General features: G+C 50.6%; 3 protein-coding genes across 4 annotated transcripts; 1 reads left to right on the forward strand and 2 right to left on the reverse strand.

Moving 5' to 3' along the window:
• Positions 1-4,559: 4,559 nt before the first annotated feature.
• On the forward strand, positions 4,560-37,718 carry ADGRA2 (adhesion G protein-coupled receptor A2). The gene is made up of 19 exons (XM_080796470.1): positions 4,560-5,227; positions 17,903-17,974; positions 27,332-27,403; positions 27,684-27,755; positions 27,938-28,009; positions 28,296-28,459; positions 28,902-29,115; positions 29,693-29,857; positions 30,416-30,614; positions 31,105-31,254; positions 31,379-31,540; positions 32,367-32,591; positions 32,776-32,992; positions 33,559-33,767; positions 34,499-34,626; positions 34,894-35,017; positions 35,481-35,626; positions 36,121-36,210; positions 36,438-37,718. Exons 1-19 carry the CDS (start codon positions 4,965-4,967, stop codon positions 37,699-37,701), a joined length of 4,008 nt encoding a protein of 1,335 aa, XP_080652596.1. The 5' UTR covers positions 4,560-4,964; the 3' UTR covers positions 37,702-37,718.
• Positions 37,719-37,747: 29 nt separating this feature from the next.
• BRF2 (BRF2 general transcription factor IIIB subunit) lies at positions 37,748-43,244 on the reverse strand. Its single transcript, XM_080796471.1, has 4 exons — positions 42,960-43,244; positions 42,192-42,251; positions 41,410-41,731; positions 37,748-40,587 (listed from the first exon to the last, which is right to left on the reverse strand). Exons 1-4 carry the CDS (start codon positions 43,111-43,113, stop codon positions 39,858-39,860), a joined length of 1,266 nt encoding a protein of 421 aa, XP_080652597.1. The 5' UTR covers positions 43,114-43,244; the 3' UTR covers positions 37,748-39,857.
• An 8,021-nt stretch (positions 43,245-51,265) lies between these two features.
• Positions 51,266-82,770, reverse strand: RAB11FIP1 (RAB11 family interacting protein 1). Of its 2 annotated transcripts, XM_080796817.1 has the most exons (6): positions 82,332-82,770; positions 67,661-68,103; positions 65,636-66,437; positions 62,820-64,673; positions 61,928-62,036; positions 51,266-54,392 (listed from the first exon to the last, which is right to left on the reverse strand). In XM_080796817.1, exons 1-6 carry the CDS (start codon positions 82,706-82,708, stop codon positions 54,174-54,176), a joined length of 3,804 nt encoding a protein of 1,267 aa, XP_080652943.1. In that variant the 5' UTR covers positions 82,709-82,770; the 3' UTR covers positions 51,266-54,173. The 2 variants fall into 2 exon arrangements, with proteins under 2 accessions (XP_080652943.1, XP_080652944.1); XM_080796818.1 differs by lacking the exon at positions 62,820-64,673.
• Between the last annotated feature and the right edge of the window lie 18,644 nt (positions 82,771-101,414).

A 101,414-nucleotide genomic window follows, 5' to 3' on the forward strand; every position in this document is an offset into this window, starting at 1 on the left:
TCCAGTCACCAAAGGGAAGCCCTTACAGGCCCAAATATTTATCTAGGTAGTTTCTCACAAAAAAAAAAATTTTTTTAAGATTTCATTTATATGAGATGGAATGAGAGAGAGAGAGAGAGAGAGTGTGTGTGTGTGTGTGTGTGTATGTGTATACAAGCATGGGGAGAGGGAAAAAGCAGGATCCCCACTGAGCAGGGAGCCTCAGGTGGGGCTTGATCCCAGGACCCTGAAATCATGACCTGAGCCAAAGGCAGACACTTAACCTACTGAGCCACCCAGGCACCCCAGCTTTTCACAGTTCTTATTCATTCCTTCTGGTTGAGGCAGGAGGGTTTCTCCGTCATGAATACCCTGTGTGAATGTTCCAACAGGACAGGCAGCTCAACACTGTCCCCAGAGGAAGGTACAGGACAGAGAAGAGGACAGAGAGCCCAGGGGACTGCCCAGCACAGCCATCCTGGGAGGGAGTTGTGGGTTGGGGAGTGGGGGGAGGTCACAGGTTCTATGCCTCCATAGTGTCTGTCTATATAAGCTAATGGAGCCCTGGAGAAATGTCATATTTGCATTACCAACCCAATTATGGGCCATTATCTCCTCTACTGTTGTCCTGGGTCTTTGTTAGGATTCTGCTTCTGAAAGGTAACAAGGCACAGAGGGAGTTAGAAAACCTAAGAATTCCTGGGGCACCTGGGTGGCGTTAAGCGTGGGTTAAGCGTCTGCCTTCAGCTTGGGTCATGATCCCAGGGTCCTGGGATGGAGCCCCACTTTGGGCTCCCTGCTCAGTGGGGAGTCTGCTTCTCCCTCTTCCGCTGCCCCTCCCCTCGCTTGTGCTCTCTCTCACTCACTCTTTACCTCAAATAAATAAATAAAATCTTAAAAAAAAAAAAAAAAAAAGATGGGACGCCTGGTGACTCAGTTGCTAGGCATCTGCCTTCGGCTCAGGTCGTGATCCTAGGGTCCTGGGATAGAACCCCACATCGGGTTCCCTGCTCAGCGGGAAGACTGCTTCTCCCTCACCCACTCCCCCTGCTTCTGTTCCCTCTCTTGCTGTGTCTCTCTCTGTCAAATAAATTAAATCTTAAAAAAAAAAAAAAAAGAAAAGAAAGGAAAAAGAAAAAGAAAAGAAAAGAAAACCTAGAATTCAAAGGTGAACATCCAGGATGGGGCCCCCAGACAGCTGCCGGGAGAGAGTAGCACGTGGGGCTGGGACATGCTAGCTCCTGCCGGTTCGTCTTTAATCACTCCTTCATTCCTTCTAGCTGAGCAGCGAGGATCCTTTGGAAAGTTTCTGGCACCCTTGATCCTGCTAGACTAGGGGAGGGAGTCCTGGTTCTACTACCAGCTATGGTTTGTGAGTGGACATCTATAGAGGTTCTGCCCAGAAGGGCCAAGGAATCAAAATGAGAAAACCTCAAGGAGAAGTAAACTTTGGGGGGCGTTGCTGAGAGCCCATCTACAAATCACAGAGCATCGTGGTTAAAAATTTGGACTCTGGAGCGCAGAGTGCCTGGGTTCAAATCCTGGCTTTATTACTATCTAGCTTGAACCTTAGACTACTGAGGGGCATCTTCACGCCTCCATTCCCTGTCGGCTAAAACAGTCATCCTCAACCTGTTGGAAGGACTCAATGAGTGAATTCTTGTAAAAGGTGGTCGACAAATGGCTGGCACATAAAAACCACTCAGTGGCTGTTAGCTCTCCTGTGCATGTCCTCCTGCGGTAGCTCTGGTCTGCTCCAGGCTCGGAGAGAGGGGGCACTGACCTTTACCCCCGCCTTCCACTCTCAGCTGCTCCTAATGGAGAGGCTAGTCTACCAATGGGGTAAGAAGCCCCAGCTCCTCCTTGAGAAAGAGGACTGGATCAGCATTGCAGCTGGGGGCAGAGAGAGGTTGGCTAAGCAGCTAGAACCTAGCAAAGGCAAACTTCTTTTGAGAGAGGCAGAGCGGACGTGAGCCCCCAGATACTTAAGGAAATAATGATGGTTTAGTAGAGTCAGCTGGGTTACTCTTCTGCCCTATATGGGACTAAACTTTTCGTAAGCCCCCTCTCTCTTGCTTCAATAGGACCAATTAAGCCTCTTCTCTATTATCATGGCACCTTATCCCTACACGATTAAAGAGCTTATCACACGATCAGGGAGTATTTAATTGGCCAAACTCCCAAGCCAGATTTCTTGAGATTGGGACTAAGTATGAGTTCTCCTTCTGAGGCAAACAAACTTCCAAAAAAAAAAAAAAGGACGTTCCTGTAGGCCACTCATCTTTCCCACCCTGAGCCTCTGAGGACAGATAAGCCAGGGAGCTTCCTGTAGGAAAAGCTTTGAGTGGCTCAGAGAAAAGAGCTCTTGAAAAGCAAATGAAAGGTAAATCCCCCTGGCTCTTCACTGTTCATGACTCAGTTTCCTCATCCACACTCATAAAATGGGAAAGTAACTCCCGCTGCATTCACTTCTCTGGGTGGGTAGAGAAGCCAAACGTGATGACATACAGGACAGGACAGCATTTTATTCTTTTTTTTTTTTATGATTTTTATTTATTTATTTGACAGAGAGAGAGAGAGAGAGGGCGCACGCGCAGCACAAGCAGGGGGCGGGGAAGAGGGAGAAGAAGTAGGCTCCCCACTGAGCAGGGAGCCCTTGCAGAGCCCAACAAGGGGCTCAATCCCAAGACCCTGAGACCATGACCCAAGCCGAAGGCAGACGCTTAACCAACTGAGCCCCCCAGGGACACCAGGACAATGTTTCCAGCCAGCACCTCCTTCCTACCCGTGGGGAAGTTTTGCCTCGTTAAATGCCCTTTGGCCTCTGTACAGCTCAGAGTGCGTGTCCCAGGGCAATTCCTTTCCAGACTTTCGAGTGTCTTCATTTAGCAAAAAGAATTGACAAAAAAAGCTGTGTGACCTAGGCCAGAGGCCTCTCTTCCTCCTCTCTGAGAAGTTTCCCTTGTCCAGGAGCAGAAGAATTGAATGGCAGACCCTGCCTGTGGCCGTGCCTCCATCTCGACCCTTCCAAAGGAATGCAGTCTCAGCCTGCCTGCCGCCTTGGAGCGCTCCTGCTGGGGAGTCCATTCCCCTTCTCTCTTACTCTATTTGCAATCACTATTTATTTATCTTTGGAAGTTGCAGGAACCAGAGCCTGCAGCCTGGAGAGACTGGTGGAGCCAGAGAGGGAAAGTGAAGAAGCCAGTGTCTGGGCCCAGTGTCTGCCTCTGACAGGGAGAGAAGGCGCTTCCCTGCAAAGGGAGGTGGGAGATTGGACCAAAAGGCCATGGTCCTGGAAAAGGTGCCACACACACTGGCAGGGCCAAGACTACAGAAAGGAGGTGGCAGTTAGTGATCTTCTTTGGCGATACAGTGAACCATGAGGAATAGGAGTTCTGCGCAGGGATCCTCCAACCCAGGCAGCCTGTCCCTCAGCAGCGAAGGGTCTATTAAGGTCAGAAAAGGCAGAGTTTGTGGGGAAACTGAGGAAGCAGACATACTAGGTCACACTTCTTTTTCCCTCTGTCCCCAGCCCCATTCCCAGCTTGCATCACAGTCCATCTAGGATCCTCGGGCAACTTTCATTCCCACGCCCCTTTGCCAAGATCAGATACTTCCCAAAGCCACCATCCCTCTGCTTCTGGAAACTGAGTGCCCCCTATCTTCCACTCACTCCTCTAACTACCACAACTGACATTCATAAATTAGGCACACAGAGCCCCATGTTGACCCCAGAGATTAGATACTCCAAGACATTAGAGGCTGTATCCAAAGTCAAATAGGGCCATCTAGAATGCAGCCCTCCTGACTCACAGGCAGTGCTCTTTCCATACCCTGGCCCAGATCCCTGCTTTTCTTCCCATTTCCCTCATTCCCACTGCTTCCTAAACACACACACACACACACACACACACACACACAGGGATATGAAAAAGGTAGGAGGCCAGATCTAGCCTGTTGCCTTGGCCTTTGACCCCTCCGTGGCCGAGGGACATGCACCCCCCGCTGGGCGAGGTCACTGGCAGCAGATGAGGGTCTGCGCCTTCCTAAGTCTCTGGGTTGTATCCTGCAGTGGCTGGAGCAGGGCTGTGGGAGGGAGAGCAAGCTTACAGAGGGGCCCATCAGGTCAGGGGCCAAGGGAAGCCGAGTGTCAGCAACGCCTGGGCGGTGAACAAAGGTCAATCCCAACCCCAGACGGGGAGCACCAGCCATCTCTGACCAAACCCGCAGGTCAATGAAGGACCCAGAACATGGGGGTGCAGGCTGAATGAGCAAGAGCGAGGGAGAGTTTTGTGGAAAGTGGTAGTGGTTGGCTTTGAGGGCTGAGATGGGTTGTGGAGAGGAAGAGTCCCGGCCCGAGGAAGGGGGGGCGGCGCGGGAGGGAGAAGGAGTCTAGGCTCAGGGCGAGTTCGGGGACGCGCGGGGCCTTAAGCCTCCGGGCCGGCTCTCGCTCGGAGGAGGGCAGCTGCCTGGCTGCGTAGCGGAAGGCGCTAGGGCCTTGCGGACGGGCGAGCTGGCGAGGGGAGGGCGCCCTCTCGGGAGGGCGGGCGGGGGCTGGCGGCGGCGGGAGCGGCGCCGAGCCGAGCTGCCTCCATCCATGGCACGGAGCGGCGGCGGCGGTGGCGGCAGCAGCAGGAGCCCGGCGCGATCCACCAGGTTCCAGGTCAGCGCGGAGCGAGCGGGCGACGCGGAGGGACCCGGCCTCGGGCGGCCCGGGAGCACAGCACAGAGACTCGGGCCGCGCCGCCGGGGGCCGCCCGCGCCGCGCTGACAGCCGCGCCCGCGTCCTCGCCGCCGGGGCGCTCGCCGGACATGCCCCCGGGGCGCGGCGGCGGGGACCCCGGGGCTTGCCTCCGCCCAGGGCCCCCCGCCCCGCCCTCGGAAGCCCCGGGCCCCCGCTGAGCACGCCTCCCGCAAGCCCAGGTCCCTCTGGCCGGCGCACAGACGGGCCCTAGAGCTGTGGGTCCCCGCGGGGCAATGGGCTGATGGGCGCCGCGGGACGCAGGATGCGGGGGGCGCCAGCGCGCCTGCTGTTGCCGCTGCTGCCGTGGCTACTGCTCCTGGCGCCTGAGACCCGGGGTGCGCCCGGCTGCCCCGTCCCCATTCGCAGCTGCAAATGCTCGGGGGAGCGGCCCAAGGGGCTGAGCGGCGGCGCCCCCAACCCGGCGCGCAGGAGAGTGGTGTGCGGCGGCGGGGACCTCCCGGAGCCTCCCGAGCCCAGCCTTCTGCCTAACGGCACCGTCACCCTGTGAGTACCCCCACTTGGCCTGCGGGCCCGAGCCCCGACGAGGGGGCGAACGGAGACAGGACGGGAGGGGCGGAGGACGGGGACCGGGACGTTGCTGCCACTTCAGAGACTCGGGGACAGGCCGGAGTCCAGGCGCCGAGAAGGGAGGCTGGATAAGTGCGGGGAGCGTTAGGTCTTCAGGGGTGTGGAGGGAGGAGGGGGCTTCGGGGACCGGCTGCGCCCGAGAGAGAGGCACCGCGGGCGCCCACTCACCTGCACAGGTGAAGGGAATGCGCGCCGGCGGGACGCCCACGCCCCTTGACTTTCCAGCCTGCGCTAGTGTTGCAGACTTCGGGGACCTGAGTGGGTGGGCTGGGGGAAGGCTCAGGAAAGATCGACGCCCGCGGCCTCAAAGGTGGCTGCGGTCGTTACCTCCGCCGACGCGTCCTTGGCTGGACTGGAGGAGTCTCCCGGGTTCACCCCGCGGGCTTGGCTCCTCCCGGGGCGGAGGAGGGCACCCCATCCGCCCCCACCCCCACCCCGAGCCTGCCAGCCCCACTTCCAGCCGGTCTCCATAAGGCGGGTGCGGGCTGGGGTTGTCGGAAAATCTTTGGGATTGCGGCGCTTCTGGCCTGAATGAGACCCCGGCGTCACGGTTCGACACGAGCCCCTCTCCCTCCGCGCGCGTCTGTGAAGTGAGCTGTAAGCCTGGTCCCGCAACCCGCCCTCTTCTTTGCCTCCTCTGGGTATAACACCAGCTTTGGCTGTTAATCGATTGACTTCTTCGCTCCCAAGAAACCCGGCTGAGGGGGAGGCAGCTGCCTCCCGGCCTCCTTCCGTCATCCCGTTTCCTTTCTCAGCCAGGGCCCTTACTGAGCCCTCACTCGGCTGCCTGCGAGCGCGGCCCCGTGGCGCCGCACCCCGACCCCACCCCAAGCCTCCCCGATGGAGGACTGAAGCCCCCGCCACCGCAGGAGACTCCGAGACCCCAGCCCGACGCGGCGATTTCCTGCTCTGACCACGTGCTCCCAGCTCCACGCACGCCGCGGAGTGGAGGGTCTGGCCCGAGCGGCCCGTGCCTTTCCTGTCCCGGACCCAACCTGCGAGCGCTTCCCCTTTCCTGTCTTCCTGACCCCGGTGGCAAGCGTTTCCCCACCGCCCCTTGCCCAGACTTGGGGCTGGCTCACAGTCTATTCTGATTGTGTCCAGAACAATACAGTCATGCCTCTGGTTGGGTGAGTTCAGAGGCTGCCGGCTTCCTGACAGGACACGACTGGTCAGCCTCTGACGTTGGCGGCCTGGCCTGCATGTTCCCCAGCTGGGGTGTGTGTGTGTGTGTGTGTGTGCGCGCGCGCGCGCGCGCGCAGGCACGCTGAGTGTATGTGTGTGCATTAGGGGGGGTGGAGGCAATGTGTCTGCTCTCTCCCACGTCCCAGCAGCAGCTCTGGGATATGGCGGTGGCCTGGGAAGGCAGCTAGGGCTGCTCAATCCTGGTCTCTTTGATTGTCCACTGGTGTTGAAGGGTCCAGACAGGCCCGTGCATTCCCCAGCCCACTCAGATCTGGAGGAGAAATATGCTTGCTGTGTGGAATGGTTGGGCCTGTGTCTCTGTGAGCCCCTGCTGGGACATGATAACTCGGTTCAAGAGAGGGGTGTGTGTGTATGTGTGTGTGTGTGCGCGTGTGTCTACTCGACCTTGTGGTTGTACTCACACACATATGTGGAACACCATCTCTCTGTGTGTCTGCTTGTTGGGATTAAGGAATCCACACATACTGAAGGCAGAAAAGAGGGGGAAAACATTAAAAGGTGGTTTTGCAGTACATCTTAGAATGATTTGGTAACTAATGCTTTCCAGCCATAGCTAATTCTCATCGACGCCACTCCAAGGAGTGAGCAGAGCCAACGCTTGGTGAGAATATACTGTGACAGGGTGTCAGCAAACACGAATGCTAGATCACCTTCCCAACCCAAACTGCTCCCAGAGGAAGGGCCCCTTCTTTGTCCCAGGCCACTCACCTAGCTGGCTTAAGATACCTTCCAAAGGAACAGCCAACAGCCCCCTCCCCCCATGCCCCTGCAGCCTAGCTGGGCATTCCCACGATAAGCAACGTTAAGGAGGGCCCTAGAAGCTTCGCAGAGCCCGCTGGCCCCTCAGCCTGGAGTATGGCTGAATCCCAGCCACAGACATATTTCTTAGGCTCCCTCCAGGTGCCACCTAAACCTGACCCTGATGGCTGGGCAGGGGTTCTCTCCCCAGGGCTCAGCCCCTCCAGCGTACCCATCCCTACCCAGCATGTCTCTTGAGGGAAGAGGGAAGAGAAGTGCTGGGAAGGGACTTCAGCCTGGCAGCAAAACAGGAGGCCAGGAGCTTGAGAACCTTCTCCACACCACCCCAAACTCCTCCTCCTTACTCTCTGTGTTTCTACACGGATTTCCCCTGCCATCTTTTTGTCTGTCACCTGGTAGAAACAACAGGACTTTCACAGATCAATTTTCGCACCCCTGGCTTTATCTCCTTCCTCCTGCCCCTTTTTCCTCCGGAATGGGCCACCCAGTCCCAGTCCCCTTCACACCCCACCCTGCTCACTTGGGTCCTCAGGGGACCTAGGACTCCACCTTGGAAAGCCTGGTAGGCGCCAGTGCTGGGACTCTTCAGGCCAAGAAAGTGCTAGAAAAGGTGCCTGTCTGCAAGGAGCCTCCTGCCTCTGCTCAGAGGAAGCTTCCAGGCAGTTCTGGGGCAATTCCGTGGCTAGTCCCGTTTACTGCACTGAAAACCCTTCCACCCTGTTATCCTAACTTCTGCCTTCTGTTTTTGTAGACTTTGTGCCCCCTCTCCCCACCCTTTGCTTTTTCCCCTTCTAATGGATTTTCATTCGCAGTTTTCCAGGAAAGCAGAACTCTTGGCTCCCTTCCTGATCCATCTGTCCCACCCCTCAGCTTGGTCTGCAGGGTGGCTGTGGACACCAATGCTCCTGTCCAGAGCAGGGGACTTTCTGACTCTCCCCCAAGGGGAAAGGTCTCATGGGAGATGGTGAATTTCGGGGAGAGCCTGGGTATGAGAGGGAGATGAAGACCCCTGTGAACCCCCCACCCACCCCTGGACAGCAGCTGATGGGGCTCCCCTTCTGCTTCTCTGCTCTGAGAGTGAGAGGAAGAGGGAGGGGGATAATAAGGAATTCTAGGAAAGGACTGATAGATAACAGGTAACTCCAAAAGGAAATCTCCTACAAGGACCTTCTGGGACATCCGAGCAATCCCTCAGAGGATCCCAGCCAGGGTCGTAAATTCCTAGACCAGCTGCACTGAAAAGGCCCTCAAAGATCAGCAAATCCAGCCCCTGCCTCTGGGTCTTAGGGCTGAGCAAACTGAGGCCAGGAGGGGAGGGCCTGGTGTCCTGACCCTAGATGACGCCTGGAGCAGCTGGTTGGGTTCTCTTACACTCCTCTTGGGTGAGGGACTTGCTGTTCACCTGGCTGGACTTGGGACCCAAGGGACACAAAGCCACTTTTTAAAAAACCCAGTTCCTTCCCAGCAGAACCGAGGCCCTTTTGACCTGGGAACATTCTCAGGCTGGGTGGGGAAAAGGCAGGCAAGGTACAGGTCGTTCCGGATTCTCCCAGAACCCACAAACCCTTGTCCACCTCGCCTCCCCTTTCTGGGGCAGGTGCTGCCCACCACACCAGCAGCCCACACAGGGGAGAAGGGGCGTTTGCCATTCAGATGCAGCTAGTGGTGGCCAGATCCTTTCGCTGGGGTTTGAGGGTCTCTAGAGACAGCATGGGGCGAAGGCGAGGCCCTTTCACAGCCCTTGTGCTTGCTCCAGCCTCAAGAAACTGGTTCTTGTACACAGATCTCCCTCTGGACTGGTTCCTCCCCTCAGTGCCCCTCACCCCAGCTGCCAGGATCCAGTTAGGGGAGATGGGGGCAAAGTGTGCCAACTGCCTTGCACACAGCCTGAGGGGAGTAGAAAGATGCTGGCTGGAGGGGCGGGTCCTTGCCAGCTTCCCCACCCCCTTCTCTTCCACCCTCTTTCCCCCATATGGTTCTCATAAGGTCTGGGCTCAGAGACAGCAGCCAGAGGAAGTGGCTGTGTACAGAGAGCTTTTGTGCGGGAGAGGAGGGGGAGGGGGAGAGAGCAGAGCGAAAGAAGGAAAGAAAAGAGGGAAGAGGCTGGGGACGGAAGGTGGGAGGCAGCTGGGAGACTCCAGCACACCACCTTACCCTCCTGAGGCAGGGGCTCAGCTGCAGCACGCCCAGTGGGGACTCCTCACCCCGCCTGCCTGAACGAGGAGCCCAGAAAAAATCCAGGTTCCCCTCGGACTTCGCGACTATGTGCAGGAGAAGCTGGCAGCAGCCAGCTTCCCGGAGCTCATGGGGACCCTTTGGGCTCCCTCATGTGCAGGATGTCAGGGTCCGTGGTCCCATCTCAGGGGAAGCACTGGGCAGAGACCGGAGTCCTGTGGGGTTTACTGGTTGAGTCCTCATTGCGCCAAAGAGACTGGAGAGGCCACCACACTGAACTCCAAAGACAACCCCTATAATTCAGCATCCCAGTGGTTCCAGGACCCAAAATGGGTAATTTGGCCTGAATTATTCAGAACATGTGCATGAACCCAACCACTTCTGATCCCCAAGGAGGTCCCTTCCCACCGACTCCCACCAACTATCCCATGGATTACCTTCCTTGGTAGGGGGAGGGGGTGGTGGGTAATCCCTAGCCCTGGGGGGGGGGGAAGTCTGAGAATTTCCCCCAAAGGCAGAGGCAAACCGGTGTAATTTGAACCTGACCATAAATTGACCCTTAAATTGGGGGTCATGTTTTTAAAGGGAGAGAGTTTCCAAGCTTATGCCACGGGAGAAATCGTTGGGATGAGAATGCTTTCCTGAAGAAGCTCCAGCCACCTCGGAGCTGATCCATGACCGTCCATTCGGCGGGCTCTCCTCACCAGACCCCAGAGAGGGGAGATGAGTTCCCCAGTGCCACACAGCCTGGACCAGTACTCCTCACTCCTTTGTGACCCTGAGATAGAGATCCCTGCCCCCACACCCCACCAGGACAGTAGGGGAGAAGAGGAGAGGGAAATGGCACTGGGCTGAGGAACTAGAAGGAAAGTCCGGTAACTCGGAAGGGGCGGCTTGGAGGGGCTGTTTATTTTCATTCCCCCAGCCCAGCGCTCTGTTCTATTTAGAGCTCAGACACTGACAGGACAAAGCTGCCTCCTCCCCTTCCTCCCTCCTCTGGCGGGCCCCCATCCTTCCCAAACTCCAGAACATTCCTTTGCTTTTAGGACTGGGTAATGGGGGTGGGGGAGCAGAGAAACTGTGGAGTGTAGCTAACTCGGGCAACCTCCCAGGACCCAGCTTCCTAGCCCTGGGAGTGGGGAGGGAAGATGGGATAGGGGAACAGAGGGGTGTGCAAGATGGATGGGAGCAGGTGAGGGGCAGGGGAACCAATCTGTCACCGAGGAGCAGGGAACGGGCGGAGAGAGGACTGAGGAAGGAGTTCCAGCCTGAACTTGAGGGGCCAGACATCTCCCAGCTGGAAAGGGAAGGGAAAGTCTGAGAGCCCACCCCCCCCCAACCCACCCACCTAGGGCTCTCTGCCTGCTGTGTGGTGAGGCAGAAACTTTAGACTTCAGGCTCCAGTCGACCTGGTATCCAGGATGGGAAAAGCCATCAAATATAGGGAGTGGGAGTCTTCAGTCCAGACCCTTCTTTTACTGAGAAGAAACCTCCAGAGAGGGACTGACCTGCCCAAGATCACACATCAACTAGCCAGACCCCACGGCTCTTGGTCCTGGGTCAGCCTCTTCCCATGATGACCTCATCCCTGGGGACAGAGCAGGGGAGATAGTGATCTACTTCCTCCATATGGACACATGAGCCAGGGAAAAGGGGCAGATAACCTAATAAACACTTGTGTATTTAGGGGACCGCTGACAAAATGTCGGCACAGAGTATTCAGAATCAGAGGGACCCAGGGCAGGTGGTCTCTAAAGATCGTCCTGGTGTTTCTCTCCCTCTCTTGCACCACGCACGACTTCAGGACCACACCCCCCAGGGGGCAGGGGAAGTTTCAGGAGGGCTGTACTGTGGAGGCAAGCTGTCAGGACTGAGCTCTGCCAAGACTGACCAGGCAGGGGGTGGGGTGGGGGTGGGGGGTGGGCAGAGCAGGGGGGACAGAGTAGGGGCCGGGGAGTGGAGGGAGGAGGAAACTGCTCTATGACTTGAGAAAGCCAGGGTTCAGCATGAGCCCTGTCCTGGACCACCTCCACCTTGCCTGGAGCTCTGTGCCTCCAGATACTGGTCCCTGGTCCCTTTGTTCCGCTGCACCAGTGCCAGGAGGTGAGGGAGCTGGTGTCTGACCTCAGGGGCCATACAGTCTCATCGTGGAGACTGGATACAGGCTCATAAAGCAGGACAGGATCAGGGCCTCAGGGCTCCCAAGGGAGAATTCTGTGGTAGAAAGATTAAAGGACTAATTTATACTTGAGTGTAAAAGACTAATAACAGGGCACCTGGGTGGCTCCGTTAAGCATCTACTTTTCTCTCTGCCCTTCTCCCCTGCTCGTGATATCTCTCTCTCTCTCTCTCAAAAACAAAAACAAAAAACCTGATAACAAATTGATCCTTTCAGGTTTATTTGGATTTGAAAAGAAATCCACTTTCTTCACCCAAAATTGTGGCTCCGCCTGGCCTGAGATTTTAGGCAATGTTTGGAGAAGCACTTAGGGCGAATTGGGAGTAACTTCCCAACTTCCTTGAATCCAGTGGACACATATACACACAAACATTCCATCCGGTCTGACACATGTCCCTCCACCTTCCATGAATGGAGGATTGTAGACCCCACGTCTCACTGATGTCTGTAGTACCATTGTGTTGCACAGGGCCGAGCACACAATAGGCGTTAGTGCAGACTTGAAGATTGAATGAGTACCTAGGCATGAATTATCACAGCAGACTTGATCCCATGCACTCAAGCTAGTGTGCTGGGGCCCCAGATCTCCAGCAAGGCACACCAACCACACACCACCAATACCCCGAGCCCCTCTTCTCAGGCTGCAGACTCCCTCAGATTAGTCCTCCCCATCTCAGCCCAGATTTCTTGGTTCTGCCTCCTCACAACCAAGCTGGGGTGCCCTTGTAGAGAGCGTAGGTTAGAAAAAAGAAGACAAGAAGGCTCCATGCATAGGAGCCATTCCAAGACTATTTTCTTTCCTGACCTTAACCTCAGGCCCTGCCTGGACAGTTCAGCTTCAAGGCTGAGGTCAGAGGCCATATCCAGACACAACCCCCATAGCATGGGGAAGGAAGGTCCTACCTGGGTCTCCATCAATACAGGTATTCAGGGCTGCGCGGACAGGCTTCCAACCAAGGGAAGGGATGATGAGGAAGTTCGGGAGCACTGTGTGTCCTCTCCACCAGTTAAGTCCCCTGGGGACTGGAAAGGAAGGGAAGCCACAGGAGGGCAGCCTTTAGCCCGAGGCTGTGCGTCAGGGCGGGGTCTGTGGTAGAGGCAGTTTCCTTTTTGGAGACCCTTACTGTCATATCAAGCACACAGGGATGCACCCACCTCCTTCATGAAGTGAAACAGGTCTTGCTCATTGACATAGTTGGACATTTGGTTGTTATTTACTTAAGTGTTCATCGCAGTTATACAGCATTCATATTTCATAAGCACTGATGATTTTTGTAGGTTTCAGACATGTTTGTGGGCCCTGGAAATGCTCAGAGGCCTTGGGCATTACGCCTGTAGGAAGGGCTAGGAGTCCACTTTCACGGGCTGGTTCAGAATGGCTGTGGGCCTGAGACCCCCTCACTCATGGTCTCCCTAAGACACCGCTAAGGTGCCAGCAACAGATGTTAGAGACAGGTCCTCCTGAGCCCACAGGGCACTGGCGATGCCCTGAACTCCAGGCTCAGATTCCCTGCAGAAGCTGCATCCCCAAGTGTCCAGGCATGAGGTCCTTGGATCTGTGTGTGTTACAGCAGAATGTGTGTGTTGGGGGCGGAGGTGGGGCGTGACACTCAGGAGTCTTCCAGCACTCGAGAGAACAGTTTGGTTCGGGCATGCGTTGGCCCCATGTCCCACGGAGTAGTGCCCACATGATCCGTGCAGGGTCATCTCTGATGTGGGGCTGGGATCTGGTGAGTTCCTGTGGCTGCCCAGAGGCCACAGGGCCTCTCTGTAGACGCCAGCCACTCGCTCCCTTGGCCTCCAGCCTCATTAGTGGTCACTCCGCTTGCTTGCTTCTCTTCCCTAAAATAGGACCCTAGCTGGGAGAGAGTTCTGGAATGGACTCAGTGTGCCCCCTCTCCTTGGCCAGATTTCAGACTCAAGGGTTAGAGAACAGGGGACTCCAGGGAACTGCCCCCCTCCCTGTGAAAATCTGATGATGTTGGAATGGTAGGCAGGGAGGGAGGGAAGAAAGCTGGAGAAGCCGGGCTGGGGGAGCCAGAGGTCTGAGAGGCTGGCGTGGTTGGGAAGGAAATCCACCTGGCAGGCTCCCTGTGCTGTTGCAGGGCGAGGGGTTGGTGCCGACTGAGGAAGCAGCTGTCCGGTAGGGGTGGCAAGGCAGTTCGGAGGGGGCCAAGCTGGCACTATGTCTGCGAAGCTGGACAGGACCATGAGGCCAAGGCTCCCTCCTTCCCGCCCCATGGTTGAGGCCACCCTGCCAGCTTCTGTCCCATGTGACAGTCTAGCATGGTGGGAACATTTTTCTTCCCATTGGACAAGGCCCTGTGTGTGTTCTCCTGTACTCCCAGTAACTGCCAGCTTCCTACCTACCCCAAACAACGCCAGACCCAAGCACTTCCTGCCCCAAATCATTGCCCTCCCCACCCCGGGACCCACAAGGGGCAGCTCCCAGAGCTGAACCGGGGGAACCCATTGGCACAATTGAAGCCATTCTCTGAACAGTCTGGGTCTCAAGCAAAAATTTCCTCAGCCCCATCTACATTGTAAAGGCCAAAAGATCCAATTCTGGGTTTTGGAAGGCTGGGAGCATAGAGATATCTGCCTGAAGTTTGTCCAGGAGTTGGAAATGTGGAAGAAGGGGGGCTACTGGAGAAGGATGAACGGATATTTGCCTGGTGTCCCTGCTTTTGCAAGTGGCTTAGAGAGAGTTGGGGATCGAGGACTTTTTCTCTGCCACAGAGAAGTATCTCCTTTCCAGACTTGCTGGGCTGGGGTTTGCACAGGGTTAGTCAAGCTAGAAACGTGGGCTGCAGCTGACGCCTTACTCATCCCCAGCACAAAAGTGGCTACCTTGGTGGGGGAGAGGGGGTGCTGCCAGAGGGGGATAGGACACCAAGAGATGAGTTGTTCCTTGTTCTGGGCAAAAGGCTAATCTTCACCTGCCATCAGGAGCTGGGCCCCAACCCTGTGCTCTGCGTGTGCGCGCTCGCTCTCTCTCTCTCACTCTCACACACACACACACACACACACACACACCCTACCCTGATTGCCTCCTATCCCACAAGCAACCCAGACTTCCTCCTGGGGAGCCAGGGGCCACAAGGCATCTAGGTGAGGGTTAAGCCACTAGCCACATGGGGCTCCTGAGCACCTGTCACATGGCTGGTCTGAACTGAGATGTGCTGGAACAGTAGAACACACACAGATTCCAATGGTTCTGTACTGAAAAAAAGGGAAAGGAAACTGTCATTAATCATTTCGCATATTGATTACATATTGAAATTAGAACTTCAATACATTGGGTTAACTAAAATACATGAGTAGAATTAATTTTTTAACTTTAAAAAATATGGCTACTAAGACATTTGAAATTATATACTCACCTCACATCATCGTACTTCCACTGACCAGCTCTGGGTTAAAGAATTTGGGGGTATGCAAAAGGTGTTCGAGGGTTAAAGGCTGAAGAGTCTGAAGAATGTGGGGTGTACCCCAACACCTCTTCTAGACCTGTCTGGACAGGATTCTCAAGTTAGGATCCCAGGTTTTAATCTCAGGGGCTTGGGTTTTGGAGGATTTTTAAAAATTTTCTGTTTTCAATTCAATGATCTTTCTTTTTTAAATTAAAGATTTTATTTATTTATTTGAGAGAGGGAGACAGCATGAGAGAGAGAGAGCACAGGCATGTGGGGGGGGAAGGGTGGAGGGAGTGGAAGCAGCAGACCCCCCACTGAGCAAGGAGCTCGATGCAAGTCTCCATTCCAGGACCCCTGGATCATGACCTGAGCCAAAGGCCAACACTTAACTCACTGAGCCACCCAGGCACCCCTCCATTCAATGATCTTTAAACAAAAATCTTCTGCAGGTAATTTTGAGATGATTATTTATTAGAAGGTATTTTCCTAGTGTAAGATTTTCATTTCTTAAGTCAGTGTTTCTCACACTAGAATCCTCAGACATATTCTCAGGAAATAAGATACTTTTTGCCTCCCTTTAACAGGTGTGTAATCAGATTTGAGAAGTAATATTCTCTGGCTTCCTCCTCCATGCATGCGTGTGTGTGTTGTGTGTGCGTGTGTGTGTTGTGTGTGCGTGTGTGTGGTGTGTGTGTGTGTGTGTGTGTGCACGCGCGTGTGTGCTGTGATCATCTGGCAGCCCTCTCCCTCTCTCCTTCCATACCTTCTCCCTCCCCTGTTCCCCCAGCCTCATCCCCACAAACCAAGAAGGGGACAGTCCCTGGGAGAGACCCTTGGGACCGGGGCATGGGGAAGGTTGAAACACATGCCCTTTCTCCACCTTTCTTCCTGACTCTTCAGGACTCCTCTCTGATGTTACTCAAAATACTGAGGGGTCCAGGGGCGCCTGGGTGGCTCATTGGGTTACGCCTCTGCCTTCGGCTCAGGTCATGATCCCAGGGTCCTGGGATCGAGCCCCGAATCAGGCTCTCTGCTCAGCAGGGAGCCTGCTTCCCCCCCCCCCCGCCTGCCTCTCTGTCTACTTGTGATCTCTCTCTCTCTGTCAAATAAATAAAATCTTTAAAAAAAAATACTGAGGGGTCCTTTCACCCCCTTTGACATTTAATGCCACCTCTGAGCCTCAAACTCTGGGGGTATATGAAGGAGCTAAAGCAGAGCTGAGGTGAGGCGGGCTTTGATTGAAAAGTCACACTGTCAGGAGCCTGTCCCCACTGACGGGGCCACCACAGTCTCGCCGCCACCCCCCTCAGGGCCTGAATGAGACCATTAGAGGCCCTGAGAACTGACATGATTATTTAGGATTTACCACCGTGGATAATGCCAATTAAAATTCTCCTAATCCGTAAAATGGGAATAAAGGGGGCCATGTGAGTTCTAATGACTCATATAATGACAACTGTGATGAACTTTTGGAAATGTCAAGATTGTGTGTGAGTGTGTGAGAGAGAGAGAGAGAGAACGTGCCATTTGGAAACCCAGCATCGCCCCCACATCCCCTTCACACAATCACACTTCAGGTGCTACTAGGAAGTGTCAGTGTTGGAGGGACAGTTAGGTGGGGACCAGATAGGTAGGAGGGGTCTGTCTGGAAAGCAGAGAAGGGAGGAAGCCCCCCTTCCACTCTTGCCTCCATCCTGGCTATTGTATGTTCTCCAAGAGCCTCTTGAAGATGGACTGGTTGGAATGTCAGATGTCTGGGGTCCTCTCATCGCCTGTCTTGATACATTCACCTCGAATTCACCAGTAAGCTTGGGGACAGAGCTGCTCACATGCCTTGTCCCCACTCCTCACTTCCTTTACTGTGCATCCCAGAGGCTGCCCAGTCGAGAGAAGTTTCCAGACCTGTACCTCTGACCTTCCCATGTCCACCAATAAGAGCAAAGAAGTGAAACCCTTTGTCTCGGCCCAGAGCAGGCAAGAGTTTGGGCTGGGAGGCTCATTAAAGTGTTTTTAATAAGCAATTAACTCAAAGGATGAGCCCTTTGGCTGGTATGGAACTTCCTTCTCCCAGGGAGGGAGTCTGGCAGGGAAAGGCTAAGTGGGTGGGCAGAGTGGGTTTAGTCAGTAGCTTGGGGCCTCTTTCCTCCCCCTCTAAATACAAATAAATAAACAGAACCTCTGAGTGGGCAGAGGCAAAGGCTGAGGCCTGGGCCTCCTCCACCAGGCCCCGGGGCTCTCTCAGTTTTCTGTCAAGGCCACAGACAGGCTTGGGGAGGCAAGGGTGCTCAGTCCCTCTGAGCCGGGGCCTTTGAGGGCTGGGAAGAGCACCCTTCTGTGAAGTCCTCTGCTCAGAGAGTGGGGCCAGGGGAGGGCAGCTCCTCCCACCTACCCGGCCTCCTGTTCTACCTGCCAGAGCTCAGACCCAATTCGGGCCATTCTCCCACTCCTCAGGATATGGGGCTGGAGGCCTGGTAAAGGCAGAGCCCCAGAGGGCAGGAGGAGGGTGCTGTGGCTCAAGCCTGTGGGTCCAAGGTGTAAAGGGGGCATTGCACCTTGACCCCTGCTCAGCCTGCTTGCCTGCAGAGCCCTAAGTCAGATCCAGGCCATGGGGGAACCCAGGGCAGGGGAAATGTCTGGTTAGGGGCTCAGTGGGCTATCCAGGCTGCCTGAACCATTCACTGGCTGTTTCCTATAATCGCGAGCGGAGGGTGGGGCTCCTGCTTCGCACAACCTCAGGGGGCGCCACTGATACAGAAAACAACATGCTTGTACTGGGGAAACCGTACCCCCTCTCCAGCCGCACTTTCTGGCTTGTAACAGTGTGTTCTCCTGCCTGTGCTCTCCCTGTTCCTTCAGGCTCCTGAGCAACAATAAGATTACTGGGCTCCGGAACGGATCCTTCTTGGGACTGTCCCTGCTGGAGAAGCTGTAAGTGCTGGGGCAAAGGGGGGCAAAGTTGGGGGCCGGTGGTCATGGGCAGGAAGTCAGTCCAGGCAGGGTGAGGACCCCTGGGTGCCGAGGGGGGCCCCTCAACCCCAGAACCTGCTGGCTAAGTGAGGCCCAGAGTCAGACCCACGGGAGCCCTGCCCAGGACTTGACCACCAGGTGGAGGCTACAGAGAGAGGGACCAGCTCCTTCCCCAGTGACAGCAGCGAGAAGTACGAGAAGTACGGGGAAACCTCGCTGGTCTAGGCAATGATGGGGCTCAGGGAAGTTCATTAACGCTCTTTAATGAGCACTTAGCTGTGAGAGCTGAGCCCCTTAGCTGGCCAGATGCCACCTCCCTGCTCCAGCTGGGGGCCCAGCATAAAGGGCTGAGGACGATTGGGTGTGACTGAGGCCTCTTTCCTCCTCCCCAACCCCACCCCCAAACAAATCAACAAACAAAGCCCCGTGGGCCTAGTGCCCTGGGCTAAGGGTCGGGGAAGTGGATCCCATCCACAGGGCCCCCACCCCACCTGCCGCGGTTTGGGGTTGCATCCCTATGGGCCCAGGTGGGCTGGCACTGGGCTCAGGACTTCAAGGGCTCTGCTGGCCAGAAGGGGCTTTTTCCCCAGAGTTGGGGGCCTGACTGAGTTGAGGGCAAGTCACTTAACCTGCTGAAGGAGGGGACTGAACCAGCCCCCCAGTTCCCTGTTCGGCTAGCCTGCTCCAGAATCCATCCTTGGGTCCTGTCTCCTCCGCGGAAGAACTGGGCCTCTGTCCCTCCAGAGCCTGATCCTTGCTTTCTCCCCTGCCCTGTCTCCTACCTCTGTCTCCTACCTCTGCTCCACCTGAGGGTTCCCAAATCTTTCAGCAGGCCTCCTGCCCCCCGTCTGCCATTTTGCCTGCCAGGCGTGGATGTGGTGTGATGGGGGATACAGAAAAATAAGGTGGAAGACTGCCCTCAAAGAGCCTGAGCTCACGGTCTAGTGGAGACCGTCAATGCCACGTGTGCTAGAACTGAGTAGGTTGGGGTTTCCACAAAACCCAAAGGAGGGACAGCACTGAGCGGGGAAGGCTGGACAGTTCGAGGGTAACTGGGAGGCAGTCTCTCCGTGACATGGAATGTGGGTCTTCAACCGTGACAACAGTCTTGTGAGGTCGTCTCCATTACAGCCCACTCACAGGGGAAGGCAAAACCTGTCCACACACTCCCCAGCGCCAGGAGGAGAGCTCAGTGGCCCGGCTGGCTTTGTGGCAGTGCGGAGGGGCAGACCTGTGTTTGGGGTGGAAAGGAAGAGCGTGCTGTCTTTGCTCTGGGGTGTGCTGGGCTGGGAGGGGGTGTTGGGATGTTGACGGTGGTGTGTGCACCCAGCTCTGTGACCAGGTCCCTCGTCCAACTGCCTTGCCGCTCACAGAGCTGGTGGTCCGGATGGGGAGAAAGGGCCGCCGCCAAGCTGCTCTTACAAAGTCTCCTCGGCCACCAGCAGCTCGGGAAGGTTTTTATCCCCCACAAGCGGTTAGGCCTGTGGGAGCTCTGATTCCTGCACTCAGGCCAAGCCTGGTCTCCGAGGGCTGAGTGGCAGGAAGCCACACGCTCTCTCCAGGGATCTTTGCAGGATGACAGACTGTAGCTGCCCCCACCCCTTTGCCCAGCCCCACCAGAGCCTGTCACCGCCCAGACTCGCTGTCCTTTCTCACTACCACGAACAAGATGGCTCTGAGCCTCTTGGGGCCCCACTGACCTCTTCCCAGCTTTACCCTCTCGCTTTATCCATCCAACACCCACCAGGTCTCCCCGCTTCTCCTCCTCTAGTCTCATGAGGGTCAACTTCCTGATGGAGAAGAAAAGCAGGTCCTTTCCTTCTTCCCACCCGTGCCCACGTACTGAATCTCCCCAGCAGCGGGACCTGAGTCAGTGTCCAGCACGTGCTTCCAAAGCCTGGGAGGCAATCAGAGAAAAATGAGAGCGTGGTCAAGGAATAATGACTAAGGGATGAATCACGTGCTGTGGCAGGTGCACAGAGCAGGAGACAGATGAGAATTCAGAATATTGAGGGTGAGCCCCGCTCTTTTAGGGATCCTCCAAGGCCTTCATTCCAGAGATATTTACCGAGCCCCTTTTGGGTGCTGAGCTCTGTTCTAGTCATTGGGAGTGAACACAACAGACCCAGTGCCTGCTCTCAGGGAACTTACCCTCCACCGTGGGGACCCAGAAAATAGCAAATAAATGTGTATCAGGAGATAAGTCTACAAAGAAAAACAAAGCAGGGTAAGGGGGAGAGAAGGCAATGGCGGTAGGGGGAGGCTGCTGTGAGCAGCAGAGGCCGCTGTTCCTTGCTATGTAGGGAGGTCAAGAAAGGCCTCATTGACAGATGATTGAGCCCAAGGTCTAAGGGAGGGAAGAAGCTGGAGGGAAGCAGATGGGAGGAGCCCAGGATCTCCAGCCTGGTTGATCACTACTGTACCAGTCGGGTTCTCCAAAGAGGGAAAACCAATAGGAGATGTGTGTGTGTGAATCTTTATATAAATACACAATGAAATTATTTTATATTAGTTCTTTATAAAGAAATTTATTTTAAGGAAATGGATTTGTGTGATTATGGGGGCTGGCAAATCCAAAATCTGTAGAAGTACAGGCCAGCAGGCTGGGAAGTTAGGCAGGAGATGATGCTTTAGTCTCCAGACAGAATTTCTTCTCCTGGAAACCTCAGTTTGGGGCTCTTAAGTCCTTCACCTGTTTGGGTGAGGCCCACGCATGTTCTCCAAGGTAAGGTAATCTCCTTTATTTAAAGTCAACTGCTTGTGGAGGTCCACTGCAGTTACAAATTCCTTCACCATAATGCCTCCATTAGTGTTTGGTTAGGTTACAAGGTGCTGTCGCCAGCTGAACGGACACATAAAGCTAGTCATCAAAACCACTGGCCTGCTATGGGATGGGGAGAGACCCTGTGCCCCCCTCCCAGAGATGCTAATTCATCAGGTCGGAAGGGGCCTGGGAATTTTTTACAAGGTATGCAGACGATTCTCATGCTCATCCGGGGTTGGGAACCGGTGGACCAGATGACCCCGAGACTGTGGGCCTATTCATCACAAATGAGACGCTGTGGCCTGGCATGCCGTTGGTGCCAGGAAACACTGATCTCTCTGTCCTGTCAGGCTCAGACACCCAGGCTTGGGCAGCTGAGTCCAGGGCAGCCTAACATCCCACAGTCTGTGAGCGGCAAGTCCCGTGGGAGGGTTGGGGCCTAGCCTGATGACTGAAATGGAAGGTCCGGACCACAGAGAAAGCCGGCATTGCCTCCTTGTGCTGAGCGCCCTTCTGGTCTTTGAAAATGGGTCAAGTCTAAGTGTGTGTGGTGGGGGAGGTCAGCCTGGTCCCAGTTAATGCATGGAGGGGCCTCAAGGCTGGGAGGGGATAGAGAGAGCGCGCCGTGTAGGAATGTGCCTATGATGATCTCAGGGGAGGACAGGTGCTCCAGAGAGGCTGGGGAGAGTGGAGCCGACCTTGTGGGGCTCTATCGGCCAAGCCAGACGGGTAAGAAAACCTGAGACAGGGTCCAGCTGAGAAGAGGTTCATGGCCAGCCCATGGCATGTACAGAATTGTTCAGATGGGCGTGAGACCCTGTCTCTGGGCCCTCCCCTCCATATCCCACCAGCCCCAGGCATGGACAAGCCTGTCTGTCCCCCAGAGGAAAGACTTCTGGGGTGGAGGAGATGGGGTGGGCGATGAAGGGCACAGAACTCCCTTTAGAGTCAAAGAGGCCTGGGATTGAATCCTGCCTGTGTCATTTTGTTTCTGGGTGCCTCTCCAAGGCTGCGGTTTCTCCCCTGGAAAAGGGGGCAATCGGGACTCCTAGACAGGCTGTCGTGGGGAAGGCGTGGGCTTTCAGTAAATACCTCTCCCTTTCCCTTCTCTGAAGAGTTTGAAGTTGGAAGATGTTATATTGCAGCCCCTCGTTGCATGGGATTTGCCCAGAGCTCCCTCAGCCTCCAGGGGGAGGGGGCAGTCCTGGAGCTGAACCGTGGGTTCAGAGTCCCAAAAGGACTCTCCGATGGCCCACCCATCTGGTGGCGGCCATCTCCGCCCACATCCCCCACCACGCACATTCAACAGGGAGTGGGCCACCCAAAGACCTTCCCAGGCTCCGAGGGTGCCCCGGTCACAGAGAAATCCCCCAGACTGGGGACCAAGTGGGCCGCAGAACAGACAGCCCCCAGAAGAGGCCAAGGGAGAGAGACTGGGCATGCCAGCAAGCGAATGGCTCTGTGCGGACACAAGCCCCCAGAGGCCCTTGCATGCCTGGAGGAGAGGGCCTGGTGAGGGGAGCCTGGTCAGCCCGGGGATGATTTGTCATTGCCTAATGAGATTAATGAGCCCCGGGGGCTGGTATGCAGCGGTGCTGGGGCACTCATTAGAAGCAGATGCTCATGGGAATGATGGCAAGGGAGGGGGGTTTTGGGGGTGGAGTGCTTCTCACCCGCCAGGTGGTTTCCATTAATCTATGGGCGGGGCCGTGAGCAAGGCCGCCCAGCCCCATCCTCCGCCCCTTCCCACCCCTCTCGCACTAGGGAAGAATGCAGAAGAGAGGCTGCTGACGCTGGGAGCTGGGAAGGGAGGCTTGTGGGCTTGGGGACAGACCTTGTGTCCGCTCTTGTAGCCCCAGTGCCTGGCATTCTGTATGTGCTAATAAGTACCTGTTGGATGATATCGGAGACAAGAGGGGCCCGGCCAGGAATGGGACCATCTCACCTTTCTCCAGCCGCATCCTCTCCCACATCCTCCGTACCTGCGCGGGGGTCTGGCCGGCTTGGAAAGTCCTGGAGGGCCCAGGAAAAGCTGCTCTGCGGCCTCCAAACCCATAATTTGGTTTCTGAACCCACGAGCAGGGAGGTCTTGGGGGGCCGGAGGGAGCCGACTTGGGGCCAGCCCACCCTGTCCAAGTGTGGTACGGGGCTCACCCTCACACGTGCTCGCTCTGGCGTGCAAACTCAACTCTTTAACAGCTTTCGTGGGATGGAATTAACATCCCAGAACGTCCACCCACTTAGAGCGTGCCCTCCGACGGCTCCAACTGTATTTACACAGTCCTGCAGCCATCACCGTCTAATTTTAGAACATTTTCATCATGTCGGAAGGCAACCAGGCATCAGCAGCAGCCACTCCCTGCTCCCCCTCCTACTCAGCCCTAAGCAACCACTAATCTCTCTGCCTCTATAGATTTGCCTCTCCTGGACATTTCATCTAAATGGAATCACATCATATGTAATCTTTTATAACTGGCCTTCTTTCACTTAGCGTAATGGTTTCAAGCTCCATCCAGATTATAGCACAGATCAGCAGTTCATTCCATAAAAGTCTGTTGTGCAAATAGAGCACAAATGCATTATCAGGTGACAGGCATTTGGGAAGTTTCCACGTTGGGGCTGCGACCATTCCTGTTCTGGTTTTCATGCGCCTGTACCCTCGTTTTTCCAGGATTTGTCCCTGGGCGCGCAGTTGCTGGGTCCCTTGGTAACTCTGCCAGACTGGTTTTCATGGCGGCTGCACCATTTTACACCAGTAATGGAGAAGGGGTCCAGTCTTTCCACCTCCTCATCAACTTGTGCTGTGGCCCGTTTTTCTCTGATCACCGTCTTAGCGCCTGCGAGGGGATATCACTGTGGTTTCACTTTGCATTTCCCTGATGACTAATGGTGTCTACCATTTTTTCGTGCGTTGTTTGGTCATTTGTATCTGCTCTTGGAAGAAATGTTTATGGACATCCTTTGCCCATTTTTTTTTTCAGCTGGTTTGTCCTTTTATTATTGAGTTGGAAGAGTTCTTTGTATATTCTAGATGGGAGTCACTTATCGGATATATGATTTGCAAACATTTTCTCTCATTCCTTGGGTTGCTTTTCACTTTCTGGATGGTGTCCTTCAGAGAGCAGAAGTTTTCAGTCTTTATGAAGGACACTTTATTAATCTTAGGCTGACACACTCCATCTTACACTCGGCTTCCTGAGCTCAGCTTTCCCAAGAAGGATGGAGGGTATGATTTGCTCTCAGGAATACCCCCCCACCCCCCACCCCAGACTTCTGCCATAGAGTCCCTCCCCTCGACATTGTCCTAGATACTGGGAGAGGGGCCTTCCTTGAGTCAGGGTAGCCTGCTCTGGGTTGGGGGAGGGGTGGTGGGGAGAGGACGCTCTGTCCACACACCACACCTTTCCCAGCTTCCAAGACCTGGGCTCTGTGGGAGCAGGGAGAAGAGGAGAGAGTCCACATCACTGAGACATCTATTCACCCCCAGAACCTCACCTAAAAAATGAAGGGATCTTAGGGCACCTGGATGGCCCAGGTAGTGGAATGTGCAACTCTTGATCTTGGAACTGTGAGTTCGAGCCCCACACTGGGTATGGAACTTCCTTAAAATTTTTTTAAACATCTTAAAAAAAAAAAAAAAGTGAAGGGATCAGGTTAGACAATCTAGGGCAGGGGTGCATCTCCTGGGTTCCACAGGCCCCTTGAAATCATGCACAGTGTTGGGCAGAGTGCATTTTTCTGAGACAAGAGTCCATAGCAAGAAGCACCAACCTATAGGGACCTTACTGGTCCAAAAAAAAAAAAAAAGAAAAGAAAAGAAATCCAAGCTCTAGGATAGCATTTCCTCCTGCTGCTAGGGAGGGTTTAGCCCAGATAGGCTTCCCCCTACCTTAGGGACCAGAACCCCATCATCAGGCTTTCAGAGCTCAGCCCAGTGAGCAGCCCCTGGCCTGTACCCCTCAGGAGAAGACTCCAGGACTGGCCCGTCTGGGCACTTGAGGGGCTGCCTGGGTCACCCCTGAAGCCACTTTGTGGGCGGGAGGCAAGGGGGCAGGCATACCAGCGCTTGGTGGCAGCTCCCCTCTCAGAGGGCCCCGGCGTGGCTCTGGGCTGCAGGAAATCCAGGGCAGGAAGGGGCTGGGGCCCAAGTGGCCGCCTTGCTCCCATCTGCAGAGCATCAGTGGGGCAGGCGGGGTGGGGGTTCTCAAGGGGGGCCGGGGAGGAAATGAGAATAAACACAGCTAGCGGAGAGGGAAGGGGCGGGGGGCTGCGGCCTCAGCCCCTTGGCAGCCCATGAAGGGAAGTGACACAATGAGGAATGTGTTTCCCTCTGCCCTCCCCCGCGTGGGGGTGGGAGGCAGAGCCCTGAGAATGGCCAGACCCCAACGGGGCCAGGGGGCACATGCTGGAACAGCACCAGAGGGGGGTGCTGTGAGAGTGGGGAACCGAAAGGGGGCTGCTGGCAGGAGGGGCAATCCAGAGCAGGCCGGGCGCTCCCCCCCACCAACCCTGTCCATCTCCAGTCTCCATGCTACATGAGCATCGAGGTTCGTCGTTCTTGCACCTTCCCTGCTGGTGGTGCACCACCAGTGAGCCTGGGTATGGAAGCCATCCCTTCTCTAGGGAGCTGGCCCCTTCTGGTGGCTTCTTTTCAAGGGACTCAGGGTTATGGAGGCCAACTCCTTGGTATGAGGGTGTTTCATTTCTCTCTCTCAGGGTGTTTTTGTCCCCAGCTGGGACTGGCTGTGCGAAAACAGGCCTCCTGGTGGGATGGCACCTCCCCGTCCTGGACACCCATTTCCTCTCCCAGAGCTGGGAGTGGCTACTTAACCCCCTCCTGCCCAGGATCCAGAGATATCCCTGCGACTTCAGCAGGCAAAGCCAAGTGCCCAGGGCGCCAGCCTGGGCTGGAGGGTCGCAGGGCCTTGGAAAACAGGTTGACCAGAGTTATCTGTCAATCTCCTCTTTCCTGTACAGGCTCTTTGCAACAGGTTGGTTACTCAGGAACCCCCCCACCCCTGCGCTCTGCCTCCTAAGCTCCCGGGTGGAGAGCAGAGCCAAGCCAGGAGGCTGCAGCCACCATCCCAGGGTCCCAGGAGGGGAGACGGGCTGGCTGAGCAGTGAGGCTTCCTGCTGCCCTCTGGGGCTGCAAGTGTGTTGGTTGGGCTCAGGAGAGACTCAGGTGGACCTCGAGTAGTGGGTGAGTGAGTTGCCGGTGGCTGTGCTCAGAAAGCAGAGGATGGGAGGGGAGCCAGTGGGCCAATACTCAACCTGTGGCCCAGAGAGCTGCCAGCCTGGTTTTGAGCTGGGGCCAGGTGGACACCGGTGGGTCCCCAAGGGACAGGAGCCACCCCTTTGGTTCTGCCCCCCCCTCCCCAATCCCACTGCGACCACCCCTGCAGGGGAGGAGGATGAAAGAGAAGAGGGCTGCTATCTGGTCATGTGGTTGCTTTGAGCACCGGGATGCTGGGATAGAAGCTGGCCTGAGGCCTCTCCTGCACCTCCTTCCTGGGTGTGTGTGGAAGTGGGGGGGCTTGGCCCCCTGGAGCCCTGGAGGGGCACCACCTTCTGTCTGGACCTGCTGTGGCTCAGCCTAGAGACTGCGTTTCCCTTGCCACCTTCCCTCAGCACTGCAGGCTCCTGGGAGACCTGGGGGGAAGGCAGGTGAACAAGGCTTTACTACCCGTCCCCAGCCTTGCCTTCCTCATCTGAAGAATGAGTGGCCACCGTGGGGGTGGGGGGGATTTATAGTTCTGCCCTGGAGTCAGAGACCCAGGTGGGCCTCCAGGCGGTCATCATCTTCATGCTGTGTCTCCTCACCCGTTGGATGGAGAGATCAACACGTGGAAATACCACCCCCCAATGCCGGACTCCAGAAGGTCTTACCTTTGTATAGTAATTTACAAAAGACTTTAAAAAAAAAAAAAAAAAGACTTTAGCACCCATTTTCTTTTTTTTTTCTTTTTCTTTTTTTTAAAGATTTTATTTATTTATTTGACAGACAGAGATCACAAGTAGGCAGAGAGGCAGACAGAGAGTAGAAAGGAAGCAGGCTCCCCGCTGAGCAGAGAGCCCAGGACCCTGGGATCATGACCTGAGCTGAAGGCAGAGGCTTTAACCCATTGAGCCACCCAGGCGCCCCTAGCACCCATTTTCAAATGGCTCTCATAGCAGCCCCTGTGAGATCCTTGGTGGCTCAGATTGGAGCAACATGGCCAAGGCCTCCCGGCTCCTAGTTCAGTGCTGGCTCCAATCCTTGTTTCCACCATGTTCTGCTTCCTCATCCCAGGGGTCCTCATCCCATCTCTTGGCTTCTCTATTCTTCCTGACATCTTTTGACCAGCACCCCTTGATGGTAGTGGGGGGAGGGGGTGCGGCAAGTAGACCTATATGAGAGGTCAGGTCCTTCATCCAACCTCCTCACCAGGGCTGAGGAGATTTAGAAGAAAAACCAGTTGCCAACACTGCTGGTAAAAATGAGGCTTCCCCGCCCCAGTGGAGCGTGAGGCCCCCAGAGCGGGAGAGCTGTGAGGGCCCCCACTTGCCTCCCACAGGGACCTGAGGAACAACGTCATCAGCACGGTGCAGCCTGGTGCCTTCCTGGGCCTGGGGGAGCTGAAGCGTTTGTGAGTGGCATGTCTGGCTCCCCAAGCCCTCCCAGCCCTCCCCATCCTTGGAGATGGTCCCCTGGATCCCATGATCAACTGTTCCTTCTTGTCTCCCCACTCACAGCACCTCTCTCCCCACACAGTGTATGGGGGAGGGCAGAAGGGGGAGACACTTGAAGCCCATCTCCTTGTTCTTCCTGCTCCCCACACAAGCCCTGGCCACACACGTGTGTCCTGCACAAGTGGGTCCGTTTGCTCCTGTGTGGCCAGCTTGCTGACGTCGTGTGTGTCCCCCTAGAGATCTCTCCAACAACCGGATTGGCTGTCTCACGTCTGAGACCTTCCAAGGCCTCCCCAGGCTTCTCCGTCTGTGAGTTAGGGGCCATTAGTGGGAAGGAGGGGGAGGGACGGCTCACCCCAAAGGAGGGGTTGGGAGGAAGGAGGCAGCACCAGACCCTCATAGGCCCCCCCCGCATTCCCTTCACTCACTCCTCCCTCCTCTGGCCCAGGAAGACCCTAAGATCCTGGCTCCCTGTCCCATATCCCCTACAGAAACATATCTGGAAACATCTTCTCCAGTGTGCAACCTGGGGTCTTTGATGAGCTGCCAGCCCTTAAGGTGGTGTGAGTATCTGTTCCCAGCCCAAGGACTCAGAGCCCTACATCCTTTCTCTGTCCAGGAAGGACACACATAAGCATCATGACGACGGCGCCTGGCTTTATGAGTAGGTGGGACGGATGATGGCTGGCACCGCCATATTTGCCTTCCCACTATGGCTAGGCTGGTGGTGCACACATACACCGAATGTGCCCCTTCCAGCCTCAGTCTCTCCCAGGGCTCCATCCCCCCAACCCTCCAGAATCCACACTCCCTTGCTCTACTTTGTGGCTCCTCTCCCCCATTCTGCAGCGATCTTGGCACTGAGTACCTGACATGTGACTGTCACCTCCGCTGGCTGCTGTCCTGGGCCCGGAATCGCTCCCTGCAGCTCTCCGAGCGCACCCTCTGTGCCTACCCCAGTGCCCTACATGCCCAGGCCCTGGGGGGCCTCCAGGAGGCCCAGCTGCGCTGCGGTGAGCACAGCCTCCCCCTGCACACCTGCCCCTTGGTGCAGAAGCGCTCCAGAAGGGCCCTGCTGGCTCCAGGCTCCCTCTGCCTTAAGTGTTATGGGGTGGTGGGCACCTTCTCCAGGGCATGCCTCCTCTCCCTCAGATCCCCCTGGGGCTCCTTCTCCAGCCATCAGTGCTCCTAGACTTTCTTTGGGGGCAGCTGCTTTGTTTATGTTTTCATCTGGTCCTCCTCTTGGGGTGACAAGTGTGTCATGGAAAGGAGCACTTTGATCTGCCCAAAGCCCACCTGTTCCTCTCTTGTGCTCTCACCTCCAGAGGCTTTCTCCTGCACCCTTTCTTACCCAGCTCAGGGGGAGCTCCTGTCAGATGGGGCCTGGCCCTGCCCAGGCTGGCCTGTCCCACCCTGGTGCCTGATGGCCCCGCACGCCCATGTCTCCTCCCACAGAAGGGGCCCTGGAGCTGCACACACACCACCTCATCCCATCCCTGCGCCAAGTCGTGTTTCAGGGTGACCGGCTGCCCTTCCAGTGCTCTGCCAGCTACCTGGGCAATGACACTCGCATCCGCTGGTACCACAACCGGGCCCCCCTGGAGGGCGACGAGCAGGCGGGCATCCTCCTGGCAGAGAGCCTCATCCACGACTGCACCTTCATCACCAGGTACCAGCCCTCCTGCCCCTTCCCAGCCCAAGGCAGGGGGTGGGGGAGGCCACTGTGCCCATCGCCCGCTTCCCAAAGGAGCCCTGCTCCGACATGGGCTGTAGAGCATGTTCATGTACCTGAGAGTGCGCAGGTGTGTTTCTGGAAACCCTGGGCTGAGTCGTAAATGGTCTGGCTAGGGGATAGAGACTCAGCGCCTGATAGGAAAAAAACAAGGATGATACCTGAGGTTTCTCTGGCGCTTCCACAATGTATGCAGTGACTCTCAGCTCTACTGTGGGACCGAGTCTCTCCGATAGACTTGCAGGGGAGGTCTTAGTAGCTCCGTGAGAAAGGTGGGGAAATGGAAGCTCAGGAGGACTGTACCCTAAGGCCGATCGGAATTGAGGGAGTGTGTACTTGCATCCCTCTCCGTTAAAGAGGATGGAACCCTGAAGCCCCTGCCCCGCAGACCGTCAGGCAGGGGCCGCGGGGTGGGGTGGGGTGGGGGGACGGGGTCGGGGCGCTTAGGGAGGGTGGCGTGGCCACCAAGAGTGCCTCGCAGCCAGCCCACCGCCGCCCGCCCGCCCGCCCGCAGCGAGCTGACCCTGTCTCACATCGGCGTGTGGGCGTCAGGGGAGTGGGAGTGCTCCGTGTCCACGGCGCAGGGCAACGCCAGCAAGAAGGTGGAGATCGTGGTGCTGGAGACCTCCGCCTCCTACTGCCCTGCTGAGCGAGTCGCCAACAACCGCGGGGACTTCAGGTGCGGTGCCTTCTGCCGCCCCGGCCCCGCCCCCCGCGCGTCGTCGGAGAACACGGGGCGGGGGGCGGGGCTCCCCATCTGCTCTAAGTCCCCAGCCCCACTGTCCCGCTGTTGTTTTCACAGAGACCTTATCTTTTTGTATAACCCCCCATCTGACATGTGCTGTGCAGAACAAAAAGTTTGGGTGGGTTTTGTTTGTTTCTTTGTCTTGTTTCCTTGCATTAATAGTTTATGAAATTCGCCCACAAGGAACATCAGATTTTAACATACCCCTGGGCGTCTCCATGAGGAAGGGCAGGTACTATCCTCCCCATGGACAGCTGAGAACACTCAGGCCCAGAAAGGGTAAGGAGCTTGAAGTCAGGGCTCCATGTCTAAACAAACGTGGACTCAGAGAGAAGGTGGAGCTCGGGAGCCCCTCCAAGGCCAGTCCGAACCCTCTCTCTGAATCCATCCCCCAGGTCCTAAAGGGGTTCAGCATCCCAGGTCTAAGGGCAGAGGAGGGAGCCTTGCTCTGAGGAGCCTGGGGGATCAGCAACCTCCCGCGTCTGCCCCCAGGTGGCCTCGAACTCTGGCTGGCATCACAGCCTACCAGTCCTGTCTACAGTACCCCTTCACCTCGGTGCCCCTGAGCGGGGGCGCCCCAGGCACCCGAGCCTCCCGCCGGTGTGACCGAGCTGGCCGCTGGGAGCCAGGGGACTACTCCCACTGTCTGTACACCAACGACATCACCCGGGTGCTCTACACCTTCGTGCTGGTGAGGCCAGGAGAGGAGAGGGGCAGGGGACACCCGTCAGCTCTGGTTCTGAGGGCTGGGAAGGGGAGCCCCCTCGTGGCTGTGGGCTCTGCTGCTCCTCCTTGCTGTGGGCATGAGCAGTGAGGGGCTCTTGCTCTTCTCAGCTAGCTTTTCTCCTTCGAGGGCATTCAGGTCCCTCCAGGGTCACCCCAAGCATCTTTATTCTCAAACACAGCCAGGGCGGCCTGAAGGGGGAAAACAAGGACAGCGTGAGGCTGTCCCATTATCCTTAGGCGGGTGGTGTTAGAAGTGGGCGGCCCTGAGTCCTGAGGAGTCCATTCCTTACATGTGCCTCCTGTCTTGATTAGACCCAGCTGGTGGGCCAGATCCCTCTCCCCAGGCGCTGTGGCCCTGAGCATCAGCACAGACAAGGGGGCCCTCTAGGGGCAGTTCTGGGGGAGAAGGAGCAGAACTGGACCATCTATCTCCTTTCCTCCTTCAATCTTCCCAGATGCCTATCAATGCCTCCAATGCGCTGACCCTGGCTCATCAGCTGCGAGTGTACACAGCCGAGGCAGCCAGCTTCTCTGACATGATGGATGTTGTCTATGTGGCTCAGATGATACAGAAATTTCTGGGTTACGTCGACCAGATCAAAGAGGTGAGATTCAACCTGGCTCCTGGGGTCCCTGGAAACCAGTCCCCACTTGCTCAAGATTCTCGTGCCCCAGCCTCCAGGCCCCAAACCTGGCTCCTGCCCTCAGTGACTCTCTGCCCCCTGCCAGCTGGTGGAGGTGATGGTGGACATGGCCAGCAATCTGATGCTGGTGGACGAGCACCTGCTGTGGCTGGCCCAGCTCGAGGACAAGGCCTGCAGTGGCATCGTGGGCGCCCTGGAGCGCATTGGGGGGGCTGCCCTGAGCCCCCACGCCCAGCACATCTCCGTGGTAACGTGGGTCAGCTGGGAGGGAGCTCCTTGGGGAGCCTAGCCCTGGGAGGGAACTTAGAGGCAATTGGGGTCAGCCCTTACCTGCCAGGAGGGGAACGCTCCTGTCTTTGGGCAGCAAGTCCTCCAAGTATGCACCTGCCATGGGCCCAGCTGGCAAGAATTCCGAGCCGGACCGGTGTGTGGAATCCGATTCAGAGTCGTCCACAGCAGTGCAGAGGGGAGGGAGGGGGCCGATGAAAGGGAGGAATCATGCAAGACTTCGTGGTGGGGAACTGGAGCTGTAACGCTAGCCCAATGGAAATAAATGAGAGGAAGGGGGAAAGGAACCCAAGGCATGAGTAAGAGGAGGCTTGGAAGTAGGGCCACAGCCTTGTGATGGAATGAGGAGTCACGGAGACTCCTGCTCCCTAAGAAGAGGGTGACATTGCCTGTGGTGGGCTGTGAACTGATTAACGATTGCCGCAGGGCATCTTGGGCATGTAAGATCCTGTGCTAGGTACCCTGGGTGGTGTAAGGTTGGACAGGACCCTGCTCTGCGGCTTGGCCAAGGTGGCAGAACTAGTACCTGCTAAGGGGCGAGCAAGGTACAAGGTGGGGGGGGTAGGAAGGGTCTCAGGAGGGTGCCATGGCCAGGGGTTGGAGAGACCCCACAGCACATGTCACACTGCTAGGCCTTGAGAAGCCAGTCAGGACTAAGGTGTAGGGGGCGCCCAGCCTGAGTGAATCTGCAGAGAGGGACTGGGCAGTGGCAGGCAGGAGGCCCAGAGAGAGCCGCCATATCTCAGCTGGGGGGGTGGGGGGGCTGACAAGCTCCCTGTCCCTAGAACTCAAGGAATGTGGCACTGGAGGCCTACCTCATCAAGCCACATGGCTACGTGGGGCTGACCTGCACAGCCTTCCAGAGAAGGGAGGCAGGGGTGCCGGGCATGCGGCCCGGGGGCCCTGGCCAGAACCCCTCACCAGAGCCCGAGCCCCTGGCTGATCAGCAGCTCCGCTTCCGCTGTACCACAGGGAGACCCAGCATTTCTCTGTCGTCTTTCCACATCAAGGTGGGCACTGGGGAACGGCCGAGGGGGTGGTCGCCCTTCAATGCCGGTGCCTGGTGGGGGTGGGTGGGGGTGAGTGGAAGCAGATCCAGAAAAGGGGTTCAGGGGAGGGGGGAGGAGAGGACCGGAAGGCCTCAGAGTCCTAGGGGTTCCCCGATGTCTCTGAGGAACTCCGATGTCCCCCCAGAACAGCGTGGCCCTGGCCTCCATCCAGCTGCCGCCCAGTCTGTTCTCGTCCCTTCCGGCTGCCCTGGCTCCCCCTGTCCCCCCAGACTGCACCCTGCAACTGCTGGTCTTCCGAAATGGCCGCCTCTTCCGCAGCCACGGCAACACCTCCCGCCCTGGAGCCGCTGGGCCTGGCAAGAGGCGTGGTGTGGCCACCCCAGTCATCTTTGCAGGAACCAGTAAGGGACTGAACTCCCCTGTGCTGCATGGAGTGTTCCCAAGTGTCTGCCTGGGGCCCCTGCCACCTGCCCTTCCTTCACCCACAGCGTCCCCTAAGGCCCTGAGGGAGGTGGACGAGGAGAGTGGCCCCTGATCATTTCCCAGGAGGATAGGGTCAGAGACATCCTCTCAAGGAAGGGATTGCTGGAGAAGAGACTCTGGAAGACATTGGAATTTATATCCCAGATTTGTCGAATTCCAAAAGGGTTCTCTCTTCACCTTTCCCTCTCCCTCAGTATTACCTTCTACCTTCCTCTCCCTGCCCCCAGCCACCACTCATTTGACATTTAGAATGGGTCACCTCCCAGTGCTTTTTGATTCATTCCTGGGTCTCCCTGGTGAAACTGACAACCTGGAAGGCAGGGCGGGATTGGAATCTAACTACATCCCAAGCCCAGCCTACACCCTGCCCCGCCCACGGCTTTCGTGCCGCTCTGCTGTTGCTGTCTTGCTGTTGCTGTAGGACGAGCCTCCTCACCTCCTCACGGCCTTGTTCTACCTGGGTGGACTTCCCTCTCCCCTGCAGGTGGCTGCGGTGTGGGCAACCTGACCGAGCCAGTGGCCATTTCGCTTCGGCATTGGGCTGAGGGGGCTGAGCCTGTGGCAGCTTGGTGGAGCCAGGATGGGCCTGGGGGCCCCGGGGGTTGGAGCTCCGAGGGCTGCCAGCTCCGCTCCAGCCAGCCCAATGTCAGCTCCCTGCACTGCCAGCACCTGGGCAATGTGGCCGTGCTCATGGTGAGTGGGATTGGCGGGGCGGGGGGAGGGGGAGCTCGAGAGGACTGGGACTGGGGAATTGTAGGGGGAGGATGAGGTAGGGGTGAGGATGGGGGTATTCTGATCACCTGGGGCCCCAGAGAACTACAGAAAGCAGAACAGCCTCATCAGGCCTCATGACTATAGAATTCATGGGGAAATGTCCCTCTGGTCTTCCCCCACACCTTTTCATTTTTCAGGAGATAGGTCCTGCCTCCATTCATCCCGAGAGATGGATCTGGAACTCGCCAGCCTGGTCTTCACATCTGTACTCTCTCAGATCCAGATTGTTAAAGGGGAAAAAAAAAATCTAGGAACATTTCTCCTTTCTGGTCACCCTCCTCGCTCACTCTTCTCCAGGTCCCTCTCCCTCACCACATTTTGCACCCCACTTTCCCAGATCCTGAGCAGGCATGCAGCTGGATTATAGACAGAAACCTCCCCCTCTTTCATCATCTCTGGTTTTTAGGCTGAGAGAAGTCCCCAGAGGGGCAAGAGACGAGGACAGAACTGGCTGGCGGTAGATGACTGACAGTACCTGGGACCGACTTTCCAGGAGTGCTGTCTCAGCACTTAGTGTTTACCCACCTGGATGGAAGAGGGGCCAAAGCTGACTGAGCTTGAAGAAAAATGGTCTGGGGGACTGGCCAGGACTCCACTGGGTGGCCCCTACCCCTTGCTTCCTAATACTTCCTCTTTCCTGCTCTTTCCAGGAGCTGAGTGCCTTCCCCAGGGCGGTGGGGGGCTCTGGGGCAGGGCTGCATCCCGTCGTGTACCCCTGCACGGCCCTGCTTCTGCTCTGCCTCTTTTCCACCATCATCACCTACATCCTCAACCACAGGTGGGAGCTCCTGAAAGAAGGGAAGATGCGGAGGGGAGGCTGTGGGTCTGAGTACTGGCCAGTGTCCCTTTCCCAAGTGGGTCTCCATGATGTTCGCAGGCTCTTTCGAAGGGTTAAGCCCTCCCTGCCCTCGGGCCTTGATCACATTCACGAATGTGCATGCACACAGATATCTGCCTTCCCCCTTTGCTCTCCCAATGGCCTTGAGACCGCATGGGCCTGACCTTGGGTGGGTGGCCCATTAATTAAAGACTGTTTCTGGGGCAGCTCCATCCATGTGTCCCGGAAGGGCTGGCACATGCTGCTGAACCTGTGCTTCCACATGGCCATGACCTCCGCCGTCTTTGCAGGAGGCATCACACTCACCAACTACCACATGGTCTGCCAGGCAGTAAGCAGAAGGGGCTAGGGTGGGGGTGGGGAGCGCTCCAAGATGAGTGATGGCACAGAGTTGGGAGGTGCAGGGGAAAAAAATGAGATCTCATGCTAATAGGCCCCAGCTCCACTGTTGTGTGCAGCCTTGCTGGGGGTGGGAGCCATGGGCATAGGGGTGGTAAGAAGTAGAGAAACTAGGAGATGGGTCTTCAAAGTGGAGGGTGGGGATCTGCAGTGGAGGAAAGGTCAGGAACAAGGCAGACACCACCAGCAGGGCTGTGAAAAGTCTCCCCAGTGGAAGAGGAGCATGGGGTGGAAGGAGAGAGGGTGACAGCAGGGGCAGAACCTTGAAGAGGATCAGGGTAGAGCTGGGGGTGGGACTGTGGAAGGAGTGGGAGAATAATCCTGGGGACTGGGGCTCTGGGGTGGCTTCAGCAGTAGCAGCCTGGTCCCCCAGCCTCTGTGGCTTGACCCTGCAGGTGGGCATCACTCTGCACTACTCTTCATTGTCCACACTGCTCTGGATGGGCGTGAAGGCCCGTGTCCTCCACAAGGAGCTCACCTGGAGAGCACCCCCTCCACAAGAAGGGGACTTGGCTCCACCTGCGCCCCGCCCCATGCTCCGGTACTTGCCTCCAGCGGTCAGCTTTGCAAGGGTGAAGGGCTCCGAGGCCAGGGTAGGGGAAGGACAGCACCATCTGTTTTCCCAGGCTGGAGGCAGGGTGGGTCCAAGGTCCTGGGTGAGAACTCTCCAAAGAGAAAAGAGGCAAAGCCCTAGGTGGTGCCAGGTTGCCTAAGGCCAGGGGAGCGGGTGTGTCCTTAGAGCTTTTCAGGGGTGACAACAAGGCCAGGGCCCTGGGCCCTGGGTAGCGGTCCTGCAAACCACAGTGGCACCCTGACTTCTGTACTGTTTCAGGTGAGAGAGCAGTTCTGGCCTCTGTCCCTTGCAACAGTCATGGTCAAGTCCCCTGGGAACCTACAGAGCCTGCAACAAATTCTGAGAGAATTTAAAGGGGAAAGAGGACGGGACAGAGACCCCAAGTCAAGGTTTCTGAGCATCTGGTTCCAGCTCCTTTGGTTCCCCACCATCTCTGAGCCCCAAACCCCATTCCTCTCCAGGTTCTATCTAATCGCCGGAGGCATCCCCCTCATTATCTGTGGCATCACAGCTGCGGTCAACATCCACAACTACCGGGACCACAGCCCCTAGTGAGCGCCATGGCCTGCCTGCCCCAAACCCACCCGCCCCAACACCAGATGCCCTTTACTCCACTGGCAGGGGCACCTGCAGGCCCACCCAGCCAGTGACCCATCCCAAACCCATGCATGTTGCCTAAGCCAGTCTCTGCCTTGCCACTCACCACGTCCTATCTTCCCCAGCCACCCAGCAACCTCAGACATGCCCCTCCTCACCCACTGCCTGTGTCTCCCCTCAGCTGCTGGCTGGTGTGGCGTCCAAGCCTAGGAGCCTTCTACATCCCGGTGGCTTTGATTCTGCTGATCACCTGGATCTATTTCCTGTGTGCTGGGCTGCGCTTAAGGGGTCCTCTGGCACAGAGCCCAAAGGGGGGCACCAGCAGGGTGTCCCTGGAGACAGGGGAGGAACTGAGGGGTTCCACCAGGCTTAGGAGCAGCGGCCCCCTCCTAAATGACTCAGGTTCCCTTCTGGCTACTGGGAGCGCTGGGGTGGTGACACCCGGGCCCCCCGAGGATGGTGATGGCCTCTATTCTCCGGGCGTCCAACTGGGGGCGCTGGTGACCACTCATTTCCTGTACCTGGCCATGTGGGCCTGTGGGGCTCTGGCCGTGTCCCAGCGCTGGCTGCCCCGGGTGGTGTGCAGCTGCCTGTATGGGGCAGCGGCCTCCGCCCTGGGACTCTTCGTCTTCACCCACCATTGTGCCAGGCGCCGGGACGTTAGGGCCTCCTGGCGTGCCTGTTGCCCCCAGGCCTCCGCCTCCCGCGCCTCACCCCGGGCCGTGCCCACCGCCCCAGAGGACGGTTCCCCCGTATTCGGAGAGGGCCCCGCCTCCCTCAAGTCCTCCCCGAGTGGCAGCAGCGGCCACGCGCCGTCCCTGGGCCCCTGCAAGCTCACCAACCTGCAGCTAGCCCAGAGTCAGGTGTGCGAGGTGGGGGTGGTGGCCCGCGGGGAAGGGGAGCCGGAGCCCATGGGCTCCCGGGGCAGCCTTGCTCCCCGCCACCCCAACAACTTGCACCATGGGCGCCGAGCGCACAAGAGTCGGGCCAAGGGGCACCGCGCGGGGGAGGCCGGCGCCAAGAACCGGCTCAAGGTGCTGCGCGGCGGTGCGGCGGCCGGGGCGCCTGAGCTGCTGTCCAGCGAGAGCGGCAGCCTGCACAACAGCCCGTCTGACAGCTACCCGGGCAGCAGCCGCAACAGCCCGGGCCTCCAGCTCGAGGGCGAGCCCATGCTCACGCCGTCGGAGGGCAGCGACACGAGCGCAGCGCCGCCTCCCGAGGCCGTCCGCCCGGGCCAGCGCCGCAGCGCCAGTCGCGACAACCTCAAGGGCGGCGGGGCCGGCACGGAGCGGGAGGGCAAGCGGCGCTCGTACCCGCTCAACGCCGCCAGCCTCAACGGCGCGCCCAAGGGGGCCAAGTACGACGACCTCGGCGGGGCGGGCGCAGACGCGGCCGGCAGCGCCTGCATGAAGACAGGTCTCTGGAAGAGCGAGACCACCGTCTAGGGCGGGGGTGGGCGATGCTGCGGAACACGCCGGCTTCTGGGGACCCTCAAAGACGTCCAGCGGTTACGTCAGCAGATTTGAGGGAGAGATGCCCAGGGCTGCCGCAGGCCACACTGGCTTTAGTCCCGGAGGCTGGGGAAAAGGACAGGCCAAAGGCCTGCCACTGCCAAGAGGGCCGTCCCTCTGGGCTAGCAATGATCTGAGGACCGCCAGCAGGATACACACCTTCCCAGCCCAGGCTAGTTTGGGCAGTAGACTGTGCTGTCCAGGGTAGTGGGGGAAGGTCCTGTCGGCCTGGGAGGCGGGCACAGGCACAGCTCCCAGGTGGGCTCCTTTGGTATTCCCCACATCTCATCCACCCTGCCTTGCTGGTGGCCGTCCATATCAGGAAAACACAGATGGGAGCTCGAGAACCATGTTCTCTTCTCACTGCCCTCTACAGTGAGCCATCTGTGCCTAGGTCCTAGGGCCTCTCCCCCATCCAGCTTCCGGGCAAGGAGGGGGCCAGTCTAGCAGATGAGCCGGGAGGCCAGGGCGCATAGGTGCTACTTTTAAGATAAACTATGCAAGAGAAGGTGGAACAGTGTGAAAGGCAGCCCTGGAGATGGCGTTCTAGGGAAAGGGTGCACAATCGGGGACACAGGAGTGGTACACACAGCACAGGGCAGGGCTTAAGAGGTGGTGCTTTAGGACAAAGCCGAGGCCCTGTGCTTGAGCTGCTGACTCCGCCAGACACCCAGGAGAGATCAGAGGCAACTGGAGGGCAGTGCTTAGATTTCGAGCCCCATGCAGTCCTGGCCTAAACCCGGCCCTGTAAACAGTGCTCTGAAGAGAGGCACCACAAGGCCGCAGGTGGTGCTAAAGAAGCACTTAACTGCCCAATGGCAAGCCCCATAGCCTCAGTCTCCGCCTGCCAACACCGAGGGACTGTGGAAGAGCATTTCCCTGCCTCCATGAGGCCATATGCAAGAACCATTCCAAAAATTTGATCTCTAGCTCCATATTAGGGAGAAACCTCCCAAGCATCGAACCGCCTTCCTGCCTCACAGAAGCCCAAGCTGAATCCCCCAGGGCAGCCGGTAGGATCCCTGAAGCTCACGTGGGGCCTGTGCCTTCACTACTTTTTTAAACACCAGCACCCATATTTCCCCCGACCTAAAAAGCAATCACCAGCCTTACTACAGGACCCAATGAAACATGGAGGGAAAGCTGAGCCTGGTGAAGAGGAACAGGAAAACCAGACCTGGTCCAGGTCCCCTCTTGGTGTCCACATCCCCATAGTCTAATCACCAAGGCAAAAGACAAAAGGGAGGGGAGAAAAGTCACACACCTTGGGATGAATCCTGTTATTTATGCTTGCTGCACAGACAATATTAGACCAAAAAAAAAAAAAGCAAAAAAAAAAAAAAGCTTCGTATTATTCTTCCACATATGCTGGCTGCTGTTTACATACCGTGCCAATGCCTTAGCACTGGAGAGCTTTTTGCAATACGCTGGGGAAAAGGGAGGGAGGGGATGAAAAGTGCCAAAGAAAACCTGTTTTGAAAAGCTCGGGTTTTATACAATAGAATGTTTTCTAGCAGATGCCTCTTGTTTTAATATATTAAAATTTTGCAAAGCCCTTTGAGCTATATAACTTTAGTCCACCCACGGTCCTTTTGTTATGAGGTAGAGGATTTTATGACCCCATACAAAGAACCCACCCGTGCCTGTAGATGGACAGAGCCAAGAGTTGCCCAGTTCCCGTCCTCTGAGGGCTGATACCATTCCAAATGCCAACTGCGCCACACCAGCGGGGAGGGACCATCAGGCCTGCAGCATCAGTGCAGCCAATCCAAAGCAGGAGGAGACCTGATATTCTCCAACCCGTCTAGGAGGAAAGCCATCCCTCACAGCATGAATGTGTGTGCCTTCCCCTTTGGGACCATCCCTCTCAGGGATGGGATTCTCTCCCAACCCAGTTGTCCCTGAATCGCTCCCAACTTCTACTGCAGGATCCAGGTTCCAATTAACTGCAGAGTCCCTTAGTTCCTTTAAATAAGAGAAAAAAGAAAAAACCAGCCACCTCAGGACTCCCGTACACTTACTCCTCCAGGTAGCACAGGCCTGTGGTCAAGCTGCTGCCAGAGTGGTGGGAGCGCTCCCTCAGATGCACATCAGGGAGGGTTAGGAACCCCCGTGGCAGCCTGTCTGGCAGCTTGAGCTTTTTGAAAGTCCCTCATTTCCTGAGGGGTACGCAAATACTGCTCTATTTCACTATCAGAAATGTCCTCATCACCGGTGACTGTGGAGATAGGGGGTGGGGGACAGATCCGCTTTGGGGGCTTCAACATGCAAGGTGGGAGGAGAAGGGCAGGACCGGCTGGCCGCTTGCCCTCGGGCAGATCTAAGGAACTACTCGCTGCCTCTGCTTTTCCCTGCCCTGGCCCCAGGCCCTGTCCCTGCAGCTCCTTCTCCCCGCCTTCCAGCTCTGCCGTTCCATCTCGAAAGGCCTTGCGGACCAACGTGTGGCGGTGCTGCAGGAGGTCGCCGATGTGCTTCACCACAGACCGTTTGTCGAGCCTCAGCACCTGCAGCCAGGCCAGCTGCTCGGCCATCCGCAGCAGCACAGCAAGCAGCTCCTGCAGGCGGGAGGAAGCAGGACAGGGCAGGTCCACGTCCGCCAATTTACAAAACCGGGCAAGGGAACACCTCAGACGCTCTGAAGGCTGCAGCGACTGCCAAGCCAGGAAGGTAGCTGCAGTGATGATGGGCAAGGGATGCCGCCCGGTCACCAGCCAGGTCTCATCTGCCAGCTCCACCAACTGCAGTGTTCGAGAGAGCATCTTCTCTTTGTCTTCCACGTATTTGGCTGGCACAGATGGGGAAGCTTGGAACAGTTTGAAGCTGAAAAAACCAAAATAAGAGTCTGATCTCCATGTCTACAGGGGAGGGGTCTGCTCTGCCAAAGGGAGGAAAAGCAGTCCACTCGTGATGGACAAGCTATTCTCTCCTCTTGGAATACTCAAGCTCGCTGGGCAGCAACTGTCTACAGGTGCAGCGAGAAGACAGGTGGAGCGTCCTACTTGTACAGTGAAGGGCAGGAGAACCCACAAGGAGGCTCACGTTTGTCAGCATCCCCGTCAGCCGTATTCTGAGTGCTTTCCAATTATTCTCCTTTCATCTCCTCCACATCCCCTGATGTGCATTTATAGTTAGAAAAAATGGGCCCAGTCATCCAGCTAGGAAGTAACCCAGCAAACCCAACACCACTTGTCACTGAGAGCCTTTGCTTTCTCCCCTATTTTTCGGAAAAAAAGAAAAGAACACAGCTACTCAGGAAAAAAGCCTCAGCTTCTGCCTCCTGCCCCATCACTAACTTCCTTTCACCTGCCTTCACAGATGATCCTGCCAAGGCAGGGCTCTGGCATACAGTCAGGCAGGCCACACACAACACAAGAGGCACAAAGTTCAGCAGCCCCGGGCCAAGGCTGACACCTACTTTGCCTACAGCATTAGGCTGCAGTAAGGGCAAAGGGATTTGGAAATGACAGCAGTTTAGAACTGTAAAATGGGCTTAACCTTATTAGTACGAGGCACAGTGGAGGGAGAATAGGTTTTCCTCGCGAACCCCTTTAGAGGGGCTTTGGTGAAAAAGAGACAGCCAAAGGTCAAAGGACTCAGATCTAAGGAGCCATCCCATCCCAGGGTTTCCCAGCGGGTAGGTACCTGCTACAGTAAGTCTTCACCAGGTCTGCCAAGCACAGAGACGGCACATCCAGCCCCAGGAGCTTCACTATCTGCATGTAGGTGCCAGAAAATACATCCAGATCTGCATACAACAGGGCGCAGATGGTTCCCATGGTGAGGGGCCAGTTATGCTGCCGGCAGGTGATTAAGACACAGCACCCAACCAGCACCTCCTTCTTTTGCAGCCTGGCGGCGCGGATGCCAGGGTGCCGGTAGGCCTGCTGGTAGTAGGCAACTGCCGTGTCCTCAAATGTCGATGGCAACTGCAGAACTCGGCAGAGGTCTCTCACGCGGCGGAGACCTAAGAAAGCCAACAGCAGGACTCAAAGAGGTTGAAGGTGCTATTGTGCAGTTCCTAGCAATTTTTGCTAAACTTGTCTCCGACACCAGACGCACAAATACTGTACCTTTCTACAATGACCAGGATGACACTTGGAGAGGTCATTCTAAAGACACAAAGAAATTCGTGGAAAAAGTCACATGTCAACCCACCATTCTTCAAGGGCTGGCTTGATTCAGAGCGAGGCCAAAGTATGATCTGGAATGCGTGGCTCGACCTCTAACACAGCCCTGACAAACCCAAACTGTATACTGAATCAGAACTATATACTCTCTTAGAACAACCTCCATTCTTTATTTCTAATTACCAATCTCTTCTACTCTACCTTACACAGTAATGCCGAACACAGGAAAAGCAAGAGGATAGGCGGGACCATCAGGAGAATTTTAAGGTCACGGTATCACAAAAGGTTGATTCTCACCTCGTTGTTGGCTGCGACTAACTTGTTCATTTTCCCCTGTGCTTCGGGAATAGGTTACTTCTGTAAGATAATGGACAACAAACAGCTTGTTTAACCTTTATTCACCAGATCCCTGGCCTCGCACCACACAAAACCGGGGAGAATTCATATCCTTAGGCTCTGCTCCCTGTCTCACAGAAGGTACCCATTTTTGCATGCTAAAAGTCTATCCGGTTTTTATGTCCACAGCAGTATAAAATACAGAGGCTGAGAAGGTTAAGAATGCACTACAGTGGCTTCGAGTGTTCCAAGTTTTTTGCCCTCCCTCCTGCATATCCAATCCAGGTAATTTTCCTGACTGCTGATTTTGAGGGCTGCAGTGGCCAGGAACTCAGAACGCAAAGAAAAAAAAAAACGGTATTTTTGCCAATTAGTGCTAAAGACTACTTGAAGGTAATAATTTGTCCGTATCTGTAAAGAACTGACCCACAGTCCTTCCATCACACCCAGATTAGGTAAATTGAGTGGAACTCTATTTCTCTGATTCATTTGATCAACGTTTGTTATACCTTCTCTCTCTCTCCAGACAGACAGATGCCAGATACCGTACTAGGTGCTAGAAAAACAGATGAAGGGCAGTCCCTGACCTCCTGCCGCTTCCTCGGTTACTTTCTCCCGTAGTTTAGCGAACACCGGACGAGAGGGCGCGGGAGGAATCAGAGCACTCCGACGTCAATCTCTCACCACCCCAGGTTATACCCGCGGCCCTGCAAAGGCCGGCACAGATACCTCGGAGGTTGCCTTCGTCGCTGAAGGTGGTAGTAAGGACCCCCTCGGTGACCACGCAGCCACAGTCTGAGCACACCAGCTGGCTCTGCGAGTAGTGCGAGTCTTCCACGAGCTCAGTGGACCCGCAATCGGGGCAGCGGCCTCCGCCCGGCATCTCACACCCCAGAGCCGCGGAAGCTTTCGGGTATCCACTCCTACGTCCACAACAGCAACAGCGGAGAAGCAAGAACCAGGACCGGAGCCTTCTAAGCGCTGCACACTTCTCTTCCGGCCAGAGCAACCGCGGTGTGCGTAGGTGGTTCTGTCCGCCGGCTGCGCGTAACTCCGGTCCGTTTCTCTGCCGGCTCGGGTAGAAACGCGAGCTAGGAACAGAGGTTCCTGCTGTGGACTCCGTCTTCGCGTTCCCCAGTATCTGCGGTGAGTTTGCAGGCTGAATTTGAGTGAAACTTCTACCTACGTGGACACACTCCACAGACAGGAAACTGTTCCCGTTCCCCAACAACTCTCCTTTCTGAAACGCTAGGGAAGTCATAGAATTCTCCATTTCTTTTTAGTAACAAATGTTGATTTTGGCCATAGTACAAAGTTTGCCTAAAAGGAAGAATACTGCAGTGAGAGAACAGGAAATTGTGTTCCACTCTCCAGAGCGGCTTTCCCGGCCAAGTTCTTTCCTCTCCTTCAGTCTGTCTTTCTCAACTGTAGAATGAGGGAGTTGAATTGAAAAATACAGAGTGGCAAACACAAATGCTTCAGAGACTAGGTAAAGAATGTCTAAGGGAGTTGGGAGCGAAGGAATATGGGGGTGGTGAGGCTTTGGGCAAACTGGAGGCTTCGGGCAGATTTAGATGTTTTTAAAACCTGAGTTTTGGGGCGCCTGGGTGGCTCAGTGGGTTAAGCCTCTGCTTTCGGCTCAGGTCATGATCCCAGGGTCCTGGAATCAAGCCCTGCATTGGGCTCTCTGCTCTGCGGGGAGCCTGCTTCCTCCTCTCTCTGTCTGCCTCTCTGCCTGCTTGTGATCTCTCTCTGTGTGTTAAATAAATAAATATAATCTTTAAAAACAAAAACAAAAACCTGAGCTTTAAGGTACTCCAAGATTCTGGCTCCAAAGTTCCTAACTTGGTACAAGTATAGGTCAAAGAATCTTGAGCAAAATTGTGCCTCCAGTGATGCTATCACAGAAACCAAGCTTACACATTTAAAATTCTGTCTGTTATATTTATAAATTAGAAGTCACCGGGGCGCCTGGGTGGCTCAGTGGGTTAAGCCTCTGCCTTCGGCTCAGGTCATGATCCCAGGGTCCTGGGATCGAGCCCCGCATCGGGCTCTCTGCTCAGCAGGGAGCCTGCTTCCTCCCTCTCTCTTTGCCTGCTTCTCTGCCTACTTGTGATCTCTGTCTATCAAATAAATAAATAAAATCTTTAAAAATAAATAAATAAATAAATAAAAGAAGTCACCAAAACAGAGTATTTCTAATTAATCCTAATTGCACTCGTAAAGAATAAGGATTTTAATGCTTGAAAGTCTTAGAATCAGCTATGTCTGGAAAACAAGAACATTGAGTCAAATGACAGGTACCACCAGAAGTCTGTCCCTTATGACTCCAAGGAAGCAGAGGGGAGTCCGCACAGCAAGTGCCTAAGTGTGTGTGGAGAATTTCTCAGGCTGACAGCTGGGAATTTCAGGTAGGATCCTGGCATTAGCAGATTTTAGGAACTGCTGTGGGCTCTATTTCAACTTATACTGGGGGTTGAGTATGGAAAGGTAAGACCGGCACAGAAAGTGATTGGACAGCTCTATGCAGAATGAATTGAGGAATAAGGATGTTCTTTTTTTAATAGAGATTTTTAAAAAGATTTTATTTATTTATTTGACAGACAGAGATCACAAGCAGGCAGAGAGAGAGAGGGAAGCAGGCTCCCCGCTGAGCAGAGAGCTGGATGCGGGGCTCAATCCCAGGACCCTGGGATCATGACCTGAGCCAAAGGCAGAGGCTTTAACCCACTGAGCCACCCAGGCGCCCCAGGAATAAGGATGTTTTGTCAGACCTTAATAAATTGGGATACTCCCTTGAGGAATACAGGTTACCACTGTCTTCCTTCGAAGACTAATAAACTGTGCATTCTAGAGCTGAAAATTTTTCAAAATAAAAAATGGAGCTTGTTAGTCTGACGAGACAGGGGACACAATGACCATGTACCCAGAGAGTCCTCAGAGGATTTGAGCCTCAAAAAGAAAGGGATCTGATCAGACAAAGCTGTAGGTTCTTTTGAAAGAGCTATAATCCGTAGTCAGGTACACAGGATTCCCTGTATGCCTAGCAGGACTGAGTTCCCTGGACCATAGTCATATCATATCATACAGAACAGCATCAGACTCTCATTCTCACTGTGGTGGGGAACAAGGGCATTTCTGACACAAAGATTGCATTTTATCTATAATCGAAGCATCAACTTTCTCTGCTTCAGATGTCACTTATCTTTAGTATGAATTGGGAAGGAGATGCTGTGCCTTACAAGGAATGTCCATTCATTCCTGTGAGCCCCTGGCTCACAGTTCCTCCCCTCTGCTCATAGCTATTCCACAAACTTCCCCTGCTTTGCTACTGCTCAACAGAATTTCCTACATCTCCAACCTCAGTGGGCCGGCAGGATGCTGTTAGTTGACCTGTGAACACAGGTCACAGCAGCGAGATTTCCATTTTCTCATTTTCCACACCAGTATCACGAGATTGTTAATGCACCTTGCTGAAGGGTTGAGGAACTTAAGGTGATCATAATAGAAATGAAAAATATTTTTGTAAAATGGGAAATTTCGTAAGACTCTCCTTACAGCTCAAGAGGAAAGCATTAAAAGAGAAAACAAGCAAAAACCAACCAACCAACCAACCAAAGTACCTTCAAAGCCTGCCAGCCCCTTCTTTTCCAGTTTTTCCTTAATATCCAGACCTGAAGACGCCACCTCATCCCCAAGAGAATACTTTCTCAGGACATAAAACCTCTTCTCCTTCCTAGAGAAGTCCAACGTACTACCACAGGACTTGATCATGCTGGAGCATTCTTCATCCCCTCCCCAAAACCAAGGGCCACAGTAAGCCCCAACAGTCCATACCCTTACATCTAAATTCCTCACTCTAACCTCACACCACAAGGGGGATCAGCACAATAGCTTTGGGTGGGCACTGGCATTCCAAGTCCCCTTTCTTCTAGACTCGCCCACTAGAGTGAGGGATGTGATAAGGATTTACTTCTGGTGTCCAGCAAATAAACATTGAGACACACTTGCATGCTTGTGTATGCACATACACACCCATCAAAGACATCCGTTAGTTTTTGACAACACCATCGACATCCTGGTTAGGGTGGAGAAATATGTCTCCAAAAGCAAAGTAATTGCATTCGGAGTGCTTCTTCACATTATCATACAGAACAGCATCAGACTCTCATCCCTATTTTTGTGCCGATCTTGACCCTAACTCCGTTTAAAAAAAAAAAAAAAGTGGGATTTAATTAGAATCCTCTACCCTTGATAGAAGCCTTAGAGTTCTGCTTTCTCCAACATTACTCATTTTAAAGTGGAAGATCGGTTTTATGACCCTCCATCCAGCACCTCTAAGGGAGTGATCACTCTAAAGAGTGATTCTCTTTTCCAGTCACAGGTGTGTGATATCCTAAGCGAGCCTGGCGGTCAGATGCAAACAGCCTGGGAGGTAGGCAGAACTCAGGCCAGAAGATGGCGCACTCTATTAAGACTTGTAAATCGAGGGGGAAACTGGCTGGCTCAGTCACCTGGCTGGTTCAGTCCGTAGAGTATATGACTCTTGATTTTGGGTTTTGAGTTGGGGCCCCATGTTGGGGGGGGGGTAGATTGTACTTAAATTTAAAAAAAATAATAAAGACTTGTGAGTCTGGGGTTCTCTACTTTCTTAGGAAGAAATTTAGGAAATGGATTTGCCTTCCCCTGGAAATCAGGACAGACACATCCTTGGTGCCCTTCCTGCCGCTACAGACTCTTCTAAGAGTTTCCATTGTTCAGTGATAGTGATGATCTGTTTACCAAATGCTCCTCAAACCCCTCTCCCCCATGCTACACCCCACAGCTTGTGGAACTGGAATCATGTTTGTTGTCTCTGTATCTTCAGTGCCCACTTGGTGGCTGGCACGCAGGCTTTTGGAATGCTGAGTGTCCAGAATATGGGGGATTTGAGTAGAAGGCTCCTGGGGAGGGGAGGCTGTTGCAAAGGCTGCCCCAGCCATGGTCCAGATGTGAAATACTGACCTTAAGGCCACAGTTCTTTCTAGAAAGGTAGAGGAAGGAGGGTTTTCTGAGGGACAAGGAAGACACTGACAGTGTGGGATGGAAGGAAGCTCTCACCAGTCCTCCCTCAGTCAGATGTGTGTATTCTAGCTAGTTGTTTGTCTGTCTAGCTCTCCCTTTGCTTGCGAGTCTTTGTGGGAATGCTGTGACTCTCTTGACTCCTCCCCCCCCCCCCCCCCCGCGTCCAGGAAGCCCCTCCTACAGGGAGGGCTGGCACTCAGCAAAGAGCTAGTCAACTCCTGGGGATATCTGTCCCCAGGGGGCCTGTCGTCAGGAGCAACAAATAGACTAAATTTCTCACAGGTAAGATGATTCTAATTTAAAATAAGTAACTGGAGAGAGTTGGGCCACCTCTGGTCTTTAATCTAGCCTCACCCCCAGGCTCCTCCCAGCTCAGTTGACTGAAACATTGTCACTCTAAACCAGTTTCTGAGTGCAAGGACACTCTCTCTTTGTCACACTAAGCCGCCCGGCTCAGGCGGTGCCGTCCTTCTGACAGGATCTCCTTCCCATCACCTAAGCTCTTCGGTGCATACTCCTCCTTCTCCACCACTCATGGTGAGATTGCCATGACACAGAGACCTGAGTCCCGGCACCAGCCAACTTCCCTTGCTCCTACCCGCTTTCCCCATTTGCGTTGTTTATTGCATCCCCACTACCCCCTTTGCCTTTCCCGGGCTGAGGATTCATGTGTTCAATTTCTTGAGCTCCTAGGAACAAAGGCATCTGGAAACTCTAAGAAGGTGATCACAGGCCCCCACTCACTGCCCAGACTGAAAGCATGAATGCCAGTCAGCTTACTTCCCTGGAACTTCCCTCCTCGGGGAGGCTGTGGCTAAGCTGGCCTTGTCTTGAGGGGAAATTGAGTCACACTGCCTACTCCAAACCTCTAGGATTCCAAGAGAATCAGAACATTATCTCCTTGACTCCCAAAGTGATCCTGGACTAGGGGTGAGCAAACTGTTTCTGTAAAGGGCCCAACAGCGAATATTTAGGTTTGGCAGATGATAAGGTCTCTGTTACAAGTACTTAAGTCTGCTTTTATAATGTGGGAACAGCCATAGGCCATGATGTAAATGAATGAGTACGGCTGTATTCCAGTAAAACTTTGTGGACACTGACATTGGAATTTCAGGTCATTTTCACATATCATGTTATTTTGATTTTTTTGTTAAAAATGTAAAAATTCCAGGGGTGCCTGGGTGGCTCAGTTGTTAAGTGTCTGCCTTTGGCTCAGGTCATGATCTCAGGGTCCTAGGCTCCCTGTTCAGCGGGAAGCCTGCTTCTCCCTCTCCCTCTTCCCCTGCTTGTGTTCCCTCTCTCGCTGTCTCTGTCAAAAAAATAAAATCTTTTTTAAAAAATGTAAAATTTCCAGTATTCAGTGTGGTGGTGTTGACAGATGGTCATCATTCCATACATTAGATCCCAAGACTCATTCATTTGATGTTTAAAAAAAAAAAAAAAAGTAAAAATCATTCTTGCCTCGAGGGCCCTACAAAGCCAGGAGGCAGGCCATACTTCCTGACCTCCGTTCTCCAACTCCAGGTCAGACAGATGAAGAGTTCAAATCCGTTCTGAAGTATTCACTGTGTGACCTGAGGGGAGCTAAAATTCTGACGCCTAGGACTCAGTTTCCTCATCTGCATAATGGAGATACTGTCTCCCTTGACAAGAATTAGAAATAGGACATGGCAGTGCTCAGGGAATGGTAACAATGCAGTAAATGAGACTTCCTTTTGCAGTCAGGGCTGTGCAAAGACAGGAGTGGCTTTCTCTCACCTCTGGCGGGGGCGTGGGGGTGGGGGGCGCTTATCAGTGGCACCAGGGCCTATTTCCAGGGCGCTGAGACAGTTTTCTGTGTAAAATAGTCAAACAGTGAGAGGCTGAGGACACTCTCCCTCTGGAGTGTCTGGGGCTTTGGAGTTTGCTGGCCCCACAGAGCTCAAGGTGCCCAATTTTAAATGCGGAGTGAAAGTTCCTGCCTTCCCAGGAGGGCAAGATTGCAGAGTCCCCAACATGACCCTTTAAGAGAAGATGAGGGAACAGGGTCCATCTGCTTACAGACGGGGCTCTGGGGGTAAGGGAGCCTGCACTGCTGATGTTTGGGCCACAGCTGAAGAGTCCTAACCACACCCTGTTAGTGGTTGTTTTCCCTGGGAAGTGGCGGGAGGCGGGGGTGGTGGTGGCCAGAAGTAACCTGGATTGTGCAGATTGAGGGGGAGTGGTAGTTGCCTGGGGAACATTCTCCCCCAGAATCACTCTGTCCTTGTTGCAGAACAGTATCCAAAGGCATGCAGAAATGTTCAGAGCAATCCGTCCTGTGTACCGCCTGTTCCCATCTTCATTTGAAAGTGTATCCAAATACATAAGACACGGGGGAGGGGGAGGGAGTACATTGAATATGGGGACAGGTGGCCGCCAGACCGACCCGTGGTGATCACTTGGCTAAGGCATGTAAATGTCAAATCACTATGTTGTACACCTGAGACCAATATAATAATATAGGTCAACTACACCTCTATTTTCAAAAATCCAAATTAAATTTCTTTAAAAAAATTGAGTATCTATTTGCATGAGGGGGGAAAAATGCCTGGCAAAGCATCAAAATGACAATGTTTAGTTACCTCCCCATAGCAGCAGGGGAATTTAGGGTTTCTTTTTTATTCTGAGAATAAGCATGTATGACATTGCTTTGAAAAATCTACAGACCAAGTGGGTGGACAAGGGAGTGGAAGGGGGACAGGAGGTGACCCTTGACACCAACTGAGAAGCCAAGATAAGAACCTGAATCCACCTGGCAGACACCCTCCAAGCTCCCAAGGTCCGGTGGCTTGACTTCCTGCAGCTCAGGATCCTAGACTTGGGAAAGTTCACTCTCTATGCTGTTCATATACCCTATAATCATTCTCTTTATTTTCCTGTTTTGTTTTGTTTTCTAACTTTTTGTTATTAGCAGCTGGCCAAAGGGGACTTCAAAGAAAGGAGGCGTCGTGTTCCTCCTTGGGCTGCCCCTGAGGGTTGGGTCTGGGGGCACCAGCGGGGACCAGACAAGGGTGGGTGATCTCTGAGGGAAAAGTCAGGGTCATTTGCATAATGAAACTTTCCTTCCCCAAGACTCCTTCCAGAGGGCTTTTTTTTTTTTTCCCTTTTTCTTAAACTGAATCTGGAGGGCTGTGTTTTAAGAGAAGCTGCTCTCACACCACTTTACATGGTCGCCCTACCTTTGACCAGTGAGGGTAACCAGGGAGACCTCGCCGGAGCTCCCCCATCCCACCCGGGGGGCTTCACAAGCACTGCCTGCCTCTGTCCCTCTACAGTGTGATTTTAATCACTGGGCAAGAAAAAGCATCTCCTCCCTTTCAAGACACTGGGGACCTTGGAGCATGGACTATGGCTGGGAGGCAGGAGGACCTCTCACCCCATCAGGAAAGACTCAGAGTTCCCAGAGAGCTGAGCTCAGGAGAAGATTCTCTGTGCTTCTCTAATACCCTCTGCTCCGAAATGAATAAACTAAGTTGACTGAACCAGGGATTTGGCTCCGAGATCTGGGGCAGTCTGAAGCCAATCTGAATTTAAATCATGTCCCCACAATGAAACTTTTACTCTCTAGGAAATCAGGGGTGGGGGTCGGGGGTGGAGAGATCAAGGAAGGGACCTTGTTCACATGCTCAGCCAAAAGTGCCCGGTGCCAAGCAAAGGTGGCAGCTCTTCGCAGTGGGGACAGAGAATTCAACTGATGTTCTTCTGGTAAATGCCAAGGTCCCTGCAGGCCAAGATGAGATGAGTGTCATAGGGAAGGGATCAGAGATGTCCCATCCCCTGCAGGAGAAAGGACATGGGGACTTCTGGGGACCAGGAAAGGTGGAAGCCACAGGAATCCAGCTGAGGGATGCTCACGGGGTAAGAAACGCTGGTCACTCCCCAAGAGAGGTTTTCCAGGAGACAGAAGACATTTTTCTTGCATCCCCATGAAGGCACAGGCACACAGCTTTGAAAGGTAGTACCATTTTATTTAGTGTTGTAGAAATTTTAGGTTACTTCTTAAAAACAAAACCAAGGAAATTAAAAACTCCCAAACTCAAAAGGCAGGAAATCATTTTATAATCCAAAAACGCTGAGCGATCTTTCAGTCGGAGGGTGGAAGAGGTCAAGTTAGTAGCTCATATAACAGATACTGAGAAACCAGAGTCAAGGTTGGTATGACTACCAGGAGGCTAAGTTCCCTACTGAAGGCAATTAATCTGTCAGCCTTGAGGGATCATTAATTCGTAGTTCTCAAAAAGAAACGAAGACGATCAATTGGGAAAAGGGACTCAGGGAGGGAAAATCCTGCCTAACTGAACATTAAATTTTCTCTGGCCTTCAATTTGGTGTGTGGCTGTCATGGGTCCTCCCCCGCTCTGCCAAGTTCCCACTGTTAGCAAAGCTGGAAACCACACACAGACAGACAGACACACACACACACCCTATTCATTTGCACACACCTCCCACTCAGGGTCAATGGCTCTTCCGCATGGTCAAGGGCAGGCTTTCTTGTTCCTCCATTCTGACGTGCTAACACACAGGAATAAAACGGAGGGCAGGAAACCTGTCAGAGTCCAAGGAGTGAGATGATAGGAAATGGGCAAAGGATTGACAATGTTTTCAGGAGGCTGACCTCCAGCTGAAGTTCACTGCAAGATGTTCGGTATTTAACCTGATGCTTCCCTAAAGAACCGACCGCTCTTTCTGGAGGCAGCCGGGTGCAGCCAGGAAAAGAGCTGCTCCCGCTTCTCTCCAGAACACAGCCTCCTCCCAGCGTGCTTCCATCAGGCTGGCATTTACAGCAGCTGGAGCCAAGCCCCAACGCTCCTCCTCCAACGCTCCGATTCACCAACCCCTGTTAATGGGTCAGGGAGACATAAACCCTCCCCCAGAGTAGAGCCCTCATGGACAGTCATTACCTCATGCCCTCCAGGTTAGCTACTTTGAGAGGTACAGGAATGCTATAAATTGGATTTCTCTTTCCCCAGCATTGGTAGAAGCCAGACACCCTTGAAGTAAATTATCCTTCATTCTCCAGAGTCCCCAAGTGGCATTTCAGAGCACAGGAATTCACTCTTCTACCCAGACGTCCCTCTCAAATACTGACTGAGTTACACACCTGAGGTCCTAGCAGCAGAAAGTATGTCCAGACCAAGCTCCTCTCGTGAACAATGCAGGTCTCCGCACCAGCTCCTCTAAGGAGAAATCCTTCGGAGCACCCCTGCCCCCAGTGCCCTTGGGTTATCACAGTCAAAATACATTTCTAAGCAAAACAAAACAAAACAAAACAAAAACAACCTATTGCAGAACGAATATATACATGTACGTTTTCAGAGTGGAGACGAATATACAGTTCTCTTTCCAGGTACGTAAATAACTCTCATAGCACTACAAAAATACAAGTCATCTGGGAAGTTTACAGCTTCCCCACTACTGTAAGAGCATTAAATAAAGCAGCTATAGATCATCAAAAGCTGATTCATCAAGTTACAGTATCACCCTTCAGAGCGAAGTGCTCTGATGTAACTAACGTTGCCACTAACATAAGATCCTGAAAAGGGCTCTGTTACCAACTCTCTTGCCTCTTGCCCTCCATAGAACAAGAACAGACAGAGAAGAGAGCCCCGAGCTAATAACTGTTGTTGCCTCAAACCCTGCCCTCTGCACTGGCCTGTGATCTTCCGCCCCAGAGACAGGTCAAGGTTAGGTAAGATTCTGTCACAACCAGGAGGGAAAAAAAAGAGCAACACAGAAACATTCTAATTCCAGTATTAGTTTCTGAACAATGAAACGACCTAAGGAGTCCGACTGGGGGTATCATTTCAGAAGCGTCCTAGCTTCAAAAAAATAGGTGTGTTCTTCTAGCTTTAAAAATACAGCTGACCAAAACTAAGTGTTACCTTCTTGCTCTTCATAACTTTATATCAAGGGTTGGGGGTGGGGTAGGGGATCCCCAGAAAGTGTTGTGAGGAGATCAGGGAGCCAAGCAAAGGCACTGGGGGAACAGGCCACAGGAGTTCTACTGAGATCATTCCCTACCTGGTAGAATCAAGTTAGTCAATGCTTCGGCCACCTGATCCCTTCTCAAGGCACTGACGAGGCCGCTCCAGCCAGCAGGAGCCCAGCTACGGTGAGACTTCCACCAACCCCCGTTAAACGAGCACGAAGTGACAAACTCCCTGTTCTGCCTCTCCCGTCTCCACAGGCGGGTCCTATGCACCGATCAGGAGCACACTGTAAGGCTGAAGAGTTGTGGCGTTTAGAAAAGGCAGCTTGTTCCAAAATCTAGCAAGGCACACTCACAAGGCTTTCGTTCACCTCCCCCACTTCGGTCAAATCAATAAGACCAAGTCCAAGAAGCCTGGGAGGTTTATGCGGTATCAAAACTTAGCACCTCCAGCCAAACGCCACCCTGAGCTACTCTCAAAAGCCAAGCAAGCATGTGCCTGGTCCTTCTCATTTCACCCCGCACTGCACTGACGGGGCGGGGTGGCTGTGCGAGTATGTATTTTTAAATGTCAATATCGAAGAGAGAAAATCCCAGTGTTAAATACACGAATAATCCAGTGCCACCTGAAGCTCTGGGCCAGGAGCAGATCTTATGACCACATCTCCGGTCAGAGCATAAAATATTCACAATATAGTTAAAGGCACAGTGGCATTTAAAAATAAAACCCTGGGAATGTACAGTAAAAGATTCACTGTAATAATTAACCTGGCTTCAGTTGCTGGAACCGACTCTTGCCAGATAACAGGCAAGGGAGGCGGCTGGTGACTTCGAGCCTGTGTGCTGGTTATCAGGCCTACGGAGTCCTTGACCTCAGGAGCGGGTGGAAACGAACTCACAGAACAGTCTGGGTCTCCTAGGCTGACGAGTCACATCTTTCCTGCCTTTTTGCCGACCTGAGCCGGGACACGGAGGATGTTGGGGGTTTCCTCCATGACCCTGACGAGCAGGTTGTCAATGTAGTCTTCCAGCTCTCGGACCTGAAACTCCTTCTTGCTTATCGTCTCCTTCTGCTTGAGGACCAACTGGATCAGCTCATCGTGGGTCAGCTGTGCATATGCAAAGGCGGGGTCCGAAGGGTTGTATTTCTTCAGAAGGGGAGAGAATGGGGAGAAAAAGTGGTAAAGTCAGCAAAGGCAAATATCGAAAAGAAATCTAAAAGAGGAACATGTTATTAGCGATCGGAGTCTCCCGGGAATGTGTTTTCAGTTCAGGTGGAAAACTGGGTTATTGACAAGGTTTTCTGTAAAGGACCAGAGAGTAAATATTTGAGGCTTTGCCGGCCACATATGGCCTGTGTCGACCGTTCTTCTGTCGTTTCATTTGTTATTTCTGTTTTATGACTTTATAAAAATGTACAAACCGCACCTGGCTCTTAGGCTACAAACCCCTGGGTTAGACTCTGGATTTGAGGTTTCAGGAAATTAAACAACTGGAGGTCTCTGAACACTAGGAGCGGGCACAGCGAATTATGAACACGAGCTGAGAGCCCCAAGCTAAGCTGGCCCATGAAAAAACCCTAGCGACAGAAGGTGCGGGAGATGACACTCACCCATCCCCTCCCCAGGCAGCCGCTCATCCTGGACCGCCTGCTGCTTCCTCAGCGACACTCAGAAGGGGTCCACAGGACCGCTGAGGCACTGGCCACTCAGAGACCCCACCTGAAGTCACATCATCCTCAAGACATACGCAGAATCAGAGCTAAGGGCCATGACGGCGCATCGCACAGCCAGCACACTCAGACATCAGGGCGCACCCTCTGGGCACTTGGTGGCCACAGCCAGGGCTCAGCAGCCCCGCTCTTGCCAACAGCAGGAGACCTAAGGAATGACTCCATCAGCATTTATAATCCGGGGTGACTGGAGTCCAGCTGCAAAGTGACCAGGCCCAAACCATGAGGAATCACAATATAAGGATTAAATGGAAAAGTACCATGTCACACCAAGCCTCCAGCTGGAGAAGCTAAGTCGAGAGCGGAATCATCACTCACTCTTTTGACAACACGATAGAAGGCCCTGCTTAGTATAGTGGCACATCGGCTGCCTACACCCTAGCCAGAAATCAGAGAGAAACCTCATCGCTCTTATCCTGGCTCAGAAGGAAAGCACAGTGCTCACAGCCCCGGCTTAGAAGCACTCACCGACATCTCCATGCACACAGCAGGTGTGCACCTAACACGGACTGCACAGAAACAGGCGAGAGGTTGGACTACTTTTTCGAGAAACCACTTCTCCCTTAATCTTTTTGTTGTTTTAGTTTCTTAACTTGTTGAAGGTAAACATTCCTCTGGACCTCAATCATCCTATTAGTAATTCTAAAACCATCTTCAACCAGAAAGTTGAGTGTTTGGAAAAGGACGCTGGGGACGGGTTGTACAGGGTGAATGCACTTAACATTACTGATCTGTACACTTAAAAATGCTTACGGTTCCTCATGCACTGTTGCTGGGAAGGCGAGCTGGTGCAGCCACTGTGGAAAGCAGTATGGAGGTTCCTCAAAAAATTAAAAACAGAATTGAGGGCGATTGGGTGGCTCAGTCAGTTAAGCGTCTGCCTTCAGCTCAGGTCATGATCAGGGTCCTGGGATCCAGTCCCACATCGGGCTCTCTGCTCAGCAGGGAGTCTGCTTCTCCCTCAGCCCCTCACCCTGCTCATGCTCTCTCACTCTCTCTCTTTCAAATAAAAAAATAAAAATAAAAAACTCTTTAAAAAAAACAGAATTGACCCAGTATTCCTGCTACTAGGTATTTACCCAAAGAATATAAAGAAACTAATTCGAAAAGATACATGCACCCCCTATGTTTGTTGTAGCATTATTTACAAGAGCCAAACTATGGAAGCAGCCCAGGGGTCCCTTGACTGATGAATGGATAAAGAAGTGTGTACACACACACACACACACACACACACACACACACACAGAGAGAGGAATATTACTCAGCCATAAAAAAGACATCTCATTGTTTGCAATGATGTGGATGGAGCCAGAGAGTATGATGCTGAGCCAAATAAGTCAGTCAGAGAAAGACAAGTACCATATGCTTTTACTCATATGTGGAATTTAAGAAACAAACCAAATAAACAAAGAAAAAAAGAGACAAACCAAGAAACAGACTCTTAACTGTAGGAAACACACGGATGGTTACCACAGGGGAGGTGGGTGGGGGATGGATGAAATAGGTGAAGGGGCAAAGAACACACTTATGATGAGCAGAGTAATGTGTATAAAATTGTTGAATCACTAAATTGTACACCTGAAACTTATATAACACTATATGTTGACTATGCTTGAATTGAAAAACGTTTTTTTTTTTAATTTTGAAATGCTTCAGATGATAAAAGTTTTATGTGATGTTTATTTGACCCCAATTTTTTAAAAAGGAGGTGCATGTCTGTTGATGGATCCTATCAAGGAAAAAGTACTCTTTGGGAACAACAACCCAAGAATAATGTCCTCGAGCGTTTTTAGATTGTATCTCTATCATACAAGGATTTTATTTATTGAAAATTGTGGAGCACATAAGATACAGTGCAAGGCAGTTTGTGAGATCGAGAGATGAAGAAGCTGTCGGCTGGAGGCAGGAGCAGGGGCTCCTCGAGAGTGGAGACCAGGTCCTTACAGCGCCTCACACACAAGGGCTTAGGGGCGTGGGAGTCCAGAGAGCTGGACAGCCAGGAGCCCTCTGCTACACAGGGGACTGGGACAGACTGCAAAGATGGGCAGTGATACCTCAACTAGACTTTGAAGACAAGTTAAAATTAATTTTAACTTGTGGCGTGGGAGTCCAGAGAGCTGGACAGCCAGGAGCCCTCTGCTACACAGGGGACTGGGACAGACTGCAAAGATGGGCAGTGATACCTCAACTAGATGGGCAGTGATACCTCAACTAGACTTTGAAGACAAGTTAAAATTAATTTTCCCCCGCGGCGCCTGGGTGGCTCAGTTGGTGAGGCATCTGCCTTTGGCTCAGGTAATGATCCTGGGGTCCTGGGACTGAGGCCCATGTCGGGCTCTCTGCTCAGTGGGGAGTCTGCTTCTCCCTCTCCCTCTGTGCTCTCTCGCTCTCTCTCAAGTAAATAAACAAAATCTTTAAAAAAATTAATTTTCCCCCAAAACAAGAGAATTGTTTTCACTATAAGGGGAATATTTCCTCACAATGGAAAATCTCAAATACAGAAGAGGGAAAAAATTATTACCTGGAGCTCCAACACATAACATTTGGGTCTCTTATTTCTTTCTTTCTTTTTTTTTTTTTTAAGATTTTATTTATTTATTTGACAGACAGAGAACACAAGTAGGCAGAGAGCAGGCGGGCGGGGAGCGGGGGCGGGAAGCAGGCTCCCTGATGAGCAGAGAGCCTGATGTGGGACTCGATCCCAGGACCCTGGGATCATGACCTGAGCTGAAGGCAGAGGTTTTAACCCACTGAGCCACCCAGGTGCCCCGGGTCTCTTATTTCTTCCTTGGTTTCTTTATGTTTTACAACTTCAAGCATCATGCAGAATATGGTTTTCAAGCATTTTAAAATTACTACTTTCTGAGCATTTTCCCATCACTAAATTTTAGCAAAAATCATTTTTTTAAGACTATTTACTTATTTCACAGAAAGAGGGAACACAAGCAGGGAGAGTGGGAGAGGGAGAAGCAGGCTTCCTGTCGAGCAGGGAGTCTGATGCAGGGCTCAATCCCAGGACCTGGGATCATGACCTGAGCCGAAGGCAGACACTTAATGGCTGAGCCACCCAGGCACCACCTATTTTTTTTGGTTGGTTTTTTTTTTTTTTTTTTTTAGCAGAAATCATTTTTAATGGATGTTTGAAATTTCATTATATTTTACCCATCTCCTTTGTTAAATATTTAGGTTTTTTCAGTTTTCACAATTACATATAACATTTTTATTAAGATGCATGAGCATAAATCTGGGATCACATCTCTAAAATAGTTCCTTAGGATAAATGTGTGGGGTTGAAAAGGGATGTATGCTTCATACCTTGCAAACTATGAAACAGCTATTCAATTTGGATTTCATAATCCAAAGAGGAAAGTATGTGAGGCTTTGAAATCATTAGGCAATCCTACATATGTGATGATTTAGAAATTATAAAACAACCCAGCATTACTGAAAGTGAACAACAGCCGTGGCGAGGAAGAGGTAGAAGGAAAATAACCATTAATTCAAGAAAAAACAGTCCCCATTGTCACATATTTCCTTCCAGGATTTTCATATTGGATGTTCCCACCGTAGTTGTAATAATAATGACGTATATTCAAATCCGTGTCTCACTGTTTCCATGTTAACAGGACAGATGATTTTTGGATCCAGTTGGCTGTATTATTTTTAAATGGAAGTATTAAAGCCACCTGGGTAAATAATACACTCCATTAAGTTTCAAATAATCTAAAAGCGATGGAGGCCCTGAAACAGCAACCAAAAAACAAAACAAAACAAAACAAAAATTTAAAAAAAAACACCCAAACAAAAACAAAAACCCACTATGGTAATGATTCAGCTAGCTTTTCATAACTTCAGCCATGCAGTTTCTTTTCCTAACCTCTCTCGCACTCTGCCACATTCCAAAGAGTAGTTACTTTTGTAAATATTACTTATGGCTTAGTACAAAGCACCTGTTATATGGGAGGCCAACAAGAGTCTCTAAGAAACTCTCCCTCTTTGCTCAGAATATTTACTAGGTATGGTCCATGGCCAAGCGCTCTTTGTAGCAGGCAGCCAGAGGGGGCAGTGGCCGGGCTTACAAATCACGAGCAAAATAACCAGCAGTTGCCTTTGTTTTAAGGCAAGTTATTGCCTCAGTCAGGGCCAGGAGATAAGCCCCTGATTAAATGAGCTTTGAAGAATAAATAAAATGGGAGCCAAGGGTCTTGCTCACTTCCCGAGAGCTGGCTGTTTGTTTCTCTTTGGAGCCCAGCTGCATTCCACAGTACAAGGAAGAGGGGATGGGAGGCTGCTCCATGACCCTAGCTTTCATTACTGTCCCTTTTATGCTGTTCTTTTGCCTGGTTTCCTGGTAAATATCGTTAAATCCCATGAAGGTATGTGCTGCCTCTTCCCCACACCCTCAGAGGCCCACCAGGCTGAGCTGGGCAAGTTATGGGACATTTCTAGGTATATGTGCTGCCGAAGCAAGCACATGGGACATTTCTAGGTAAGGGCTAATTCATACACAGCAGGCACGTCTGAAAATGATGCTCACTTACCACTGGCCCCAGCACCACACAGTACAAGGGAAGAGAAGGCAAGGCGGCTAGAAGATGCTAGCTTGTTCGCAGTAACCATCTGTTGCCACTGCTCAGCCTCTTTCCCTGAACCTCAGGTCCAGCTTTCAGGAAACCTTTCGCCCAGCTCCTGATGGCAGAGATGCAATGGAGCCCAGGTGGTAACAAAGAAACCAGCACTTTAAAAACCCTTGCAGGCAAGGTGCCTAGGTGGCTCAGTCGGTTAAGCATCTGCCTTGAGCTCAGGTCATGATCATTGGGCTCCCTGCTGAGCGGGAAGTCTGCTTCTCCCCCTCCTCCCTGCTCATGCTCTCTCTCCCACTCTCTCTCTCTCTCACACACAAATAAAGAAATAAGATCTTAAAATAAAATAAAATAAAAATGCCTACAGGAGTAAAAGAGAAGTGAGCACGAAATTTTTATTCTAAAATCACAAAGACTACTTGATGTCTTATAGTGCACTGGACTGTAAAATGTCTCATTGAATGAAGCGTCTAGATGCCCTGGACTAAAACAGAAATAAAGTTTATTTCTACTGACAGTGGTCCCCAATAGTCAGTCAGGAAATTCCTCTCCACATATTTGAAACTCAACACAGCCTTGCCCACCAGTCCCTCTGTAAATCATTCTCCCTAGCCCAAGTGATAATGAGTCAAAGACCAGAGGTTTGCCAGGAGGCAGTGTTCTAGATTCTCCTGATTTTAGAACCACAAAGGGCAGAATGGAGATGCTCCAAAGCAGAGATCATCTAGGGGCTGGTTTGGTTTGGTTGGTGGGCAGGAGTTTTTTGTTTTTTGTTTTTTTAAGTTAGCCCAAGCTTTTGAAGAGAAGAGATCCTCTAATAAAGAAATACTCTTCCTGGAAATTTAGCTTAGGAAGGGGAAAGTTCTATGCAAGAAATTGTTGACTGTAGTGTTACTCATACTGAAAAACAGAAAATAACCCAAATACCCAATAATAAGTAAATGGTTAAGAAAATATCAGTAAACCATGTCAAAGAATAATTACGTAGCAACAAGCAAAAAATGCTTATGATCTACTAATAAATGAAAAACAGACTGGAACAGTGTTTCCAATGAGGGCAACGGAGCTGTAAAACCACCATTTCGCCACTGCCGTATTCACTGATGGATACGAAAGCCTGGGAACAAAAGGGAGGTGAGGAACAGAAAGCTTACATGGCCTGACATTAACTCCCCACGAATTGTATTGTATTGTAAATGGGGAAACAGCATTGATTGTAAAGGGGGAAACAGGAACTTTACACTACAGAACCTCGTGGGCACCGCCTGAAGTCAGTCATCAGCGTTAACGCTCCCACTACCGTGACAAGAGGATATAATGTGCCTCCTTCTACTATGCACCGAGGATGCGTGATTTGCACGGTTAATTCCTGCCAGGAATGCATGACCTCAACCAAACCAGGAGGAGAGAGCAGACAAATCCAAACAGAGGAAAATTTCTACAAAACAACTGATCTAAAGTCTTCGAGAATGTCAAGGTCTTGAGAGATTTCAAGAAGGCTGGGGAATGATTCCAGGATAAAGGAGCCTAGGGACACATGGCAACAAAACAGTGGGAGATTCTGGATTGGATCCTGGAACGGAAAGAGAAAGAGGAAAACTGAAGAGCACACTCACGAGACAACAGGTGAAGCTCAAGTGTGGGCTACAGATGAGAAAAGAGGAGTGCACAGACTTCAAATGTCTTGATCTAGATTAAATCTCCTTATTCTTGGGAATTACACGCTGAAGTATTTAGTGGTAAATGGGGCATGAGGTGGGCAACTTCCCCTCCAACGGTTCACACACACACACACACACACACACACACACACACACAAAGTATGTCTATACAAAGAGAGAACAGACAGGGACGGGGAGAGAGAGGGTGAAAACGATAAAGCAAATGTGGCAAAATGTCAACAACTGACGAATTTGGATGAAAGGTTTACGGCAGTCCTTTGTACTATATTCGCAACTTTTTTTTAAAGTTTGCAATGATTAACAGAATAAAGTTTCAAAAAAGTGTATCTGGGCAATGATGACAAGCACAAGAATTTTACATTTTTGCCAAAAGATAAAAAAGGATACACGGGGAAATGAAAACATCTGATTGGAATGGACCAGCCGGTGGGTGACATTTTCTTCTTACTAAAAAGCGGCCCCGGTGTCAGTCTTGTTGCTGGAGACAATGACTAACTCTAAGGGGAGCAGTAATAGTCCCCTGGGAAGTGTAGGGGCTTCCAAAGATTATACGAAGACCCAGACGTACGTACAGTCAAGTCGTTCCTGGCCTGCTGCCCAGGAGGGTCTACATAATGATGACTCTTAAAACAGGTTTTTTATAGACCCCTAACTAGCACACCTACTTCTTGGAGGAGACATACCTTCATCGCAGTTTCATTGATCAAGTTCTCGCTGATGATGGTGGCGGTGCCCAAGCTGGAGCTGGCAATCTTGGTGGCTGTTGTGTTCATTGGCTTCACAGGGTGAAGTCTAAAGAGAAGGGGAAAGGATCCTTAGACCTTCGGTAATGACAAAACCGAGACACCGTCCACCTCACGGACAGCAGCCGGTGAGACAGACAAGAGGGCAGAGTGATGATGCGCTCTGTCCGTACGTCCAGTCCGGCAGACGCTGGTGTCCCTGCAGAAATGAGGGCGGTCGGCACGAGGCAGCCACGTGCAGGCCCACCATGCACACCAGAAAGCCAGGTGTCCTGATGTTCTCACCAGACCCTTGGTCTCATTATGAATGTCAGAAGAACACTAAAGCCAGCCTCTTATTCTTGAGGCGGCTACAGCTTAGGACCCACACCGGTGTGAGGGGTCCGACAGAGCCTCCCGTTCCTCAACAGTAAAGAAAGAGCCGGGAACAAACACACCAGCTTAACCTCAAAGCAAGCTCTCAACACTGCTCTGTTCTACCACTCCGCCTCGGCTGGTTTCTGATGCCGGGAAGATACTGGGACACAGGACATCGCTGCAGTTTCAGAGCCCCAAATCTATGCAGAACAATTCCTAAACCATCTGTGAAGACTGTCCCAGTGTTCTCCCTACAAATGCAGGAGTGTCCTGAGGAGGAATTCCCACCCTGGGGGTTGGGGTGGGGTGGAGGGAGACCCTTTGAAAACAGGCCCTACCAGCAAAATGCATGGCGTATGCCATCGGGATAGCCGTGCACTTAGAAAGTCATCCACCTCAGGGGGCAAAAGGCAAAGGGTCGGGTTGTGGGGTGGGCCTCACTCCCGTGGACAAAACAACCTTCCCCAACTCTCACCTGTGCTTGGCTGACCCCGTTCCCACGCTCGGCTGAGCTGAGATAGGAAGTGTCTCTGAGGGTGAGACCCAGGCCTGAAGAAGCGGCTTCCTCTTGCCAGAACTTTCCACTTTACCAGCGAGGCCCTCTGCTGTGGCCTTTTTTTGAGATTCTGCTGTACTGGTGTGGTGAGTGTCAGCATGTGGGCAGCCGGGGAAAGAATGTATAACAGAAAAGTTCTCAGAAAAGGAGGGACTGGCTACAGGAGAATCCAGGGCTGGATCAGGAGGCTGGCTTGGCCTCCCATTTCCCATCAGCTTTTCCCTCTCGCGGCCGCCAGGACCTGGCAGCTGTTTATCCGACCATGAGCTCTTGCCAAGATCTGGCTTATGAATTCCTGAAGCTGCCATTGGCTCTGGAGAGGCTGCCGCAGATGTTTTGGGTGCTTCTGACCCAGGGTCATGTGGACCCTCTGCAGGCGCCGCCCAGCCGTCTGCCTCGCCCCTCGGCCCCTTTTCCACCTCAGGACGGGCAGGGGACAGGCTCAAGGAGGAAGGTCCTCCTTCCGGGGCTGCCACCTGGGCTGTCTCTCCATTGTCTTCAACCTGATCCACTCTCTCATCATCTGATGCCACTTCAGGAATGGAAGGAAGGGTTAAGCCCAGATCAGCCACGACTGGAGAGTTAACCCCTGGGGTAGAGTGAAGGCCACTTAGGGGCTCGGACAATAAACCTTCATGATCACTGGCTTTGCTCTGATTTGGGGCCATGAGTATATCTTCTGGCTCAATCCTTAAGAGCGGAATGTCTTTCCCTGAGCCTGCTTCACTCATGGGGGCTTCTGAGCCCTTCTCCTCGCAAGACGGGCCGGGAAGGGGGCCTGCCACGGAAGCTGGCACCGCACACTGCGCTGCTGGGGACACGGCTTCCCTCTCTGCAGACTCAGCAGATTCTCCGTCTGACGCATCTCCAGCGGCGGCTCCCTCGCGTGTCAGTTCCCGGGGATGCCTTCTGTCCTCTTCCACTGACCTGGCGGCCTGCTCTACCTCCTCTTGTGTAAAGAGCTGCTCAGAAAATGACACGTGCTTCCTGATTTTCTTTCGGCTCTCGCCCACATTCTCTTCGTGTCTCTGCATCACGGAGCCAAGAGGGGGAGCCGATTCTCCCACCTGAAGAGGGGGTACCGCTTCTGTCATTGCAGAAGTCATGCTGTCTTCCTGAAGGCTGGTCTCCTCAAAGGACGGACTCTCTGAGTCTGTGCTTGCCCTCATCAGATGCTTCCCCCCTGGGCTTTCAATCTGGCCACTTTGGAGTGAAAGGCTGAATGTTCCTTCTTGGGCCTCTTGAGATGAAGGGACAGAGTCTCGTTCTGAGGCAGTAAACCCCAGAACTTCTTCCTGGTGCCCCATTTCAAACTGCTTCACAAGAGACTTTTCTGAGTCATTACCAACAGTGCTCTCTGGGCCTATCTCACTGGTCTTCCTCGTGGGAGAATCTTCCGTCCCTTTACATGCTGGAGTGGGTAGCTTTCTGGAAAGTGACCCCAAGACACCAGAAACAGTCTTTGGAACTTGTATTAAACTCTCCCTTGGTAATTCTGCCTTAAGGGGCAAAGATGGTTCTTCCGGATTGGCCTGGCCCTTGCCTGTGGAAGGCCAGTTCTCAACCGGCGTGGATGTGGAAATGGGAGCCACTACAGGAGATGAGAAAGAGAAGACAGAGAGAGATTCAGAGGACGATGTCTCTGCACCATGCCCCAATTTAGAAGGGACAGGTGTCTGGCCAGAACTGGAAAGAAGAGCAGAAAAGAAGACAGGAGAGTCAGGGGAAGAAGAAAGCCTGGCTGTGGGTTGAGCCTCTGGAGACACGTCCAGTCTGCAAAAAGGACAAAATAAAATCTGCAGGTCAGTTGCAGATGCATCGTGAGAGGCAAGAAACACAAATAAAGTTGTTCCAAAGGGGCAAACACTTTTATGGGGGGGGCAGTAGAAACATCAATTACTTAAGGTAGGAAAGGGACACTTTTATCACCACACATCTGCCACACAAAGGGCTTGTTGCAACAGAAACAGAAAGCCCCAGGTAAAGCAACAGCCCACAGCTGCTTTTGGTGATAAACAAAAAGCATCTACAAAGTTCGAAGCAGTAAAAGATGCCCCTCGGGGCAACAGGCCCCACTTCTGAAGAGGAACAGTCTGCGTGTGCATGTGTGTGCATGTGTGTTTATGTGTGTGTGTGTGTGTGTGTGAGAAATCAGAGTACACAGAATCTCAAAAAAAGTCTCTCCCACCCAAGACCACAGAAATATTGTTAGTGTGACTGTGAGTCATGCTGAAAGCAGAAAGCCCCCAGTGTTCACTCAGGCTCTCGCAACGAGATGCACAATGGACATGGAGAGAACGGGTACGCTTGAGAGCAGACCAAGGGGCCCCCGCGCCAGCACACCAATGCCAAATTGCAAGGAGGAAAGATATCATCTGCCTTGAAGGGCAATCCGTGATGAGGACTCTAAAAAACATGTTCTGCACACACCACAATCAGAATCTGGTATGCCCCACCTGGAATACTCGGAATTTGCTACAAACCAGGGCGTTCCACGGGGGCTGATCATCCTATCAAGATGGGGCAGACTGTACCTATTGGCAGCGGTGTGGGACAGGGGCCCATCGCTGCAGTCTCTGCAGGGCGGGCCAGCCAACAGGCTGGTAGAAATTACTCAGACCACTGAATGCTTGCCATACACAGGTACCACCCTGGATCCCCAGGCAAGGTTTGCTCCAGCAGCAGACCTTTCTGATCACCACGAACAGCCCTGCACGAGGAGGGCTGAGACTCACCGAGGCTTGACGGCTTTGGTCTGTGGAGCCCGTGCAGAGCCCACAGGTGGTACAGCTTCTGACTTGGGCTCTCGGTCGGCTTCCGGTTCTGTGATCTGCACTTCCTCAAAGGGATTCAGGGATTTACCCCGTCCAGAGACGACAGCCAGAGTGTCCTTCTCAGTTCTCTTCGGTAGGCCTTCGTCAGGCCCCGGCCGGTCATCCCTTGGTCGGGCCTCCGGCGCCGCGCCTTCCTTCTCCTTCCCCAGGATGGTAGGCGGACTTCCGCCCTCACTGCCCTTAGCCACGTCCTTCTTTCCTGTCACCAGAGAAAGCAACGAGGACTTCTTGTTCTCCTGCTTCTTGCTCTCTTTGGTTTCTTTTGTGGCTTCTAAGCTCGCGGGAGCCGCGCTCTCCTGAATATCCCCACTGCCCTGCGGCCGGTAGGATGGCAGAGACATGGTTTTCGGAGAGTCCTTGGTGGAAGACTCAGAGAACCACCGGTCGGAAGACACCGCCCCTCCATCCCCAGGCTCCTTCCAAGACCGAGGAGCCAGGTTCTCAGTGGAGGAGAACAAATGCTTCTTCCTGAAGCCCTGGGGGGACGGGGAGGAGGAGGGGGTGCTGTCCTTGGTCTCGCTCTTGGCTTCCGGCTGCTCCATGTAAACGTGGTTCCCGTTGATACAGACATTAGAGCGAGAAAGGACGTCATTCTTAGACCGAAGGCCGCCAAGAAAGGAGAGTCCTTCCTTCTTGGGAAGGCTGAAATTGATCTGGTTCAGTTGCTTAGCATCTGCACTCCCTGTTCTCTTGTGAGACATAACTGTGGGAAGAAAAAGATTAAAAGGAAACAAGAAGTTAAACGACCGGTTCACAACCAGAAGGGGGTGCCCATCTCACGTGTCTGAATGCATTTCTGCTTCTCGGCATGGGGATGTGTTCCTGGCATCTAACAGGGGGAGGCCAGGTATAGCGCTAGAGATCCTATGAGGCATGGGGCAGCCCCTACAATGAGGAATTATCTGGCCCCAGCTACCAACAGTGCAGAGCGGAGGTTGAGAAACCCTGCATTAAACCAATGAGAAGGGCAGGATCTGGCCAACAGTAAGGTTTGGTCATTGAAACTGAAGTTCAAATCCACAGTTAATTCACAGTTAAAGGACCTAGATTCCTCAGCTTTCACTAAGGATGATTCCCGTGAGGGTTTAACACATTAATAGGATCTCAATAAATACCTGATGAGTTAATAAAATGTCAGAATTACTCTAAGGTTCTATGATTTTACCCTTAATTTAAAAAAAAGAAAAGAAGGAAAAGAAAAGGCCTGGATACATTCATTCTGTTAACTCCAAAAGCTTTTTAAATCTACATCAATTACAGAGATAAAACATTCTCTTTTGGGGGCGTCTGGGTGGCTCAGTGGGTTAAAGCCTCTGCCTTCAGCTCGTGTCATAATCTCAGGGTCCTGGGGTCGAGCCCTGCATCAGGCTCTCTGCTCAGTGGGGAGCCTGCTTCCCCTCCTCTCTCTCTGCCTGCCTCTCTGCCTACCTGTGATATGTCTGTCAAATAAATAAATAAAATCTTAAAAAAAAATTCTCTTTTTTTAGTCTTTTTTTTTTTTTTTAAATTTTACTTATTTGAGAGAGAGGGAGAGCACAAGCATGGGGAGCAGCAGAGGGAGAAGGAGAAGCAGGCTCCCCAATGAGCAGGGAACCCGAGGTAGGTCCCAGGACCCTGGCATCATGACCTGAGCCAAAGGCAGAGGCTTAACTGACTGAGCCACCCAGGAGCCCTGAGCCAGACATTTTAGAAAAGGAATTTATACATTCTTCGGAACCAGAGGGCTTAAAAAGAGAAGCCTTTCTGACCAAGACTAACCACCATCATGGCTGCCATCACCACCATCATGACCATCATGACTACCACCATCATTTCAGTAATCGAGGAACTGAATTAAAATCCTTCTCTTTAAGATTTGCTTCTTCTCTCTGAGTGCAAAGAGGCTGAGAGAGAGAGAGCCCAAGTAAGAAGGAGGAGCAAACTTACCATCTGAGGCAGAGGGGGAGTCATCCTCATTGTCCTCATCCTCCCACTGGGACTGAAAGTCTCCAGGACGAAGCAGCACTCGGTCTGACTTTGAAGTAGGCAGGACGGACATGGACTGGGAAAGTGGCGTTTTCTGCAAATTCGACTTGGAAAACAGGGTCTTGATCTTCGATTTCTTTTTCTTGTCTTTGGAAGGAGACTCATCATCACTGTCAGCGGAGGGCGTCACACTGGGAATGATGGCTGAGGCGGTGTCCGATGCGCTATCCTTATGCTTCCCCTTGATCTTGTCCTTCAGTTTCCCAAATGGATTCCGAGACTTGTCTTTCATGGAGAGGTCAAACATGCTAGCCGTCATGTTGTTTCTCATAAACTGGATGTCAACCTCAATTGCTCCTCGCTCTTTATCCTTCTTTCCGGGTTTGGATTTCAAGGTATACCACCTACAAGGAGAAAGGCTGAGAGGTTATCTTTGAATCGAAGAGCCTAAAACAACGTTCAGCATCCCCATTAACCGGCTTTTCTTCTCTGTTACCACCAACCTCTTACATAAACACATTCTTGGGCTCTCTTCTTTGGAATAGAGAGGGTGGGGTAGGGGAATGGGGGCAGAACTTGCAGTTTCGTTTTTGAGAAGACACCCACTAGGCAAAGACAGGATCTGATTCTGTATTTAATGTACAGTCACTCAAAATCTTGATTTAATAGCTATTTCTAACAATAAAATAAGTCAAACAAATATTCCATCCAGTCATTTCCTGTGACTGGTATTTTCCGCCAACAGGGTAAAAATGCAAGGATCATACACAAACAGTTAAGAAGGCAGAATGCAAATTTACACATACAACTCAGAGAAAAAAAAAAAAAAGAGCAAGCATTTATAGAACAGTCCCTGCTGGGGAATAATAGAAAATATAAGACAGAGAAAATTTTTTTCCAAAAAGAATGAAACACGCCAGTCACAAAATGACAAACATTGTGGGACACCTGGGTGGCTCCGTCGATTAAGCATCTGCCTTCAGCTCAGGTCATGATCCCAGGGTCCTGGGAGTCCTACATCGGACTCCCTGTTCAGTGGGGAGTCTGCTTCTCCCTCTGCCTGCTGCTCCCCCTGCCCGTGCTCTCTCTCTCTGACAAATGAATAAATAAAATCTTTAAAAACAAATGTCATTGTATGATTCTACTTATATGAGGTATCTACAGTAGTCTGATTCATAGAGTGGGAATGGTGGTTGCCAGGGGCTGGGGGTAGCAGTGAATGGAGAATTAGTATTTAAAGGGTATAGTTTCAGTTGGGGAGATGAAAAAGTTCTGGCCAGGGATGGTGGTGAGGGGTGGCATAACAATGTGAATGTACTTAATACCATAGAACTATACACTAAAAAAATGATGAAAATGGTAAATTTTGCGATGTATATTTTACCACCCTAAAAAAAAATTAGAAACTGAAAGGAAGCATTCTTTCCTACCTTACTAATCCAAAAAAAGAATATTTCAAACATTATCAAGTATTTCAACTGGTCGTTTGCAAACTGCTTGAAGATATCAGCCCAACTCTCCTGAAAGAAGATGTCAGAAAAAGGAAATCTCCCCTGGGCATTTTCCATCTGGGGAACTGCAAGAATGTGAGGCTGATGAGTAGCACGACCCCTACAGAGCAGAAAAGTCTGAGTGCGTGGCTCACTGAGAGCCATCCCTAGGGTTACCGTCAGACCGAGAAACCACATTTGGATGTTCTGTGTCATGACCTACTTAAGAGCTGAGGGCCGGGGACGTTAAGGAAATGATAGGTTTCCTCAAACGAGCAGTTTCCTCTTTCACCCTCAGCCAGTCTGCTTGCAGGGCAGATCGCTGCCCCACTAGCTCAGCTGATTACACACGGAAAGGAAAGGGGCAGAGCGAAGCAGACACCTAACACTTAAACAGCGCCTACAGCATACCCAGCACTGTGCACGCTTAGGGATGTCCTCATCGAAGTCTCACAAGACACTGAGCCTCACAAATGCGGTGATTTGTCCAAGGTCTTGCAACTGGGAAAGGGCATGGGCAGGATTCTGAGTCAGTACTGCCTTTCTCCAAAGCCCCTACTCTTACACCAAAATTCCTGCTTTGCACTCTCTCCTGACTCACCTCCCCTTTGCAACATACAAGAGGAGGGTTCAAACTTAAATTCTGTCTGAGGCAAGTTTAAGCTTCTCATTTAAGAGTCCTATCAGAAGAAAAAAAGAAGTGTTCTCGGAAGAAAGGGGGAAATCCGTCATGGCTGGCCACCCATCATAAATCATAAGATTACATAGAAAGTCCAGTGTGCAAAGTCATCAAGAAGAACTTAGACTGGATTTTTAAAAAATACAGCCAACATTGGAGAAAATGAGGTGAGCTATGATTCTGGACCTTTAGGGGGAAATCTTTTATGGTTTTTAAAACCACAGGTCACAGCTGGAGGTGGGGGGCAGATGCAATGTCTTTCTACACAGCATCACCCCCGCCAGTCTGGTGTCTTTCCAATCTATTTTCTAAGACTTAGCCTGGAAGCGATTGCATGTTTGTCATTTAGACATCCAGAGAATCATTTGTATTTTCCTCTTCGGACAGTCACGTGGCTCAGTGGTCGCCCCGGTGATGAAGGGTGGCTAGCTTTTGTAAATTCGCATTGCAGGCACCTGGAAAGGGGAAGTTGCTGAAAGCTGACTGCGGAGCTCAGATGACCACACTAGCCGCAGGCAGTTTCACCTCTTCACCCTGGGGAAACAGTGGGTCAGGCCGCCTCCCCAAGCTCTTCCCTACAACTCAGTCCCTTAGCCTCCCAGGGGATGCAGAGGCGACCTTCAGAGCAGGCTGTCGACAGCTCCTGGGACCAGCCTGCCTCTCCAAAAGTATCAGCGCCAGTCTGTTTGTTTTGAGTGACGCCACAACCAATTCTAGAATCCTCCCTGGGGGACCTATTATTACTTGATGCATAGGTTCGGTCCTGGGCACTAAAGTGGGATTTGTTTGGGGAATCTCTAAAACCACTAGGAGGTGAGAACAGATGCTTCATCAACTGTTCCTAAAATTTATTTTTACAGGCAAACCTAAAACCAAATACCAGGTAGCCAAGAAGGGGCACAGGCCTATTGAAGGATGTGAAAAGCAGACTGAAGCACAGGTAAGCATCCCATGCAAATGCTCAGAATTTTTAAAAAATCTGTGCCGGATTTATTAAAGCTGGAAAAGAAGACAGGAATTGTTTCTTCTAATAGTATTACCCTCATCATTAAAAATTCAAACCATTTAAGCAAGGGTTCTTTTGGCACATGCATAATTCAATAATAAATGAAAGCCACGATTCATGAATGGCTCACCCTAAGGAATCCCAAACCAGACACGTTTGTGGGTTTTGACATTCAAGCATCAATTTGGTTCTAAGTGTTTCTATCCATTTGGTTTGTTGTTGTTGCTGTTTTTGGTTTTTTATTTTTAATTTGGTTTTTTTTTTTGTTGTTTTTTTTTTTTTTTAGCTCACTTAATTCTACCACCTCATGAAGTAGTTCATAAATAATGAAGTCCCAGCATAGCCACACAGCCTGTGATGGCAGAGTGGGTGTGTTCCAGCATTACCATTCATGGAGGCCCAGAAAGCTGGAATTATCTCAGAAATCAGGGCTGGGTTCATTTTCCTAGTCCAAAGGGCAGAGTACAGGAAGAAACCCATCATCCCAAGGTAGTGAGTTTGTTTTTAAGCCCATATTCTGGAAAAAGTCCTGCAACCAATCAAGGAAATCAAGCGGTCCCTTCTATAACCAAATAATTATTTTAACTTATAATTAAAAACCCAGTTCTTCAAAAATCAAAAGGATCTCTGACTACACAGAAAGTGACAGAAGACTTATATATAAACTATATTTTAAAGTAATAACAGGCATAAAGTAAAAATTCAAATCATGCAAAATAGTACAGAATGAAAACTTCAATCTTCCTACCCCTCTCCACCCCTCACTCAAGTGATGGTTCTGGGCATATATAGGCAAAAATGCCTATTATCCAAATAGGCTGCCTGCTGTTTTAGAGTTTTTGGGGTTTAGGGTTTTGTTTGGGGGGTTTTGAGTTTTTTTGGGGGGGGGGCGTCAAACACAAGACAAGGCAATAGCTCAAAATATAGAAAAATCCAATTATGTCTTCTATTGCCTGGATCTGCATTGTCCAATCTCCTGGGCTTTTAGCCTTTTAAACAGTCATTTTGAGAAGAGCTAAAATTATCCAACCACGGCCAATCGACTCGGCCAGTCTGCTTCAGAGCGCACCGTTTCTCACTGTACAGCTCAAATACAAGGAAAGCTGATCACAGGGGGCCTTCCATCGGAATGTGGCAGGGTGAGGGCAGCGCAGTTCTTGCTCTGGGAAATGGAAAGTCTCACAGCAGTGCAGACCTTCGGGATTAAACTCATAAGGGACTGGCTGGTATGTGTCAAAAATAATCTTTCTGCAGCTGAAGCAAACATGTTTTTCCTTTAAAACATTCCAGAGGGCAGACACGAACAGGGAAATGATGGCTTTCAAAGATACAGTTCAAACATTTTTACATAGCAGGCACTGGAAATACAAAAGGGCCAGATTCTGCCCTAAAAAGCATACCATACCCTCCAGTGGGAGCAAGAGCCCAGGCTCACCAAATATCACCAAGTGTTACACTGGGACCATTACTGCCTTTTCTGACTTTGAAACCTGAGAAAATAATTAGACATGGGAAGATATGCCTGCTAAAGGGTACAATTTCATCCCAAATAAGGACTCTCACACACAAGCAGGGTCCTCAGCAAAATTAAATCCCAAGGGGCTATGTGAACCACCTACTTAGGGGCTCCAGTAAAATGAATACTGTATTATTGTATTAGACACAGGGGGCTCTGGGAAAGGGAGGGGAAGAAAGACCAGTAGCTCTACAAGTGACTTCAACATTTTCATGTGTGTAAATTTCAAGGGCTCCTTGTCTGTGGGTCTAGTCGCGACCCCAGGGTCAGAGGTGGGCTACCCATTTCCCTCCCCCTGCAAAATCTCTACCTCACTTGTAGCCTGAGTCACCTTCTCGGTAACCAAGCATTGTGACACAGGGGATTATGGCCTTGGGTGAGGGAAGCAGGAAGAACAGAACAGCACCTGCTGTGGTGTTTGACACAATCAACCGTTCTCAGGTAAAGAATTTTTTCAAAGCAATTCATTAGTTGGCTCCACCAGGGAATCAAAATAAGGCTGAAAATCACGTGGGGTTAGCAGCTGAGAACATCTAAAAGGTGTTCTGGAAAGGGGTGAGTCCAGATGGGTGAAATGTCTAGAAACTTCGCTTGGTAAGCCTAGAAGCAGTGCAGAGCAAACAGGGATGGAAACGTTTATGACCTATAAAACATGTGTGGTGTGTACCCTACAGAGGCTAAGTAGTTTAACAAGTTTTGTGATTGCCCCTCAGTAGCTGGTCATCATTGCCTAACTCAGAATACCTAATGACCAATGGGCCAACCTTGCCTCCCCAGGTGGCCCTCTCTGCCCATTGTCAACATCTTGGAAGAATTTGTGGTCAGTCATGAGAGAGGCAAATGGCTCATTTTTTTACCCCAATCCCTGAAACAGTCATTCAGGCAGCGCTGAAAGGCTATCTGTAGCCACCAAACTGAATCCTAAAAGCTGGTAAGTGCCAGGCTCCAGGACAGAGAGCAGAAAAAGGCGGATTGAAAATGCTTTGGGTCCTTTCCATATTATTTGCTCTACGGAAATTCTCTTAGAAAGTGAGCACAACAGGTTACAGAAAAATTTTTGTGAGGGCGCCTAGGTTAAGCATTCGACTCCTTTTTTTTTTTTTTTAAAGATTTTATTTATTTATTTGACAGAGATCACAGAGAAGAAGGCAGAGAGGGAGGAGGAAGTAGGTTCCCTGCTAAGCAGAGAGCCCAATTTGGGGCTCGATCCCAGGACCCTGGGATCATGACCTGAGCCAAAGGCAGAGGCTTTAACCCACTGAGCCACCCAGGGGCCCCTAACCATTCGACTCTTGATCTCAGCTCAGGTTTTGATCTCAGGGTTGTGAGATCTAGCCCCATGTTGGGCATGCTGGGCAGGGAGCCAACTTCAAAAAAAGACAAGAAAAAGAAAGATTTTTGTTAATTTTTAAAATGAACTCATTTTCATGCTAATTTGACCTTTATAACCTTTTTATGTATCATCTTGAAGTCTTTTTTCCTATACATTTTAACAATCACTAGCTGAGACAGTTTAGGCAAGTTACTTAACCTCTCTGCGCCTCAGGCTCCTCCTCTGAAGCAGGGATAAAGCCCCTACCTCATCCGGATGTTATGAAGATAAAACCACCCAATGTATGTCAAGCGCTGAGAACAGTGCCCTGCACTTAGTAAGCATTCGTAAGCGTTAGCTAAAACCCTTACTCAGCTGTAACCAGAGCAGACGTGCAATTTTATTCATAGTGTGTTGTACATTATTGCCCTCCAGTCTTCATACCTGCCACTTCTAAGGGCTGCAAGACCTTCTTCGAAGGGCACGTATACCATGGTTTACCCATTCAGAGAGTTCTCAGAAGGGAATTTAAAATACTAACATTTCTGACTGGCTGTACTCCTTGTTCTCCGACCTTATCCATCAAATCCGAACAACAACGGTATGCATGTGTAGGGAGGAGGAAAACACTCAGTTACAAAATCAGTCTGTATTACATCATTTCTAAAATTAAGAAGTATGTAAGAGTTTAAAAAACGCCGTGATCGGTATATATTTTCTGTAACTTACAGAGAAATTTACCGACCCTCAGATACAACTCTTCAGCACGGACAAGAAATAGAGGACTTCCAAACCCTTGTGGAGAGACGACAGGACGGCATAACTGACTGAAGTATCAGGATCAAGACCAGTGTTTTGTTTTATTTTATTTAATAAGTGTTATTTTTTAAGAATATCAACAAAATTTTTAGATTTATTTTTGCACGCGGGAGAGTGCATACCCCTTGTGCGCGTGCTCCCTCGTGCTCTCTCAAATAAGTAGAATCTTAAAAAGAAAAGGAAAAAAATCAAATAAATGGAATCTCTAAAAAAATTTAATAATTTAAATTTTAATTAATAAAATAATTTTTAAATTAGAAAAAATCAACATCTTTTTAAACATGGACGTCTACCCCTCCTATAATCATTTACTTGTCAATTTATTTTTTCACTTGATCATATCTCAAAAAGCCACAAATATTAATATTCTACCATCAGATCCCATATCTCACCTCTTGCTCAATGGGTCTGTCAAAGACAATCTCCTGGCGACCACGGGGTCCTTTATCACTGGCACAAAGCGACTTTAGGAATGGGACAAAAATGCAGTGGCCTGGTTCCCCATCTCTTGACCAGGACAAGAGAAAACAAACACATCCTAGCATAAGGGATCTACCAGTCTGCTCCCCCAGCACAGACAGATTCGCACTCCTTCAGTGAGATTTCCTGGCAAGGAAGCAGAGTACCGATGATTTATCTTGCAATCAAGCTAAGGCCCAAGAAGGAAAGGTGAAAAAACCCCACATTTTTAAATCCTGTTTTAACAACCAAGGCTTAGTAAAGATGAGAAGTGCCATTGACGTACCAGGAAAACCCCACAAGACCAGTGTTAGAGGGGGCAACACCCCTAAAGAAGTATCCAGGGGCCTGGCCCGCGCTAGGGCCCTTTGCACAGGACACCCATTCTTCAGGATCACAAGAGGCCTTTTCAGACCAGGCCTTCTGGAAGCCTTAATTGTTCTACCTAGCTTAGCCACCTCCTTTCTCATAAAAGAGTATTTAAAAAGTGAAGTGCATAGCAGCCACACCTCTAGAAAAATTTTTCTGGGATTCTTTATAAATGCCTCCCCTCTACTCCATACAAAGGCCAGCCTTCAGGAAAGGACACTTAATTACCACTGCCTTTTTTTCTCTCCACAGCCACATTCCTAAATGTGTCCCTTGGGGACACCCTGGAGACTAAAATCCTTGATTTTTCTCTAACAGATTATCTACAGACTTCTCCCTGCAGGAAAGGAATTTCTCATCTCATTAGTAGTTAAAAGCAGCTCCTTTGCCAAAGGCATGGTTAGCAGAAGGTAACCTGCTTCTTCAGTGTTAAGAAAAGGACTGGCAAACAAGCCACAGCCAAAACTAAGAACTGTTAAGAAGCAGAACTCTGCCTTCATACCTCGGTTGCCCCTGGTCTTTAATCCACTGGGCTGAACCTAAGATTAAACCCTTCTCCACATCTTTCCAGCAAACCGCCGACGGCCCTGTGCGAACAGGGACCTCAACCAATCATCACTCACTACCCTGCTCACTCACACAGATGTTTTGAGCTCCTGCCCTGGGTCACATGGCAGAGCACAGGACCAAAGTGGTCCCCACCCAGCCAAGGGAAAAGCAGGCAAAGCCAGGCTTGGTCTCCTGAGCCTGCCTGCTTTTGTGGATCGGGCCACAAGATCAGGACACCTTCAGGGGAGCAGTTCTCGCTGCCAAGTCTTTTCCAAAACATATGATCTTGGCAGGGGACTGATTTTCTTCAAAGGCCAATACAAGGGTCTGGGTGTTGATGTTGTTGGAATTCAAAGGCCCTAAGGCTTAGAGATCTGCAAAAAAACCAGAATCAAAGGCCACCCAAGGGGACTGCTCAGGGAGAAAGATAAGGCCTGAAATGACCTCTTATCACTTTCTCCAGTAGGCAAGGGCTTCTTAATCCCTCTGGAGCTAAGCCAGAGCTAGGGTCTCCAAGATTATAGAGCATGGACCACAGTTCTCTAGGACATATGGCAACTAAAATTGTAGTATTTTTTTTTTAAAGATTTTATTTATTTATTTGACAGACAGAGATCACAAGTAGGCAGAGAGGTAGGCAGAGAGAGAGGGGGAAGCAGGCTCCCCGCTAAGCAGAGAGCCCGATGCGGGGCTCGATCCCAGGACCCTGAGATCATGACCCGAGCCGAAGGCAGAGGCTTTAACCCACTGAGCCACCCAGGCGCCCCTAAAACTGTAGTATTTTAATAGATATCTGAGATTACTGTTAAGGGGGAAAAGAGTAAGGTCCACAAATCCATGTTGGGGTAGGTAACATTTTAATAAGCACATGTATTGCTTTTAAAGTAATTAGAACATTTTTAAGTTAATCGCTACAATTAAATGACATATCAGATACTATTTCTAAAAACCTCCCTCCGATGGTAGTTACAGAAACAGAGGTCTTTGTAACCAAAGGAAGTTTAAGCAAAGTGAAAAAGGCACAAGACTCCTTTGTACACTTACCTTCCCTAATGGGCAAAACATGTAAATGGGTGACTTACTTGTCTCCAGAGTTTTATTTTTCACTTATGGGTTTGTTTTTCCTGCTGTTATATATGAGTTTTTCCTTTGCTTAGTCCTGTATTCCTTGAAGCAGTGACTTCGTCGGCCATGTTAGAGCACACCAGGGAGATTTCGTTAGCTATGTACACTATTACAAAACAAAGACTTGGCCTGTATTAAAACTGTAAATACTTGGAGACACACACACACCCTGGTTTCAGTGGTGCTTCCTACAGAAGACTGTGGAGTCACAGGTGTCACGGCCCAAAGCAGTCTTTGTAATGGTGACCTCACTCCAGTATCATGGAGGCTGCTGGGGAAAGAAATCGCCACCACTTCCTGGTTCATTTTCAACAGCAAACTCTCCCTACTTTATTAGTTCATTTTTATCACTTCCTCTCTCTCACCCCCACCCACACGCAACCCATCACAAATCAGGCCAACTGAACCTCCAAAATATTTCTGAAATCTACCACCTCTGTCTACTTCCATGGCCGTCACCCTAGTGCAACCCACCACCATTGGTGGCCTAGATTAGTGTGACTGCCTCCCATTTGGCTGTCTGATTCCAGCTGAGGACTGCTTCAGATCCATTGTCCACCCAGTGGCCACAGTGATTTTTTTTTAAAATGCGGATCACAACACCCCTCTGCTTTTAATACTCAGGGACTTCCTGCTGCTCTTAAATAAAGCCCTGCCCTCCTCTTCAGCCTCAATCTACACAATCTCTCCAACTTCTCAGGAGTTCCTGCCTCAGGGCCTTTGCATAGGCATCTCCCTCTCCCTCAGGTCCCCTTCCTCTCCTTTTCACCAGAAAAATCTCTTTGTACTTAAGGTTATAAATAGCCTCAGAGAAGCTATTTGCCATCTCCTTCTTTAAGTCATGTCCTTCCCCCTCCATTCTCTTATGACACTCTGTTCTCTTCCTCCACAGTGCTTATCATAATACATTATTATTTATTCATGTGTTCATTTGTTTAACGTCTATCTTCCCCACAGGGCTCTGAGCTTCCTGAAAGTAAAGATCATGTCTGTTTGGGTCACTGTTTATACCCAGTGCCTGGCACATAGAGGTATTAAAAAATATTTACCAAAAACATAAGAATGAGATCTTGCCATTTGCAACAACATGGGTGGGCTTAGAGGGTATAGCGCTAAGTGTAGTAAGACAGAGAAAGACAAATACTGTATGATTTCACCTACATGTGGAATCTAAAAACCAAAACAAATAGCAGAAACAGACTCATCAATACAGAGAACAAAGTGGGTGGTTGCCCAGGGAGGAGGAAGTAGGGGGATGAGCACAATGGGTAAAAGGCAGTGGGAGGTACAGGCTTCCAGTTATGGAATGAACAACTCATGGAGATGAAAGGCACAGCACAAGGAACAGGAGGTGGTAATGTAATAGCAATGTATGTGACAGATGATAGCTACACTTGTGAGCGCCGCATAAAATCACTATGTTGTACACCTGAAACTAATGTATATTGTGTGGCAACTCTACTTCAATTAAAACAATGTACTAAAAACATAGATTTTAAAGACAAAAAAAAAAAAGAAAAGAAAAAAAGGCAGTTGAAACTTTCCCGAAGCTAACTGAATGTCTTAGAGATGAAATCATAATCAAATAACACCATGCGGGGACTTCTTCCCCATCACCAGAACAATGACTCTCAAGTCCCCTCCCTCCTCTTAGTCACTTCACTTCATGGCTTCAAGCAGGTTAGGGTTACTTCTCCCAGAGCTGACAGAGTCTCAGTCCCCGGGCATCTCCAGCATGGAGCTCTCAGCTTCCTACACAGGAGTGGGAGGGGACTGGGGCCCCTGAGCTGAGGAATGGTTTCCAGTAGGGCCCAATGTTATCTTTAAGGGGAATCCCAAGAAAGGAAAAACTTAATCAGTAACACTGCTCCAATTTGCCAACTTGTTACAAAAAATCCTAAATGCACTGAGGAGGCTTGACAGTACAGGCACAAACACTGACTGCTTATTATCTATCTCTCTGCTCATCTAAACCATTTCTCTGCATCCGACCCATCCAGAAAAACAACTATTGAGCCCTTATTTCTTTTTAATAACCCAGATTTCCTTTGGCAACTTACTACACTTATGCTTACTATATTTACAGTTCTTCAAAATCTCTAACCTTTATTAATATCCAAATCCTTTCATATGCAACCAAATTCCCTCTTGCATCTTCAAGAGGTGTAAGAAAATGACTCTCCATCACTCACTCTGACTTCCTGGCTGAAAGACTAGGGCAGTATTAAGTTTCATGATATTAGTTACACAATGGCCAGCCTGAATGGATGTTTTTTTAATCTGCCCCAAACAGATTATTTCCCCACATCTTGTTGCTCTTTGTACCCCAGAAAGTTTTTTTTTTTTTCCCCTTAGATCAGTCTAGGATCCCAAACTACCTGAGACTAGAGAGCTGAGCAGAGAATCCCACATGTTGGTTACCTGTTTCTGCCTTGCAGATTCATGTCTGTTTTATGATCATGAGACTTCACTGGTTCCCATTTAACCAAGGCCCAACTTTGACTTTGGGTCTTTAACAGGTAAGGATAAGTGCAAAATTAGTGCATTTCAACTGCCTCTTAAAGACAGGCGCCATAAACTCTTCCCTATCGAAAGTATCCTACCTATGCCTACCTATACCATAGGTCAGCCTCTGTGTGGCATTTTAAAAGATGTGTGTCATCACACTAAATTTGAGGTCTGCAAAATCTGAGCCCCGAAAAGCATATACTTTTGCCTCCAAATGTATGACAGATGAGGGCCTATCAAGAGAACCAAGGGAAATTCTAGCACAGTCAGCTCTTGACGTCTTGAGTTTCTGGACCCTTGACAATAGTCATACTCTACAGCAGCAACTCTTCTTTGCTCGAGATTAACACACATGCATGCACGCACACATGCGCACGCACACACACACATGCACGCACGCATGCACACAAACCAGGAGACCAAAATTTGAGCTTCTGTTTTGTTGCTGGTTTTTTATATCTAAGGTGGAGTCAAACCTTTAATAACTAGTTCAAATGACTTTTCTAACCCAACCAGTTTCTTTCTGGTAAACTTCCGCTTCTTGTTATATATCTCACTCTCCAAATCTCAGCTATCTCGAGCGCCCAAGGAACGTACTGCGGCAGCTGAGAGGCTTGGTTTAACTAGGTTCCCCTTGGAAAGTCCCAGGAAGCGGCAGATGGAAAGTTTACAATTTCACCTACTGCTGAGGTGGCAAAGAAGACTTTGTTTGCAATTATTGGTGGGGGGGAACCCAACACATCAACTAAGCATCACTTTCCTATAGGTTGATACTGTGACTAAGTGGTAATCAGCCCATACCGTAGAGATGGGAGTAACCATCTAGGTTCAGGGTTACATTGGAGAGGAGGACAGAAAGAAGATGCAGACCTCTGAACCCTTCCTAAAATAGGGAACTTAAGGTGGTTTTTGTTTCTCACAAAGCAGTAACAGAACCTTTTGAGTCTACACACCGGCCCCAGTAATCCAAGAGCCCAGAAACATTTTATAAATATCAATTAAGCCTGGCAACAAGCTCCATGTGTAAATAGGGAAATCTGAGTGTTTAGAGACGGAGCAGCCCAAAGCCTAACAGTGAGTCAGGACCACAGTAGGCACCAGACCCAGGAATCTGGAATCCTCCTCTCTGGCAGGGACACACAGTCTTTCAAGGGAATAAAATGTTCACCCAAGAAACAGACGGCAGAGACAGATGATAATATCCGCGCATCTTGGGACAGAACAAGACAACGGATGGCCAAATGGCGCCCAGTTGAAGCTGGAAAGGAAGCCAACCCAAGGCCCCAAATGTCAGTCAAATGGAAAATCAGCATTGCTTCAGCGCCTCCTCAGCAAAGGCACTGCTCACCTTATGGCTTGTAAGTTAATGCCAAGAGATACCCTATCCATCCTCACCTCAAGGCTCTCTATTTTTATCTGATTTGAATTCAGAAATGCCTATTCATCTTAGGCCAGATAAGTGAATCAAGTATTGCATTTGCAAGCATGCAAGCTGAAATTGGACCCACGATGCAGAAAAGGGAGTCTGGTAACTTCAAACCCTCTGTTTTTTTCCGTCCCCTTCACCAGGGAAAGTTAAAATACCATTTATATCTAAAACACCCAATGTGAATTCATGTGCTTCACAAGCTGTAGGAGTTGTGGTAATATGACTGATTTGCATATTTAAGGTCCAGCAAAGTAACCAATTAAGCCAAGGAGGCCAGCTTTTGGTACAGTACGTGAGCATAATCAAATGTTCCATAATCAAACGCTCCATGGCAAACACCTGCGAAAGAGAACAAATAAATGGGTGACACCTTGAAGTGAACTGGGTGGTGCCCAGCTTTCCCTGTGGGAGTTAGATACCCTAGCACACAACTCTAGACTGAGAAGCTACAGGTGAGCAGCCATCCTTTCAGAACAGGACCAGAGAGAACCCGACAAAGGTGGAGAAGAAACAATGTCTACCTCCCACTGTAGCTGGGCCAAGGGCAGACACAGGCTCTGACCAGCACTGGGAAATCCTTACTAACTTGGGGCTCATGGGAAACAGCGTTAAAAATTTTCAGTGTGAAAGTGAAGACCAAACTGTTCTAGCAGGCTTTGGGGCCCAGGGGGGTCGGGGAAAAAAAGGGGAAGAGGGAGAGGCAGATTCTCTTCACTAACCGGGTAGGCAGTAGTTGAGGTGGGGGTGAAGGTTCTACATCTCTGGGTGGCCTCCACCCCGCATTGTAATGCCCCAGCTCTGTCCCTGGGTGAGCCTCTAAGGCCACAGAGTGTCAGTGGGGTTCACCCTCCACCTTGATCCTCCCTGCTCCCGGATCCAGCCATTCCCAGCTCAGTGTCTAGGACAGTGAAATACCCAGGAGGCTTTCCACATAAGCCAATGAGTGTTTCAAACATCCACACTACCCACACTAGGAAGAAGAATTCGTCAGCCCACATGTATTTCCAATTCATCGAAAATTCATAAAGTGCTTACTAAGTTCCGGGCGCTGAGCGACGTCCCTACAGATTTAAAAACACCCCAGGTACTCCCCCACCCCCACCCCCAGCGCCAACTTCAAAGAGCCCACGCGCTGGGAGAGCTGCGGCGGGCCGACCCAAGGAAAAGTTGAACCTAGGTGAGACTACGATTATCATCCACGGGGATCCCTGACCAAAGGCCTCTCTCCATCCGTCCCCTTGGGACACAGCGGCGCGGTGACTGCTGCGCTCGCTCTAAAAGAATCTCAGCGCCCAGCCTCACGTTCCCCGCCCCGCACTGCCCCGCTCCCCGGCCCGCCGCCCCCTGTCCTCTCCCCCGGCCCGCACTCACTGGGTTTTCCTGCGCCCCTGGTCGCGGTGCAGCTCCCGCAGGTCCACCTCGGCCCGGCCCAGGAACTTGTCGAGGCCGAGCAGCGCGCGGTGCAACACGGTGAGCTGCAGGGTGGCGGCGGCCGCGGGCGCGGCCCCGGCGGACAGCAGCGGCGGCAGTTCGAAGGTGGCCTCCTCCCGCCACACTGGCGCGCCCAGGCTGCGCTCCGACACCGAGGTGGCGTACTTCTCCTTGCCCACCTGGATCACCGCGTACGCGTCGCTCGTGCCCCCGGGGCCCTTGGCCCGCAGGCCCCGCGCCTGCAGCACCGTCACCTGCACGTGCGTTGGGGACCACACGGACCCCGGCCCCCGGCCCGCCGAGGCCGCCAGGGACATGGTGACGGCGCTGCGGTCGGCTGCAAAACGAGTACGCTACCGCCGCGATCCGCGGCCTCTGCGGCCCGCCCCTCGGCCCCAGCCTCTTTAAGGCTTCCGGCCACGCCCCCTCCAGGGCCCGCCTCTCCCCACCCGCGCCGCCGCGCCGGCCCCGCCCACCCCACCTGCCCGCGCCGCGCGGGCCTCTGCGCCTCAGGCTGGCGAGCACCCGGGCGCCGGAGGCAGGCGCGGCCGGGGCGGGGCGGGGCTTGGAGAATTCCGGTACGAGGGGTGTTGGTTAAGGGACGGGGTCCCCAACTGCCAAAGGTCGTACGGCCCAACCGGAACTGACCGGGGCACTGCCTGGGGAGTCAGACCTCATTCCCAGTCTGGCACCGCCAACTGGCAGGTGTGTGAGTTGGCACAGATTACTTAACATCTTTTGGTCTCGGTTCCTTCACCCATAAAATGAGATAACAATCTCCTCCTAGTGTTGCTGTAAAAACGATAATGTAGCCCGGCACACGGCGAGCTCTCAATCAGGAGTAGCTGTGAGGGCGATAATGAACGCGATCCCAAATTCACTGCTCTTTTGATTTTGGCCAGCCGGTAGTTTACTCTGGAGGTCGGCGCGTTCTGGGACGCCGCCAGGTGGGTGGGGAGGGAGCCGGATCATCTGAGGGCCTGAAAAGGGGAACGTAAGGGGGTGGGGGGCGGTCAGGAGGTGATGTGGGAGTGTCCTACTATTTTGCCCTGCCCTCGCCAAATAAGGTGAGGCTAAGAGGCTAAATTAGGGAAGGGGAATAAAGGAGGAACTGAAAATAGGATTGCCAAACCAGACATCAGGAGAACCGAGTGCCACCCGCTCTCCATTTATTTAGTTCCCCAGCTCTCCTGAGCTGGATCCTCTTCAGTCTCTCCCTGCTCCTTAATTCTGGGATTCCAGTCGTTCACTTCCTTATTCCAGATGTCCATGGGATTGGCAGATTCCTTTCATTCCCAAATCCTGGTGAGTGTTAATATTATTCACATTTACCCCATGGGTAAGCTTCCAGTAGTCCCTGTCAAGGCAGGGACCAGGTGGTGACTTATTTAACTTGTTCCTTCCGTAACCCCTGGCAGAAACCTGGGTACACCGTAGGTCCCCAGGGAGTGCTATGGAATTGAAAAGTGTGCAGGTTGCACCTGCCAACCACGAGCACATAGTGTATCCTTTCCCCATGGAGGAAGTTAGAAGAGGCATGATGCCTGAGGTTTGCAACTGAGGATAACTCCCGTGTGGGAAAGACCTGATATCAGTACGTTGTAAATATGTAATGGTGATAAAAAGGGGAAGGAAAGGAGGCATCAGACAGGTAAGTGATGGCAAGCCCTAAAAGAACTGTGTTGTTTTGGGGCCACTTCCACTTCTTGACCATCTATTGGTGTCATTCGACCTCATGGGTCCATTCATTACCATAAAGATTTACTGAGAACTTACTTGATGCCCATGCTAAGAGCTACAGAAAGCACAAAGCCCTCTGGACAAGATCCAGTTCCAAGGCACACCATAACAAATGCTATAAAGGAAGTCCCAGGGGCACCTAGGTGGCTCAGTCAGTTAAGTGTCTGCCGTGGGCTCAGGTCATGATCCTGGGGTCCTGGGATGGAACCCCACATGGGGCTCCCTGCTCAGTGGAGAGTCTGCTTCCTCCCTCTGCCTGCTGCTCCCCCTACTTGCGCACTCTCTCTTCCTCTCTGACAAATAAATGAAATCTTCAAAAAAAAAAAAAAGAAGAAGAAGAAGAAAGGGGAAGTTCTATACTAATAAAGTGCTTTGGGGATTTTGAGGTTGGAGTGATTTCTCTAAGCAGGTGGATTTTTTTTTTTTTTTGAAGGAAATGACATTGTGCTGGGCTCTGAAGCATATACCAGATTTTACAGGCAGAGAGGGGGACATGAGGTGGAGGGGGCAGCATTTCAGGAAGAGAGAACAGAACAGCCTAAGCAACAGTATGGGTGCCAGAAAGTAAGTTCATGGCACGTTTAGGGGTTATGAGTACCCCCTTGGGGTTGGAATGTGGACTATTTTAGGAGGGCACTGGGGGTGGATGGTAGAGATAAGACAGCCCAGGTAGGTGGGCCCAGATCCCGTAGATCACGAACACCAGACTAAGGAGGTTATACCACAGCATTAGGCCAGAGTGAGCCAGCCTTCAGAGGGTTTTGAGCAGTGGTGTGAGGAGGCTGTGTTTCACATCGTAAAGCAGGTATGAGTAGAAGTCATCCAGCGGCCAGTATCATGGCAGGTCACGGCCAGGTGCCTTCATGTTCACCTGGGGCCTGTCTGCCTCTGGCCCCACTCTACCGTGCCCCTTATCCGTCCTTGCTGTCTATTCCAAGTTGGTACTGTATTCAATAAGGCGTTGACTTCCCTCCTGGTTTTCCTACCTGGGCATCTGCTCCACTACATCCCAGCTGGACAAAGTCAGAGATCTGAGGTCCAACGTGACCCTGGGAGTAAAGGTTTTCAGCTCTGCTCTTCTGTCCACCCCCACATTCACATGGTTAGTGCTGCCCCACAATAAAGATAGCAAGGAATGAAACCTAGCCAGACAGACTCACAGGCTGAGAAGGACACCAAGCATCCTTCCATTCATGGAAAGGATTAGAGGACAAGGAGCGGGGGGCGAAGGGAAAGGAAAAATTATGAGTACCTTGTGACCTCATGTGTTTGGGTTTCTGTCAGACACACACAGGCTTTGTGGTTAAAGCAGAGGTGGTGGGTTGGGGGAGGGTAAGGCTGTCCCCCCAACCACCAGGAAAGCAAGATCAAGATCTCTCCAGACACTGGACGCTGGCAGGGGTTGACTCAGAGGTGTGGGGGCTCACTAGAGGCTGGAATTAGAAATAACCTCAGGAACTAGAGCGAAGCCAGGAGGCAGATCCCCAGATGTACCTGGTGCTAGAGCGCCTTGGCAGCTGTTTTCTCCCCTCCTCCAGCCAGAGCACGTCGTCCCTCCAACCTCACTTGCTGACCGCCCGGAAGTAAGTCTGTCTTCCCCCCAGTTTTAGAGCCCCACAGTCCAGGCTGGGGGGTGTGCAGGTGCAAAGACAAGGAGCATGAGAGGGCTGGTGTTCCACGAGGTCCTGTTCCCTACCTGCCCTCCGAAGAACCCACCTGGGCATCCCTCCCACCCTCTCCCACAGTCCAGGCAGTCCTGGGGCAACTGACCCCTCACAGGTTCACTGCATTCCGAGAGTGTTTATAAACACCTCCCACAGTCAGGGTGCGGCAAGTTGACTTCTGGTTCCTCTCACCGGCCCGCCTCTAGCCCTGACTGAAAGAGGAAAAGAGTTTCTGTTGGCTCTGAGCACGTGAGCAAGGTGCCTGGCAGGTTGGACTGGCCAGGTTAGCCACCTGTCCTCCCCCCAGAGCGGCAGAGCACAGCGTGCCAGGACTCCCAGACACCAGCTGTGCGGTTAGAAGACCAGAGCAGATTTGCTTTGAGAAGCAACCAGGAACAATCCCCCAGGATAAGACATCGTGTAGAGCCACGCTGGGGGTGGGAGGAAGAGCCGGCAGAAAGAGAGACGTTTATCATCTTGCCACTGCCAATCACTCCTGCCCACAGCTCCTCAGTACACCCCCAACCGCAAGAGAACTAACTCAAAAACCGCCTGGAGGGGGGGACCTGGGGGGCTCAGTTAAGTTTCTGACTCCTTGGTTTCAGCTCAAGTCATGATGTCAGGGGCATGAGAGTAAGCCCTGCATCAGGCTCCGCACTCGGCTTGAGTCTGCTTGTCCCTCTCCCCAGTTCCTTCCCATCCTCAAAATAAACAAACAAACAAATAAATAAATAAACCACCTCTGGGTGCTCTGAATGGGCTAATGTACTGTCCCAAGGGAGGAGCAGAAAGAGGCTGGTAATGGTTGCTTGTCTTTCTCCTTTACCTCGGACTCTGGGGTGTGGTGACAAATGTCCACACACATGACTCATTCGCTGGAGCGCTTGTAAATAGCCTTCTGGCTTCTCCAGGTCCAGCTGCCTCAGACTCTTGCTCACTCTGCTGACCAAGGAGACCACTTTCCAGGTGCCGGCTCTGGGAGCAAGGGGCTCCTCCCTCAGTGGTCAGTGAGCCAGGGGAACAAGACCCCAACATCTGGGTCTCTTTCCATTGCCCCAGTGGATGTGGCAATGTGGAAGTTAAAACTATGGCCACACTGGGGGGCCTGGGGGGTTCAGCTGGTTAAGCGTCCGACTCTTGGTTTCTGCTCAGGTCATGATCTCATGGGTTGTGGAATCTAGCCCTGTGTAGGGGGTCCACGCTCAGCAGGAAGTCTGCTGGAGATCTCTCCTCCTGCCTCCCCACCCGATGTGCATGCACATTCTCCTCTCTCTTTCCCTCAAATAAATCTAAAAACACAAAAAACAAAAAACAGCTATAGCCACACTGGACAGAGGATGGTCTCAAGAGGCCAATGGCTAACATTTCCCCCTTTCCCCCTATTACTCTGTTTAACAAAACTTGCGTCATAGATAACACAAAGATATTATCTTTCCAATTTGCCGAGTCTCTCCAGAGAAGGAGCTTACAGATTGTAGAGGGAGAATATGGATCCCTATTTTCCTCCCCTTTCTCCACTAAGCCTTCCGCTGTGCCCCTTCCATTCAGAATGGCTTCCGGTTTCCTAGCTTCTTTCTTAGACTCTGATTCAGCACTTACTCCCCTGTAAGCATCTCGAAGGCAGGAAACGTGGTCCTCACCATTTCCGGCTCTCCCAGGGCCTTGCAAACAGAAGGCAGGTCAGGTTAAGTGGGAGAGGCATAGACAACTCCGAAGCCTTTTAGCACCACCTGATATAAGCACTTTTCAAAAATTTAGGTTTATTTTTTTCTGATTATAAAAGAAATACGTGTTCCTCGGGGATCCCAGCTGTCCTTCACCTTTCCAGAACCAGTTTCATGACATACAAGAGGAGAGCAGAAGCTCTGAGCGTTTATTCCTCCTTGAATCGTCCCATTGGAAACCACCCCTCAGGATCTTGTTCTCCTGGCCTCTTCCATGTAACCCACGAGCCTCCCCTTCTCAACTGCGGGGACCTCTGGACACAGAGCCATAGAGGCAGAGCTGGCCGAGAGGTGGTGTGAGCAGCCCCAACCCCCCTTTCTTCTCTTCCCTTTTGACACCACAGTGCACAGCGTGAGGCTGATGGGTATGTTGACTTTTGACCCTAAGGAATTATGATATAAGCCTGGAACCCTCAAGGCAAGCCCAGTGTTTGACATTTCACCAATTCTAAGGCTGGGGTGGGGTTAGGTGGGCACAACCAGAATCAGACTTCTTACGGAGAGGTCCCCTCTAAGAGGCAACCCAGATCCAACTGGTTTCCTTAAGTACCCTCTTCTTACTTGCCCTTGTAGTCCCTCTGACAAATCTCTGCCTAACTTCAGGAAACACTATCCCTTACCTATCCTAGAATGCATAAGTCTAAGCCCTTTTCCTAAGTCTAATCATTCACCCTGGAGTAACATTTCCCATTGCCATCCCAACCACCAGCCCTCCAAGTTTGGGGGACACCTTCAGCCAGGAAAATCAGTGACACTAAGGGCTTATAGAGGGGTTTGGGAAGGAATTACAAAACAGCACAGTCTCTGGCACCATTGGGCCCCCCCATTCAAGTTTCCATCAAAACCCGTTAGACTAAAATATATACATATACATAACCCCACAGAGACAGTCCTGAGAGACGGTATAGTCCCTAAAGCATAATGAGAAAGAAAATAGTGTTAATAATCATTCACAATTTTCAAGAAACATAGGTATTGAAATCTAATATATACAGGAAGTAAAAGAGAATGTGAAGAAGGTGAAGAAGAAAATGTGCTATAAACATTATCAGTAGAAAAGTGCATAGAAATGTTCGGCGTGGTGAGTCCTCACCAGCCATATCAGGAAAGAGGGGAGTTTTGGCACATGCAGAAACCATGCTTGCGTCCCTCTAGGTCACTGGTCACTTCTTTCCGTAGGGTAGCAACGACCATCCCAGCTTCTGTCCCCTAGGTTAGTCTTGCTATTTTTGAACATTATATAAATGAATTGTACACTAGGTATTTATTTGCAGTCTGGCTCCTTTCACTCAGTGTTATGAGAGTCAACAGTGGTGTCCATGTAGCAGTAATGTGTTCGTCTTTATTGTTTTAGAGTCACCTATCACAATTTATTTTTCATTCTACAGCTGATAGACATTTAGGTTGCTTCTCGTTTGGGGCTAGTAGGGGGCTGAATGCTTCCCGCACAAATACATGCATGTCCTCATCCTGGGAACCTGTGAATGCTACTTGTTTAGAAATCAAGTTTTTGCAGGGGCACTGGGTGGCTCAGTCAGTTAAGGGTCCGATTCTTGGTTTCGGCTCAGGTCATGATCTCATCAGTCATGAGATCGAACCCCATGTTGGGCTCTGTGCTCAGTGGGGAGCCTGCTTGAAGATTCTTTCCCTCTACCATGCCCTCCAGTCTCTCTCTCCCTCTCAAATGAGTACGTCTTGAAAGAAAGAGAGAGAGAGAGAGAGGAAGGAAGGAAGGAAGGAAGGAAGTTAGTTTGTTTTTGCAGATCTAATTAAGGATGTTGAGATGAGGAGCTCATCCTGAATTGTCCAAGTGGCCCTAGATCAAATGACAGGCATCCTTAAAGGGATGAGTCAGAGAGGTTTCACAGAAGGGGACAAGACCAAAAGAAGGAGGCAAAGGTTGGAATAAAGGATCCACATGCCAATGAATGCCCATAGCCAGCAGAAGCTGGAAGAGACAAGGAACTGAATTTCCCCCAGAGCCTCTGGAATGAGTCTAGCCCTGACACCCTGATTTCAGACTTCTGACCTACAGAACTGACAGTGAGAGAATAAATTACTCTTTTAAACCACTGAATTTGTGGTAGTTTGCTACAGCAGCCACAGGAATCTAACACAGAGGTATTAAGAATAAATTGCTGTACATTCTCGAATATCTTTTTGTACGTATACACATACATAAACACACACACCCCTCTAAGAATGGAATTACTGAATCGGGTTGGGTATATGTTTAGTGCTAAGAGATATTGCCAAATAATTTTTCAAAGCATTTATACCAATTTATACTCCCACTTGCGATGTTTGAGAAATCCAGCTTCTCCACATTTTTGTCAACCTCGGCATTGTCAATCTTGTATTTTGCCCTTCTGGTAGATGCGTAGCAATTTTAATTTGTGTTTCCCTGATGACTAGTGAGGCTGGGCACTTGTTTATTGGCCATTGGGATATTTGGTCTTTTGTGATGTGCTATGCAGGTCTTTTGTCTGTTTTTCTTTTCTATTGTCTATGTTTTTACTGATTTGTAATATTTATATATTTGTATTACATATAATATATAATTTCTATATTTCTATTATATATACAACACACACACACACATATATATATATATAAAAAATACCTTTGTCCAAAAATGCTTTGCAAATACCTTCTCCCACCCTGTGGCTTGCCTTTTCACTCTCCATGGCTTTCCTGGGTGAAAAGTACTTCAGTTTAATGAAATTTAAGTTATTCGCCTTTTCTTTTGTGGTTAGTGCTTTTTGTGTCCTGTTTAAGAAAACTTTGCTGCCCCAAAGTCACAAATATACTCTCCTTTATAATCTTCTAGAAGCTTTATTGCTTTACCTTTCACATTTAGGTTAGCAATCCATCTGGAATTAATTTGTATGAATTGTTAAAAGATAGGGGCAGCTGGCTGGCTCAGTGGGTTAAAGCCTCTGCCTTCAGCTCAGGTCATGATCCCAGGGTCCTGAGATTGAGCCCCGCATCGGGCTCTCTGCTCAGCGGGGAGCCTGCTTCCTCCTCTCTCTCTGCCTGCCTCTCTGCCTACTTGTGATCTCTGCCTGTCAAATAAATAAAATCTTTGAAATTTTTATTTTTAAGATTTTATTTATTTGACAGAGAGAGACACAGTGATAGAGGGAACACAAGTTGTGGGAGTGGGAGAAGCAGGCTTCCCACTGAGTATTTTTTTTAAGATTTTATTTATTTATTTGACAGAGAGATCACAAGTAGAGCAGCAGAAAAGATAAAATCATGACTCTCACACATATATAAAAATGAACAAGTTAAAAATTTATTTAACTTATTAAGAAGAAAAACTGGCAAGGTGTTTCAACCTGTTCAAAAGTGAGTCCAAAGAACAGACACATTCATAGGTCAGGAATATCGAAATGAATATGCAAATTGAGGCAAAATAAGTCTTTCCATGAGGGTGGGGGGGATGGTGTCCGTCCACCAGACAGAATTTATTTTCATGAATTTTGCTATCAGATATCTACAATTTACAGAGTTATAAAATAGTTGCCATAAAATCACAATCAGATAACCCAGAGGTTGTGCTGCAAAAATGCAGTTTTCCATGGAAGCATAAATTTTCCCAACATATAGTATCAGACAGGAATCAGGATTCTTTCAGTTTTTCACAAACATATCCCATAGACCCAGCACCATTTATTGAAAAACATAACTTCCTCCTACTAGCTCTTCACTGTCATGGTTATGTATGGGTTTGTTTCTGATGTCTATTCTGGTCCATTTCTCTACTGGTCTGTACTTGAGCCAATGTCGCTTTGACTTATTATTTTAGCTTTCTAATACTTCTCAATATCTACTAATGTAAAGACTTTAGGTTTGTCCTTCATCCATCCAGATTTCTTGGCTATTCTTGGCCCTTTGCGTTTTCCTATTCATTCTAGAATCAACTTGTTCATTTTTTAAAGATATTTTATTTGTTTGAGAGAGAGAAAGCACAAGTGGGGGGAGGGGTGGAGGCAGAGGGAGAAGCAGACTCCCTGCGAAGCAAGGAACCCAATGCAGGACTAGAGCCCAGGACCCTGAGATCATGACCCGAACCAAAGGCAGATGCTTAACTGACTGAGCCACCCAGGCACCCTCAACTTGTTCATTTCTAAAATACAACAAGACAAAACAAAACAACAAAAACGTGCTCAAATTTTGATTGAGATTGCATTGAATTTATAGACCAATTTGGGGGAAATTTCACTTCTTTACAATAGAATCTTTCAAACAATGAGCAAGATAGGTCCTTTTTAAATTTACTTTCTCTCAATATTTGTAGCTTTCTATGTCTTATGTATCTTTTGTTAGATTTATTCCTAGGCATTTGATGTTTTGGTGTTATTGTAAACAGTATCATTTCACATTTTCTTTCTTTCTTTTTTTTTAAGATTTTATTTGTCAGAGAGAGAGTGAGCACAAGCAGGGAGAGTGGCAGGCAGAGAGAAGCAGGCTCCCTGCTGAGCAGGAAACCTGATGTGGGACTCTATCCCAGGGCCCTGGGATCATGACCTGAGCCGAAGGCAGACACTTAACTGACTGAACCACCTAGGTGTCCATACATTTTCGTTTTTAACAGCCAGTCATAATTTGTAAAACCTCTCTGGGTCCCTGGCTGGCTCAGTTGGTAGAGTGTGCAACTCTTCATCTCAGGGTCGTAAGGACAAGACCCATGTTGGATGTAGAGATTACTCAAAAATAAAATCAATGTTCAGTTCTTCTCCTTCATTTTCCCTCTCTTCTCTGACATATACACCAGCCAGTGAGGTCCTTGGGGTCGACTAGGAAAAGGAGGGCTCCCTTGAGAATGCAAAGAGATGACCCTTTGAAAACGGACCATATTAAAGTTCTTAACCTAAAACCCTCATTCGCTTCAGTTTTTTTTAATACCAAGCCTTCATTTATTTATGTATTTATTTGAGATATTATTATTCATATAACATGAAATTCACCACTTAAGTGTGCTGTGCAGGGTTTTTTAGGATTGTCACTATATTGTGCAACCATCACCACCTTTTAGTTCCAGAATATTCCATCACCCGAGAAAGAAACCCCATGCCTCTGAGCCTTCAGTCCCAGTTCCTCCTCCTCAGCCCCTAGTGAGCACTAACCTGCTTTCTGTCTCTATGGACTTGCCCTTTCTGGATTTTCTATGAATGGGATCATCCAGTCTGTGGCCTTTGGGGTCTGGCTTCTTTCACTTAGCCTCAGGTTTTCAAGGTTCATCCAAGTCGAGCGTGTGTCAGTACTTGATCTGTTTTTATGTGCTCAGATGGGAAAGGAGCAAGGATTGGGTCCTAGGAAATCTGGAAAGCAAAGACAAGTAGAAAAACATAAAACCCCAAAAAACATTTATATTCTGTCTTGGAAAAATAGCAACAGAAAAACATGCTTCTTTGTTTGTTTTTTACAGAAGTTTTTAATTTCTTTTTTTTTAAGTTTTTTTTTTTAAGATTTCATTTATTTATTTGAGAGAGAAGGCATGAGTAGGGGAAAGGGGAGAGGGAGAAGCAGGCTCCCCATTGAGCAAGAAGCCTGATGTGGGGCTCAACCCTGGGACTTCAGGACCATGCCCTGAGCCTAAGGCAGACACCTAACCGACTGAGCCACCCAGGCACCTCCCTGCCAAAAAAAGCAATGTTTTTCTACACACACTTGTCTTTACACGCAGTTGAGATTATACTGTACACACACTTTTGTATCCTATTTTTCTCACGTTTTCTCATTTTATTGGAAAATTTCATATACTTAATTTCTAACTGTTATTTCATTTCATCATGTGAACATATACTAGTTTTTTAACGATCTGCTTTTATTAAACATTATGCTGTAATACTTCCCATGAAAGTCTTTGTGCATAAAACACTGCCCATACTTAGATTTATTTCCCTGACATATTTGCTGATGATATATTCTGGGAAATAGGTCAAAAGCTGTGTATATTTTTAATATTCATTATTCATAATGACAAATATCACTCCCCTTCCCCCAGCAATGTATTGGAAAAGTGATTTCCCCATCCCTCTCCAATACTGAGTATTATACACTTTTTATTTCTGTTAACTTGATAGATTAAAAGAGTGATTTTTGCATTTATGCAATTATAAAATGTGTAATTTGCATTTCTTTGATATCTAGCAAGACTGAATTTTTTCATGGGGGCGCCTGGGTGGCTCAGTGGGTTAAGCTTCTGCCTTCAGCTCAGGTCATGATCCCAGGGTCCTGGGATCGAGCCCCACATCGGGCTCTCTGCTCAGCGGGGAGCCTGCTTCCCCCTCTCTCTCTGCCTGCCTCTCTGCCTACTTGTGATCTCTGTCTGTCAAATAAATAAATAAAATATTTTTTAAAAAAGACTGAATTTTTTCATGTGTCAATCGTTATAGTTTACATATGAAGTGTCTCTTCGTATTCTTTGTCCAATTTCTTCACTGGGGTCTTGTTTATAAATTATAAACATCCTAAGGTAATACAGACATTGACCCTTTGTATAGTTTCTGATAATCTATTTTTCCTCCATTTTGTTGTTTACCTTTTAACTTGGTCATTAATTTTCCATTTTTATGTAGTCAAACATTTTCTTTTGAGGGGGTGGGAATAATGTTTTCCATTGCCCTTAAGCTGAGAATGTCTTCCTCCCTCTGGATATGAGATAAATATTCACTTACATTTTCACATGGCCTTTTTTGGTGTGAGTTTTTACCATTTTGCATGTTAACCCTTCCGGAATTTATTTTTAAAGATTTTATTTATTTATTTGACAGAGAGACAGATCACAAGTAAGCAGAGAGGCAGGCAGAGAGAGAGGGAGAAAGCAGGCTCCCCGCTGAGCAGAGAGCCCGATGCGGGGCTCGATCCCAGTACCCTGAGATCATGACCTGAGCTGAAGGCAGTGGCTTAACCCACTGAGCCATCCAGGTCCCCAACCCTTCTGGAATTTATATTGGTACATGACGTAACTTAAAGATAAATTTTACTTTTTCCCATGAACTACTAATTACATATTAAAAGATAATTTGTTGAATAAACTGACCCTTCCCTAATTGGATCTATAATCCTTCCTTATCATGTAATAAGTTCCTGTTCAAACAGGGTCTGTTTGAGACACCTAGCCTGCCTGAGTGATTCTAACCATCTTAATATATAAGATCCCATTAGCTTACCCATTTCAGGAACTTTCAAGAAAAGACATACATTGGAGAAGATAACCTGGATAAGCCCTTCTTTGCTTATCTTATTGAATTCTGGTATCACAAGAAAAGGTAGTATCTTCTAAAGGTCCACACCCTGTCCCCAGCTAAACTACACTTAAACAATCCCCTAAGGCATTCATGAACTAAGGAGGACTTCACTGAAATGATAACAACCTGGGATATTTTTATCAAACATTAGTAATCTTCTGAGGATTTATATCTAATAGGAAGAAAAGAAAAATACAGGTAAATATATTCAGTGGTACTTTCCAAAAACACATGAAGAAAGAAAGGATGACTTATGTTTTAATGGTCCTTGACTAGATCCTTGACTTCATAAAGGAAGACAGACAAAAACATCTTACAAGTTGTGAAAAATTTTATGCAGAAAACAATTATACAAACAAATATAAACATTAAACCATGACAAGTGTTACAGAGCTATCTCTTTTCAGTATTTTTCAAGTTATTTTGACTATGAGTTTTCTGTCAAATACATCTGACATCAGGACCTACAGGAACTCGTACTCCGAGCTCTGAGAGTAACATCAGGAAGATGAGTAGAAATTAAGTGGGTAAAGAGGAGAAGAATGGTCCAAGCAGAGAAAGTGTGTGCAAAGGCCCTGTGGCAAGACAGAGCAAGTGATTATAGGCATTGTAAAAAAGCCTACCTGGTTGGAATCTAAAGAGCCAAGGTGATCATGATATGAGATGAGGCTACAAGAGTGATAGGATACAGACCATGTATGACCTCAGAGGCCATGGCAAGAGCACGTCTCTCAGATTCAGATTTGGTCTGAAAAGATCACTGGCTGCAGTGGAAGGTATAAAGAAATAGGGCTGAGCATGGATGAAGCCTAGTCAGGTGGCTATTGCAGTAGTGCCAGTGAGAGGTTATGGCAGCCTGGACTGAACGGGAATGGTAGAGATGGAGGAAAATGAATGCAATCCAGAGACTGCAGAGAGTAATTCCACAGGACATAATCAGTACCCTTTCTGGGCCACGCACTGTCCTGGGTCACAAAGACACAGCAGAAAACAAGACAGGCCAGGTCGCTGCCCTCAGGGAGATGATGTTTTGGCTCCAGGTTTCTGGCTTGCATAAGTGCACGGACAATGATGCCATTGACTGAGATAGGGAATCCTGGAAGAAGGATTGGGGCTATTTTGGACACGTATAGCTTTGGGTCCTTTTGAGACACCCCAAGAGGATGACAAACAGACTGTTGGAAATTTGAGTCTGGAACTCAGAGGAGAGGTCTGACCTGGAAATATAAGTGTATTTTCTCCATTGGGCCTAGAACCAAACCAAGAGATAAGAAACACACCATAGGGCGCCTGGGTGGCTCAGTGGGTTAAAGCCTCTGCCTTCGGCTCAGGTCGTGATCTCAGGGTCCTGGGATCGAGCCCCGCATCGGGCTTTCCGCTCAGCGGGGAGCCTGCTTCCCTCTCTCTCTGCCTGCCTCTCTGCCTACTTGTGATCTCTCTCTCTGTCAAATAAATAAATAAAATCTGAAAAAAAAAAAAAAAAGAAACACACCATGAAGGGGTCTTTGTGTGTATAAAGCTGAATAGAAGTTGTGCAAGAATTCATCTCAAATGACACCATCCTTGCTTACTGGATACTTACAATACACTGAAAAATCACATTATATGAATGGTCAGTTGCTACACATCTGGACCCATGTATATATATATACCTGTGACATACCTGTACATAGGTAATTTGCTTATACTTCTGATAAGTTTTCCTGTTTGTGTTACTATTTTTTTTCTTTAGTGATCCTAAACTTCCTAAATTGTGACAATAATGATAGAATTTTATATTATAGTATATATTATGTATTATATATAATATACAATATATAGTATATTATATTATATTATATTAGTTTATATTATATCAATGCTTTATATTAGAATTATTTAAGCCTATGCCTACTCATCACGAACTTCTGGAGGATAGGACCTTGCCGAAATTTCATCGTTTGCCCTCGAGTTCTGTATTCAATGGATAAAATTAAAACTTTTTTCTCCCTCAGATTCATTCATTCATTCCATTTATTAGGAGTCCAGATTTGCATCTGTGCATACCTTAAGACACTCATCACAACAGTTAAAATTGTGCACACAACACAAATAATCATTCCTTTGTTACTTTAATTCCTAATTCTATTACCTTGCACGTATATATAAACTTTTTAAATTTATTTATAAAAATATATATATGTAAACATTCAAGGTAATAGAATTAGGAATTAAAGTAACATATATACACATATTATAGAATATGTGTGTGTGTGTTATGTGTTTGCATCTATATATATCTACTTCTGTTAAAGAAAGCCCCAGCCACAATTATACTTCTATTCAGATGTACAAGAGGCCAATCTGGGTAGTGCAGTGAGAAAAGGAGTGGTCTGGGTATCAATGGGCATAAATCTCAGTTTACGTTCTTCAGCTCTGGGACCATCAGCAAGTAATTTAATCACTTCCAGCCTGAATACTGTGCACAAATGGCGATAAATGGTCTCTATGGTCTCTTACATCTCCAAGATCCTTTGAAATCCAATTTGATAGTAAAAAATGGCTTTTCAACAGTTCAATGCCTCCGACTGCAAACCTTTGATTGAAATACCTTGGAGAAAGCAGTAAATGCTTCTAAGTATTAAGTATGGCTACATTCATCTTCTAAGATTGCAGGAGGGCTGGGGGCGGGGGCGGGGGGGTAGAATGTGTGACTTAAAACTGAAAGCCAACATTGGTGCTGGAGTTATAAAGCATTATGTGGTTTGGAAGTTGCTCTAGGAAGGGGTGCTAGAAGAACCACCCTGTTGAAGAACGGGAACACGAGGTCTTACACTTTGACAATTGCTTCGGTTTGTACCTAGTGTAAGAATATGACAACTGGGGGCACCTGACTGGCTCAGTTGATTAAGCATCTGCCTTCGGCTCAGGTCATCATCTCAGGGTCCTGGGATCAAGCCCCGCCTAGGGCTCCCTGCTCAGTAAAGAGCCTACTTCTCCCTCTCATTCTCCCTCAGTGCTCTCCCTCTCTCTCTCTCTCAAATATATAAATAAAATCTTTTTTAAAAAGGGGAGGGCCTCAGTTGTTAAGTGTCTGCCTTCTGCTCAGGTCATGATCTCAGGGTCTTGGGTTTGAGCCCTGCCTCGTGTTCCCTGCTGGGCAGCGAGTCTGCTTCTCCCTCCCTCTACCCCTCCCCATTGCTCATGGATTCAGGCTCGCTCTCTCTCTCTCTCTCTCTCTCTCTCTCAAATAAATAAATAAATAAATAAGACCACCAGCCTGGTCAGCTTTCATATGAATGTTGAAGTCACCACATGGTGCGTAATGGAAAATGAAATATCAGGAGCTACCACTTAGATGACCTAGTTTCATGTTATTTTCTACTAATGTTTTGCTCATCTAATGGTCTTTTTCGAAGTCATTTCAAACGTTCGGGTCTATGAGTTTAGAGCTCTGCAGGGAGCATTAGGGAAAGGTCATGAGTTCACAGTAACAAATGGTTAAAGGGGCACAGCATTCCTGGCCCTCACCCCACACTAAAGCTGGTGGGTAACAGCAGCAACCCTAGCAAGATGCCCAGGGGGAGGCACAGGGAATGCCAGGAGTCTAAGGTCAAGTCTGTGGTCCTGTCTCCTCTTTCCATGAGGAGACAGATCTTTTCTCTACTGTGAGTTGTGGAAGATTCTGGATGCTATGGTCACTAAGGGGTGTAGTCGTTTTCTTACATTTGCACAAGGTTTAGCCAATATCAAAACATCTGACCTTTCGGAGTCGGGTTTTTCTTTCTGTTTATTTGTACCCTGTCCTGTCTCCAGAAGGATTTAAGATTGTTTACAAAGTCATGTAAGTGAGGCAAACAGCATAAATTAGAACACCCTGAGAAAGGTGAGGCAGAGAAAAACAAGGATTGGGACATGAACGCGTGGAGAGTGAAACAGGCAAGTGTGGAGTTCCAAAGGCACACTGGGTTTTGGCATGTTGGGCTTTTTAAAAACTTGCTGAAGCTGTCAAACCAGTGTTGTGTTTGCATTCCCCAGAATCCTGTCATTGTTGGGGACAAAGCCCAGCGACACAATCAAATCCAGATTCACTGGATAGAAGGAGACCTCCTACCTTATCCAGTGCCCTAACCCAGCACAAAGCACCCGGTTCCCCAACTAGTCCCCATGGATGCTTTCTGGAACCTGAGCTCACTGGATACGAGCCCCACATTTAAAACTACAATTAAGGAGAGGTTTCCCAAGGGTTTGGTCTGTTTCACAGCGGAGTCCCAGACTCCTCAGAGCAGCCTGAGCTTTCTAAAGAGTGGAGAGGGGAGAATCCCAGGAGCTGGAGGAGCGGGCAAAGCCATGGAAGCTACTTTAAGCTGGGTCCAGGGTGAGTCAGCCCGGCTGATGGAGAGGTGTGGAAGAATGCCTCCGAATTTCTTCACCCCTCCCAAACTGCTGGTGGCCACCACCCAGGATTTCACCTGAGCCGCATTCCAAAGACATTTGGGATACCAGCACAGGTGGGAACCACACTAGAGAACAGATCCCAGCCCTCCCTCCTTCCGGGGCCAGCTGAGGAGCCCTGAAGGGCTTGAAAAGGAAGATTCCCATCTCCCACACCCTTCTCTGCTGTGGCCCGGGAGAGGAGAGACTTACCAGGGTAGAGACGCCTGACTTCTCCAGTTCAAGGTTCAGGTTTCCACTTCTCGGGCTCCCAAGTTTACTCAACAGCACCACCTGCTGTTTCCTAAGTGAGGAAACAGGCAAGGGCTGCACTGTGTGTGAGCCTTGCAGACAAACACTTGGGGTGGAACGTGTTTCTCATTCACAGGGCCTGTTAAGACTCTTAGAAAAGCAGAGGGAAGGCAGGACACCCCTGCAGGCCCGCTTTATGCCCTCTCCTCCACGGCCCCTGCCTCCCTCCTCCACACCAGTCCTCCCCTGTCAAAACCCACCAATTTCCCACAGCTTTCTGCTAATTCTACCACCAGCACCACCTCAACCATCCCTCTGACACCCACTTAACCATTGATACAGCAGGCCTTGGACCCAAAATCGGTCCCTGGCTTCAGCACTTCCTGGTGGGAAGGGGTGGTTAACTGCTTAGGGTCTGGTAGGGCGGTAGACACCTAAATGCTCTCACGGGGTACACCCTGCCCAGTAATTTTTAAAAAAAGATTTTATTTCTTTATTTGACAGACAGAAATCACAAGTAAGCAGAGAGGCAGGCAGAGAGGGGGGAGGGGAAGCAGGCTCCCTGCTGAGCAGAGAGCCCGACATGGGGCGTGACATGGGGTGCGATCCCAGGACCGTGGGATCATGACCTGAACTGAAGGCCGAGGCTTTAACCCACTGAGCCACCCAGGCGCCCCCAGTAATTTTTTTTTAATCATGGTCAAACACACTTAACAAAATTCACATTTTCTTTTCCTTAAAAGGTTTTATTTATTTATTTGGCAGAGTGAGAGATAGTGAGAGAGATTATGAGGGAGGGGGGAGAGGAAGAAGCAGGCTTCCTGCTGAGCAGGGAGCCTGATGTGGGGCTCTATCCCAGGACCGTGGAATCATGACCTAAGCCAAAGGCAGGCGCTTCACCAACTGAGCCACCCAGGTGCCCCTGAAATTTACATTTTCAAATGTGCAGTTCAGTAGGGGCAAGTAATTCAGTGTCCACAACTCTTCATCTTGACTGTGGTACCGTTTTCCACACCAATCTCCCCCCACTCCCACCCCTCCTGCCCCTCTCCTAACTCAAGTTCTTCTTCATTACCATATCTTTTTAAAATTGATCTCTTGAATCCTCGTGGAGCTCACAAAATATACTCCATTAGCTTAACCATCTCTCAATTTCCCACTGGCTGTCTTTAAACACTGGTTTATTTCGTTTTTCCTTCTCCCCTCTTAAAGCAGTTTCAGTTCCTTGTTTTGACACCTCCTGACAAAGAGAAGGCAGGACAAGAGAAAAGAGTTGAGGTTTGTTCACTTTTTTGCTGCTGCAGCTCTGCGAGACTGGGCCCAGGAAGGAGCTAGAGAACTAGTCCCCTAGGGGGCGCTGGATCCTTGGGCTTCCCTGAGTATTGTGCGCAGATTGTGTGTGCCTGCCAGGAACATACAGATATATATATTTGGGAGACATTGTCTACCTTTCCTCAGATTCTCAAAGGGGTCCCTGACCCAGAAAAAGCTAGGAGCCACCCACCGACCACCACCCGTGGAGATTAGCGTCTGGAGCTTTCATTTTATCCAGCTCCTTCCTTGAACAATCAATGGCTGTGAACCACATGATGCCCAACAGTATCCTTGCCTTGTATTGGCCAGTGTGGGCTGAGTGAGTAAGGGCATCGGAGAGTGGCAAGGACATCCCAGAAGGAAAGTTGCAGCAGAGTACTCGCAAGAAAGATTAAAGTGGAATCACAAGGGGAAGGTTATAATCTGCAGATGTTCCTGGGAAGCCAGAGAGGTAAGGAGGCTAAACAGAGGCCTTTCATACCTCACACGGCCTTGGGTGGCTCCTTGAGTTCTCACCTAGTGACTTTAGTGCCTATAGGAACTTCTGGAAGATTTCTGATGATAATAACTCTTACTGAGCTCTTAATCTGCTCTGAACAGACATGACCTTATTCATCCTCACCACAACCCATATAAGTGGGTATTTTAATCCTCATT

This window comes from Martes martes (genome assembly GCF_963455335.1).
Source record: "Martes martes genome assembly, chromosome: 2".
Classification (NCBI taxonomy): domain Eukaryota; kingdom Metazoa; phylum Chordata; class Mammalia; order Carnivora; family Mustelidae; genus Martes; species Martes martes.

What these genes read in the sequence shown, in the direction of transcription:
- BRF2 (XM_080796471.1), bottom strand. Translation starts at nt 43,113, where the DNA reads ATGCCGGGCGGAGGCCGCTGCCCCGATTGCGGGTCCACTGAGCTCGTG. An exon ending in TAGTCGCAGCCAACAACGAG is followed by an intron (nt 41,732 to 42,191) that starts GTGAGAATCAAC and finishes TGGCTTTCTTAG; the next exon opens with GTCTCCGCCGCGTGAGAGAC. An exon ending in GTGAAGACTTACTGTAGCAG is followed by an intron (nt 40,588 to 41,409) that starts GTACCTACCCGC and finishes TGGTTTTTTCAG; the next exon opens with CTTCAAACTGTTCCAAGCTT.
- RAB11FIP1 (XM_080796817.1), bottom strand. Translation starts at nt 82,708, where the DNA reads ATGTCCCTGGCGGCCTCGGCGGGCCGGGGGCCGGGGTCCGTGTGGTCC. An exon ending in ACGGGGTCAGCCAAGCACAG is followed by an intron (nt 62,037 to 62,819) that starts GTGAGAGTTGGG and finishes CCTTCTCTTTAG; the next exon opens with ACTTCACCCTGTGAAGCCAA. An exon ending in TCAATGAAACTGCGATGAAG is followed by an intron (nt 54,393 to 61,927) that starts GTATGTCTCCTC and finishes CCCCTTCTGAAG; the next exon opens with AAATACAACCCTTCGGACCC.
- ADGRA2 (XM_080796470.1), top strand. Translation starts at nt 4,965, where the DNA reads ATGGGCGCCGCGGGACGCAGGATGCGGGGGGCGCCAGCGCGCCTGCTG. An exon ending in TGCTCTACACCTTCGTGCTG is followed by an intron (nt 30,615 to 31,104) that starts GTGAGGCCAGGA and finishes CAATCTTCCCAG; the next exon opens with ATGCCTATCAATGCCTCCAA. An exon ending in GCAATGTGGCCGTGCTCATG is followed by an intron (nt 33,768 to 34,498) that starts GTGAGTGGGATT and finishes TGCTCTTTCCAG; the next exon opens with GAGCTGAGTGCCTTCCCCAG.